The sequence below is a fragment of the Ascidiella aspersa genome, chromosome 2 (assembly GCF_963924565.1).
Source record: "Ascidiella aspersa chromosome 2, kaAscAspe10.2, whole genome shotgun sequence".
In the NCBI taxonomy this organism is placed as follows: domain Eukaryota; kingdom Metazoa; phylum Chordata; class Ascidiacea; order Phlebobranchia; family Ascidiidae; genus Ascidiella; species Ascidiella aspersa.
The window spans coordinates 3684014-3803461 of NC_139448.1; the positions used below are offsets into that span (position 1 = coordinate 3684014).

Below are 119448 nucleotides of genomic sequence, written 5' to 3' on the forward strand. Positions count from 1 at the left end.
CATAAATAAGTTTGAATTTAATTACTGCAGGTCATGTATTCGCATTGCTTCTTAATTTTTCTCAATTTGGATAAATCTCGTGCAAAACCAATCTATATAAAGCTAACCATAGGAAACAAGCGCAGTAGACGACCCAACAAAATTAAACGTGACCCCACTTTGGGTGGCGAACCCGGGGATTGAGAAACACTGACGGAATTCAATCACTCGCATTTCTCCTAATACTGCATATCAGGGACAGACGTCACGGAGGGGGGCTTAAGGGGGCGCATTGGCCCCCTCTGGAATTTAAAAAATGCGATTAATATTTTTGTTTATCAGTTTTACCAAGTTACTAATGGAATAATATTGATTTATACATATATTTCTAATGATATAAAATCGTATGTATTCATATTGCCCTCCTTTTTTTTCGTTGCAAATTCGAAAACCTTAAAATAACCATTTTATTTTACAAATGACTCCAACAGGATTAATGCCCTTTCAAAATTACTTGTGTGCAACACTGTAATCTATATCAGTGATTTGACTTGGAAATTTCTTGTTCTACCAAGTAAAGTTAGCAAAAAGATAACCTACATAATCCTGATTTTCAGGCCCAGGTCGTCCATTTTATATTGGGTTAAGGCGAATATCGGAAGGCGGAGATTTCCAATGGTTGGACGGGACAGCCTTGACGTTCACCAACTGGGAGGCCGGCCAACCAAACGATTTTGGGGGAACAGACGAGAGTTGTGTCATGGCCATCTCCTTCTATCACCTTTTACAATGGCACGATTATCCATGTACGCATCGTGGGGGATACATTTGTCAGAGAAACGTTGGTAAGGACTAGGCCAGAGGTACTTAAATTTTTTTTTGCTTCGTGTGGACCACGGTGGACAAATTTTCGAAAATAACGTCATACATTTACGTCACAATACAAATTCAGAAATATGCTGATGACTTTGACTAAAAGTTTAAGAACCCCTGCTTTAGCATTTCCCCACCCGCTCTACTTGACTAGTTTGTACTTATTTAACGAAGGGCATGTATTTTTATGGACGGCCACATTACAAAAGATGTCGACGTTTTTGTAATGTTCATTTGCAATTGCATATAGTATTTTCTAAAGGCATTATGAAAAATATACATTAAAATTATAACGTTTTTCTTAACGACAACTTTAGTAATGATTAGAATAACGATAAAAATAGCAATTTCGGCTTTGTTTTTAACTAAACAATATTATGACATTAAGCACCTTCAAGGCCAGCAAGTCAACCTGCAACAGCCAAACCAATGGAAACCACACTAGCTGGTATGTGATTGTAAAATAGTTTGTCTAAAAATAATACTCTGTGTTGAAATGAAAGGTTGAAAATGACTTTAATTCTTTTTGGACTTGGGACTTTAGGCTAAATAATTGTATCAAATGACTTGGTTTCACAAAATGGGCTCAATATGACAATTTTATTGGGCTTTTTGATTAAAACCGTCTTATTTTTGCAGACACTGGTGATTTCTGCCAGGTTAACACGGCCATTTTGATCGTGGCATCTTCGCTGCTGTTCGTGTCAATTTGCGCCAACATGGCACTGTTCCGCTTCTATTACTTGTAAGTGATCGCACTTCTATGAATATAAACCAGTGTTTCTAAACCTTTTGAGGCCGGTGGCACCCTTCAGAAATAATAACAGATTGCGACACCCCTACAAGATTTTTCCGTAGGTAAATCACCAGAACGGAACTGGAACAACACACATTAACTCTGTACAACATAGGGAGTTTTAATTGGATTTATTCCACTAATCTTACATAAAAAGTTGTAAGAGTTGAGCAAAAATCAGGTTCTTAAAGTTTCTCAAATATCTTTTGGCACCCTTGAGGATCGGAAATGGCACCCCAGGGTGCCGCGGCAACGCGGTTAAGAGCGACTGGTTTAAAGCGTCAAGACGCTCAATAAAAACGTGTTATGCGCCCAGGTGTTTTTTAGTACAAACTTGTGCTCATCAAAACAGGCTGAAATATGGCAACACGAAAAACTTAAAGTGAACAAATTGTTGTTGAAGACGATTATAAGGTATCAATGCCAATACCCCTATACGAAAATCTAATACCGTATCGAAATAAATTTCATCGGATATTTCCTCTTCAATATTGTGGTTAAATTTGTTTCAGGTCAAAAAGAAAGCCCAGTGTAGCAAGAGAACGTCCTCCAGCAACCCAAACCAACAACAACCGTGCGGCTCGCATTCCTACCAAAGGTATATCTTTGTGAAACCAATATTCTATCAATAGAATTCTATCCACCAGGCAAGAAAAATGGCTACATAGATATACCACTGTTGTGTAAACTAGTTTTTCTCAAATTTGTTTTGTTTTTTTAATAGCATTTCCTATGTAATTTATGGATCTATTTTGATTACAAATCAAACAACAGAATTCTAAAACTGAAGCATTTACCAAAATTATCAGAGGTCTGAGATTAAATTAAAAAAATGGGCCCTATATGGCAAAACTGCTCATTTTTTGTTATTAAAATCGTATTTTCTTACCCTGATAAGGTCAGCAGGTATCTGCTGCCGAAACGTCGGTTTATAAGTGCGTTTAGAAAGTTCATACATAAATTTACAACGGTCCTATTTTGGCAGATTTGAATCGCACATCCGCGACCTATATTTTACCCTTTGCGATCATGGACTGCCCGCCCTGGAATTTCTAAATGCTATTATCATTATTAATGTTTATAAGTTTTATTGTTGTTTATCAGTTTCAATTAGCTACTAATGAATAATATTGAGTTGTATATAAATTTCTGCCGATTCGTATGTAGGCTACATATTAGTATCATAGATAGGCTGCAGATAAATTATGTATTTATATTGGGCGACCCATATTTTGGAACCACTGGCTTAACAGCTTTTTTTCTACAGAGCCAAAGGAAGTCGGCTACGTTCATTTCAACCCAGCTTTTTCGGGCGAAGGTTAGAGAGAAACTGAGCAAGGTTACCTCAAAATGAATCACAACTAACCATCTGGCGTTTACCTCTTATATATAATAAATTGATTAAATAAAACGTTGATTTTTTTCAGATATTTCGACAATGAGCTGCTTATTTTTTAATACGTCACGAAACTTAGATTACAAGAGTACGAATTACAAATTTATTTCGCGGGTAAAGGTCACTGAGTAATTGTTTAAACACTTTGAAATTGTTCCAACCTCTCTGTAAATCATTGAGCTTCCTTTCTTGCGACGCCTTTAAACAATTGTTCGACGCAAAGCCACGAAAATTTTATTTATTAGCACGGAGTCGAACCGAAATTTTATGAAACGGTTTTGGGACAATTTTTTCTCAACTGTAACCGAACCTGAACCGTTGTTGTGAGATTCAAGGAGCCGAAACGCCACTAAATTAAATATTTTGAAAGAACTACTTTTAAAAAATTATGAAAAAATATTGATATTTTAATAATGAGCTCCTTGTTTTTTTATTACTTCAAAAAACTTGGTTTAAATACTAGTTACAACTCGATAATATTCTCTACATTTATTTGCCCACATTTTTAGAATGTAACGCACATCATATTGTATCCCAACGGGAACTTTATAAACCAGTTTTTAAACAACAAAGGTCGAACCGGAACTTTTAAATTGCTTAAAACCGAAACTGAACCGAAAACATCCTTAACCCCGAACCGAACCTAACCGCAAAAGTCAAACAATCCCACTCCCTGGTTATTAGGTTGTTTTTCGTTACAATGATTGCCCAAGACATGTAAGGTGATAATTATAATAAAAGTTTTATAACCGCAAATTCATTTATGTTCCGTACTAGAAACAAATGGCTTCGCGACACAAAATTTGTGAACCTCTGCTGTATATAATTTATGTTGATAAGTATCTGCTATATTTAACACTTAATGCAGCTGTTTCGTTCGTTATACTGAGCACTTAGACCGAAAACAGCAACGCACTTATTTATATCGAATGCCTTTAATTGTATATTAACCTGTTTAATAACTGCTTTTAAAAAATATATCGGTAAGGGCATTGGTGTCCAACCGGGGTGTCATTTCTAATGCTAAAGGGTGCCGAAAGATATTTCAAAAATCTTTTGCAATCTTATTTTTTCTCTATGGTAAGCCCGTTGATACAACTCTTTGTGTACGATTTAAGTAAAATCAAATTATATTTTATTTCCCTACATTGTGTAGAGTTGGAAGTACAATATATTAAAACATTATACAACTTTTAGTAGTGGTGTGCAGCTATCTATTTATCTTTTCTGAGGGGTGCCGCAAGTCATAAATGGTTAAAAACCACTGGGTGAGAGGATTAAAATCAGCAAAATGATGTCTCATGCTTCGCCCCTATTTAAAAACGGAGTCTCTTTTTAAAGTACAACAACTGTGCGTATATTCTCTAGCTCTGTACAATTTTGTATAAACCTTTTGCATTGGAATTGTATGTGTTTTGTAAATACATTTTGTATACCCTTCGTATGTTGCTTTCTAATGGTCTTAATAGGCCAGTTAAGCAATTAAATAGTGTTTTGTACAAAAATCATCGTGTGGTATATGTTCTTTACAAGACAGGACTAAGAGAATCGCTTGGTAAGGCCATGTCAGGCGATAAAAAACACGATTGTAAAGGCATTTGTATAGGCCAAAATTACATTAGAACAACTGTGCAGCCAAACAAGTATTTAACAGACCTAACATGAAAATTATTAAACGTCAGTCAAATAGATGTCTATTATTGCATGATTTCAAACATGTTTTATCACAAGAAACTTGTTCATAAGCATTAGTTACATAAGGTCGAGCAAGAGCGTTATGCAATTGTGGATGTAATATCAGAACCGCAACGACCGACGTCTCTTTTTAACCTGACACCTGCTCGTTAATTCTGCTTCGTTTGAAACACAGCATTTTATGCGAAACATGTCCTACCATGTTGTGACATTGTGTTGTAATCAAATGTATGTTTTTTTTCTGATCATCTATTCAATACAACAAATATCTACCTGAAATTATCAGTGTTGCAACAAGTCATTTTGAAATCACTTAAGTTCCAGTTGTTTTTTTGATAAACTAATACAGCAAGTCTGATTATAAGCAATAAGTCGACTTAAAATCAACATGTAGCAATTTAATCGCTTTACGTGCAAAAATTGAGATAAATCACCCAATTTCATAATTAAATGCTAAATAAAAAAACTTAATTTCAACCAAAATCATTTCACTCAATGACTGAAGTCCAAGTCTAATCATTTGTCCAAAACACTTGCGTCAAGTCAAGACATTTTAACAGAGCAACTTAAGTACACCTAAATCTATACAATATTGACAATAATGTTTTTGCATCCCTTTATTACAACCTTTTACGGCGCTCATTCGCGGGATTATTGGTATTTAGACAAAGCACATGTGGCAGAAAGGCTGAAATAAAAAAGAATTTTTGGTGGCTATTGCGACTCCATTTTTGGTCTTTTTCCCGCAGGCTCGACGTTGGAATTTTCTAGAAATAAAGCGTTGAAAAAGTTTTGGTGTTTGTTCCTTATTGATAATGAAATTTAGTTTTTGATGGTTGTGTTGCAAAAATTGGCCGGCTAAGAAATTAGTTTACTGATTCAGTAGCTTGGCATTTATTTTATAATAATAATGAATTTATGAGAACCTGACTTGCTATAAAAACAATTGACTTGGATCCAAGTTAAAATTAATATTGACTTGGTGTGAATACCAAAGTCCATACAGAAGTAGGTAAAATTTTCGACGTTAGGATATCCCTTCAACATCATGAGATATTCGAACGGTTCACAAAAAGTTACCTACTTTTGTATGGGCTTTGATATTCTTATTGCGTTTAACTAAACCTCTAACTATTATGCTTCAACATTCAGACTTGATTTTGAGTCCTAATGAAAAAACCTTGACATGGACTTGTGTACAATTTATTTCTCTTTGGTAAAAAATGAATCGTTCAAGCAAAAAATCTCGAAATCAATCGAAAAGATTTGGATTTCTTTTGCATAAAAATTTGCAAGTCAGTAATATCGTCTAATAAACGGTTGTTTTACATTTTATCCTATTTGAGGATTGCATGTCGAACTTGCAAATTGATTTTCGTTTTTTTTTCTTAAGCAAACCCCTTTGTTAAAGTGTTCGTTGTTTCAGATTAAAATGAAAAATTTACCGAACATTGCAAGTTTTAATTTTTTGATCAGGTTTAGCAATCGATTATGTGAATGTACGGTAACAGTGTAAATCTTAAAGCCAAAGATCAGATTCCTTCAGGTCATTATGAAAATACCTTAACATAGACTTGTGTATAGCAAAAAAGCCTAGAACAGCGGTTCTCAACCAGTGGGCCATGGCTCACTGGTGGGCCATAAGAACATTTAAGGTGAGCCACGGACCAATTTAAAAAATCTAGATTTTTTGAAGAATTTAGTTTCATTTGTGTCACTATTTCTATTTTTTACAGGAATGATGGGGGAGAGGAATTGAGTAGGAATGTAAATGAAAAATAAAAAAAAGGTTGATAACCACTGGCCTAAAAGATATCTTTTCAACAAGTGCAGTGTCAATCGTGCAAGCAAAGACCAGTGAGATTTAGTGAAGGTACCTTTCTCGTGTTTCTTGGCCTCGATTTTCTTGAGGTTCTTCCGGGGTTGGTAGGGCAGGTCGTGCTTCTCAGCAACGTAACGACGCTGCCATTCAAGCTGAGGAAAGTTATCTGGGAGAAAAATAAAATTGTCACATTTTCTCTTCGCGAAACAACAACAGTTCCAGACCGATCATGACTAAGGATGTCCAATAATATCGGACGAAGCCGGTACTCGTCTTTTACATATATTAAATTTAACTGTGCAAAAATTCCACGTGGCATATATTAATTTAATCGGATAATTTTTAAGCGAAAAAAGTCTAATTTATTTTACTAAATCAATCAATATTTAATCAAAGAGTGTCAACTTACATTCCTGGAGTGCATTTCTTGCTGCTTCGCGTTCGGCTTTTTGGATACTAACAAATAATAACAACATTCATTAATATAGGTTAATATTAGGAAACCACCTAGTTTGAATTAAAACGACACCTTTGAAAAAAAATATGTGAGCAACAAAATGAAAAACTGAAAAACGCCAACCTTATAAAAATACGACCTAAAGACAATAAACATTAAACAACTTTAAGAAAATGTTTGGGCTGCACATTTGCAACAGTATTGACATACATATCCGCAACTTTAACACGACATTATAGCAATGACGCTTTTAAAAGGCAAGATTGGGTTACAAAAAATGTGAAAATAGCAATTTGGACACACATAGAGCAACTGACACCACAGGGTCTATCGTGAAGTAATTCGAGAATTTAGGAAACCATATAAGCAGTATTTAAAAAAAATGCGTTAGTTGTTCGTAAAACTAGCCCGTAGTGAGGTTCGATCTCACGACCTCTAACAAACCAGGACGGTCACTCTATCAAATAACCTAGATAAGCTTTATAATAAATTTTGTTTGCTTTATAATTAATTTGACTATTGGCCCAATACCATATTTTGACCCATAAGCCAAAAATCCCAATGAAATTTAGCCTTTTAAACAATGTAGGGCAACTAAAAAGATAATTACCTTTCACCGGAGCCTTTACCAATCGCCTTGTCGCGGAAAAACACAGATACCAGATACTTTCGGGCGTGGGACGGACCTGGGAGGAAAAAAAATCTTGTGTTCTTGCCACATTTATAATTTTTTCAATAGCCTTTAATACAAATAAAATCGTGAAGATATTTTTTAAACAATCTAATCAACTGCGATGATTAAAAGTGAAACGTTTTGGGCAAATTGTAAAAAATGCCGTGCATGCCGCTATGATTATACTATCTTCTTACGACCCACTTTACAATGGTCGAAAGATATTTTAATTAATACTGTATTCAGGCATATATAACATCAAATTTATGCTGATAGTAAATCTATTAACTTTCCAAAGCGTTTTTTTTACAAAAGAGGACCATTGTTTACACATTATATATTTTTTAAATACTTCTTTCTACAAAAATTTTTTGTACGCATATAGGATTTAAAAAGTGTCATACTAACAAAAAAATAGTCAGATTCACAAAATGTTCAAAGACAAAAAAATTAATACATAAAGAAGCAAGTTACCTGCTTGTTTTGAGATCTCGTAGGTGGGTAACTGGGGCTCTTTACCCTCTTGTCTCAGTGTGAGGCAACATTGCTGCAAGCAAGACTTGGGGTCGTTCCATTCCTGGCTCAGAATGAATTCCTGAGGAAAAAGGAAAAATGCGTTTTCTACTTTAATCAAGATTTTCTTTCGAATAACAGCATCTGCCTGAATCCGAATGTTTCACCATTCTAACGATTCTGGTTGCACATCAATAATGAATATTACACGATGTACAGAACTTGGTTTGGATGTTAAATGTTAAATATATTTCGCTACTAAACGCTTCATCAGTATCTTAATCCCAACGTATTATTCGATTTGCCAAGTTCTTTACTTAGTTTCATCATTTCTACTTGATGGAACAAGTTACGGCGCAGAATTAGAAAAATGAATTTTTACATTTCGAGACGGTTCACATTAGATAAGTTATTTACGTTGTAGTTTGTTACAAGGGGGAATATGCGTCAAATAACTGGCAAATTACCATTTTAGGTTGGGGCATACTGACACATATTTATTTATATTGAATATTCTAAATGGCTTGGTAAAACAAAGGAAAGGTCCACAAATGCTTGACTAGCAATTGAAATGGCAATAAATAACTAAATTATCAAACTAACAGATTTGCCAGTTCCATAATTTTAAAAAATACAGCGATTGTCTCCTAAAATCCAGGTTAAAAACAATTCTTACTGTTACAAATCAGTTGCAAATGCAAAATCAGGAGATAAAGGTAATCAAAAAATGAGTAGAATCGGACAAAAAAGTTGGTCCGCTTTATATTATTTATTTTCATTTTTTTTTAATCTTACCTTTAATCTTGGAAAAAAGCAAACTTGCATGAACCCCTCCACGTATTTCAGCCCTTTGTCGACGTACAATGACGCAACAAAGGCTTCAAGCAAGTCGGCGAGATTCTTCTCTTTCCATTCGGGGACTTTCCCGCCTAAGCGAAGAAAGTGTCCGTATAAGTTATCAAGAGTCAGATTTTGTAGCTAAATTTAAATTTGAGATATATAATTATCGAAAACGAGCGAAATGTTAATTGTTTTATTTCTTTTCCATTTTCTGGATAGCTTTTGCCCTTAATAATTCTCAATCAAACTTCGTATTTACAAAAAACAACTTTTTCCAACATAGTTGGGTATAATTTTACATTTACTTTCATAAACATATTTCTTGAATATAATTTTCATAAATATTTAATTAAGAGTTCATTTCTAGTTACAGGTTAGAGCAAAATGCCGGTTCTAATTTAATTTAATAATTTTAATGTGATTCAGTTTTAGTTTCTCCAAAAAGCTGCTTTGTTTAATTCCGTTTTTTGTTTTCAAAGTTTTTAGAATGTACTGGCGAATCGCACATCGCGAAACGACGTTTGCCAAACATTCTTAGAAAAAAAATCTTGATTTAAATCGACAAAACATTCAACTTGACATGACTAAACTTGAATTCTAGTTCTAAGTGATTTAATTTCAACTTTTGTCAATTTGGTCAATCCAATTAAAATTAACGTTGTAATTCAAATCTATTTTGCAAATAGACATGTAAAGGTTTGCGTTAATTTAATTTCAATTAGACGATCGTAAGCAACTTGCTCTTGCTAAACCAGCCAAAAAAAACTGTGTGGATTTGTAATCAGACTCAGACAATACCCGTTGTAGAAGTTCAACATATCACAATTTTAAGGGGGGTGGCATAATTTCAAGGGTGTGTCTCTAAAATGACTACAGTCGAAATTGACGACGACTAACCTGGACTCTCGCTGTCCAGATTGCAGATGACGTAATGGGGCATCCCCAGTTCAGTAGCCACCATAGACTGAGTTCGTCCGTTCACAACAGTCGCTCTCAGCAGGGTTAGGTGACCTGGAGGATTAAGAAGCGTTGTATTTATATTACAACTATATGACAATAATGGTTTAATATTTTGAGTGCAATAAGTCAAGTTAATCAGCAAAGTTTAGGTTTGGTTCAAGAAAAAATGTACAAATTTAAGGAACTTTTTGAGTTTTGACTGAGAAAGCGGTATGTTTATATTGCAACTGTATGACAATAAAGGTTTATAGGTTTAAATGGATAAGATATGGGACGTCAGAACGGTGTTCTTAATATCTTAAGTGACCTGGAAGGATTGAGGGAGGTTATAGCTTTATTACAACTATATGACAATAGAGGTTCAATATATTAAGTGCACTTTAAACAAGGTTGGAGTATGTTAAATTTAAAGTGACATATGCTAAATTTTCCTTCAATTAAATTCCTAAATATACAAACCTACCTTCGTGATGAGTTGGGTAGAGCCGGAATAGGTAAGTAGAAGCGACCAAGTTGCAAATCGAGTCTCCGAGGAACTCCAGACGTTGGTTGTGGCCCCTGGACAACAACGTAATGTGGCGGGTAAGACTTGGTCATTCGGTCTGTACTCACGCTACTCTCCATTGACTATTTCGCATAGCAAAATACACCAACCGATATGGAGAATAATGACATATTGAAGTAAAAAAACGAACCCATTAACTGTAAGTCATGGGTCTGCTCAAATTTTAATTTAACTTTTATCGACTAGTTATTGCTAGCCGTTTAACATGGCAATAATATAAATGCAAAAAGCAACTCAAAGCCAAAAATACGAGACAAACTACATTCTAAAAAGCACGAGTACTTCACTTGGTCAATGTGGTCAATAAAAGATGGATAGTTCTTCAATTGGTCAAAATAAGTTCAAAAAAGTCGCATCACTCGATTATAATTCAATACAAAAGTCGAGCTCCTCACTTGGTGAGTATGTTCTCGTGCACATTCCTCCAGGTGAAAGCTTTAGCGAGGATGCGGATGTGGTTGAAGGTGACTCCGATCTTATCTTCAAACTCTGTCAGCTTCTGGAGGATCGGGACATCCCGGATGCAACGACGATCACTCACTGGCTCCTCCTCCTAAAGAGGAAGTAGGAGAAAGGCGATAACTGACAATAGAGCGGAAAAGGCAAAAAAAGGTAGTTTTTATGATATGACGATAAAATCTTCGAAACGTATTAATGCTTTTTATTACTAAGAACCATCCTAACAATATGGAAATAGGAGAAAAGTGAGAAGTGACAACAGAGGGGGAAACGCAAAAAAGGTAGTTTTTATAGTAAGCTGTAAATTGTTGAATGACTGCAAGCAATCTATATGGCACAAATTTCTGTTTTTTTGACAAAAATTTAATTTTAATTCTCATTTAATTTCGCTCCTGAGAAAACCAGAGAAAAGTGAGAACTGACAACAGAGACACGGGAAACTTTGCTATCATGGCTTGTATTGTACTTTCATAATTGCAAGGAAAACATCTGTTCTAACCAGGGTTTTTGTAAGGTTTGGTTCGGGTGACCGCTAAATAGTTTTAAGAGATCGCAAGTGTTTCATTTAAATACCAAAAAGTTGCAAGTCCAAAATTTGGGAAACCGCTGGAGAAATTTGGGGGACCGTTTCGGTCCCCAAATCATCTTAAAAAAACACTGGTTCTAACATCATTTTAATAATCTGTTTTTGAAGTTTTCTCCCACCTAAAATGGGAACACTGTTTCTGTCGTTTATATTGCAAAGAAAACGTATGTTTTAATATCATTTAAATTAGCAGTTTTTATTTCCTCCCAACCTGCAAAGGGTGAAGGGGCAAGTGTTTCCAGACCCCCTGCAACTTGGGGGTTTCCCAGAGGAATTTCCCGAAGAGGTCTTGCGCAATTTCGAGTCCCGCTTCCATGTAAATAGCACCTTGAAACAACACACACTTTAGGCAAGAAATTTATTGATAGCACGTCAATAAATTAACTTTAAACGCAACTAATATGCCTACAGTGCAACAAAAAATTAGAAATTACAGTTTACACATGGTTGGTTCTCGACTCGCTCCTCTCTGAGCCTGCATAGCTCAATTGGTAGAGCGACGGTCCCGGCTTGACCGGAGGTCGTGAGTTCGAACCTCACTGCAGGCTAGTTGTTTTTCTAGCCTGCTCTGCTTGCATCATTGATGGACAGATTCGTGAGTTTGCTGCAATGGCTTTCAGTGTACAAATTACAGTTTAGTTTGTTTACTGCTGTTTTTTAAGTGTTTATTCTTATTCCAGAAACTATCAACCAAGCTGATATCCTCGGTCAGGCATATCAACAATCAAAATAAAATTTTATTTTACAGTTGATTAGAGTGCGAAAAACTATAAAGTGACAACAACGAGCCTTCTTACCCATCAACGCTTCGAAGCAGTTTGCCATTGCGTGTCTTAGATCTGCTTTCCTGCACAGATCAGGTCCGTGAGCGTACAACATGTACTCGTCCAACCGCAAACGCTGAAGTAAAACACAACTAATGAAGGTGATGTCAGGATTGTTTTTTTTTATTTGTTTTAAATAGAATATTGGCGGTAAAGCTAAAAAACTTAATTGTAACTAAACATACAAAACGAATATCACGAAAATCTTCCAGTGGACATTAGTAAGACAAGGTTCCATTTTAAGACACACATATATTTTAAATAATGATCATAAAAGCGTTTTTTTAAGAAAAAGATTTTAGAAAAAAAATCCGTACCTTACTTGCCTATAGTGAGGCTTGGTATTTAAACTTAGATTTTGACCAAAATCATAGCCAAGGTAATAAATACCAAAATTACGGCAAGTTTTACTTAAAAAATAACCAAAAAGCCCCTCAAAAAGCAATTTTAAGCCCTTACTTCAGCCAGGTGTTGGTTGCTCATGAAAATAAGATTTTGCCAACCACCAAGGTAAAAAAAAACACAATTACAGCAGATTTTTTCTCCAAAACGCACAAAAAAGCACGAAAAATAAAAAATTTCAAGCCTTACCTCTGCCAGTGTTGCCAGGTGTTGGTTATTCACGAGTACGGTACGAAATGTGGTGAGCGCTCCTTCGGAAAGGTCTGGGAACATCAGGAAAAGGTGTACGCTAGTGTAATACCCCACCACAGCGTCGCCCAGGAACTCCAGGCGCTCGTTGTGCTCGATTGGGGAAAGTACCGGGCGCTGCTGGCCCAAACGAGCCATGATTCGGATCAGAGTGGTGATTCCCCGTTTACGAGTGTACCTGGGGAAAATAAATGTGTAAGTTTCTTGTTTTTGGTCAAAAATAGTTTCGATATAAAATCCATGTTCCCAATGTTTTTTTCGTTTTGTTTATTTTGGTACATTTTTTTATTTGGTGATTTCGAGTGTATACCTTGGAAAATAATAAAAAGTATGTTTTGTTTTGAAGTTTTCTTATTTTGGGTTAAAAATGGGTTTGCTAGAAAATCAATTGTGTTGGCTTAAATTCTACAGTTTTTTTTTATTATTTTAGTTTTGTTTAAAATTTGGTTATTTTTTTTATTATTTTTATTAGGCAGTTTTGTAAGGTATTAAACATGATTATTCGTTATAAACATACAAACCTATCATGTCGACCAATATGTGAAAAAAATTTACTCTAATGAACTAAAATTTTCAACGATATCTCTTCTTCGATGTTTTTAGACTCAAGTTCTTGTTGGACCGTAAACAGCAAGTTCTTAGGCTTACTTGTTTTCTGACGTCAGGTTAATGACGTAAAATTGTGACGTCATGGCTCAATTTTCTGCCTTTGTGCATTTAGATTTGAGGGGTAAATGTACACAACGAAAAAAGGTTAGGAAACACTGGCCTACAGTTCACACCGGTGCCGGATTAACCATTGAGCTACTATTGATTTAGGCCTGGATAAATTCGTGCCTAAAGTTTTTTAAGGTTAAATTTTTGAAGCTTATAGTGACACAGATCCCGTACCAGTACAGTACAGTTTTTGTTTCAAAAGAAATGACTGAGACAAGCCAATACGGTCCTTGTGTGTAAGGAGATAAATAAATCGTTTTAAAATTAGGTCTTTTGGCCTTGGGCTCTTAATCCAGGTCCACACATTCTATTCAATAAGCGCTACTCACTTGTAATGAATGGAGCTGTCCCCGTACTTGGGAAGTCTCAGTCCACAGTTTGAGAGCGCGTTTCTCACGTGATCCGGGTTAAGACCGAAGTTCATCTGGCAACTTGGGTGGTTCATCGCGTGCTGCACTCAAACACACATTGCGACGTCACAGTAGGGTTAGATTCCCTGCGAATACCGCTCTATGGCGAGTCTTTTTGTTGGCTATTTTCAATAGGCATTTTTAGAAAGAATATTTAGAGCTCTGTGTATATAGTTTACTGTTAGAGTGAATTTGGCCGCAAATGGACCAAACGTCGCAAATCAATGAACAAAAACGAAAACTAGTTAATTTTGCAAAAAAACAAAACAGATTCCATCTCGGAATAGTAAATATAAGACATTGACGGGCACATTTTTACTTGAATAAAATATTACCATTATTAACGAAAAATGTTGTTAATTACTGGAAAACTGTGGCATAAAAAAGCTGAACAATCTAAGTACGTTTGGCATACTAGTAAGTTCAACGCTTCAGACTATGTTTCTGATGTCAGTGGTTTAGGTCCAACAATATTTAGGCAATCTTACACTGAGTCACTTTCTTTCTTTATATTTACTGTTTGGCCGCAAATGGACCAAACTTCGCAAATCAATCAAAAAAAAACGAAAACTAGTTAATTTTGCAGAAAAAAAATCATATTTCATCTTGGAATAGTAAATACAAGACATTGGCGGACACAATTTTACTTAATTTAAAAATTACCATTACTAAAGGCGGAGAACTTAAGCATGAAATAAGCAAAACAATCTAAGCACGGTTGGCATATTCGTAGGTGCAACGCTTTCAGACTATCTTTCTGATGTTACTGATTTAGAGCTCCAACAATTACATAATCTTACACTGAGCCACTTTCGCTCTTTGAATTGGTACCCGATGCTTTTCTCCAAACTTTCAAGGCACAAGTGGTATCTGAGGAAAACGTGAAACACGTAAAAAAATAAAACCACGATCGCAATAGGTTAAAGGGGTAATTAACCTCAAAAAAAGGAAAAATTACGATATGTTTCATTTAGCAAAATAGAAAGAAAAACGTGACGAGATAAATTTGCGTTACGGTAACTTTGTTAGCGGTTTATATTTGTAAGAACATTTCACCTAAGTAAAAAAACACTTTTTTGTACTTGAGTGTATATATTTTAGCTTCCGCTGGTTCATATCTAGTCCAGAAACGTAAAAAATAACCGTAATTAAAAAAACGTCTCGGCAAAACTGGGGTTTTACAAACTGGCTCCACGGCCCCTTGGGGCACTTAGACTAGGTTTAGGGGGGCAGAAAAGGTTTAATTGAAATCTTGGTGTATAATTAAAAAAAATGAATTGTTCTCAAAGAAAATTGTTAAAATTTATTTAGGCTTTGTTTCAGTTTAACATTTGTTGAAACGAAAACTTTAGGTTTCTTGAGGCTAATTGTTTTACGACGTCCAATAATGACGTCATCTATCAAAAATTTCATTTCAAAAAGAATCGTTAGGGGGTCTGCGTCAATAACCGTGTTTAGGAACCCCTGCCGTAAAAGTATAATCTTTTTTTTCTCTTCCGAATCCAATCCACCGTCCTACCTTAGATGGTGTGTTAGAACAGGGAGGAGCATTGCGTGTTGGCAGATGTCGGAGAAGATTCCAGTTCTTCTGAATCCCTTGCTGCTAAGTTCAACCGTCACTTCACGTTGCATGTCCTTGTCCCTGGGGATAAAAAAGTCCGTGATTTAGTAAATGACATAAGTTATACGTTTACAGAAGCTACTGGAACGTTCATAATTATGCAAAATGTGTATTGTGCGATCAAGTCCTTCTGGAGTCGTACTGACCAACGATAACGACAACCATTATATAGTACACTATAATCCTGATTAGGCTGACTGATTCGGCAAGCTTTTCCAAAGGCATTCAATGTACTTGGGTTTGAACTGAAACATACATGTACACAATGTGTTTTCTGTGATCAAGCCCTTCTGGAGTCGTACTGGCCAACGGCACACATCATAGTACACAAGATGCCTTTGGAGAGGCTTGACGAAATCAATCATTCCGGTCAGCATTGTAGTGCAAGCAAGGTTAGGCAACAAGTCTTTGGTGAGGTTTAACGTAAATAAACATTTGAAAGCACAACAACTAAAATAAATAATTTTCATAAAACTGGGTAGTTGTTAGTAATTTGGTAAAATGTTAAAATAAATCTAGCTGTTCCCAAAGTTGCCAATTTATTCAAACTTTATAAACTTATGCTCTGTAAAATGTACCTTTTTTAATTTTCTATAGTCATTTGTAAAATATATTAAATGTAAAACGAAAACTCGCAATTTCAACCAAAGTCATCAAAATCAATGGATTAAATCAAAATCAAGTTATTAGTCAAAAAATATAAAAAAAAATTGATTTTAGCAAAACGACTTAAGTCAAGTCAAACCATTTAAAAACAGTAACTTAACTTTAAAAACAGTAACTTAAGTTTGGCGGCAGGTGCATCAGCGGTTGAGGACCACTGCTAAACGTGCAGAAGCACTTTGTGTCCAAAATAGCGGTTATAGGAATAAAACATAAAAAAAAACATCATGACCGACCTCCTGATCTTCTGTAGCGCCCTCTCGCGTTCCCTCAGCTTCTTCTTCTCATCCGATTTAACGTTGGGCGAGTTGGCCATTAGATGGCGCAGTTTCAGGTAGGCCCTCCAAGTTCGTTGGTAGCTGCAAAAATCAAGACAAAAATAGGGTTTAAAACAGCTAAATGTCTTATCTAAATGTTACTCAATCTACCCCATTTGATTTGGTTGGATCGCCGACAGTAGTAGTTCACATCGTTAAGATCAAGACAAAAATGGCTTTAAAGATCTAACTGCATTATCTATGTGATTTAAACCTGTGGGTTGCGATTTATTGATTCAGAGCAAGATTTGTCTGAAATCTGGCAAAATTTTAGGAGAAATAAGAAAAAAGTTTTGTTAACTTATAAAACGTTCAGCGAATAGAATTGGTTCGCCGAAGCTTGGCTGTAATATTACCGCTTAGTATTTGTGTCGCAGCAAAAAAGGTTGGGAAACATCTTTAAGCCAATGCTGGCAATTGGCATCGTCGGTTTTGTTAAAAAAAAACACTTTACAAAGTAAAAGGGCAACAAGAACTGCGACAATTCCATGAAACAACAAAACTGGAACAAAAAATGTTTAGTTTAAAAAAATGTACCCTTTAAATGACATTTTGTTTTTTCTCCCAAGTTTTATTCTAAAACTGAAAATTCAACCAACACTTAAAAAGTAGTAATCTAAAATTCACTTGGCAGCTTTTTACTTCTATTGTATTGTACAGTTGGAAGCGATACACCACTAAATAAACATTAAGGGCATATTGGACATGACGAAAAAATACATTACAAATTACTCGCAAATTATTCAATATTCATATATATAGATTCAGTAAAAAAAGTTCCCGCTTGCTTGGTCTTGGGCTGTTGCTTTTATTGTTCGCTCATAATTTTTTTTCTGTTGGACTGCAAACCAGATAAGTGGAGAGATAAATAGCCCTTGTTGGCCTCAATAAGAAGCAACAGATTGGATCCGACAACAAATAAATCATGTAAAGTGTAAAACTCACGTTGGGTCTCCTGCATAGCTGAGATTGGCTGGCCTTATTCCAAAGTGGACGATCATAGGAAAGCGGTCGTCTACTGGATGGTTGGCGTTGGACTGTGATTCAACTGGGGTCCGGTCGTACCTGGGGAGAAATGAAGGGGGCTTGGAATAATATGAGGGAATATGGGTCAAAACGAGGTACCCATGTCAATATATGGAGAGCTGGGTGAATATAGGTAACCATATCAGTATGTGAAGACTTAAGGTTTTTTGGGTATTATGAAGAAATGGGTCAAAATTAGGGGTATTTCGCTTAAAATGAGGGGTCAAAAAGAAGGTTTGGGTCAAAAAGAAGGACCCGTGTCAGAGAAAAAGACCTGGCCCCAAATTAGGGGATTTAGTTAAATATAAGGCTACTTGGGTAAACGTTTAGGGTTTTTTAATTTTTCGAAGTTCGATCAATAAAAGGGGGTATGGGTCGAAACTAGGGGCGTTGGTTAAATATATGGGTAGTTGGGTCAAGTTTTTTTTATTGGACGGTTTTGGGTCAATATTAGCGAGCCAGGGTAAAAATGTTGCAATTTTGATAGTAATTAGATATTTTTTATTTAAATTATCACAACATTAAGGCTATACTTTACTTTGCAACAAATTAGCGCTATAAAAATAAATCGTAAAATTTTGTTGAAATATACCTTTCAAAACATAAATTTAATTGTTTCAGGTCATGAACTACTTGGTAAGTAATACGAAGACTTTAGGCTTCGTAAATTCCAAAAGTAATCAGTAATGCTTAACATTTTGAGACTAAAAAGGTGTGTACTTGGCACTGCGAGGTAACATTAAAACTGACCTGTCAAGTTGATCAACTCGAAGCGAACTCGGCTTTTTTCCAGGATGAGTCACGATCATTCCTCGAACCTAAAAGACATCTACACCATTGGTCACCTCAACTTAAATTATGACTAAAGAAAAAATATTTAAAATTTAAATTTCAGAAGGTTTTTTGTAAAAAAATACATAATCTTGACTTAACTTCATTTTATTTAGGTTTTTCTAATGACTTGATTGGAAGGCAAAATTACTAGTTTACAGCCTTTTTACAACCAAAAAGCTTAGCTATTAAACTAAACCACGGGGTTAATCTTTATTTCTTATCTCTTTCTTGATTGTTTGTTCATATAAATCCATATTTGTTTTGAACGAATAAATAAAAACAGTAATTAAGTGTTGACCTTATCAGTGAAGTTGAGCCAGTCGAAAAGCTCGGTAATAAGAAAATATTTGGCAAAAAATGCTCAAGTTTTGAATAACATGCTGATGTATCTCGCCCAAATAAGTTTAAATTTTTGCTGACCTTATCAGTAAAGTTGAGCCATTCTTTGTGTGACATTCCCATCAAGTGATCGAGATCCTTTTCGTCAACTAGTGGCTTGTCACTTTCCATCAAGTATTCCAGCACTTTGCACAACGACAGGAACTCCTTGCCGTTATCCGGTAGTGATCTGCGGGGTTAAGATTTTGTTAAAAATCTGGTTTCATGTTATTTCGAGATTTTTTTAAAGTTAGGTCGATTCGCTAAAATAAATAGTTGAGTTAACAAGGAAAAACAAAAAATTGAATTCTGTGGTCAGTGCTTACTATGAGGCAGGGGTTCTTAAACTTTTTTTACCACTTACACCTAATTTTTTTTTTGGCTCATCGTGGACCACGGTAGGCAAGAAATTAAAAAATGACGTCACAATACAAATAGACTTTAGAAATCTGCAGTTTTTGGTCCACGAAATGTGAAAGTAAAACAGAGTCTGAAGTGCAAAAACGTTTTATTTATAATTACACTCTTTTATTTTACGGCCCTCAGGAGGTCCATGGACCTCGGTTCAAGAACCCCTGCAATAAAGTGTTCTTAAACTGTCGTACGTGAGCCATGTTTAGGGGGTCTATGAATGCCTAGTAAAATATTACTGCGTTATTTGAAAAATTGGATAAATTGTTATATTAATTAAAAAACGCTTTGGCGCCTTGTCATATGCACATACTAATTTTAGACAGCATTGTTGTCAGTGAGCTAAATGAGAATCCTTACCTTACTGTAGAATTTCGCCAAGTAAGGTGTTGCATTCTACCTTTTATCTTTTTTTTATTTTATCTTTAAAAAAAAAAACAGTTTATATAAGTTACTGTTGAAAAATTTTAACCTGACGAATCTTGGGTAGAATCGAAATTTGCGGAAGTTTTGTTCGGAGGTCTCATCCGATGCGTATTCCCTCTCGGCCCAATCGTACAACTCGAGAATCTCCCTGGAAAGTTAAAAAACGTGAAAATGTGGTAAACAGAATAATATTTAAAAAAATAAACACAAAAACAATAAAATTGAAATTCGTTTAAAGTTCGATGTCACAAGTTTTTCAAAAATGCAAACGAATCTAAAAATTGGATTGCCGAAAAAAACGGAAAACAAAATTGCCTTTGAAAAGACATTAAAACCATAAAAAAAAAAAAAAAAAAAGATTTTGTTTTTTTGTCAACGACAATAAACAAAAAATAAATAAACAAATCAGAAAAATATGAATAAGTATATTTTTCCCGCAAGAAAACAACAAAAAACATGACTGCATCAAAAACGACTAAATTATAACAAATTTAATCAGAAGCAAAAGAGTTAAGTCGGCAAAATATAAAAACACAAAAATTGTAAAAAAATTGTTACAAATAACGATTGAGGCCGTTTATTTTGTTCGACTAACCTGAAGAGGTAATCGTGGAAGAGATCCATTCCCCTCATGCAGAAGTTTTCTGGGGGTGTTTCGGGAATCAGGTAAATTGTGTAACGGATGTGGAAGCGAATTATGTCACAGAAAGGAACCTGGAAAATACGACAAAATCATACTGGCGACCGTTTAATATCTTTGGAAATATTTATTCGTCCAAAGTCTGCTTACGTGATCGAGTTTCTCGTGTGAGAAGATTGAGAATCCCTCAAAGAAGAAATCGTGGCCTCCGTGTTCAATTGTGGTCGGACTCGAGATCATGAAGTTGGTGGGGGGGCCGACCGCCACTCTGTAGTGGTAAAACTGACCTGCAGGGTTTGAAAAAATACAGAGGTGTATATGGCATTATGGCCACTATAAGTGTTGTGATAACCTAAGTCAATAAATTTAATTAAGTGCCACCTAGTTTTGTCTTCATGGGGTGACAAGGGGGCGGTCGGACTTCCCCGGGGTAAATGTTGTGACGTATTCCCTTGACGCGCGCACTTTCTCTGCATCTGCAAAGTGGACCGTCGTTGGCCTGACCAGGTTCATTGTACCTGGAAAAAAGTAAAAGTTAACCGGGTATTTTTAAAACTAGTATGCCTGGTTTGTTCAGGGTTGCCGCACAAAATTTATGAAAAAACTCAAATAAAGGTTAATTAGCTTTTTATAGACCTAAGATTGTATCATTCGACTTTTTTTCACAATACAGTATATATATAAAAACAAAACAGTATAAATGTCATGGTCACCAAAAAATAACTCGAAAACCTCTATAACTCTTTGAAAAGTGTTTTACGTAGTAGGCTTAAAAATATGAAGAAGCACAGCAGGCACCCATTTCAAAAAGCACGGCACCTTTCTTAAACATTTTTAAGTGCCACGTATCATATGTATATTAAGTGCCATGTGTTATGTGTATTGTTTTTATGGCATTTTTCTTAAAGCCTAAATTTAACAAAAAAATGTTTCATAGATAAGCTGATTTTAAGCGACAATGTGTGCATACATAGAGCTCAAAAACAAAAACATCAAAAGAAGTGATGTTACTTAAAACAAAAACAAAAATATTAAAAAAAAAATCTTGCACAAAATATTAAAAACTACTCATAGTAGTTATAAAGCTTTAACAAACCATAGTTCGTCGTGGAGTCGGTCCGGGTGAGCTTTCAACTTCCTGATGGAGGAGATGAGTTCTCCTGCTTGATCCCCAACCTCCAACTCCCCATCCTCTAAAGAATCCTCATCGTCAAAGATTCCTTGAAGAGCCTTCTTCAATTTGCCCAAACAGAAACTAAAAAAAATAAAAAGGTTGATTTTGAATAAAACTGAAAAAAGAATATTTCATAGAATTTAAGAAGCAAATGCCAAACCTTGTTTTTTAATTTTTGTCAAAGCAAAAACTAAAAAAAGTTATTTTATTTTTAATGGTTTACTTTAAATTTAACTGAACAGACAAACTTTATTAGATGTCAATAAACAAAATAGCCAAACTTCTGATTTCTACATTTTTTTAATTTGTCAAAGCAAGTAAGTTTAAAAAAAAATAGCAAAAAAAATCTACAAAAAAAATGTTTTTTGGTGTTAAATCTGAATAAAACTTTATGAACAAATTTTCATCAATTTAAAAAAACAAAATGCCAATTTCCTAATCTGCTGGTTTGCATTTGTTTCTTATCGGATCAAAGCAAAACTAACAAAAGGATGGAATTCTAAAACAAGCATTTTTCGTGATTTACTCTAATTAAAAAAGAACAAACAATTATCATAGGTGTCAATGAACAAAATGGCGAACATATGTTTAGGAAACATTTTATAAAAACTTTGCACTTTATCGTTTAAAGGATTATTAAGAAACAGATATTCAAAACACTTACTTTGGAACACTTGGTTGCTTTTTGTTAATATATTCCGACAAAGAAATTCCTTCCTTTTTTGCGCTTTCAGATAACTTAATAATGGTTGACCGTGATTTTGCACGCTGATGTCGTGTCACTAAATCAAGCAGAGATATTAAAGAGAACAATTTTCGAGATTCCAAGCGGTTTAAGGTGTTTTAGGAGAGTGGTCTTCAAACTTATTAGTTTCGCTTTCAAGAAGCTTACTAACACAGAAAAACCGGGACTTAATATATCTCAGCAACCTTAAGCGTTAGAAATGGTTGAGAGCCAAGGACAGTAAACCCCCCAAAATGGACAATTATATGTAAAATTATGGCATCCTTTTGTCGATTTAACACACTATTACGTATATTTTGTTAGCATGCCGCAAGTGAAAAAGGTTGTGGAACACTGATTTTCGGGTATGATTTTATCTAACACAATCAGAGGTTAAACTATTCAAACCTATTTTATGTTTACATTATACTTACAAGCAAAGGTATGGTTCCAATTCTCAACTTTTTTCACAGTGATTTGTGTGCTTTGGTTCTGCAAGAAAAACAACACTTTTTATTGTACTAATCGAAAAACAGCAATCAACTAAACAAGTGTAGTATTCATTATTTTTAATATGTTACCACGTTGATTTCTTCATCCACATCTTTTTGTGTTGCTTCTAAGTGTAAAAAATAGTTCAAATGCAACAACTAGTTGTGATTTATAAAGCTATAACTATGCCCTAATAACAACTAGTGGTGTTTAAGGTTAAATCTATTGCAAGTATATACAATACACAGAAAATGTAAATATATACAATACACAGAAAATTTGAATATATACAAAATGTAAAATAAACAGATTCTTTATCTTACATATTTTATAAAAATATACCACAATATTGCTTTTTAATCCAAATTTTAATTAGCATTTGATGTAAACACATGTTGATAATTGTAAACAAATGTACCTGGCAAAACATTTGTGTTTGGCTTCCAAAGCTTTCTATGGCGATTGACAAGATGCTCTTCAAACCTGATAATCAGTTAGAAATGAGGTTATATATTTTTGAAACTCAATTAAGCCTTTATAAGAACTAGCCAATGATGTGATTTATGGCAATATTTGAATATTACAGCAGCAGAGTGTCAACTTAACGATATTGCAAAACCTTTTTATATCTAGATTTGTAGAAAGGTCTGTATGGGAACATTACTAGCTTGAAATTAAAAATCTGTTAGCTAATGGTACATCCTAATATTGCTTAAATTAGGTGTAAAAATATTGTTGCTTTACTTGAGTGTTTTATTTAAATATTTTTACTAAGTTGGAAGTTAAAATAAGTTGTAAATACTTAGGGTTAAGGTATATTTTATCAATAAATTTTGACAAAAAATACAGATTCATTTAAAAATAGTTTTTTTTTAACTGGAAAGAAAATAAGAAAAAAAAACTTTGTAATACGATCTTGTTAACTTATAAATAAAACAGATCTACCTGTCGTAAATTTCCACAAGCTTCTCAGTCCCTTCAACAGTGTATTCAGAGTTCAAGACCCTAAAAATAACAGTCAATAAAATCTGATTAAACAACCTTGTATTTATCGTCGTAAGCATGGCTGGATAAATGGCCTTCAAAAGGCTGGTTTTGACAAATTATTAAAATGGTGATAAGATCAAATATGGTGGAAATATTTTTTCTCAATTAAGATACCCAGGAAATTTATTCTAAAACCTTGTATATAAGAAGTGGCAATTATTTATGACTGGGGACAATGTTTTTGCAGGTGAGGCAATAAAAAAGAACAAATAAATTTATTATACTAATAAGCTGTATGACATCGTTTTAACAAGCTGGCGATAGTACAAAAAAGTGTGAATGTCTTATGAGCAGGGCTACAGGGTCAGCTAAAAATAACCTGAGTCTGACGCTGGCCCCAAAAATAAACACCATAGAGCCTGTAACAGTGGCAGTGCACTTAAGTCACTGTTTTCAAATGACTTGACTTACGCCTTGTGCGCAAAATGACTTCACTTAAGTCTTTTAGACAAATGACTTGATTAAAAAAAGTTATTTCATAAAGTGTTTTTTTTCAAATCAGATTATTTGTCCTAATTATGCACACAAAACAATTTAATTGCTATATGTTGTGTTTATGGTATATTTTACGAGAGTTTTTGCTCATAGTCGGAAGAGTTTATTAGTTAACGTTTTATTGTATGCCAAGGACTTGACTTGAAGTTGACTTGCTCTAATTATGACTTGGCTCAAGCAACCGATGACTTGGACTGGGACTTGACTTGTTATTTATTCAAAAAGACTTGACTTGGACTTAATTTATTTATGAATGACTTGACTGGAATTTAAGTAATTTCAAAATGACTTGTTTACAATACTGGCCTGTACTAGACCTATTTACATAACCAATATACAGTGGATATTTATAGAGGTATTATAACTGATCCACTCACAAAACATGGTTAAAAAACAATTATATATATGTATATATGTAAGGTATACGTACGTGCAAACAGATTACAAAAATTAATGATAAATGCAAGAACCTTTGGTAGAGATAGCAGGCTGGACCTGGCCGGTGGGCCATAATTTGACAATATCTGTCCCAAATAGTGTTCCAAGGGTACAACATTCCAAGGCACATATTATAAATATTTAGGGCAGGGGTGTTCAAATGATTTCTGCCATGATCCAGCACAGTCAAACCTGACAACGTGATGATCCACCAAATGCGAATAGTAAACATATTAGACACGCTTTAATTTTTATGGTGCTTTATTTATGTAAATGTACCCTACAACATATTGATAACTTTGTAAGATTCAAAAGTGATTTTTTACGTATACCGGCATTTCTTTTTAATTTGTTGCAAGCTTTTATTACATTGCCGAAAATAAACAATGTTAAAAAATATATGTCCAATATTTTTGAATACGTTTTCGGTTAACGGCAACGAAGCGCTTATATAGTTCAAAAGACAGCATCTAAACGAAACAAGTTGGACGCAGTAAGATCATTCGCGCTAAGAACGAAAATTTTTCAAACTTACGTTTTTTTTAGTTAAAATAGTCAAAAAGTATTTGAAATAGACTCGTATCTAGTTTGTCAAAGAGGCGGCGGACCGAATGGATTAGATTGGTGGGATTACATTGGCATCCGGCCCGCAGGCCGTGGGTTGCCAACCTCTGTTTTAGACTTCAGGTCTTACAATAGCATCGAATTAGGGCTTTCTGTCACTAACCGATATCCTCAAACGCTCACAAAGATTAGCATTTAGGAGTCTCGTTCTATCCTTGATATTTTACAAAATTCATCAACACTGACAATAGGTATTCACATAAGACACTGTAGACAGTTTATGTTTTCAAGACTACATTAGAAGATCCGCACACAAAAGGTTGAAAAGATCCGGAACCGGATGGCGATCCGCCATTTGAACATGACCGATTTAGGGCAAGGCAGTGCATGCAAAATAAACAAAAAATGATGTTGAATGGCAGCACCTTTTGTATAGGTTTCCATGCTGTGTGCATTGATTGTAGGAAGCAGTCAGCTTTTTCATTTCCTCTTCAATGTTAATTTGCGGCTCAATTTCATCGGGGTCATTGTCGGACAAGTAATCATGTGGACTAAGAAGAGTCGATGACCTGCGCAAATATTTCTTGTAAAAGGGTTTTTTAACAGAAAGTTTAAATATTATCAATCTAAATGAAATGTTGGTAAAACATAAACTAATATAGCATATTTGTTTATTAATTCAGTCAAATATATGTAAGTTAGTAAGATAGTATTAGCCAGTTTATCTGTCAACAGAAAAACCCAATTTCCAAATTTTAAATAAAAATAATGATATAACTGAATATATATATGTTTGCATAATATTTTACATAGCTGTAAAAAGGCTAGTCAGGAATTCAAACTGATCAGTATTCAACAATTTTAGAAAATACTTTAGGATATTAGGCTAACAAATTGAAACGCAATAACGTGATTCTGTTACCTTTTTCGTTTTTTGCTTTCTCTCGATTCATTAGATTCCCTGTCACCTGGTTTATCTATAAAAAATACATAATATTCTCTGGTTAAGTTGATAAAAAAAAACATTTAAAGCAGTGTATGTTAAACATACCAGAATCATTCCGAGATCTGCTTTCCGACCGTCCTCTAAAAAAACAAAATTATTTATTCCCGGTTAAAACTAGAGATGGGTCGATACAACGGTTTACCAATAGAATTATATAGTCGATATTTTGCTTATACCAATATATCGGTATCAGTAAAGTTGTGACAATATTCCGGCAATTTTTACTTTGAAAATATGATGTAGTTTATCAAAAAAAAAAGGTTTCTTTTTTACCAAAAAAAATTCTGTTTAGCATCATGCCAAGTTTGTTATTTAATATTTGTTTTTAACTAATTCAAATTCGTGGTGATCTTTTAGAAAATTAAAAAATCGGTATCAGGCCTATATCAGCTTGTAAAAGTGATATCGGACGATCTTTAGTTGTAACAACTAGGAAAATGCAAATTGCCCACAATCTTTACAGACTAATACCTATATAAATGTTTAAAATAATACAGACAGGATTTGCTCTTAGCTTACACAAAATGACTAGCTTCAAACCAGAGATTAGCATATTTATAGCGTTTTGTGACAGAAAATGTAAGGGTAGGGTATGGGAGTATGGAAAGGGTGTGGCAATAAAATTTTAATATTTGCACCTTGAAAGTTTTTCTTGACAACAATCTACTCCAGGGTTTCTCAACCGTGGCCCTCGGCCCCCCTGGGGGGCCATGGAGCGGTGTTGGGGGGCCACGGGCATAACTCTCTAGCTAAGTCATGGTATTATAAAACTTTTGCCGTTTGTGTCAGGTAAAAGGAACTGATATAATTTATTCTTCTTGTTACAAAAAGTTTGGATTTAATTATTATTAACGCCGTCTGTTGCTGTGGCGAAACAATTACTGTGCTGCTTCAAAGGCAGCCATATGTGCAACATTAGCGTTTTTTCGGGCGGCCACATATTAGCTACTGCTTTAAAACCTTTGCCTTATCATAAAGTGCCCGCCAAAAGCTGTCGGGCGAGAAACTAACGTGGAATGCTAGGTTTAAAGAAATTTCCTTGGTGTTAAAGTGCAAATCAAAAATTCCATCTTAAAACACGCAAAGTTTGCTATGAGGTTACTTTAGGTCAATTTAGGCCAATATTCAGCGAGGTTATGCACAGCGTTATTGTCAGGTAACGCATCAATACTTATTTTTTTGCAGCATATTGCTTACCTGCCTAATTAATATATCACATTTGTAATGAAGTATACCTAAAACACAACATTCATTTCATTACACTCACCATATGGTAACTTTTGGCACCAATATTAACCAGGTGTTTCTATCATGTTTTACGTTCTTGTTTATTTTTTCTTGTAGTTATACACTCTAATTTAAACAACTTCTTTAAGTGGTAGTTATTAAGAAAGTTAATCATGTATAATTTACTTTTTGAATACACTATTATGTTTAGCAATTAGATTAGCAATTATTTGGTGTTTTGTCAATCCCCTTCAAAATAAAAGGTAAATATTTATTTCAAAACCCAAATAATTATTTCAAAACTTATTAGGATTTTATATTCTAGATTCATTACTCTGTTTGCCAAACCGAATATTGTAGAATGCCTTTGGATTCTACTTTGCAGATTATTGGTAGAGAATTATGGATAGCTTATTGCTGTAAAGTAAAAACCTTCCTTCGGCGTGAAAACGTCCTGCGTTAAGGCCGTGTAGGCTAACGTAAATAAAAACAAAATCCATAAATTGTCTCTATATATATGAAATGAAACTCGCTTGGCTCAATTAAAAACAGAGCGAAATAAAAAAAAACCTTGGTGGAAAAAAGGAATGAGCTTGCAATGACTAATAACTATAAGTTCATTTAAACTTTGAAGTAATTTACTACAAAGTAAGTAAGTAAGTGCATTTATTCGTTGGACTTTGTTTTATATGGCTGTATTTGTTACTAACATGGAGAAGTAAAACGAAAGAAAACACATAAATACAATGCCAGGTATTTCTTGAAAGCAGGGGAGCCACAAAGGTTGAGAAAACCACTGATCTACTCTAACAACAACCATAGAATATGTGGTATTGTAAAGTCATTTGAAACATTTGATTGCACATTCTAAATGATGCATAAGGGAAATTTCATCATTAAGACATTAAGAGTACTATTACAACAGCAAACCTACACCATTAAAGAATAATTGCAAAACTAAATAATTCTAGAGTTAGAAAACTGCTTTGAATTTGACTGAACCAAATAAATTTACCAGGTATTTTTCATATGTATATTCTTTTCCAAAAACCTCTTGTTCAGATTAGAATCAAAATAAAAACTATACTTTATTGTAGTTGTTATTCAGTCACCTTGATTTGTCCCTGGTGGATGACAAAGATCTTGAATTGTTTCTAGAACTTTCTCTCCGACGATCGTCCGTCCTGCCCCTCCGGGCATCCGGGGTGCTATCGCGACTTGGGTGCCTCACTTGTGGGGCATTTTTCCTCGGGTACCGGTTAGGGTCCCTTCCATCCGGTGGTCGGGGAACAAAACGGGGCTCTGGGTTCCATGGCCCCGCCCCTGGAGGCACCATTTGTGGATCGCCCGGGGAATAGTATGGGGGAGGTGGGGGTGGCCGCCAGTCATATGGGTGAGGTGGAGGGGATGAGTAGGGGGTTCCTCTTGGATCATAGGGGGCCCTATGTGGCGATGGGGGCCTGTGGTCATGTCTTGGGTGACCATAGTTTAAGTTTGGGGGTCTGTAGTCGCTGTCATAGCGATAGTCGCCAGGGGGTCGCCTTGAATCTTGATGATATGGGGGTAAATCGGGTTGCCTTTGATGTTCCGGTGGAGTCGGGTACCTTGGGGCTCTATGCGGTGGCTGTTGTGGGCGATGTTGGGGTGATGTGGCATACCGGTCGTCCCATTGGGGCCTTAGAGGGTAACTGTATGGAGGGTATTTCCGGTCCATTGATCAGCTGTTATTCAACACGCTAATTCAGCATTGCACAAGTTTTAGATTGAGCTGATTTCAAATATAATACTTGTTTGTTTAACATAAAAAGTTAAAATGCTGAATTTAAACTCCGGCCACAAATTTTGGTGCTGGTCTACATTCCTACCACATTTTGGGGGTTTAAATTGCTAACATTACTCCTTGATTATTTTTTCTTTGCTATTTCAATTTTGACAACTTGTTTTGTTACCAGAGAAAATGTGGTAGGACACCTTAGTTTTTTGAACGCCTTGGGATCACAATTTACCTTTTTTTCTAAGTTTAAATGCACATCATACCAATTCAGGTGTGCGCACAATTGCTTTAGAAAATAATTGGGTGTGCACCTGCCACTAAATGCAGACTGGGTTTGGACAAGTGTTTTCGGACTAGCGGCTTAAAGTTGTCATTAAACATCAACGTACAAATAAACAGTTATATCAGCACATATGACATTTTATCCGCGTAATATTCATGTTATTATGCATTATTACAAATCTGAATTAACAAACCTTTAACAAATAATATAGTCAATCACGTGCGGGAGGTTTCGTTTTTATTTTGTCTTCATACTTAATTTAAAAAAGCACCAGGGGGATTCCCTATATTGAAACTCTTTTTTATTGGAAAAGTCATTGTTGTTTTACATTCGACTTTGCTAAAAAGCGATTGAATAACAATTTACCTGCTTAGACTAAATTACAATGTACCTCAGTGGCAAAACTTACTCGACTGTTTTTGTTCTACATGACTAACCTTCCTATTTCGGTCCTAAACGTTTGACAATTTTTACATTGATCAGAAAATGTAATCTAAAGTTTTGGTTTAAGCAGTCACTTTTTAATTTCTTATATCGCAAAACATTCCTGTGAAGTTTCTTAAAATACATTTACCTTTTTAACATAAGTATAACATGCGCACCGGCCTTGAAAAACCAACAAATGTTCGGGAAAGGAAATTTATTACAACTTTAAATTGAACTTTATGCTTGTTTTGCCGCAAAGAGATGCTCCCATCTAAGAATTACTGAACTTACTGAAACCCGCGGGCGGCATCCGGCCAGCCAAACAATTTAGTTTAACCAAACCGGCGGCTCATTTCAATAAAACTTTTAGGCCTTTACTTTTTTTTCTTAAATTACACTGGTATAACATAATTACCAATTCCTATATTCTTACCAGCTTCTCATAATAAGGATATTTAAGTTCGTTTTTCAACAAAATTTTAATCTTACAACCCTGCTACGGACCGGCGTTTGCGGACCACGGTTTTAGAGAATAAGTAAAACAATATTTTAACGTAGACAAACATACTCAGTTATTATGAAGCTGACTTGGTTGTACATATCTTGCAATTGTTTTTTCTGAGATATTTAAAAATACTTATACAAAGCCTTTGACATTTCAGAACCACAAAGACAACATTAGTAGTTTTAATTTTATAGCGCAAAAAACAGCATTTCATTTATCACAGGTAATTTGCATATTTTCTCTTAAAAAAATGTATTGCTGAGCGGCGTCATTTGATTGAATAAGTTCTGGGTGAGGCACAAGTTTTGTGCACTGTTCTTTCACACTTTCATCAAGCCAGTTATCTGAAGCAGACAGCACCCCAGCTAAATCTGCCACATCTTGAAGGTCTTGCTTTTGCACAGGAAATCCTTTGTTAGAAGACTTGTAACTTTCCGGGCATTCAAATATATGTTCTGGCACACCACTTGGTAATTGCTGATTTTTTGGACAGCGAATGCAATGGTTATTCCATTTCAACATAAATATTTCACATTCCCTTGCCACAATCGGCTTATATATGTAGAACAAGATTTGCCTGTCAATGTTTGATTTGGGGTTATATTTTTTATTGAATAAAAGGAAGTCAAGTTGAGGTTTGAAAAACATCTTTAGTCTATCATGCAATTCTCGCCACCAACGTTGAATTTTGTTGGTTTTGGAAGCGCCATGTATGATACTTTGAAAGGGATCATTTAAATCGCCATTTCTGCTCTGTAAAAATGTATGAATTGTTGCAATTTTTTCTGTCTCTGTTTTTCGGTCTATTCGTAAATAATTTGGCAATTTATTGGAAGATTCTAAGAATTCCAAATACTTTTTAGCAAGCATCAGAGAAAGGGAAGTTGGGTCAGTAACAAATAGAAATAATATCTTTCTGGAAAATGTGTCTACGGCACTATAAATGCCAAATGGAAAATGCAACTTTGGATAACCAAACAGCTTTTCGTGAGCTTCTATGAATACAATATGAAGTGGCCCATCTGGCGTAAACAAACTTTTCTGAGCCTTTCTTCGTTCGGCTGCGTTCTGTAGTAAAAGTCCTTTTGGATCTTTGGTTTTGAGAACGCTGCAAACCAATTGTCTTGGCACACATATTTTATGCTCACTTCGTAGTTTGTCGTTCAACGCCGTGTAACCCTCAAGTTTTTCTGGTCCACTTAACTCAGTGTCTATCGCCTTGCTTATTTGTTCGATAGTGGTATTGTACTTTATGTAAGATATTCCAAAATAGCGTAAGCGCCGATCCAAGGTTGGAATACTCCAGGAATATTCTGGAAAGCTTTCTTGAACGCGCTTGCATATTTCTTTTCGTTTTACATTCTTGCAAACGTACTCCTCAAGCTTTTTTTTTAATTCCTTGTTTTTTTGCCAAATCATTTTTATTGCTAAAGTTTTGAAAACAAAAAAAGCAATTTTTTTATAATATAAAATTTAGTATTTAGAAAAGTTAAATAAAAAGTTAAATACAGGAACAGTTAACAAACTTAACTTTTTATTTTGTTAGTTAAAACCTATGCTTATATACAAACTCATTTTAAATCCTACTCTATCTGTGGGTGGAATTTTAAATTAAGGGCAATTAACTAAAGACAGCAAAAGTTACCTAATTAAATTTAATTTTCACTCTTAATCATATTATCGGAAGTTTGAACCCAGCATTTTTGTGAAACTATGATAAAGCAATATTATATTCGTCTTTTTGAAAAAATTTTGTTTGCATATCAGTTAAAATTTAGTATGGGTTAGTTAACTCCCAGATGAAAGTCACGAGGTTTTTGCTGTTTTTATGTCTATTTTTTTAAGGTTATTATTTAACTATACACCTTTGTAGGCTACATTTTTAGGCGCTGGTCTAGAATTTTACCACATTTATTTTAACTGTAACGAAAAAAGTTGTTTAAGTTGAAATTGCACGAAAGGCATAAATATCTAACCTAGAATAAGTATAATAATAGTACGTGACGTTGACCCATCCAAACCCAAACGCTAACACGCACCCTTTCCCAAATAATGTAAGCAATATGGACAAAAATGTGGTAGAATTCGAAACCAGTGCCAAAGTTTGTCTTTACCTTGGCTTAAGCTAATACTGTTGTAGCACAGCGTGGGAACACACAGCTGATAAACGTTAATGATTTTAGCTGTCGATTATTGAAGTTTGCCGAGCAACGAGATACAACATAGAATACTTACGACTCCAGACAAACATCCACTGTTGTTTCAGAAATACGTTGTTGTTTGAAGAAAGTTAACTGCCATATGTTTAGGCACAAAATATCATTCGAAAATCACTACAAATTGCATTTAAAATCCATATAGTTTACACTTAAGTTCTGTCAACCTGTCCAGATCTAACTTAACAAAGTTGTGGATTGCAGCAAGTAATATCCTTCGAGCGAACCACGAGCGAAATAAGTCATAGCCAACGAACTTTAACTTAGAGATAGCACTGAGTTGTCTTGTATGATTTTACGTGCGATCTAGGACAAAAAAAACTTAACTTTACCACCACTACAGTTATTATAAAGCAGTGGTTCCCAACCTGTGGTACGCGTACCACTAGTGGTACGCGAAGTCATTTTGTGTGGTACGCTGTATGTTTTTAAATAAAATTACAGTTTTACAAAAAAGTTTAGAATTTTTTTCTATTGCAATAAACTATACATTCATCGTTATGATTGCATATAGTTAAATCTTTTATGCTTCCTCAATGATAGGAATTATTATCTTTCCGGAACATCTATGCAAATTTATTTTATGACATAGACCAACAGTGTACAACCTGCGGCCGTCGATAAATAATTGTGCGACCGTTAACACGTATTTTAAAGCATGTGTTGGCGGCCGTGACCGTGCTGGCATGCGTTAATGGTTGATATACTAAATACAGATTATATTGTTTTACGACTTTAGGGAGTGCAGTTAAATCAGTGAGCCAAGCTCTTTCGCTGCATTCTTAGTGAACAGATTTCTTATGTGCGCTAAAATAACTTGATTTCATTGATTGATTGATGCACAAAGAAATCAGTGTATGACAGGGGTAGGCAACCTACGGCCAGCTGACCGGGTCGGCTCGCCAATGTAATTTATCCGGCCCGCGGCCTCTTTGGACAAACTATAGACACGAGTCCATTACAAATATTTTTTGACTATTTTAACTAGGCAAGGGCGTACAAATTTTTGAATGATATTTGTTCGTCCGGTTCGTTTACGTTTTAAGGCTGTTTTTTGAACTAGATCAGCGCTTCTTTACCGGTGAACAGTGGAAGGCTGACAAGTGGGTTGCGGACAAACGGAAACCGTATTCAAAAATATTGGGCAAATATTTCTAATTTGTTTAATTTTTGGCAATGTAATAAAAACTTGCACGAAATTTGAAACAAATGCCATTATAGAAAAAAAAATGCTGAATTAGGAACTTTGAGACAGGTTTAAAATTAGACGGGGTTTTTATGTTATAGGCAAGCCAGACATTCGTCTACCATTGCTGGTCATTAGATTGGCTGAGAGTATTAGAGCAGGTGGATCCTGGCCATGCCCCTAAAAATATCATTTTGACAAATTTCAATGCAAACGCTATTTTTTCGCGCTTTGCGCGAACTTCTACTATCATTCTTTATTGTATTTTAGTCCCTTTGAAGTAAATCCGTTAATATCAAAAGTGTTATTTATATCATGGCATATTGGGCCGCATTACTATTAAAATCCAATTCTTACATAAATGCTTGTGCACAATATGCGATTATTTTATGGGCCTAAGCCCATTTCGATTGAATTAAAACTTTTGCCAAATCTAAACTTAATAAACGCATTTTTTCGCACTTCGCGCGATCAATCTGCTTTAAGGTTCCATATTTTACCACGAGTTCGTTAGACAAAACGTCAAGATTAATTATGCCATGACGTCACGATTTGACAACTTTTTGAGTCATCCCTAAAAACATTTAACTTGCGGCCGTGAGGAAAATAAGACTGTCAATGCGGCCTTCAAGAGCTGAAAGGTTGGACACCCCTGACATAGACAAACAACAAAGAATCACAAAACTTGACTACCGGTATTTTGCAAAGTTAAAAAGGGGAAACTTTTTCAAGATTAGTGAGCCGCATTTGCTTCGAAATTTCCGGGCTAACTAATTAGCTAATCCGCCCCTGTTAATAATCCTATTTATACATTTTGAGTAAAGTTGAGTTTTTCGACATTTTGTTGGTACGCAACAAGATCATAGAACCTCGAAGTGGTACGCGGTGAAAAAAAGGTTGAGAACCACTGTTATAAAGTATCCAATTTACGCCTTGCGGATTTAATTAATTGCATTTAATAATCATTATGTTTATTGTTTGTAAAACTAGCAGAAATTGTCCCTAGAAACAGTCCCAATAAAATTGTTTTAAAGAGGCCCTGGCTAAGGCTGTCTTAAAGAACATCAGATATATACTTTCTCTTACCGGTACTTAAAATATGGGCTTCTGGAAATTCACTAAACTAAAAACACCTTGTTTCAAGAAACATAAACAGTAGTAGCATAATGCGAGAGGATAGGAGCTTAGAAATGGGGTTTTACAGATTTTTTTCCGAATTGTAGATTATTACAAATTGGTGCGCCAAAAAGGTCATTTATTAACACCATTGCATATTCTAGCAGCATCATTAAACGTTGCTCTTTGATTCGACTTAAATTGAGGACAAAAAAATTGATAGCAGTTGCACATAAACGAATGATGGCATCAAATCACAACTTAATATCTTTGGCCACCAGTTGAGCAGTGGTACAGTGCATGCTTGGTCTGTTTTGGGTGAAAGCTTCAATTGCTTTTGGTCTACTTACATCCCAAGCGCCAAGATCTCTGAAAAACAACACAGTAACAAGTTGTAGGTTGTTGTATAAGTGGAACACAACAAAAATTGATCGCTCGAGATAATAAAATACAGTGTAATTACCTCACAAATAGTGTTTTGCTGTTGATTTTGGAGAATTCATTGAATTTTATGAAACGTATGGGAGCCACATATAAAATTTCAGTGTAAAATTCTTAACTTCTTGTTAAGTTGGAATTTTTCTTAGAAGGCACTATTCGGAAGGCATTTCTGACGAATAACCACTTAACATACGTATTGAACCAAAGACTACACCCCAAAATCCCAGCATCTTATCAAAACACACGCAGTGATTTCTAAGAAGGGTCCTTGAAAGTAAGCGACCGATTAGATGTCGACACGTCATAAAAAGACAGCTTTCACCGGCCAATTTAACATCATTTAAAAGAAAAGCAAAAGTATATTTGGCAAGTAAGAAAAGTAATACAAAAAAAGAAAACCCGAACAGCGGTCTTGTGAAATTTGAAGCAGCCTTAAGGCCATAGCTCGAATCAGACAAAACTATTTTAATGAGGAACGTAAAAGGTTTACAAAAAGAAAACCTGAACAGTGGCCTTGTGAACTTCATTCTGCCCTGTTCTAGCGCCATCTTAAGGGCGGGCTCGATGGCCGACTGGCACCTGGCCCGCAGGCACAGACGGAGCCAGCGGAACCGGATCTCGGAGTTGCCGATGGTGGAAAGCTGGTAGTGCTGGTCCAAGGCTTCAATACCTTCAGGCGTCATCGGTTCCTAGTTGGAAGTGTTTTAGGGTCGTGTTTTTGTTCATTTTGAATTCAGTATTGAGCTCGGATTTTAAAGCTTTTCGAATTTAAAACTTCGTGCACGAAAAAGATTCAACCAGAATTGTTGATTAAGGATGTCCAATACTTGACATTTTAGTCCTATACCGAATGACGTCAATACCATGCTCATAAGATCAAAATATTTGAAATTGAAATATTCAAACGCAATTATTAGGCAAACATTTGCTTTTGCGCTGTAGTTTAGTTACCTCGAGGAGGTAACCCCTCGAGGAGGTAAACTACGTTTTACTAAAAATACAAGCAGAAATCGCTTGGTTGGCTTACAAATCATGGTTGAAATGCCTTGATTTGCTAGGCACTGATACCACCCTAGTATTGAACTAATAACGATACTACCACTTGGTCCAAAATTATCGGATGCCAATTGATGAGTGGTAGCATTGTTCGACTTGATAAAGGTATTTTTGCAAAAAATCATCACTGACTTCAATCAGTAAAAAGCTGGACGTCAATTTAAGTTGAGTCTTAAGTTTGATACAGCTTTTAAACTACACAACGAGAGACTTTACGTTACAAAACTGATGTTATTTTTTAGTCGACAGTGACTATCAAATATTAAACAAAGGTATGTATTTTGGCCGCGATAAACAATTTCAACCCAGCGTTTTCTATTTGGTGAGTGAGTTTTATTATCAAAATAAAATACTTAAATATAACGCTAGGCTGTTGGTCGAGTTTTGTTTTTTAGTACATAAAATATTGATAGGCGCGATACACAAATAACCGTCCGAACCTTAACCAGTAGTTGACTGAGAAATTCGATCTTCTGCCACGAAGACATGCCAGACATGTCAACTGCTTGAAACGAACTGTAGTCGTCCTTTGTAGCCTGAAAAGCACAAAGAGTCAAGGAGAGGTAAATAGGGCTGTTGAAAGGAAACTTTGGTTATTTTCGTAAGCTTTTGTTGTTTTTTTGGGGGAGATTTAGGTATTTTTTTGTAAACTTTTGGTATTATTTATGAGATTTTTTTTTTTTTTGTAAACTTTTGGTATTTTTGTAAACTTTTGGTATTTTTGTAAACTTTTGGTATGTTTGTAAGCTTTTCGTATGTTCGAATAGCACTTTTAAGTCATCAGCCACTATCAAAGTATTTGTTGTATTTTGAACAAAATAGAATCAAACGTCACAGTATTTTGTGTTTTTACCTTGCCCCATCTTTCCGCGAGCGCTGTGCATTCCTTGGAGAGGGTCTGATCGTACTGGGGAATAACCGGGGGCATTCCCGGGGCGTGGAACCAGGTCTTCCAGTCGACTTTGTCCAAAACATCGCGCTACCAGCAAAAAAAACGGGTAAAGCACTGGTCAGTGAAGTGCGCAAGGAAATGAAACGGGGTATAGGTTTAACAACCTTTTTTTTCGCGGCGTTCACAAAAACGTAAGACAATAGCATAAATAAGTTGAAATTTTATTTAATATGTGTGTTTTTGTATTGCTTCTACAATTTTGTAAAATTTAGGAAAAAATCTGACTCAGAACCAAGCTCAAAACAAATCTAACGATGTGAAACTATTCGACGATTAAAAAGACGTGTATTTGAGAGAAAAATTTGGCCAGTTTCGGTTGTCCTCCAAGTAGATTAAATAAAACAAGAATAATATGAGAAATTCAATGGTAAAGGCATGACCACAGAAAAACACTGCTTACAGAAGCAACTTTTAAGGAATTCACTTCTTGGTAGTTTTACGAAGAACAGTAACCTTCAGACCACCCGAGAATGTTTTACCATAGGGTTATGGTTACAATGACTAATTAACTATACCGGAAAACCTAAAAGTTAAAAGTGGCCATTTTCCCAACATTCGACCGTTTTCTTGGCTACTTTAAAGGCTAACGGCTTCTTTTTATTACGATTGCGTTCCACTACTAAAAATGCTTTTAATGACTCAGACAATAAAATTCGGCCAATTGCAAAAATGTAAAAAAACAAATATTCGTGTCTACTTTTGCAGTTTTCTTTACTTTTGGGGGGGAGTGGGGGGTCTGGGGCGAAGTAATCTTTTACTAAAAATCGCTTTTTACAGAAATTTCTTGACACTTGAACATTCTCGATTTTTAATTTGTTTTTCACCTTGTCCTTGAAGAACTCGAAGAGGTGTTCTTTCCACTGAGAAGTTGTGACGGTTTTGAACTTGAACTTGTCGATGTAGCTCAACAGGAAAGGCTCGAACGATTCTGGAAATAAATTTGTTTTAAGAGTTTTGCAGAAAAAGTTTTGTGCTATACAGTGGATACAAGGAATATGTAAAATATTTGAGCTGAAACGTTTTTTTATGGAAATCAAGAAAGGGTTTAAAGCCTCCATATATATTTCATGCAGAGACCCGTAATTTTATGAAAAACTGGTAGCGCTTTTTTAAGACCACTAAGCCCGTTTATATGCACGTTCAAGCCGGATTCGAGTCTGTTTCATTAATTCATTCTCTCTCGTTTTGGTGCTGGAATGAATCAAGTTCTCTCATTTCTTAATCGGTCAAAAGGAGTGGTTTTCAATCCGTTCGCCGCTTAATCTGTTCGTTTCGCGGACGGCCGAAATCGTTTAATGTAGAATGAACTGCTTCAACGCAGTAAACATCACGCCACTTTTGGGGCATTATGACGTAACACGAACGGCTAGTCGTAAACAAAACAAGTTTAGCGCATAAGGAAAGAACATTACATACACTCGTTAGATACTAATTTGTGACAGAGGGGCTGGTCTAGAATCCACAAAGGATGCGGGTTTGGGTAGGTTTAAGTAGTAATAGTTGGCTCACCCTCACCCAAATATTGTACATTGCTTTAATAATTGTCTCAACGTTGTGGAAGGATTTTAGGCCAGCGCCAAATACAGTTTTCATTAGTCATGTTTGGTCTCATCACCTTCTTTTGTCCACTCTGCCTTGTATATAGCGTTGACCAGCACAAACAAGTTTAACTTTCCTGCACTTATATACTGTGTGCCAGGTAAACTGAAGCACAATACAGTTAAAAGCGTACTTAATCGGCAAACCTAACTCTAGTAATTCTTGTTTTTTTTCAATTTTAGGTTTATAAAAACGAACAAGCAGCAATAGATTGCTACCGCAAGGAGTAGCCTAAGCCGAAAAATTGGTTGTGCGTTAGAGGTTTACTGGAATATTACGTAATAATGCATATCAGTGCAGTTTGCACACTCAAGCTGGCTTGAATTCCGCGCCATGTAATTATGACACTGGAACGGATTACTTTTCAATCCGGATTGAACCTTAATCTAATCAGACCGCGAAAGGTGCATATAAACAGGCTTACTGTTTTGCGAAATATTGCTCGAAATAAAACGTGTTTACCAAATTTATTGGTTTAACATTTATTTTTAATGCGAATGATGTGAATTGGACTTGACTTGCTATGGCACTCACTTTGGGCTGCACTTGAATATTATTAATAACTTGATCTTGGACTTTTTATAGACACTAAGAACCACTGTACTAATTTTAGTCATTAGATTGAGAGCGCAAGTAACTTAAATCTGTTGCAAAACACGCAAAACACGCAAAACACACCCTACCTGGTCCGCCAAGCAAACTCTCGAGGTAGAAAAGCAGAGTGTGACCTTTCTCGTACGGAACACTAGAGAACGAATCGTCCGGGTCCACACCGTCCAGTTTTATCACTAGGTGCGTGTAAGGGTGCTCTTGACCGAACTGGTCGATCTAAAACAGGTCATTTTTTTATTAAAAATAATGTTTTGCCTTCACAAAAAACGAAAACCTTTTGACTTTGTTTTTTAAAACAAAAAAATGTATATTCATGTGCAACATTGGTTCAAAATAAAATAAACACTAGCTATTAGGGTCGTCCGACAATTTTGGATTGCCAACCTAACTAATTTTTTACATTTTTGTAGTATTTTGTGATCAATCGTAGAGTTTTTCCACATTAAAAAACAAAAAAACGCAAAGAATATTCTCGCAACCTTTTTTAGATTCCATTCTAATCGATGTACAAATGTTCTCATTGGTAAACTTAAGTAAGTGAATCTAATGATCATGAACAAAATACTAATACTAATCAGAACAACGTTGAACGTTGCAGCTACAAAAATTGATCGATAGTAATAACAATAAGGCGATTTGGCAACCAATCGCAAATCGCAAAAAAATATTGTTCAAAATATCGGGATGGGAATAAAATACAAAATATCGGACTCTCTTCTAGAAAAGGTTCATATCATTTTATACGAAACAGCAACTTACAGATGACCGCAAGTCTTTCAGTCCGTCTAAACAAAAAAGAAATCGATTTTAACTTACGGCATCTTTAAGTTTCCAAAGTCCCACTGCAAATTACACGAAATCGATTGAACACAAATTGGAACAAACATTAAAACACACACTCAATGACACAAACACCGTCACATTAAAGTTTCTATAATTGTAAATATTGTAAATTGCAGACATTTCGTTAAAGCAACTTTCAAAAGTTAACAGTAGTTTTCTACAGAAACGGATTAAGGTTTGACTAGTGTGTTTCATCAAAAGTAGACAGAAATAAATTAGATGTCGAATTGTTGTAAATATTGCTAAATTGCACACATTTCTGTATTAAAATAACAAATTAGAAAGAGTTAACTGCACTTTTTACAGATGAAATCGGATTAAGGTTTCACTCTAATATTGTGACATCCAAAATAGAGCTATGTAGCTTACTGGAAGCTTGGAATTGCCTTGTTTTTTCGCCTTGCAATCTTGAAACAATTTTCCTTTCCAGAAAGACAGTGTGTCCCTCGTTTAACCTTCATAAAAAATGGAATAAAATGTTAAATTTCTTGTTACTAATATAGAACTTCTTGTTACTAATATAGAACAACAATAAAAGTATGCAAAATGTAGCGGAGTTCGACTAATATTGTTGCGTTCTACAGTCGTTTCGGTTGTTTGAAAGAGTACAAGAAAAATTTCATTAAAGTATTACCCTAAATAAAGGTAACCCGACTGTATAATTTCTGTTAGCGGGTGTGTGTGGGCGCAAAACCCTATCAAAATAGAAACAAAATAAAAAAAATAACTTTTAAGATAATATCTTTATAACTATACTGTATATAAAGGTAAAAACTATGAAATAAAATAAAGCTCACCAGAAATCTTCCCAGGTATGGTTGGTTACCAAGTTTCCCGTCCAACTATGAGCTATTTCGTGGGCGACAACCTGAAAATTAAAAAAAGCATTGCACAAAAACCATGGGCAGCTTACCACTATACAAAAAAAAATTTGCTTACCACTATACAAAAAAACAATACCTTTCCTATATTTTCTTCCTACAAGTTTTAAATATAATTAAAATAGAGAAACTATGACTGGTATAGCTAAATTTTTACCTAAAAATCCAATCTTGTTACGCATACACAAGTAAAGCTAGTTCAAAATACACAAACAAATGATGAGAAAATCTTTTTGCACAACTGAAAAAACACTCACATTTGCCAGTGATTTGTCCCCGGCCTGTATAAAATAGAAAAAGTTGACAGTAAAAGTAAACAACGTAATATTTTTAGGAGATTTTTTCAGCAATATGGATAAAGCTGTTCTTGGATTTTTTGAAAGTTTCCCAGTACAAGCTAAATTTAGTTTTTATCTTTTCTTTGAGAAAATATATCTTTAACTCTATTGAACTTTAATAGAACCTAAGAATAACTTTATTCATAAAATATAAAAATATGTTTGTTTAACTTTGCCTAAAACCTAAATGAATTATTGTTTATTTCGAGTTAAAATTAAATATGTTAACTAAACATTTATCTTTATTTCATGTTTGATATAATATTTTTTGTTAAACCAATCAGAGAGAGTCAATTTTATTCCAACAATATGTGTATTTTCTTTACATTAATAAAACACTAATCAAGGCACCCACCAGTAGCGTAGGGGTGACAAATGTGAGACAGGGGTTTTCCATTCCCCCGTACGGGAAAGATGGGGGTAACACCAGGAGGTCGTAGCGGCCCCACACATAAGGACCCCCCAGTTTCTCACCCGTTGCCAGCATCTGTTCCGTCTGACAAAAAACAAGGGAAACATTTGCTGAAATTTAACCAAATTCACTTAATCGTAACAACTAGAAATATTTTGAATTTAAACAGAACTAAAAACGAATCTCCAGTTATAAATTTAAAAAGAAATAAAATACTAACATTTTTTCAGCAAAAAAACAAAACAAAAAACAAATAAACGCCCATTTTAACTAACTTTATAATAATACCCTATGGATACTTTGAAATGCTTATAAGCCTAATTCTATTTTAGTTAACATTTAGATTACCTTCCTATGAAAAACTTTAGACAGGAAATAAAAAAGTACATACCCAACATAGTCAAAAAAATTAAGAGTGCTTGCGGTTTTGATTAAAATCTTATGACCATTTTGGAATTACACCTATTTGTATTAAATTTTCCCTTAATATTTTGGTGCTTTTGTGGTTTAAATATAGTAATTTAAGAATTCAGAAAGTTAAAACTACAAAACAAACACTAAGAAAAAATTAGTTTTGCAACAGTCACTTGCCTTATAAAGTTTTCCTATATTACTAATGGTTTGTTGGGTATTAACTAAGTAATCTAAAGATTTGAAAAGTTAAAAAATGCAACAACATGTTTTGCAACAATTTACTTGCCTCGCTAAATTCAAACGCTGCTTTTTCCACAAATTCCTTTTCAGACCAAACTCTGGAACGAGGGCCGATGTCACGACTCTCGAGCAAACCGACCACGATTGCAATTAAGTAGGAGGGCATTGGGACCTAGTAAAAAAAACTAATAATAAAAAAGTAATATATGTAGTTAAACTTGAGAAACAAGCAAATTTTTTTAACTGGCAAACAACTTAGAATTCTTAAAAAATAACTTAAGTATAAGTCAAAAAAGTCTTAAATGACAGTGATTAGTAATGAACTTATATTTTATGAAAGAAAATTTTGGCCTTTATAAAAATCTTTATCGATTTCTTTATCAGAAAATTGTTGAATTAAATACTAAATCGCATAAAGAATTTTAAAATTACCATTTATCTGTTTGAAATGGTGAAAACCATATTATCCACAACAAAATAATTGGAAATCTTTCTTTTTGATTTTGGGAAAAAATCGCTTTTAATATAATCAGAAAATTACCAAAGAAAGAGTTATTTTTGCTTACCTTTTGCTCGAACTTGTAGGTTGTCATATTTTTTCCTGATGCTTTAAAACTCGTGCACGGTTCATTTCCAAGGGAGAGGGCACTCATTAGCACCACTAGTGGCTGTGCAACTGTAACCTAAATTTAAATTGAATGTGTGGTTAAAAATGTTGGGTACTTTTAAATGAAAGAAACACAAATTAGTCAGGATTTCCATACACCTTTATAAAAAAAATCAAGGTATTTTAAACATTTTTTAACATTTATAAATTGAATAACTTTTTTAAATACAATTATATTTTTTAACCTTTCTTAAATATAATTTTGAAAAATAAACAGTTTAAATGCAATGGCTAACACAATAACCAACAGTTTTAAAGGAGTTTTACAATGACACTTTCAATACACATAACTTGAGCTGCACATAAAATATATTCAAAGAAAAAAAATGGTTGTTTTTAATACAATACATTCATAGACATCTAAAAAAGGGTAACAAAGTGTATTTTACATTAAATCGAGTCAAATGATAGTAAAATACTTTAATATTCAAATAAATTCAAAACCTTTAAAATCTTCAAAGACTTTGTGTAATCCTGTTAAATCATACCTGGGCTGAATATGGAGCTTTGGCTGATGGACTGTCTTGGCATGGAAGAATGGATCTCGCATGTATTGCCTGCAGTAAAAATTTAACACTTATATTTTAGCAATGACACTACATCCATTGCCTACTGAGCTAATACTTTAGTGGAGACGTTTGAGGCTTTATTTAACACAGAGATACCCAACCTGAAGTTTGTAAAAACCCGAAACTACTTAAGATTACTGTTGAGTTTTCCTATATTGTTATCTTAAACTTCACAATGCCATTTAACTGAGTTTGACATGTTCTGATAGGAAACCAAATGACGTCATTACTATTCTCACACAAGCAAAATAAATAAAATTGAAATATTCATTCCAATTATAAAGAGGGTTCTTCCGACAAATATTTATTCTGTGCCGACGTTTCGATAACCTATCCAGGTAATCTTCTTCAGGGCATATAAACACCCTTGCAGAAAGGTATATATACAGTTAAAAAAACGACGAAAAAACAAGGTGGCAAAAACCGAGGCGAAAAAGGAAACAAGGCGTGAATAATGTAAAAACGCCACGATAACCGGCTGCAGCCTTCTAATGGCCGCTCCTGCACAAATATTGATAAGAATTTTCATTGCTTAACGTTCATGGTGTTAGCAATAGCATACAAGTTAATATGCCCTGAAGAAGATTACCTGAATAGGTTATCAAAATGTCGGCACAGAATAAATAATTGTCGGAAGAACCCTCTTTATAATTGATATTATGCCTGACAGCAACAGTATATTCATATTCATTCCAGGTTATTAGGCCACCCTTTGCTTATGCATTGGCAGTTTACTTTCCTCAATTGCCAGCCTACTATTATTTAATAATTTGACCTTTAAATTTATTTGTTAATTTCATATCTGATCTGTGAGTCCCGATACCGATACTGCTACTCGGGAACCAGCTCCTATCTAATAATGTTGGAAAATCTGAATTCATGAAACAAAACCATATTATACTGAGATTTAGTAGAAGTACCGACCTGACATTGACTGAACATATATGGCTGTTGTTTTCCGGCTGTTTGTTGAGCGTCCAACCACTGAAGGGCGCTAGCGCTCGACGAGGTTTCATATTCGATTTTTAGCACAAGAGGATCACCACTGAAACAAGTGATTAAAATACTTATAAATAATTGCAGAAACACAATAAGATTATAATTAATTGCAGTAACACAATACCAATTATTTTAGTGTCTTTTACAGGGTTGTCTTCCCCAAGCGTTAATAATAGAAAAGCAGTACTGTTTAAAGCAATTCCCTACTTTTTTTGTAATATAATTCAAAAATAAAACAGTACAAATGCCACAATAACACCAAAAAAAATAGGTAAAAATATGTTTTTTTAATGCAATTTCTGAACACATAACTTAAGCTGAAGATAAAAGACATTCAAAGATTTTGTGGCAACCATGCATGTAATAATATGAGAATTCACAAGAAATAAAATATTCAAATATATATTATTTAAATCTAATGACATAGATTTTTAAATATAAATTTGGTGTTTTATTGAGCCTGAGTTATAGACTGGTGTACAAACTAGACAGTGGATATAAAACCCTCTGTGTGCTTTTTGCTATATCACACCATGCATGATTGCAAACTTTGGCAAGTCTTGGTTAAAGTTTAATCTTAGATAAGAAAAAAATGTTGTTTACAAGAAAGGACCAAAGGTTTTGTTTGAACAAATATCATATGCAACCTACTCTAGGAACTATATTAGGCAAACAAGTTATTGCCAGTATAGCACAGTGACAATTGCCATGTAAATTAAATGTAACTAGGTTTTAAATTTATTTTAAAAAAGAATACAAAACATTCAACTTTTGTAAGCATTCTGTGTAAATGATAGCATAAATGTACAAACAAATTAAAAACAGCCTTTTATTTTTCTCTATTCTATGAATGGTAATTAATTTATTGAATAAACCCCTTTAAAACTTAATGCAACCACATTTACAAACACATATGCTTATTACCTGCTTACAGCTTTTGCAAGATAAATCTTAAGTGGTGAACCAAACGAAGCATGTTTTTCCCCAAGTTCAAACTTTAACTCATTCACGCCTTCAAAGCATCTTTTTATAGAAAGATCCTTTGAGTCCAAAATCTGGTTAAAAACAAAGAAATAAACAAATTGAGAATATCTTAACGCCACAAAGCTTGATAAGATAACTGATTCTGCATGAATTTCTTATTTTAAATTATATACTTAGCTTGATAAAAGTAGGTTAATTGTATTAAGACAGTCAATCCCTTACTTTTATATTTCAAGAATAAAAAAGTAAACATTAAATAAGATCAAATTTTATATATTATCGCATACTGATATAGATGTTTAAAAGTTGGTGTTGATAAAAATATTTTTGGTTGGTTTAATGTATAATTTAAGAAATGGAAGGATTTCCACACTCACAAGAACGTAGTTTACATCAATATGCAATTACAAACATATGTTGACGTAGGCAAAATAGCTAATAGACAATGCCTGGAGTTATTTACCCGGCTAACGAGCAACTTAAATGCATTAGGAAATAAAGCAAAATTAGGAAAATTTAAATTAATAATACCAGCACCCAATCAATATATAATCACTCATGGGTGTATGTGTCAGTGCTGTACACATTTTTGAAATGACTAAGTTGCAGTCAAGTCACCTAAAAATAAATGAAGTATAAGTCTTTCGCCAAAAAATCATCAATTGCACAAGTCCTAGTCAAGTCATTATTGAAGCAAGTCAACTCCAAGTCAAGTCTTTGTCATTAAAACATTAAACTTTTTAAATTGGTAAGCTCGTCACAATATGGGCAATAGGTCAACTAAAATATAACAAAATCACAATATGGGCAATAGGTCAACTAAATTATAACAAAATCACAATATGGGCAATAGGTCAACTAAAATATAACAAAATCACAATATATAGCAATCTAATTGTTTTACTTTCAAAAATTTATATAAATAACTCATAAAATATTAAATGAAAACACTCAATTTTAAGGCACCACCTTTGAAATGAGCCATAAATCATGTTTAAATTCATTCGGAGTGGGTGTTTACTTCTTCTTCAAAAATTCATAACTGCCCAAGTTCAAAAAAATGCCCTTCGTAATTAATGTGCGCCAGTGTTCAAATTGACACAATGACTAACTACAAGTCATTTAGCTCGAAGACTTAAGTCGAGTTATTTTCTTCATATTTGTTTTAACTCCAACAAAGAAATATTGTCGGCAATAAAACAAGTCTTACGATTTCTTTAACGTCCTTTTCAAAAACTTCGAACGTCAATTCTACGGAACCAGCAAGGGTTTTCTTTTCAAAGTCTACCAACCAATTGATGTTAATGTTTTGAACTTTTGCAGATCCCGGGTTAGAATAAGATGTCGGATCGAATCCACCCATTTGTAAGTGTATTTTTTAGTTTTAGTAGACAAACAACCAAACTTATTCAGTTTAATGAAAATAAAAAGTTGCTCTAGCAAACATCAATCTTGAATAGGACGCCAAGTATCAATGGTGAATGTCATGGTCCATCAGGCGTTGGTAAAATTTATTTGCTGCATTTCAGTGAAATTATTACTGAACTGTTTACATAAAAGCAATTTTTAAAATACAATTTTGTTCTTATTTATTTTTTCAACGTAATTAAGGTTTACAAAAGTCTTTAATTCTGTACGGTCATTATGAATTTGACGTTTTATTGCGCAAATTTCTTACCTTATGTTTGTTTCAGGGAAATTCCCATTTGATTTTTGTTTAAAGTACCGAATCAACAAAAATATTTTGCCAGTTTTTTATAAGTATCACAGGATATGACATTTCTAGGAGCCAAACAACAGAAGTAAATCCTATAACACTGAGCCTCTTTTTAATAGTTAAATGCACAAGAACCTGCCTAATTTGTAAATTAACAAACCAACGTGAAAAGGTTAAAAGTATATTGTACAAAACGCGATCGCCTAAAATGTCAGTGCAAAAAATATACAAACTTTACAACAAAAACAACAAAACAACAACAACAAAAAGGCAAAATGAAATTACAGTGTTAAAAGATAAAAAAATCGCACAAAATTAGGACTTTGGCCACCAAGAGCTGAAAGGTAAGTGAACGCAGAAAGGATTGTGGCCGAACTGATACTGCAGGTTTAAGCCGTATCGCAGCATCGTGTCAGCATCGAAGTTGCATTCTTCAGCAGTTGCCTGACGCTGGCATTCGTTCGCCGAATAATATTCCCTGCGAATGCATAACGGTTAAAATCAAAAAAAGGATCCATTTCTTTCCTGGTTAATATAATAATTTCTAAGAAAAATACTTTTTAGATGAAAAACGTTGCGTTAGATCACGAACCATAGCTTAAAAGCTTATGCAAGTTGGGTATTAGATAGGTGCCGATAGCATTCTTGATTGTGTAGGACAAGTAGCGATACTATACAATTTAGAATCGGGTATCGGCGGTCATCCGATGATAATGGACATCCCTAAATACAATTAACCAACAGAATTCTCACCAACTGAAGCAAAGCATTTAGGAATCTGCAAGAATCTATTTCGCTCTTTAAGCAAATCTCCTAAATAAACTCGCTGTACGTACGATTATGGTACAAGAAATTAAATCATATTTTCCTTAATATTTGGAGTCAATTTTGTTGTCCCACATCCGTTTAAAGCGAAATTACAATAAATTGAGAACATTAAAAGGAATTCCTAGTAGAGGTGCCGTTATCTATTTATTATTTCTAAGGGAAGCCGTAATCTATAAAATCTCGGGAACTAGTATAGGTTAAGAGCTTACGTGCATAGCTTGGGGTCGCCGTGCTTGATGTGGAATATACTTGAGAAGGGTCCGCTGCATTCGGACAGCTTAAGGAAGTATCGGGGTCCGCATTGTAAGGGGAGGGCGTCCAGTCGGTAGTCGGGGAACACAAATGCTCCCTCTTCCTCGCAGTAAACCTGGAAAGGGAAGACTTTATAATGACCAGATGCAAAATGAAAATATTTGAAATATTACTCACACCACCAGATGCATTGTGCAACAGGATTTATTTGGGGTTGAGATTTGTATTTGTTTTTTGTTAATTGTTTTAACGCAACACCTTACTGTTGGCCAAAAACTAAATTTCCAGTGAATGTGTGCCGCTAGGAAAAAAATGGTTTATAAAAACAAAAACATTAAACGTAGAAAATCTGTACATAAACTATGGATGCCTCCTTTATACGGCGAACAGAATATTTCTAGAAATAAGAAACGATTTTATGCTCTCATTCTAGGTTTTACTAACAGTCTACATATCATTATGGATAAACCAATTCTGTCAGGCATTTTTTTAAATAATCAGTTCTTGCGATGGGAAACACATCCAGGGCGACACCATCAACAGAGAATTAGATAAAATATTATAAACAAAATAATGTTTATATATGTTTTTATTGTTTACCGTGCTAACTAATATTTATATATTTCTTACCTGTCTTGTTTGAAACTTCACCCTCATTGTTTGCGTCACAATGTCGACGATCTGCTCCCTGGTGAGGTCACGTGACGGTATGCATGACTGCGCAGCGGTTTGAAGGCAAAGCTCAAGGTCATCGTAAAGAGTCCTGCAAGGTCATAAGGTTAAGGAATATTTACCATATTAGTAAAACTGGTTTAAACGTGAGTAAAAGTTCAGGGTAGATGATTTCGCTGTTACCTTAAATACCTAATATTTCTTCATACTTCATTAAATTATGATGCAGTCCACAAAGTTAATTCTAGAGTCGTGATTTCGAATCTCCCTTGTGGCATGTTCATCCAACAACACTGCAGCCCAACAATATTTCTTACAATAACCATAAAAACAGTGATTTTCGAGCAAAATGAGTTGACTGTTACATTTTCTTATGTCATTGTGTCAGATAATAATTTAAGTGGAAATTAATTGTTTTTATCAAATACGTTTTAATTAAATTTTCCTTTTTTGCCCGTAAAACATGATATATGTTACATTTTTTGTGTTTTTTCTTACCTATACGTAACGCAACGTAACGTAGCTATACGTCACTTAACCCAACGTAACGTAGCTATACGTCACTTAACCCAACGTAACGTAGCTATACGTCACTTAACCCAACGTAACGTAGCTATACGTCACTTAACCCAACGTAACGTAGATATACGTAACGCAACGTAAAGCAACGTACCTACACGTAACCCAACGTAACGTAGCGTACCTACACAGAACACAACGTAACGTACCTACACGCAACGTAGCGTACTTATACGTAACGCAACATAAAGCAGCGTACCTACACGTAACGTAGCGCAGCATGCATACACGTCACTTGACGCAACGTAACGAACCTGCACGTATTCGGTCGTTTCTGTAGCTGTGAGAAGAAAGCTCGGAAGCATCTTTGAAGCCTCTGCGTATATTCTATGAAGTCGCACATCGTCACCCTTATGAAGGCGGGTCGTTGTTTCGTGCTGTAGGGACGGGGGCCTGGGGTCACAAAGAGTGACATTTAATAAATGATTTATCCGAGAATTCTCAGAGCTGACGTCACAAAGTGATTTCTTTTAAATGCTCCTGTATCACCGCCAAAACAGATTGTTTTAAAGGGAGACGCATGACGCCTTTGGGCTGAAAAGATGTTCTCAAAACGGACCAATATAGAAGTTAATAAGACTAGCGCGAAGCGAAATTTTTTCCATTTTGTAGTTAAGCTAGGCAAAAACATTTTTTTAGCCTCAATCCGTTAGATCCGCCCCTGAAAGTGTTAGTTTACTGGGTGACGGAAATGTATAAAGCAGTGTAAAGATTAATTCCAGTTAAAATAGGCAATATATATAGAGAAAGCGATGTTAAAAACAAAAAAAAATTGAAACCTTATTTAACTTTAATTTTAGCCTTATTTATTTAATTTTAGGCTTATTTAACCAGCCTACATTTTACCTCGGCTCACAACAACTCCAGTCTGCTGTCTCGGTCTCTTTCTTCTCCCTTTTTTGCCTTTTTTGTTCTTTCTCTTCTTCCCACGTGACTTCCGCCTGCGGTTCGGTCGCGAAACAGGGGATTCCCAGACCTCAAGCGGCCGTCGAAAGGCCGGGGACATTCCGTCGCTAGGTGGCAGCAGATACTCGTCGCCAGGTGACGTCGACTGAATCAAATCGATAAAGAATGTTCGTTTTGTAATTCGATTTAGTTTTATTGCAGAAAAACGTGACATAGTAAGGTTGAATGGAAACTTTTCAACCTTATTGTTCTTACTAGTAACTTGGTAAAGCCTTCGACAGGTTAACCGAATCAGTCGATCAAAATGTAAATATTGAGTGTTTACCTTTAAATAGTATCTAAACTACAAAAATTAAATTTTTAAAACGCTTTTTTTAATTAATTTTGTTAATTGCTTATGTAAAAACGACACAACAAAATTAATTGGATTTGTTTGAATTCCTTGCGTACAAATCTTTCTTCCTAACACCATGCAACTATATTTACCTTGACGAGCGGTGGCGACCTCCTAGCGGGCAACATAATGCCGAGCACTTCCCGCACGATGTCGCTCTTCTTGTTCTCCACTTCAGGGTCAGGAACGTCAACAAACTTGATGCTTTCCGCCTTCGGCCATCCTACGAGTAGCAACACGTTTACAAATGTTGATGAAAGGCCAAAGGTTGAAGATAATTAGACAAGTCAAATAAGTCAATTATTTGCCCAAGTCAAGTCATAGTTAAAGCAATTCAGCATCAAATCAAGTCTTTGAAATGAAAAAACACTTTAAACTATGAAAAATCGTTCGATTAAGAGAAATAACATAAAAAGGCAACATGGTGCAATTGGTGCATACTTATCGAAGCGTACATAAATGGTGATGAACGGCCAAAGATGGAATATAATTAGGCAATAGATATGCGTATTAGAAATGTTGTAGACAGGTAGGTAAACAGGTAGTCGCAGTTGACGAAATAAACGTCATCTGACGTCGTAAAATCAACTGACGTCGTAAAACCACGTAAGAAACCTGCTGCTACTTTAAGCCCAACAAATTCGAAACATAATTTTTTTTAGGTTTCATAATATACACCAAGGTTTATTAGGCCTAGAACGGACCCCCTAAAACTAGTCCATGTACCTCAAAGAGGTCGACTGCCCCTGTTTAAGAAGCCTTGAGATTTCAAAACTTACTGCAAGTGTAGAGCTTGACGTCATCAATTGCTACGTAGGCTTTCTTTGAACCTCCCCGAACCGTTTCAATCACAATCTGGGCAAGGCTAGTCTGGAAAAGAAAATGTTGCTTACTTAATGACAAGTGTTGCCGTTTAAAAAGAGAAACGTTATGTTGTCTGTTTGTGGATAATTTTATGTTTTATTTTCTATTTACATATCATTTTGACATTTATAAATATGCGAAATATTTTTGTTTTGTACAAAGCAGCTGGTTTAGATTATACTGTGTAAGTATAAGTCTTACCCTTAACGAAAAGTTTAAGCAAATGTTAAAAAGGTTTGAAGCGATAAAAGTCCCGTTTTTTGTTGCAAACATTTTGTTTGTGAAAAATAGAAATCAAATCAAAAAATTAAATACTACCATGTAACCGATTATGTGACGTGGGGAAATATTCATTTTGCGAAATTGTTTCGAAAAAACGATTTTCAAATCGTCTGTTAAACTGAGTTTATATATAAATATGATGTTGCTGCCAGGCATAGTATATTTAAAATAGGTTCTTCTGGCATATATTTCTTCAACCAACGTTTCGGCTTACTAAACGGCAAGCCTTCGTCAGGGACTGACACACATAGCTATGCTGACCCTGACGAAGGCTTGCCGTAAAGTAAGCCGAAACGTTGGTTGAAGAAATATATGCCAGAAGAATTTTAAATGAATTTATATATTTTGACTCAAAAGCAAAAACAATCAAAAATTTTCGCACTGCAATACGTCATCTAAAAATAACTTTTTGACAGTTTTTGTGGCACGAGTGTTCTCAAGAGGTCGTGGTGAGATGTCTATGTTTTGCCAACACCCTGGGGGTGCAAGTTTCGCACGGTCTCCCCTCCCCTTGTATAAACCACTCCACAGCGCAAAAGTGCCCGCTTCCGATCCATTATTACATCACAATAAGCTCGATGTTGCCAAACTGTGTTGGGTTTTACTATTCTCACGCGTACCGGTGCATTCACGTAATACAAGACTACAGCAAGCGGCACGAAGTAGTGTGAGAATAGAGCCAGACTTAATCCTGTGGCACTCGGCTGCTTAATTGAGCGTTAAGCGCGTAAATTTAGCTGGCGGAAATATTCGAGGAACGCCACTTTGGTCTAAGTGCCCAACATGAATGCGGCAGCTGATGATTATCGTATTTCAATCATGGCCGCGTTAATTGATTTGTGTGCAAAGCAGGAAGTCAATACGACAGCGGAAATGAAAACCCCACACCTTCTCGGGCTCAACCCTCGACTGTTTGGTCGATTTTCGAGCCGTAAGTTTGCTATTGTGCAATGGTTCAGCAAAAACTGGCAAAGTGGTCAAGTGAAGTACAATTGTTGATGATTATCGTATTTCAATCATGACCGCGTTAATTGTTTTGTGTGCAAAGCAGGAAGTTAAAACGACAGCGGAACCCACACATGCATTCACACACCTCAACTTCCCCGTCTTAAACCTTTGGGTGTTTGGTCGTTTTGCGAGCAGTCAATTTGCTATGGTGCAACAGTTCACCTCAGCAAGAAGCTGAGGCGACAGAGGAAATGTATAATGCCACTCCATTAAATTCCAAAGCTCCCCGGTGTCAACCCCCTTTAGTGTTTTAGTTTAAAACTAGGACATTTTTCAAGCCGCATACCACAAATTTAGCGCTTTCTCTATTTATTGTGGCCACATATAACAGCGTTGGAACCGAATTATCAAAACGCGAAAGAGTTTAACCTCTCTTAATCGATTTGACGCGCTGGAGCAATAGGTGATAACCGATAATTCAATAATGTTATCAGTTTTATTTTTATTTTACGCATGCTTGCATGCATACGAGGAATATAAAAAATTAGAAAAAAAAGCCATACTAAAAATTCGCCCGGGCGCACGATTGTGCCGCGGTACACAGTTTAAGAACCACTGCTATATAATTTATGATATTATCCGGTAAAGTTTCATTAACCCCGCTGTTTCATTATTCGTTTTAAAAGTGGATAATTTTTCAAGCCTCATACCACAAATTCAGCGCTTTCTCACTTTATATTGGCGATATCAACAGCTCTGGAACCGATTTATCAAAACGCGATAGAGGTCAACCTCTCTTAATCGGTTGGACGCGGTCAATTTAGCGGCAGTAAATAGCAGCAGCAAACAAACACGGAGCATGTTGTGGGTTAAAGACACGAACTGCGAAAAGGCAACATGACCTTTGGGTCGCACGCACGTGGAACTTTTGCACGCACGTAAGTTTTTGGGTTCGTTTTTTTTAACTATGTGTGTTTATTAAAAATAAACAGAGGTTTGGAGAACTGGGCAGTTTTAAATAAAGCTATTTGGTTGCACTTAAAACAGCGGCTTTTTGCCTTTTTACATTATAATTTTTAAATATTTTTTTAATATTTTGGATAAATTTAGAAAAATAAATTTTATTGGATAAATTAAACTTTATTAAAGAGACGTAACTTTTATTTTGTTTGTAAGGACTGATAATGATGAAAACCTCACTTTTTATAACAAATATCGTTGCGCTGTATTAAAAAAGATTTAATGGTTTCCATCGAAATGACGGATCACAAAAAAATTCATAACTAACTGCAATGGTGTTTAACCAAATGTACATTTGTAACTATAAGGGTCAGACACCCCAGGTATGGTATGGCACTGATCAACGATATCTTTTGGATATACCTAACATTTAGGTGCAAAAAGAGAGAGTCATAAGAAATATGACTTAAATGTGTGGACATCGCCACATTCTTGGTTTAAAAGTAACACATTTTTTTAAACCGATTCTTGTAGATGATTCACCCAATATTTTTTTTTGTGTAAAGTTAAGTCAAGTCATTTAAAAACAGTGACTTAAGTGCACTTAGTTCCAATCGTTGACTTCATTACAACACCGTGTAGCACATTATGTGTTTTTATGTACCTTTAAATCCTCCAATGGACTGACTGGAATGTCGAAAGTTTGAAAAGTGGTGGTCGACTTGTGACCGTTTTCCTCGCCTGCAGTGAATATGGGCGTTCTCCTATCAGGGGATTCACCGGGGGCCACAAGGTAAACTGGAATATTCAAGGAATGTGTTTGTTTTAATTGAATTCCGTTAGACTATGTTTTACTGTTTTAGGTCAAATTGTAGTTGAACTTGTAGTAAGTAAGCAATAATAAGAATAGGCAAAGCCAAATTATTATTTATTCTCGCTTAAAATCTATGAAAAAAAAAATTATGGTTTAAATATCAAACAACTATATATAAAAAAAATAAAGGCGTTTTTTACACATAATGATCTCTTCAAGAAGAAAAACAAATAAACTAGTTCATCGATTTCATGTGGGGGCAATTTTTGCCAGACCAATTAAATTTAATTGATAACTTGAAACAGGTTATCAAAATTGTCATGTGTCTGGGATTTTGACCGTATATTAATAGGAGAGTTTTGCAGAGCCAACGTTACTTAACGCATTCAAAGTTTATGTTTTTGTTATTAACTCACCTTTAAGTACGGAAAGTCCATCAGGGTAACCCCTGTAACTTCCACCGACCGCATAACGCATGGAGAAGCACAACCTGTTGCCCAGCAGATCAACTGTAGGGCTGCGGAGTTGGGAACGAAAGCCTTCAGGTCGACTTCTTGCTCGAAAGTAGGCTATCTTGCCACCTGTAAAGGTATTATTGTTTTAATTACCGGCTGATTGATTTTCTCGCGTTTTAGCTTGTTTGAAGGTCAAATGTTTTCAATAAGCCTACAGCCAACACAAAATTTGCAATTTTTTTTAAACGTTCGCAAAAACGACGGCCCCGGTTCGATTTATCAGACACCAACCTTGTTGTGGGTCAGTGATGTGGGTGTGCCTGACCCTCGCCCCCCTCCGCCATCCCCCCTTCCTCATCCCGAAACGTTGCGACCTCCAGCGGCAGAACTTCCGCGCTCCGTTGAAGTCGCAGTCTAGTGGTGACGTCATCGAGTGTACGTAGGATGACGTCAGCATGACGCAGAGGAAAATGCCGAGCGTTTTCATGTTTATTTTTTTGCTTTAAAAGTTCTATTGTGGGTTCTGTGAATGAAAGGTAAAAGTTTTATAAAATGTGTAATTTGTTGGATGTACTCCCGTCAATAGGGGCTAACAGGGGTATTTCCCTAAACCCATAAGTTTTTGGGACACTTTTGAATTTTTACGAGCAACATAAAAAAGTTTTTATGAAAACAAAACAAGTTTAAAATGAATAAAGAGTTATTCGACACGTTCAAAAGGCTACCTATACTTCTGTATTGCCTTTGATATTTGATTTACGTCTAACTACAATCACCACCAATCTCCCCTAAACCAGAATAGTTTTGTAGTGATAGAAAACGATGCTGGCGTGCCTAATGCTCTTGGCAAAAGTGAAATCGTCTGAAACCTCCACCACTTTTGAAATCGCAGTTTTTGCAAAATTCTGTCGTTTTAAACGACGAATTGACAGAATAAGTTAGTGTTGGAAGGGTTTAAAATATGTGCCCTGAAAACTCCAGGTTCTCAATTAATTAATGCCAACACTTCGTTGCTCAAACCAATGCAAAAAGTTCCCTATTAAAAACACAAGAGCCAACTGGAGTCAGTAAAATTCACATCAAGATTTTTCTTCAACTTCACACAATGTCAAAACTACTTAGCTCAAAACAAGATCAAAACCGCCTTGAATCAATTAAAACTCACTTAATAGTTCCACGAAATTTGTTAAAAACGGTCCAATTTGTTATCATTTTTACCCACATGCTGTCAATTCTGTTTCTCTTTACAAAGTAAAAACAGCCAATCCTACACAAAGCCCAAACTGCTTTGCTAAAATCAATATTACAACTATCAAAAGGCACTGAATGCCGTGACTAAAAAAAAACAACTCAAACTAACTCCGTGTGGCCGCAAAATCTGTTAAAAACAACAAAGTATCCTTTAATTGAGCCCCCTTCCCTCCAAAAATTGAAATAAACAAACACAAATTTTTACCTACATATTGTCAATTTTGTTTCTTTTTACAAAGCCTAAACAGCCAATCCTACATTAAGCCAAAACTGCTTTGCTAAAATCAATATAAACAACTCCAACTTACTTAGCGTGGCCGCAAAATCTGTTTAAAACGACAAATTAGTCTTTAATTGCGCCCCACACAATACTAAAGCTGCTTAGCTCCACGCAATGTCAAAGCCACCTCGCTGTGGATCTAACAGTCGTTTTAAGGACGAGGCCATCCTGTCGATGTTTGCTTGTCGTCAAAACAAAATCCCCTTTGCGCCAATCGCAGACGATCTTGGCAGATGGTTTGTGGTTTTGGTTTGTGTGTCTCTCTCTCTGACAAACCTCACCGCGGCCCGTCCTAACAAACAACTGTACACGAAAACATTGACAAACCGTAGGGCAACGACCTTAGGTATAGCTGAGTTTTTTTGCTGTTGAGAATTTTCTCGACTTTAGTCGAATGTTGAGTTGTGGTAAACGTTTCTGGTGGGGAGCTTATTTGCCTTGTAGGATAACATTTTTACTGAACCGATAAAATTTTCAGGATACCATTTTGATGTATTTGCCAACATATTTTAAACGTAAGCGCTGATTTAGAATATATATATTTTTTGATGAAAATTGTATATCATCGCTTTATTGTGTATCATTCAATAACACAATACCACCAGGTTCCGCTTGTGTATATTAGCCTACCACATGGTCCTTGTAAAGGTCGAAGTCTTATTTGAAGCTTCGTGTATATCAGAGAATAACTTTTTTACCAGCCGATGGAAAATTTGACGTCATAAAATTACGTCATATATGGGCGTCTAAAACAAGAAACCTTAGGAAACCTAAGGATATCGTTCGATGTAGCGCGCAAATATATAACTGAAACATTAGTTTAAACAGATTAGAAGAAAATAGCGGTATAACCTGGTGAAAACGTCAGATTCAATTTTACGGAACATCGTTTCTGACGGCTTACCTTCACCACTGATGTATATACAAACAAAAAAACGCTCATATTCAAGAAAAATGCTGCAATTTAAAGTCAAATTTGGAAACAGCGGCTATTTTTTATTTTAAATATTAAAAGTCCTTAACAAACAAATTATAATTGAATATTATTTCAAAATGTTAAAAAAACAGTAAACTCTCAACATACCTCGATTACTGATGGTAAAATGCAAACCAATAAACCAACTTTATACGTCGTTACTTCAATGATTTAGCGAATGTCTACATCGAAAACTAACAAGGCGAAAAAATTAGTTCCCTCTCACAAAATTTACTGCAAAATGCTTGAGATAAAAAACACGTAACTTTTTTTCTGGTTTTAAGCGGAACTCGAAAACAAATTACGCCCTCGAAGGAAAATACCTTTATTTATTTTTTTTTTTTTTAAACCACATATTTGAGAAAAACGCTGCGATTTAAAGGCGTTTTTTTCAAACATGGGTATATTTAAAATTTAAGTCGTTTTTTGACAAACAGGAGATAAATAAATATAAATAAAAATTACCACAAAGTAATCAAGCAAAACAGTAAAGTTTCTTCATTACTTCAATTGCTTCACCGTTTAAATGTTTAGCAACAAATGTTTTCTACAGAATATTAATAAGTAGGGCGAATATTTTTTGACCTGAAAAATTAAAATTTTGACAAATTTTAACCTACATATAATTTATTTTGACAAAATTTTGTGCATTTTTAGTTGATTTTGACTTTACAAATTTTTGACAAATTTTGACCTAACGTGTAAATTTTGACAAAATTTTGACTTTTTTTGACAAGTCAAAAAATATTCGTCCTACTAATAAAACGATGAAATGTGTTCCACTTGCAAAATTTACTGCAAAACTCCTGGAAAAAAAACACGTCACTCTTGCCTGTAGTTGTCAGTTGCGGTTTTCAGCGGCACTCGAAAACAAATTACGCCCTCGAGAGAAAATAGATGTTCACGCCACTCCGTGGTTTATCGTGTGGTAGAACCTTGACAACACACGGTAAAAGCTCTTACGTGCGTGGTTAAGTGGGTATTGATGCGGTTGTGCTTATTGCAGATTTTTATCTGTTTTTTAACACTTATAAAATGATTCTTTTGACAAAGATATTTAAATAACGTGCAGACGTTTCGATAACCAATTCAGGTAAAAAATAATTTAGGTAATTTTTTAATACGTCATCTGTACGTTGGCCCGTATAAACAAAATCTTTGTCGGACGAATAGTTTCGTAGTTAAATAAAAAAATAAAACTTATAAAAAAATGGGTAAATTTGGTTGACTTATGTGTTAGATCACTGTTAGATTTTGGAGTACATTACACATGCTTTAGTGGCAATTTTAATAAAAGTATTTCAAGTCCAGAACAAATGTATAATTTTTACTTCATTCTACGCTAAATGATGGCATGATAAAAACCTTAAAAAAAGTTTCCAAATCCGAAAAAATTAAAACATTTAACGTATGTTAAACGAATCACTTTCTCGCTTACTTAAGTAGCATCGTCAGATTCTACAAAGATAAACCTTATCACAAATATGCGCTCTTAACTCCAGGACATTTCAGGCGCCACTTCAAATGCGCGCTACAATTACAATCTCGCCTTTTTCTTTGACTTAAAACAACACCAAAACAACAGAAACATAATCTAATTGAAATATGTTGGCTACCACCACCAGTGACGTGCATTCCATGAATATACAACTTATCACATAACACGCGTTATAAAAGTCCAACTCTTTCCAGACGCCAATTTAAATACAACATCTTCTGTAAAGAAAAAAATACATGAACTAAATCAAAGATATACCACCACTAGCTTTGCATTCCATGAAACACACATTATGAAAAAACGCACACTCTAAACTTTAACACATTCCAGGTGCCAATTCAAATACGACGCTGCAATTGCAATTTTAAAGCTTTCTATTAAACTTAAAAAAAAACTGATCTAATTTAAATATGTACCACCACTAGTTTTGCCTTACATAAACATACACCTTATCAAAAAAAGCACATTCTAAAGTTTAACCCATCCAGATGCCAATTTAGATTCGGCGCTGCAATTACAATGGCTTCTATTTCGCCTTTAAATACCACGAAACATGATCTAATTCAAATATGCATCAATCGGCTTGCAATTACACTTTATCATAAAACGCTCTCCAAATTCCAACACATTCCACGACTCTGCAATCACAATCTTGTGCTTAAAAAATGATCTAATTCAAATATGTAACATCACCAGTTTTGCATTCCATGAAGATGCATTTTATCACAAACTCTAAATTTTCGTTCTTTAACCTAATTAATAGAGACGTCATTTGGTATGGATGAACGCACCCCAATATATCGGGTATATTCTGGATGAAATAATAAGAAACAGTAAACCCTGTGTCAACTTTCGAGCTTCTAATGTAAAAAAGCATGATCTAATTTAAAGATGTACCAACACCAATCTAGCACTCGATGAATACACACATTATCAAAAAACGCGCTCTAAAGTTCAACAAATCCCAGGTGCCAATTCAAATACGACACTGCAATCACAATTTTAAAGCTTTCTACTTCAACATAAAGAACATGACTAATTTAAAATGAACCACCACTAGTTTTGCATTACATAAACAAACGCACACTCTAAACTTTAACCCATCCAGATGCCAATTCAGATTCGATGCTGCAATTGCAATGTCTTCAGGTTCGACTTTCAATAACACAAAACATTATCTAATTGAAACATGCATCATCACCAGTTTTGCATTCCATGAATATACACCTTATCAACAAACGCGCTTCAATCTCCAGCACATTCCAAGCGCCAAATTCCCATACGACGCTGCAATCAACTCCCGAAGCCTCCAACTGCTTGACTGCGGCAAGCAGGCCACTTAAAACCCGCCTCGAATGCTTGGTATTGACATGGAGCGCCTCTAGGTCGCTCTCAAGCCGGTTACAGAGTGGCCAGACTATTTTATCGCGCGGCGTCAGCGGCAGAAGTCTATAACTTGGTTCAAGCCCCCTTCACTCTGTCGCTGTCACATCCTCGAGACCGATTTCGTGCGAATTTGATCGATGGTCGCTCTTGACGTTGGAATGTCCGATAAAAAATATGACAGATTGACGTATCGGTACTCTCCCGATATTTAGATGGTATCGGTAATCAATCGATAATAGGATGGTATCAGTACCGATCCTATACTAATTCAATTAGGCATTTTAGCAATGGTTTGTGTTTTAACCGGACATTTTCCTCCTAAAATAGATTACAACCTTAAAAACATGCGATAAATAATCATAGAATTGTGTATTACAGTAATGTTTTGCTATCTAACTTATCGTTTTCCATCTAAAATAGATTTTAACCTGAAAAGCATCACGTTTGAACTTCTCAATTTCGTCAATTTTGCTCTTTCGACCATATATAATAATGACGTAATTTGGTATTGGTACGTTTTCCTCAACATATTGGGTATCGTTATCGTAATGTGATCTTACTTGAATGGTTTCAGTAAAAAAATATCTAGAAAGCTAATCACAATTACACTGATTTTAGCCATGTTTACTTTTTCACCCTTTGATCAGCTTATAAGGCAGATTCAAAAAAGCCGATTAGATTTTTTCCACCCCTGTTTTCAAACCGTTTCTGCGACGCGAAAAACAAATAGAGAAAAAAGATGGAAAGGCTTTCCATACAGTTGACGAGCGAATATGGTCGATTTGAAAAACAAGTGCCCGTGAAAGCAAATCTATCAACGGCGAAAGTGGTTCAGGGTCGTCTCCACTTATTTCCGTCGCAGAAAAATACACAAGTCGTAAATAGAGCGTTGCTATATTTTTGGCGCCACGCGAAATATTTTTGAGTCGAGGATTAATAGTAAGTATATAGTAAAAGAGAGATGCATTTAAAAAGCAACGAAATTATTGTTAAATGCTCGCAGTATTTTTATAATATCCGAAACCATTGGCAGCAGGTTTCTACTATTTTATCATTTTGTCTGCTACATTGTAAAAAAAAACAAATAAGTAATATTGGCAAAATATAAACAGTAGGGAGTTTAGGATCAGGGGTATCTTATATATACTTGGTATTTTTTACGGGACCGAGTTTTTTTGAAAAAAACGACCCTTCGGTACGATACCCAATGTCGTCATAACTATGGTCAAAAAAGCCAAACAAATAAAGAGACCCTTTAACTGTTATTTTTCCCTGCTATTATATAGGTAAACTTTGGTCTTCCGTTAGGAGGGCCATTTACCTTCGTTTAATGCACCATTTTGTTAAAAAATTCAACGTAAAAATCACGAGCCATGATTAAAATTTGTTAATTGATATTGCACTAAAACCAACTTAGTAACACTAAAGGCCCGTTTACACTACAGCTGCACTGAGCTGCGCTGGGCGTAAAAATCGCCCCAAAACGTAACGTGTTTCAATAGCTGCACTGCGGGCTTGAGTTCAGCAAAGCGTGAAAATCGTGAATTTAAATGCAAATTACGCTTTGCTCTGCTCAGTGCAGCTGTAGTGTAAACGGGCCTTAAGGCACGGTACTGTCGTTGTAACTGGGTATGCATGGCAAATTTCAAAGGGTCATTATTTGTCACATTATTCTCTGTGAAATTATGTTCTGTTGGACATCCCGATTTAAATCTATCTGAATCTCTTACATTATTTAACGCTGTGCATCACTTCTTGCTAACTTCTCGTAGGTTTTAATGTAAAGATTTCCTTGTGTACGATCCTGGTTTAAACCCAATTATTTTGACTTAATGAATTAAGTCGAAGTCAAGTCATTTTCCTCAAACATTTAAATTAAGAATTTTACCTAACCGACTTAAATCAAGTCAAGTAATTTTACCTCACCGACTTAAATCAAGTCATTCAATCTAACCGACTTAAATCAAGTCAAGTCATTTGAAAACAGTGACTTAAGGGCACTTTATTGACTTGAGTCATAACAACACTGCAAATAACCGTCGCATTTTCACCTTTTCTACAATAACAGCCAGTTTCTAGTTTGTCGCAAAACACGTTGGAATTCGCGCGACGGGAGACATTGTTGTCTTCTCGCTTGGGCGATTGTGACGTCACAGCGGCACGCGATAATCAAAACAGGACAGAAGGTCGCGTGCCTGAGAAGTTGACCCTTAACGCGCGCGCCCCAATTACACCCATGGGGTTGTTGGCAGCATGCAGGATTAGCCAATTTGTCTTCACCCCTCGAATGCTAAAAAATGTTGAATTTTTACCTCGTCTAAGCAAACGGACTAAAAATTAATTTCATTGTAGTTTCCTTATTCAGCGAAATTTTGGTTTAAATTTAACTTAAATGGGCAGCTCGACTCGATGACCGAACGGTCCTTTCGCTGTCCTTGTGTTAGTTTTTATTCTTTTTTTCAATGTTTACAAAGATGCACAAAAATAAATTGAATCTTTACGAATCTTAAACTTCTTTATTTAGCAAAAATCTGCCCATAAAACGTACAAAGCGTCAAATTTACAAACGGGGCCAGCCGCAAAACATTAACTATTTTTTTTACCTGTTTAAGTTCGCAAAAATCGTCGGAACTTAACGAATATTTTATATATATCTTAACATTCAGAAAGTTAATTTTCTTTTCGACACATTCGCGAAGTTAAAAATGAGCGAAGGCAGTTGCGAAAGGTTTTTATTTGACAAATTTGTGATGCCTTGTAAATGTAACTGAAGCTAAGTGCCACATATTCTATGAAATTAAAACCAATAAAAATCGCCGGGCTTTGTCAAATTTCCTTTTTTGAACTTTTAAAAATACAGAAGACTTCTTCTTTGAAAAATTTTCGAAACCTTCACTTGGTCTAAAAGTTTACTTGTTCTTAGAAAAAAGTTTCGAAACTTTTACAAAATAAATGAAGCCAATCGTCGCACCCACTCAACTATACATTAAAGCTGGCGCCAAAATAATCGTCTGGTTTCAATAAATCTCGCGCTAATTGCTTCTCGCGTGCGAACGGGGTGACCGCAAAACCGAAAACAGCTGCCCCAGGCCCCAACAGCTCCCGCGCTCAACCCCTACCCCATTGTTACGTGGTCGCGTGTCACAATGGCAGTGCTTGTTTGCGACACAAAGGGATCGGCTCCACGCGTCACCAACTTGGAAGCCAAGGGAGTTCGACAAAATCGCGCCGCGAAGTATATTCAGCAGCGTTGGGATGAACTTATAACGGGGGTCAACTTATAAGCGCGTACATTTAAACTTTAATGTATATTATTGTGTCGCCTCGCACTAGGATTATGCTTAAATAATTGTTTTCCTAAAATATTTCTTACTCGCACTTCCATATTACCGGAATAGCCCTGTATAATATTATATATAAGTGTTTTATATTAATTTAACATTTTGAAATACAGTGGGATGAACTTATAACAAACTACGGGCCAGATCCGGAATGCAGAGTTAACTCTACGCTGATTTTAATTTCTATTCTAATTTTTGCACATAAAACAGTAAGCTTGCTGTATATTGCGTTTTTGGTATTTTTCAAGTAAGGTATATTAACAATTGCTCATAATCGGGCGAGTTGACCAATGGTAACAACTTAACGTTTATTTTGTTATGACGAGGAATATACCAAGCAAACCATAGCAAACCATAACAACCAAAAAATAATAAGGGCAAAAACAAGATATGTCCCGAAATAAATTTCGGCCCATATAATAACCGTTGAAGCTGCTTTGAATATTATTATGCCTGGTAGCAACAGTTTAAATAAATCCATAAGGGTTCATACACACAAATTTATAGGGCATTGAACAAAAAGTTTCAGATTTCCTCGACACAATGCTATGAGATATAGACTGGCTGGTATTTACTTTTTCAAATAAAATAAAGCGTCCTAAACAGTTATAACGCTACGCAATCGAAAAAATACCTTCTCCACGCAAAACACAATGTGCCAGCTCAGCGTGGTCCAAATGGAGGCCCTTGGGCCAAAGTTGGCCCGCGAGTTCAGCTTTTTTGGCCCGCGAACTAATAGTCAGCTTGGGTTCAATCTGGCAATATCACTTCAATTTTTGTTTTTTAAATTTTTAGTGTTGAAATTATTTCATAACTACCGTAACTGAACAAAGGTATACATTCCATAAAGTTAGTATATATGCCATAGACTATGTATAATTTGCCAGCAATAAGCCTAAGAATCTTTATTTAAAAACATTAGCCCGCAAGATAAAAAAACCCTTGTTTTTGGCCCGCGATGAAAATAAGTTGGACCGCCCTGTGCTAGTTGATGCTGACAAACATTGAAACTAAAAAACGTATTTTCTAAGAAAAATGACACTAATTAACAACAGTCCAGTGCACACCACTGCCGTTCGTATGTTTTCTTCAGACAAGGGTTCAGTTTCAAAATATTTTCGGCACGCCTTTAGGGGGTAAAACGATCTGTTTTGGAGCCTGTGTGTGCACGTGCACCCCCAACAGCGTGCTAATTGACTTTACCGCAAAACAGAACACGATAACCTGCAGCAAGGCGTAGTATTTGCGCAAGAGATAACAAATGCACAAACAGGTAGCGGACAAAAATGCGAACTTACATTCGTCTCGGGTATAGTTCAAAAAAAAAAAAACTTTCGTTGAAAATAACGCGAAAACAAGGTACAGTATTTATGACAGTCGTTCTTAATTGAGTCGTGAAGATTTTTTTGGATTTAAATTTACCTCCCTAAAACATTTAAACCTGCTGCTAATTAATGAACAGATACGACAAGATTAGCCCGCGCATATTTTATTGGTGATCCATCAATACCGTCATCAAAAGTTATTAACGGAAAGTTTATCGGGTTCTAATTTTACTTCGATTTAAAAAAATTGTTTCGCAAGCTCATTTATATTTTGGAATTATTTTTTTAGGTTTTTTCATTGATGTTCTTTTTTTTATTTTATTAAATATTCAAGGCAAAGTTCGAAACAAATTGAAGTGCCGCCCGCGATCAACAATCAGACCACTCTTAAGGATCCGTCCCTTTACAAAAAAAAAATAAAAAAAAAAATAAATAAAAACAAATACGTCAAAAGGCAAATTTTGACTTTTAAATGCCAAAACACACCTCACGCGAACTACTTAGGCGTCCTTGGCCACTTAACTTAGCTGTTAAGATCAAGAATACAGACACTAAAATGGTTTTAAGAAGTTTAAAAGCGTCTTTACCATTGCAGCAATCAGTTGTAAAGTACTGACGTGTGCAGCTTAGCTGTTAAGATCAAGTGATATCTACCGTCAGCTGTATTTAGGAATTAAATTGCGCTTACGCGCGTGTTCTTTGTTATCGCAAAGAGCTTTTTGTTGTCCGATGCGACCCGGGATACGACGAAACACGCACCGCCGCGACCCGGATTGCTCAGATTTCGAGTAGGCTGATTGTGTCTGCTGATAACTTGATAAGTTTGGCGCCCACCAGCCATGCAGAATCGATTGACGAGTTAAACATGGTTCGAACCCGGTCTGACCCTGAGTTTTGGCGTCAAGATTGAATCGTCTCACGTAGGTTGCATTAATTTTGCCGGCGCTGTTGTAGAATCCTACCACTATTTGTACAGTAACAAAACAAGTTGTCAAAATTAAAATTGCAATTTCTACGAGGTTTGCTCAAATCCATATTATCAACCTGAAACTTCAAAATCAACGCCTCGAGTTGTGTTCTTACGAATATGTCTTTTTGACCCTGGATTTTGGCGGCAAGGTTTGATTGCATCACTTCTTAGGGCCTACGTTATTTTTGCCTGCTAACATGACTTAACCTTAACAGTCATCAAGGGTCGGAACCAAGGGGACATACGGCCATCTCCCCTCTTCCAAACTAGTTTTAATTGCCAAACTATTTTTTGGCCAAGTTATAATATATATATCTATATAATCGCAAATATACTTACTTTATTAGGATGTATTGGTCGGTTTTAGTAAAATCAATTTAGCCAAAATTCACCACGCAAGGCAAACTATGGCATGTTGTGCCGTTTGACTCTGTATTAAGCAGGGCTGCGGAGCCGGTTAAAAACAACCGGAGACTCTGGTTAAAACAAATTAACTCGATTCCGACTCGCCAAATTGCCGATTTCGTCTTAAGCCAAATAAACCAACTCCGCCAAGTTTCGAGTCCGAATCCGCAGCCCTACTCTAAATGGTAATTTCTGTTAAATTAAACTACAAATTACTTATTTCGAGCAATTTGCCATTCTCTTTATGTGTCTTATGCGTTACATATCCTTCAAATCAACATTTTGCCAATTCAAAACAAATAAACACAATTTTGTTCGAGCTTTACGCGATTAAACCAGTTTTCAGCGGCATATTTGAGCACAAGTTCGCTCGATAACAACAGGTGTTTTTAAGATAATGTTTTATGACGTACATAAGTGACGTCAATCCTGAAAATCTTCGTGCCCCCCAAAAAATCAAAAATCCTAGATACGCCCTGTTACACACCTTTTTGTCTCATTGCTAAATTCATTAGCGTTCTAATCAGCTATAAGCTACACATACTTGCGAACAAAAAATGTTTTAGGATTCCGTGGTAAAAAAGTTTACAAACCCTTGGTATAGTAGACTGCAACACAACTTGACCTTAAAAGCTGAAATGTACCACTATTACTCCCTAACTATTCGTTAAAACTGCCCCCGAAACACCTTATAGCCTTATACAGGTGTGGCCTTTTTATGCCTGTCAGAAAAAGCAGAAGTGCCGTGTTCAAAATGTTTGCGCGCGTCGGAAATCGGAGATTGCCATCGCACAATCTTGTAGGCCTGCGGCTGTTGGCTGAGATTCAAGAATTCGAAATGATGGGAAACATCCCAGATGCCACGTGGCAATGCTGATCAAACTGCGGCTGCAAAAAAAGAGAATAAATTGTTCTTTACCCGACGAACTTAAGCAATATGCCGATAACTCTATTTCAATCTAATTTGTGAATAGCGTGTACTGTACTTGCATCGGCAGTACATATTTTAAAATAGGAGCCCTGACTACTTCTTATTTAGTTTTCAATTTGGCGAAAATCCTATGCTTTGTAGTCCACGTGGCTGTAGCATATCGACTTCAGGATTACATATTTTGACAAGGAATTGTTTTTAATTTACACTCTGCATTTTTGTAAACCCATTAAAATTTTTTTTTTTAAGGTTCTAATTACATGTCGGCAACGATTCCACCCTAGTATCGGAGAAATTCCGATACTACCTCTTGTCCCGTAGATGGATTTTTATGTACAAATCGCAAAGTACAACTATCATACTTAATATTTGCCTTTGTTTTTACGTGTTTTACATTTTTTGTGTGTTTTGGACTTGGTTTCAAAGATGGGTGACACATAGATATATATTTATTAAACTGACTCATTTTAGAATGGTTAATCATTTTCGCAATTCCTTGGATAATGAAGCAATACAGGAGTCCGAACAACGAATTTGATCTATAGGTTTGTAAACTTATGCAATAAAACCAAGCTTTGATATCGTTTAAACAGCGCAACAACGTTAAGATTGAGGTAAATAAGCTCTGCTGTTGTTGAGATAACCTACAATTCAGTTTGATATAAGGTCACGTCAATCACGTCACGCATCACCGGTCGAGCACAGTATGTCACGCTTTAGTGATTCCAGCAACACCAACATTACCTTAAATTTCTGAATTTGTCCAAAAGGACAGTTTCCCCGGTATCTCTCATAGTAGTTTGATAGTACTAGCAGGCACCTAGTAATAAAATGTACATTATTTAGGTCAATATAAAAGTCTGTGTATGCTTAACGTATTTTATTTGAACGACAGGCGTAAACGAATTTACCTTTTAGCGCTATTGGGAAATGAACTGCACAGTTAGTCATTGTGAGGCATTTTCATTAGCAAATATAACAGAGTTAATTAATAGATTGTATTCGTATAGGAACATGTAAACAAATTATACAATTTACTCGTTTTTCGTATAAATTTCTTTTCAAAAATATGTGTTGAACTTTTAAAATAGGCTTGTTTTTAGAACAGCGTATCATTTTTCACCTGCAACTAACAATAAGATGGAACTTACGTTTTTAATTATTCTCGTAATTTGTTTGTCCGCGGTTTCAAGTCAGGGAATTCCCCGATATAACAGTAAATCCGTTATCTTGATTGTTTGCAACAATTAGTAAGTAAAGGTAAAAAAAGACAAGGCATTTAAGCGTGGTTACTGTTTTGTGTAACAACTTATTTACGACTTTTTGAATTCTGGTATTGGACATCAGCCCAAATGATGTTTTACTGTTTCGTTGAAAACATTTTTCTTTCAGCACCTCGTAATCGTCACCACTTCCAATATCCCCGAGGGAATTTCCCTGGATTGCGATCCTTAGAGAGCGCAAGGTAATTAACATTAAAATAGACAGATTCTAAAATATCCAATATAGATAACCGAGTACAAACGGGAAAATCAGTTCAGAAGGGCTAGATCACAGTTCTTAGATTCCCTTCAACATGAAGTTGTTTTTATCCTTTTAGATGAGGTTGTATATGCGAGCAGGATGCAGCAAGCAATGGTGTCATGGTTGTTTTCTCGACTCGCTCCCCTCTGAGCCTGCTCAGTTGGTAGAGTAACGGTCCTGGTTTGACCGAGGTCGTGAGTTCAAACCTTTACACAGGCTAGTTTTCCTAACCTGTCCTTTCTTGCATTAAAATTATGAATTAATCGGAATAAACATTAATTATTGTAAAACATCTAAAAAATTTTCGCAGGGACAGCTATGAGTAAATTCTTACTGATTTCAATATTTAATTAATTAATAACACGATGTCAGCGCATAGCAAAGAGAGGTTGTGTTCACTTTTGCGAGTTTGTTGGCCTTAGTAATCTTCCTGGCTAAATTTTTGGCTTAAAACGTCTGCGGTTCGATAGGCATTTAGGCACCTGAAAACATCAGCTTTAGAAATAGAAGTTCAACCACTTAAAACACGATGTAAAATTAGAAAAAAATATACTCTTGCTCAAATTTTAGAAAAAAAATGTAGCCTATACTCTTGGGCCAAATATATATGCTACTCTTGCTCAATTACACATGCATATTGCATATTACCTGGTTACATTTAGGTGCCCACGAATGTGCAGATGTTACGATCGAATCGGATTCTGTTCGGCCAAAAAGCTGCTTTTTATTCCGAGAAGGTTTCCTCGCGACATTGTGGGACTCTATCTTGAACGGAATCAGATTAAGGTAAGTTGAAAAACGGCTCTTTGGTCATAGAAACAACATCGCCAAAATACAATACAGAGTTTGACCAAACTGCCCTAATAGTATCGCCTTGAGAAGAACAGAAGACTTGTTATGGCAACATATAGCGATTTTTATTATATATAAATATTTTTATTATATTTATTATATTAAAACATTATTTAAAAAACTGGAGGCAACTTAATGTCCTAACGTCAAACTAAATTTTAGCCCAATAACCTGAAAAAAAAAAAACTTTAAACGTTTAAATTTCCACCACTCTGTTTGGTTCATCACCGTAAGAAAGTTATTTAGTATCGGACCAGCTCGCGATTTTCGTCTTAAGTATCGGGTATCGCATTTGACTGTCAAGTATCGTACATCCCCACTAATTACATCACGTTTATTGTTGCAGAGAGTCCCACCCAATATATTCGCCGCCTTTCCGTCTTTGGACGTGATCAGCTTGCGGAAGAATCAGCTCAACAACTCAGCTTTTCGTCCCAGGAGTTTCGCCGGCCTGCATCAACTCAGGAAACTCGATCTGAGTAGAAATCTACTCGGACGGATCCCGACTCGACTGCCCAACTCGCTACGGAGCCTGGACGTTTCTTTTAACAGACTGAAGGGTGAGTTTTACAAGTAGTTCAGCTTCAATGGGATATATATTCAACTGACCGATTGCTGAACATATCGCCTAGCCTCTGTAACAAAAATGACTTAGAATTAAACTCTTTAAACTGTTCTCTTTTTTAACTGTTTTTGGTATTTTTTTATTTTTTTTTGCGAGATGCTGAAAACATATCTCGACAGTATATATATGACAGTCTCGAAAAAAGATTGCATGGTTAAACATCCGACCATTGATTGATCAATTTCTCTCCAATGAAAGTTTTGTAAAGAGAAATCCTAAAAACTATTTCGAAAACTCGCCAACAAATAAATAACTTATATTGAATACTGTATACCAAATTATGAAGAAAAATTTGAAAAGAGAAGGTAAAAATGTTTAGTATTATTTCAGACTTAAGAATACCGAGTCTGATAAACCTTACAAACCTGATGATCAACTTCAACAACTTGACCGACCGTGAGATTAAACCTGGAATATTTCGTAAGCTCACTTCGCTGGAACGACTTGATCTCGTATCTAACCACCTGCGCACCGTTCCACAGGTAATATAATCTATGACAAATGACTTTCAACTTAAGATTTTTCCTGTTTTGTTCTAACTTTTATATTCATCTTTAGGATCAACTGCCTCGAAACGATTTCTGGATTTCAGCTTAGATTTTATGCTTCTATTTATATTGACTAATCCACATTTATCTGTTAAAAAGATATTAATGATGCCAAAAAGCTGCATTTTACATCGCAGTTAACAAAATCTAAAAAAAAATCGAGATAACTTGTATTTACTAACGATTTGCAATGAAGTAATAAAATTTTATTTGAAACAATAAAGAAATTACTTTTGCAACAAGATTTGTTTGGCATAACTGTCTTGATTTGGACTAAAACGTTTTATTCAAATATTGTTCTATTCTCACTTGAATTTATACACATACGATGACATGAGGTATTGCCTAAAGGTCGAAATGTCGATTTTATTGAATTTTATTGCTTTGGTAGTTTAATTTCTTGTTATTTTTATAGGATTTCCCTCCAAGCTTGTTATATTTGAGGATAGAGGACAACCGTGTGACCACAGTTCCAGACGGGATATTCACATCCCTTTCCAAAGTACACCACGTTTATCTGCGAGACAACCAACTTAACGATGAGAGCATTCCATTTAATGCTTGGGAGAACATGGTAAGGGGCACTTTTGTCTGATCTGTTTATGGTGATTTCTTCAATAAGTTATGTATTGAAAGCTTGAAGTGTTAGTTTCGTATTTTTGTGCCAACACAAAAACTAAATACTGTAGATTTCGTTTAACTTATTTTGTAACGCTTTTTAGTAACAGTTTATGTTTTTATCTCTTCAGGAAATGAACGTTCTTTTAAATTACAGTTTTAAGTTGTGATTGTAACTGAATTGTTTTAATATTGTATTTTGCAATCTGCAAATTGACACGTTTAGATAAAAAAATATAACGTTTGACTTGATATACCCTGTATGCAATTTTTTTTGCAATTTTCGTTACACCACTCTCAATATCATATTTGCTAAACATATTCGGGTAACTGTTTCTAAGGAAATATTGTTTAAGTTTTAAATGGTGTTTTCTTTTTGTTAAAGACGAATCTCTTTTTTGTTGATCTTTCTGAGAATCAACTTCGAACAGTTCCAAGGGGATTCCCCAAGAAGCTTGGTTTGCTCTTACTCGAATACAACAGGATAGAGGTAAGAAGTGTTTTAATTGTGGGACTGTACATTGTATTACGTTTTGTTGAAATAAGGTTTTAGTAAAAAACGAAACTTCCTTTTTGAGATGTATTTATACAAATCAAAAAGCAGTTGAAATATTAGGTTTATAGACTGCTGACATCGAGTGTATAACAAGTTTTTTTTTTCTCTTGGTACATATTAATGCAGTGGTCCTCAACCTTTTTAGCCCACGGACTAATTTCCGAAGTGAATAACTACATGATAACAGGTGCATTGTAGTTTGTACAAATAGTAATTTAACGAAAAATTGGATAGTGCATGTACTCGCGGACTCGTCTAGAACCTTTCATCACATGAATCCGTAGACTCGTGGCTGAGAAACACTCAGTGTTGTAAACAAGTCATTTTAAACTGACTTAAGTCCAAGTCAAGTTATTTGTAAAATAACTTAAGTCCCAGTCAAGTCATTTGAAAAATAACAAGTCAAGTCCCAGTCCAAGTTATCGGTTGCCCAAGTCAAGTCCCAGTCAAGTCATTATGAGAGCAAGTCAATTTCAAGTCATGTCATTGACATAAAAGTAAATTATTAAACTATTAAAATTGGTAAACTCGTCCGATTATAAGCAACAATTTGACTAAAAAGTAACACAAACGCAATATTCAGCAATAAAAGTGTTTAATGTGTAAAACTTGAGATAAATGTTAATGAAAAACACTTCATTAAATCCCAAGTTATTTGACAAAATGAAAGTCCAAGTCAAGTCATTTGTCGAAAAGACTCAAGTCAAGTCAAGTCATTTTGGTCAAAGGAGTTAAGTCAAGTCAAGTCATTTGAAAACAGTGACTTAAGTGCACTTAAGTCAGCTCAATGACTTAAGTCATTACAACACTGGAAACACTGCGTTAATACAGCCGTCTCTTTTCGTTGTGCACATTTTATTCGTTGTGCATATGTAGCACGCCACAATATTATAGACACCCTTTTTGCAGTCAATCAATTGGCAAACCTTCTCGAATCTTCCAAACTTGGAGCAGATCAGACTTTCACACAACAACATCGACAGAATCGCACTAGGCTCCTTTGAAGGCTTACGAAAACTAACTGTAAGTCTAAGCTACGTCTGTGTAGGTTTAGATTAAACTATTGGCGCTAAAAAAATATATATTATTAAACTATTTCAGCTAACTTAGACTATACGCCATTCCGTACACATTTTATGTTTTTGATAAGGCATTTTTGGTTGTGCGTCAAGAATCTATGGTTGCTCCAAACCGTAATTTGTATATTTTTTAATACGACTAGAAACAATAAGAACCGCAAAGTTGCAAAAAGTACTGTAATTATAGCACTTTTTAAACACAGAATACTGCACTTACATCATCAGTTTAATTGAACTTCCAAAAGATAAAAAAAAGTTAGCTAATTTGCAAAATTTTATTTAAAAAACACATGTGCATCTTAGGAGTTATGCAGCAACTTTCACACTGACTTTTTTTACTCAGTACCTAGATCTTTCCCACAACGAACTGATGAACGTACCACGAGCCTTGCCAACTAGGCTCCAGTTCTTGCTGCTCAATTCTAACCTCATATTCTCAGTGGAATATGATGCGTTTTGCACCACGTGAGTAAACTTTTAATGTTTATTTTTTACTTTTTAAATCTTAGTATGCTTTACTACTAAGATTTTAGTCAAAGTCCTAGGTGAAAAGCTAAACTTCATGTACACCTTTTCTGTTTGATCCGTGTATAGGTAAATCTTGATTTACGGTAATATTTTTGTTGTTTCTTCTTTTTACTCACATATGTCCCGCGTTCGAACAGTAAATTTTATGTAAAACATGAATTAGGCAACTAATTTATATATTAATGTGTACTACACGTTACTCCAGTGGTTCGCAAACTGTGGGCCGCGGCCCAAATGTCGGTCGCAGAGCCATTTTTAGTGCGCCGCGAGTTACTTTTGAATAGATTAGTGTTAACATGTAGTTGTGGGCCACGCCGTACATTCATTGCATTATATTTTAAAACTTGGTGTGGCAAAGAAATTTTAAATTGCCTCAGCTTGGAAAGGCCCACCTCCAAAATGTGGCCCTGAGAGGCTGTCTAACTATGTTTTTTGCCAACTTTAATTGCATGTCGCAAAATTTTTCGCGCTTTGCGCGTATACTCTTCTTTTATATTATGTTTTACATTATAGCATGGCAGTGTTTTGGGCATTAAGGCGCCTTGTAATGTTTCACCTTTAAATCAAATATCCTGGGTCCGCCACTGCTTTCGTAGTGGGCCCTCAATAGCTAGGAAAAGAGTGCTTTGGGCCGCGACAAAAAAAGTTTGCCGACCACTGAGCTAGCCTATGCAAAGCGGCTTCTCGTTATACAACATTTACTAATTTACCAGACATTGAAAATCGTTGCCAAAAAGCAAAAGGGCAGCCGTCGCACTGATAATATAACTGATGTAATTTGTTACTTTCGTTTTTTAATAAATAAGCACCACTTTACCAGGGGTAAATTTGATATTCATTTTTGTTTAGGTGTAAAACATACAAAAAAGGTTAAGAACCCCTGCTTTATACAAAATTCAGTGTTGTTTTCCAAGTTTTTAAGTTAATGTAATTTTGCTGATGTTTATACAATTTTTGCCGCGAATCCATAACGTGCCAACGGTGTACTGTTTTTATAAAACTCACCTTTTTCTATGCAGATATGACGTGTCAAAGCTACAAATGTTGCGACTGGACAGCAATCCATTGGTTCCGAGTTCGATCCCCGCTTTTGCCTTTTACTGTCTTACGTCAACGCAAGTCATCACAACATGATAATCTTGCCACAAAAACATTTACTTGAAAATGTTTACAGCATAAACGACAGTTAAAGCCTCTAATATGTACTTTTACGAGTATAAAAATCCTGAGCGATTTTTTTCGAATATTTTTTTACCGAAAACTATAACCTTAATTGTACGAACATCGGCCATTTGAAGGTATACCAACTTAAATTTTTAGGGGGCGATTTTTTAAGCCCCATCTCTTTAAGCGGTCTATAAATATAAAATATTCAACTTAGATGATAATTAAAAACCTCGGATATTTTAGCATTTGATGCAAACCAAAGCAGTTCAGTAATATTTTGATAGTGATAAATTAGGTATTTTTTTATATTTTACTTGTCTTTTCTGAATGGCTTATCATTTATTTTTGCAAAAAAAAAAAAGTATATAAATATGTTTTAAAAATTTTCCCGATAGGTTTTAACTATATTATGTAAGTTATTCTATGTAAAACTTTTAACACTTTTACTTCGAGAAATTTAACATTGTAAAGAAATAATAATATTTCAAATAGTGTAGCAACTGGTGATGAAAGTATAACTTACGAATATCCAAACTTGATATAATAGGCATGAGTGCAAATTTTTAATTAAAAGAAGGTCAAAAAATTATGAAATAAGATTATTGCTTGATCTAAACGCAGGTTAGCAATACCAAGACGCCTTATAATAAGATAAGTCGATAACATTAGTAAATTTGAATTGATGAAACTAATTTACCACATTAACGGTAAGCAACATAATGTCTTTTAGTTATTTCAGCAACATGTCAACTACCGATACTGTTTTTTTGTAGAGAAGACTACGGTACTTTAACATAGAAGCTTTCAGAAAAATGCGCGTAATAATCGCCTTTATTATGATGCAAACGACGTAATAATGACTTTTTTCAACGAAACCAGTTGTGTATAGAATTTTCTACTCTGAAAAGCTTAATATAAACACTTTAAGTAGGGTTTAAACTTTTCACGTTTTTTTAAAAAGAATTGCAAACTTCGAAACCGAATTTCGAGGCCCCTGGACGTTGAGGCCCTAGGCTTCAGCCTGCCTAGCCTATTGGTAAATCCGGCCCTTGTTATGCTATAAGTAAAGCATTAATCTATAAGCTCAATAGCACTTACACTTCCAAAAACATTAACCGGTAAAGTTTTAACTGTGGGTGAAAGTGTAACTTACAAATAGGCGAACTTACAATAAGTAGCCTACTTCCTCAAAAATGTAAGCTCGTTGACCATTAGTCTTCCACTTTAATGTTGAAAAACGTGTTTAGTTTTTAATAAAAATGGAATTGCTGGAATAGGGTATGCTGCTATAAGTAAAGCGTTGTTGAAATGAATAGCAGTTACACTTCCGGTGATGTTCACCGTTGCAGTGTAGAGCTATTGACTTGATTGAGGTTTTCTGTGTGCCATTATAAACAAGCCGCGGGCGTGACGAGACAGCCTTCTTTTACCAGCAATTGCAGACAGGACTACAACTAGCAACCAGATGTTTTCCGTGGGTTTTGTGTGGTCAGCAGCAGTTTAAGAAGTAAATTAGCAACCGGTTCGTTAAGTTAAATAAAAAAACGCAAATTGCAGTTGATATTTGCTGGTTTGTGTGAGGAATATAATGCAACATTTTTACCATGATTGCGTTTTGAATTTTTAAGTTTGTACGCCATAAATTTATATCAAAACTGATCTGTGTAATCTGCTTTGATTGTAAGGAAGTTGTACGCTTTATGTTGGTTTCTATGTTACCTAGATTTTACTGGACGCTTTTCATATCAGTCGCTCAATTTGTGTAACTACAACGCAATTTTAAGTGACTAGTCGAATTAATTTCAGTAGCTCGAAAGTTTATTGTTAAACTTTCCGGAAGCATTTCAGTCCAATGAAACGTTCTTAAATTACTTAACTGTAAACTATTCGTATGTAACTTAGGTTCAGACTGGCGTATACTGCGAACTTCACTGCTTTAGCTTACTAATCGGTCTGTTTTACGCTGTTCAAAACTTACGTGAGATTTATGTGTACGTCAAAACTACCCAGCAATGTCTTTGTATGAAGTGAAAGGAACATTTTAAATGCATCTCAGAACTTGCCAAACCTGTTCGGAAAACGCACAAATCAGCAATCTAAGATTTTTAATCAACAAGATTAGAAAACCGTCCGATAGTGCAGTGGTTCCCAACGCTTGGGCGCGACCCAAATTAGGGTCGCCTGATTATTTTTGAGGGTCGCTTGTTTTTCAGGCATATTGTATCTTTTCACAAAACTGGAAATCATAATCACAAAATATGAAAACTAAACAGCGATACCGGCTGGAAGTTAAAGCTGACATGCGTGACTCCATATGCTCAAGCAAAATAACGCTCGATTTCAAAAACTCACTGAGAGCAAGCGAGTACAACTATCTCATTAGTGATTTAATAAACATATTATTTTCGGAAAAAGTAACTGCTTTTGTAGTACAGTTTATTTGCAACGCAATCTTGTATTTGCTTGGGTGGCAAGATTATACAAAATCAATTTTTTTTTCAAAATGGGTCGCCTTAAAAACGTGTTGGGAACTACTGCGATAGTGTAAGATGCTCAGACAAACCCACCACCTTTTTCTAAATGAAAACTATACGTTGCTCTGGTAAATATATAAAACTGTAGTCTTTCCCGAAAGATTTCTACAATTCGGATTACTTTACTGAGGTGCGTTTAAGTTTTGTGAAGTATAGCTCGGATTCAAATCAAGCTTTTAGTATTTTTATTCGCTTACTTTATTATCAAATGATTTGACTTGTCATTATTGTTAAAAAAGACTTGATTTGGATTTTAATGTTTTGTGATAAACTTGACTTGGAGTGAAGTAATTTCAATATGACTATAGACCTAACTTTGCAGTAGAGCTGTATGTGGCCTTCAGTTTCGCTGGCGCAGTTGTAGAAAGTGCACGTTCGTCCATGGAAAGTGCAGACGTGACTTGATTGTGACAAACTTCGGTGTTGTTCTGCACAGTACTTGACTTCCACTTTGGCTTTGTGCTTAAAAGTAAAACTGTGTAACTGCAGTTAAATTGGACCGGTTTATGTATGCGTTTAGGACTTTAGGCACACCCCGAAATAATTAACAAAATAACCACCTCCAGAATCTTTAGCAACATTAATTTTGATTAGTTTGAACATTTTAGTTCCCCCTAATTGTTATGCTTAGTGTTGTACCATTTCGTATAAAGCAATTTTGTTTTTAAAGTTTTTATTCAATTTCATTAGCCGTGCAATTTACGTCAGGAAAAATTCCCGCCCAACAATAAAACCTTTAGGGTGAAGCGTGAAGGTCACCTTTGAGCAGCCATTCTTGCGTAACAGCGTTAGTGCAAATCGTTGTAAAATACATATGCCGAATCAAATAACAGCAGTTATATCCAACTTCAATTATTGACAGCACGAAATAAAGTGTTTCCAGACACTAGTATTAACTTGCGAGTTACATAACAAATTAAATGTTATACACGTTAAAGCTGTATTTACCAAAATGGCAACCAATTTTTTATGCAACAATATGAATACGCCAATTATACCATATTCCACCATGGTTTCACTGTAAACGCTTGTCGTTGATCTTTGACTTAATGGAAGTATCCTATCCATATGATCAAAGTTAAATAAGACTAGAGGTTAACCTAGTCAGGGCAGCGGAGTCAGGACTCCACGGAGTCGGTTAATTTTACTGGAGTCGGACTCGGGACTCGAGTCAGACCACACAAGACTACCCGAGTTTCGAGGTTTTCGAGAAAAATGTAAATTGTCAATATGGAAACTTATGGTGGAATATTTTTAACCATGTATTGTGGGTGGATGAGTTATATGGCAGCCCTATGAGGGATTGCTGAACATCCACCGTATTTAGTTAATCGTAAATTGGCGGAATACAAGCTGTAGATTGGGAATCAGACTAGTGACTTGACGAAATTGTACATTTGGCCGGAGTCGGACTCAAGTTTATTTTTTCACCCGGACCAACTCCTCAGCCCTGTTTAAGAAATGTTTTTCATTCATATGACCTAAGATTAAGTTAAATAATTTTGCTCAAACGACTACTGTTCAACTCAGTAATAAACCTCGGTTAATAATAACTTAACTGCCTGTTAGTCAAGTTAATTGTGTACTATCAATACTCAATAGGCCTAAAAGACTTAAACTGTTGACTGTTTATGCAGAAATCACCACCGTTACCAAAGAAAAACACATCGAAAATATGATCGCCATTTTTGATCACGTTTCCACGTTTACCTGGTCTGTGTTTGCCTGCCTTGGAGCCTTGTTCTGGCACTTCTGGTGGAAAAGGCCCCACTCCAGGTTCCCCCCGGGGCCTAGGGGATTCCCCGTGGTGGGTGTCCTACCCTACATGAAAAGTTTTCCGCACGAAATGTACAAAAAGTGGAGTTTGGAGCGATACGGGGATGTTATGTCGGTTCGGGTGGGAAGCAAAGACGTGGTAGTGCTCAACACATACGAGTCCATTACTGAGGTGTGGATGAATCAATTACATTATTATTTATTTATATTAGGTCTTATGCCTGTTCCATAACTTCCAGTTGGTGATTATTATTTATCCATATCGCGGGATTTAAAAAACACACAAAGGTTAAAAACGCTTGAAGTCTACAAGAACTACATTTAAAATTCAGAATACCCAGCTATAGGGCTTCAACTTATTTTATTTATTTATTTCTTATGTTGTAATCAGAAACAACAGATTTCCTATGGCTACGTTTAAAATTCTTTCATTTTAAATTTTAATAAGGTTTGCACACACTTAATTCAATGATATTAAATAATTTTTAATGAAAATATATAGGTTTTTAATAACTTGAGCTGCACATAAAACAATTGGACTTTTCAACAGGTACATCATTTTAAAGACATTTAAATACTTTTTAAAATTAAAAAAAATTGGAAAATTTAATAATTGGTCGAACAGAAAATACATTAAAACTAAATGCAAATTTTGCCAAATGCCTTTCTGATATTGTAATGTTCGCAAGACAACAAATTAGTCTTATTTAACTTTATTTTTCGCGCTTTACCCAACCAAGAAAGTAGACAAAAACTAAGTTTGCATTTTATACTTCTTTCAATTTTACAGGCTCTCCTGAGACAACCGAACGTTTTTGTGGGAATGGCCGACACGCAAGTGTACCAACAATCAGCACCCGGCCTTGGTATGGTTTTCACGTTCAACGAAGGGTACAAGCGGCAAAGGCACTTCGGTCTGCAGGTTTTGAAAAGGTATTCCAACTCGAAATAAACCCACAGTGCATGGGAAAATAATTGATGCGTAACGAAACGCCTTATGCAAAGTTGTATTTTATGTGCAATTTTATGACTTAGATTTGTTAACAGTCAGGCGATTATTTTTTGACATTTAAAAAAATTGACTTGTCAAAATTTACACGTTATGTTAAACATTTTCAAAACTAATTTAGGCCAAAATCCAATACAAATCACAACATTAACAAAAACTTTCAAAGCTTTTTAAAATTGTTATTGAGTTAAAATTTTATCAAAATGCAGTTTGTAACTACAACCCACAACATTTAGAAGTAATGGCAACATTTATATTTACCAAGTAATAGTATTAGAAAGTGATAAGAAGTACTTGACATAGTGTTAATTTATTGCTTGCTAATAAGAGTTTACTAATATTAGCAACAACTATTCACTTCGTTGCTGGTCAATGTTTCACGTAGCATCTAAAATAGCCTTTTTTTCCATTTCAGATGTAGCCCATAAGTATTTTAGTAAAAATTGTTTTATAAACAATATAATTTTTTTTTTAATTTTGATGCACTGAAGTGTATATAGTTAAAATAAGTTTTTGAGTCAACCGCTATTTTTTTTTACTGTGAGAAATGTAAAATGTCAATTTGCCGAACCTCTTTTTATTTCCGCTTACAGGGGAATGTTTGAGAAAAGCAGGTTGGACAAGATTGTGGACCGAGAGAGCGATAATCTGATTGCAGCGCTCAGGAAAAAACAAGAAGCGCCATTTCGCATAATTGTGAGATTCTTTATCGATTCTGTTGATTAATGCGTTCTTATAGACATATCAAAGCCCAAATAGGAGTATAGGTAGCGTGTTTTAAACATCAGTTGATTAATGCGTTCATACTTTTCTGTTTGCTGGAATTATTCACAAACGTTTAGGAATATTATCTGAGTCTTATTTCTTGAATTTGGTATGTCCACATTTTTTACGCCTTACAATTTTTCTTAATTTCTGGATTTCTTTTTGTAGAAAAGTAGAAAATTTTGAATAAAATGGCCAGTTAAAACAGAACATTTTTTACAGAACGCCGTTCCGGCTTACTTTCACAGACACACGTGTTTCGAAAATAGTTTGAACGGTAGTTAAATCTTCACTTAATTTTCTTTCAGCCTGTGTTGTATCTGGCATCGGGAAACTGTATAGCTTCGGCTCTCTTTGGAAAAGGATTTGGAAGCGACCATGCAGTTTTCAACAGCCTTCTTGATAAGCTTCACGAACTGTAAGATAACGTTGCTCGATCGATATTTTTTTCTGATATCAGACCATTAGTATTTAAAGGCATTTGCTCGCATTTCAGTGGAATTAATTGCGCCCGTGGTTTGTAATGCGCTCAATCCTAAAACAGATGTTGGCTGTTACGAACGAATAATGTTTTTAAGCAACTTTTTACAAACCTGTTAAATTTACACATGTAAAGTGATGGGTATAGGGGTGATGGTATTGTAGACCAGTGTTTATCAACCTTTTTTTGGCGGCGAACCAAAAAAGTGCAAGCATATAAGCAACGCTTTGGCGACTTCACTGACTTTTTCTTCGCTGAATTTTTTTTTATAAGTATAACAACTAACGTTTTTACTAATAACGTAACAGATTCTTCAAACCGAAATTGGCGTCGGCTACTCTTATGCTGATTCTCTTCTGGAACCTTCGATTTCTTCCACATCTTTACAAAGCAAACAAGGAGATCTTAAAGCTGCTGTACGAGATGGAAGGTAATGGAACTTTACTGCTTTTTAAACGTGTTTTGAGAATCCGCGAATAAGTCAAGTCATTGCATGCAACCAGGTAGTGGGATTCAATTTTTTTGTTGTCAGCCGGTTTTATCACAAAAGCCGTATTTTTCAGCCGGCTCTCTTACAAAAAGTCATTTTTTCGGCAAATAAACTGATTTTATATATACGGCAGAACTTCGTCTTACGAAGATAAATGGAAACGACTGGATCCCGTCAGAGTTGACAGCCACACTAAAAGCAGCAGTCGCCTCATGACTTATACTTATGGCGCAACAATCCAATTTTCAGACAAACTATTACAAAAGGAAAATACCTGTATTTACACAATGTATAACTGTTACTTGCGAAGTTGACCATTGCACATTTTGAAAAAAAAACACGGGGCTACTTGGATCTCAAAAATCGGTGTATCAGATAAGATGCAAAAATTTAGTGAGATAACCAGTAATGCTAACCGGTTCGCTAATCTCATAAAATTTCGCGAGACGGTTCTACAGAACCGGTGCGAACCGGCTGAATCCCACCACTGCATACAACCCCGTATATTTTGTCTTGTGCTGATTTTTAGGCCTGTGTGGCAAACTGGTGAACGAGCGCAAGAAAATCTTCGACATCAGACCGATATCCGAGCGCGATGATGAAAACCTGGATTTTGTCGGCGCTTATATCCACGAACATAGATACGGCGAGGGAAGAAACGACCGTTCCTTTTCTGTGAGCATTACGTACAGTATACGCTGTGCCGACACTTATTTGACTACAAAACTCGAACTTAATAAGAACAGCCCAAACTAAAGTAGGTGGCATTTTTACCGTTTCACGTAAATCTTTTTTCAAAAGCAATAAAAAGACGACATCGAACAAAAAGGTTTCCTAACTTGCTTCGGTCGTCCTTATAAGACGTAATTGTGACGTCATCTTTAAAAAAATATCTTGCGTTCCGGTAAGAAAAGTATTCTCCTTTCAGCCCTGGTTTAAGCCGTGGTTAAACAAATAACTTGGGACATTTTTTTTATTGTTTCTGACTTCGTGTACAGCAGTGGTCCTTCACTTTTCCTTGCTGCACCCCTTTTAAATCACCAACTAATTCTCGCACACCCTTCTAGAGTTGCTTAAATAACAATACCACTGTAGGAGCATAATGGTTGTAGTAAGACGTAATAAGAATATCAAATCCCATGCAGTATAGTAGGTGTCATTTCGAACGTTTCGAATAACTCTTTATTCATTTTCAACATCGAGATGATAAAGAGTTATTCGAAGCGGTCAAGATGATACCTACTTTTGTATGGGCTTTGATAATACCACTGTAGTTTTATATTTCTACAATGAAAGGATACCACAGTAACACAGTAATACCCAAATGTGAGTTAGTTTTACATTCAACTGAGCAAAGAAATAAATTGCAGTAATACATTTTATGTGTCTGTTTTAGCATCCCCGCACCCCCTTGTAACGTTTCTTGCACCTGTTGGGTCACCCCTGATAAAGAAACCCTGGCGTAGAGCGAAGGTCCCTGTGTGACCGGAGGTCGTGAGTTCAAACCTCACCGCAGGCTAGTTGTTTTCCTAGCCTAGCCTTGATTGCTTTATAATTCTTAATTAATCGAATGATGCGGTCATAGTGTCATAATAACATCACACGACGACTGATCCAATGTTTATAATCTTTTTTCAGGACAAGCAGCTACACATTTACGTGCGTGATCTGATGGGAGCCGGCACCGAGACCACTTCCTCTCAAATCGCCTGGTCCCTAATCTGCTTGCTTAACTTCCACGAATATTACCAACCGATCGTTGACGAAATCGTTACCTTTGTAGGTACGAAACGTGTGTTGTAAAATGTGATACTTTTACTTTATTTTGTCAGCTTTCAGGCAAATCGCTTAATCGAGAAGAGTGATTTTAAAACTTTTTTGTATCGTTGTTCAAGAGGGGGATTTGCTGGATTCCAATAATCTCAAAGTAAAAACAAATTGATATAGCACTAGAAGTTAGTTATAGCACTGGAAGTATTAAATGCGAACAGTGTCGAAATATGACTTTACACAACATTGTATTAGCTGTTAAGCTATAAAGAAGTAGTTTCCAAACTTTTTTAACATTAGCCCGCTAGTTTAAAGTGTCGCATGCATGCCTCTGTGACTTTGTAAGTCTGTTTTTAACAAAAGCAATCATATTCCTGCTGTGTTGTATTAATTGCTTTCTTCTAATGCACTTCATCTATTTGGCAGAGACCGCCCTGTCTTTCGCCAAATTCAGATCAGACATATCTCGTCTCCTAGCTTTCCTTTTTTTCCACAACCGTCTGTAGAGAATAAACTAAACAAGCTAACAGTACAATAAGTAGTCGACATTCTACCCTATAAGATGCTCTACACTTGCATACCTATTTCTAATACGAATGCCTTTTCTTCAAAAATGCAATAAATTACCCGGAACCCTTTAAACTTCCGGCCACTCTGTTGTGGTGTATAGACTGTGAAGTACTTCACCCTTGATAAGAGTTTATCACAATTGCTTTTCCAGACAAAGGCGAGGAGATAACCCACGACAAGAAGGACGCTCTTCATCTGACATCCGCTTTCCTCCAGGAAGTCCTGAGGTACCGCCCGGGTGCTCCCGTCATGCATCACAAAACCACGTCATCAACCGAACTGATGGGTTACGTCATACCTGAGGGAACACAGGTCAGCTAGAATGTCGAACTTGTCAGGGTTTAAACTAATACTTTTGTCGATCTACTTACCAGCTATTATGTGGTTTGTAATGATTAAGTCAATGACTTGACTTGTCTTTTAGAAAAAATGGCTTGACTTGGAATTAAGTCATTGGATGTTTTTAATAAATAAATTTTATAAAATTTAGTGATTTTTTTTCTTTTTTTTATAGAAATGGCCTCTTTCAACTTCTGGCTATGTCAATGACTTGGACTTGACTTTGCTATGACAAGTCTCTTTGTAAATGACCTGACTAGGATTAAAGTCATTTCAAAATGACTGGTTTACAACACTGCTATTATGTCCTAGTTTAAACCAGGATGCGGAGTCGGTTAAAAATAACCCGAGTCCAACTCCCGAGTCCGACTCCAGCCAAAAGATGAATCCGAGTCCGACAAAAAAGTCCCGAACTCGGTCTCTGACCCTACAGCCTATATAATTAAGGGGGTTATTTAGCAATACTCTCATAGGGGTGTCATACAATTCTTTGGAAAAAATACCATCACATGCTACTCCGCCTTTACAATTTACAGTTTGCGGCCTTTAAGGTTTCAAAAATCGGCACTGCGCATGCGCATGTCAGACTCGGGACTCGGGTAGTTTTACCTCCGAGCCCAGGAATGAAATGTTGCTTTGCGGTTAAAATATTTCATCCCGGTTACAAAATTTACTCAAGACCAGTGATACCCTGTTTATAGCTGTTTATAAATTGTCGAATATACCCTGTTTATAAATTGTCGAATATACAATACTTGACCATCAAGTAAATAAAAAACTTTACACAAAACAAAAATGTAAAGACAAAAGTACGTCGTTTTGGGGCTGCTAATTTCAGTTTTCACTCCCCTTAAAAGTACGATCCAGTAGTAACTCTTGCCATTTTTTACACTTAGATTGAGATAAACATCTACGGAGCTCTTTGGGATCCAAAGTTGTGGCCGAACCCTGAGAAATTCGATCCAGGGCGCCATTTGGACGAAGACGGAAGGTTCATCTTCAGTCAGAAGATAATCGCCTTCAGCGTTGGTCCTCGCTACTGCATGGGAGAGAAGCTGGCAAGAGTCGAACTCTTCACCTTCTTCGTGAAGATGCTGCGCAACTTCCACGTGGAGTGTCCTCCTGGAGTTCTTCCTCCTCTAAAAGCCAGCACCGCCAACATCGTTTTCTCGCCCGAACCATTTGACGTTATTCTCAGAGAGCGAGATTAAGTTGAGACCAGAAATCCCGTCTTTTAAAACTTCTGTTTTTGAGCAACAACCCTTGAACATATGCCGACGATAAAAATAACTTATGCCGGCTAAAGTGAAAAAAAAAGTGCCTCTTTTAAGAAAAAATAGCTACGGAAAAATGCAAAAAAGTTCGTAAAATGACAAGGTTGACATTTGTTAAACCATTTTTGGTCCCATTTTAAGCCAATCTAGAGGGCGTGGCCCCAAAAATTTTTCCGGGGGAGTACCCCCCGATCCCCCAATATTTCGGATCGCTACGCTCGCCTGCGGTCTATGTTGCCCTTACCAAAAAAGTCGCCCCCCTTGCCCTGAAATCGCTCCGGCGTCCCTGTGTACTGCAGCATTGTGTAAACCTGTTTTTGTGGCGACCCAATTTTTTTACTGGACTTTTTGTAAGCGAACAAAACATAGGAGAGTGGAATTAATAAGTTCGAATTTGATTAACGTGAGCCATGTCTTCAAATTGGCACTTTCCTCACATGTTTGTCAAATCTTGTTCAGAATCAATCTCAATCAGTGTAACCAAAGCTAGCTGGACGGTTTTTATTCAATGTCGTATACATGTTTTTTCCTTTTAATACGGTTTTATCAATTATAACGTCAACGTAAAGAAGTACTGAAAAACACAAACTGGTAGCGAAGTTGTGCTAGTTTTTGTACCGGACATCCTACTCACGGAAGGGACCTAACAACTTGTTCCGCAAGCTGGCAAGTATTTTGGTGACTGGAGTTTTTTCGTCAAAGTACTGGACTATAGTACTGGAGTTACTGAGTCCAATGACTTTGGTTGAAATAAATTGTTTTCAAATTTTTCTTCAGGGATTCTTACTTATAATCGAAAGTTGTTTACCTATTTTAATAGTTTAACGATTTATTTCCATATTAATGACAAGTTGACTTGCTCTAATAAATGATAGCTTCCAGGGACTTTAAATGACAACAGTCAAAAATACGAACTCTTTAAACGTACAACTCTGAATGCATCTTTCTTTCTGGCGAAACTATCCTCTTTATGGGCGGTGGAAATTATGATAGGCCCATTATAACAGCAGACTACTCTAGAAAAGCTAGTAATTTAGGTCAGACACGTTTTTATAGATATTTCGCCAATCAAGGCATCGTTAGTATATCTGAATAACAAACGCAACAGTATAAGATTAAGTTAGAAACATTATTCAGATATATTGACGATATCTTTGCTGGCGAAATATATATTTTAACATCTATAAAAAAGTGTCTGCCCCGAGTTACTAGCTTTGCTACAGTATTCTGATGTTACTAATCTGAACTTAAGGTCGAACTTTATCTTACAAAGGTCAAGGTGATTTCTACTATTTCATATTCAGTGCTACGTAGGCCCATTATTGGACAACAAAAACAACACGCGAACCTAGCAAAAAGCTTAACCTTAAGATTGGCCGTTTTTCTTAGTTTTAAGATGCAGTCAAGGAGTAAAACTTTCATTGATATTGACTCAAATTGGCCATGATGACAAAAGCGTAATGCAACAAAGCGACAGAACAACACAGGAAACATTGTCGGGAAGAATCGAGCGAAAAACAAACGGACGAACACATCAAAATACGAGCCTTCCAAAATAAACACGAGACTAACTTGACAATGTTAGGTTAGTTACGATTCCAGCCATTTTTACGGTTTTATTTTGCGTAACACACTAGAAACGTAAGATTTTGGCGAGGAATTGGCAGCAGCTGATAATTTTGGAAGACCGCTTTATAATTAGACCACTTTTTTGATAATAAAGTAAACATTTGTTTGAATACATGTTATACAATCGTTTACAAGTGTTTAGCACGGAATAATTCGTATTCGGAAAATACCAATTTGAACAAAAATACACAGTATTGTTATGAACACTATTTGCTACACTGTTACAAACAACACGTAGCCTTCTTGAAATTAATTTCTGGTGAAAATAAATTTCGATATTTTTGACGCCAGATAAAAAGCGTTTAGGCCGCAATAGGCAACGTAAAGTTTGTTGAAACAAAATCTCCTAAATCGTGTAGTGTGGTTAGACCGCGGGCGTTAAATCAGAATGGCAATCCTTGAAGTTTAAGGGAACGTCTTTTTTCGGTCTAATACGTTTAAAATAACGTTTTTACCGTAAAATCAGGACTATGTCACTAAATCTTCTAATGGAACTTGTGATATATATATTTAAATAAATTACAAAACTTGTTTTTACAGAAGGGCGAATAGCGCTCGCATGCAAGTCAACGTTAGTCTGTGCAAATTTTCAAATTCCAACTAGAACTGCAGTCGGGGTCGTACGAAAAAAAGGGCGAAATAGACACACGGTTGCTACACAAAGCACAGTAAAGAACTAACAATAAACTTTGTGTGGAAAAACTTTGGGTCTCTCAATATATCAAAGAAACGCTCAGGCTATGTTTCTTTTCTACTGCTGTATAACACCCGGGTTTCTTTGAAGGATATAAGTGCAATAAAAAAAAGTGTTTTGTCGTGACAAATAGGGGAGGTCCGATAATATCGGACCGAGGCATCCGATAACAAGTGGCAGTATCGGCATTTGTCCGATACTAGGCTGGTATCGGTGCTGACAGGTTAAACAACTTAATATAGTAGCTATTCATATTAAGGTGAGTCATGGACAAGTTACTCAAATATTTTGTTAATTTACCTAATGATATCATAAGTACTGAAACACTCGGCAGCATTGTACTGTTCGACCAAAATATCGGATGAGAATCAGACTAAATACCAAAACAGGCAATAAAGTGCGACGTTGTGTTTTTATCGACTGCAGCCTTTTATCCTGTCAGCGGCAGCGTCAAAGCTTAGTAAGCTGTGCATAAAACAGCAAGCGGTTTAACTTAGGTCTTAAAAATTTCATCGAAAACAAACAATAGATTGACGTTTATGTAAAATGGAAACCGATTTGTACTTCATGAAGCAGGAAAGTTGATTTCAATAGCCGTTTTAGCCGAACGCGGACCACACTTGGTAATGGTGGCAGTAGGTTAAGGTTACTCATAAAGGTGTGAAGCTTTACCGTTTGAGAAGCACTGTTCTGGCGATAGCGTTACTTAACATTAAACATTCCCCATTAAGTTGCTAAAGTGCTCACACGAACAAATCACGGACAGTGCTGGGGAATCCCCACCTGGACAGAGCAACGGCGCCAGAATAGAAAACAAGTGGCGATCAAGGAAGTCAAGAAATGCAACGAGAGCACAAGAAAAAGGTCAATCAAGAAGTAAAAACAACTGCGAGAGCGTATGCGGCGTACCCGGGGTATTTGGGGAACCCTGGGACTTTTCGGGGGTAACAGCTGAGCAGCGCGCGGGGAGAGGGGGGGTTGGGCAGGGTTGATATCGAATCGAACGTGGTAAATAAAAATATTTCGCATCAAAATAATCATGAAACATATTGTGTGAATAAAACCATTTGATTCCCAGCCTGAATTGAACACCTTTAAATAAATAAATATTTTTTGAAAAAATATTTGACTAGCTTAAATTGAAATGTTTGGCGATTAATCCAGATACAGTTGGTCTTCTAGGCAAAAAATTCAAATGAAAATGTTTAGAGCAGTGGTCTCTAAACATTTTAAAGAGGTCTAACTTTTCTTAAAAAACCGTCAGGTCCAACCAGAAATAGAAATGTCATAATGAAATGTTTTGTTCTCCCACTACAAAAACATCCATGCCCAACGGATTTTTCCCCATAGGGTTAAAACGGTTTACCCCAGTTTAACACTATACCCTCATACGCCAACAAAATTAACTGAAAAAAGATGGGTTACCCCAATTACCCCTGGAGGTGCCCAAATATCACTCTACCACTGCAGTTGTGTATCATCCGACATTGTCCGGACTGTCATAGGTGGATAGTAGCGCTGCATCGACAGGTTCCATGCAGGTTGGGCAGGTGAACGAGCGCATGAGCCAGTCGTCGATGCACTCTAGGTGGTAGTAATGCATACAGGGAAGGTAACGGATTGGTTCGCTGTTCTCAAAGTCGATCATGCAAATGCAGCACCTGAAATGGAGGTGGGGCATTTTTTAAGGGAGGACGTAAAGTATTCTACAGTGTTTGATATATGAAGTTTTGCAAGCAGTAAATCTCGTTTAAATTTAAGATTTTAAATTTTTAGGGTGTGTTGGAGATAAATTAAGCTGATAGCGATGTTTCATTTGAGATTCAGGCCTTTTGGCACCAGGAAAGTGTTTTTTTTCTTTTGCCCATTCCCCCTAAAAACAATCACATCCATAATTGTCTCATCATTTTTTGAAATTCATTATCATTTCACTTTTTGCTTAGTTGTACATAATAATGTTGTCATTTGTTACAGGTTTGGTCAGCAATACTCACTGCTCAAATATATCATGTATACTAGGTGTTGGAATGGAATATCAAGCTTTAGACATTCCAAATCCATTTTGAATGGTAAAATAGAAAAAAAAACAAAAAAACATGGAACAAAAATGTGACTGAAGGATCGTCACTGTCACAACAAGCTTTTTTGTGGAAATTCTTGCTACCTTTTGAAACTTTTACACACACTTTTCAACTGAAGTAGGCATAATAAAAACTAGTTCTTAAACTTTCTATAAACCACTCACTCTCAAGGACAAAACTGTGACAAACCGCTTTGATGGTAAACTTTACTTAAGAAATCATAATTTAATTTCAGGATTGTAACAATAAGCTCTTTCAATCATTTTTTTTTAATTTTACACACATTTTTCGATTGAAGCTTACTCTCGTACAATAACAACTCATTTTTATACTTTCTATAAACCACTCACTCTCTGATCTTTTTGTCGCTGAGGTGACTTTCATCCCAGGTACTCCTTGGAAGATGGTGGATGAGTCCGATCCTCTGAGCAAGCTTCACTTGTTCCTCTTCAGTGAGCTCGTCAGCCGTGCATGACTGCCCGGGACTGAGGTGGTACACTTGCTGGCTCTCTGTACCCCCATCGTTAATCTGAACGATAAAACAAGTACAGATGGTTAATGGGGTTAGGGATGTCTAAGAAAATTTACATCAACTTTATAAAGATGTTTCCATAACTGATGATGATACAGTTAGGTATCACAGATCCGTGCATAGTGAAAGTTGATTTTTTGGACAAAAAATATTGCAATCCGATATCAAATTACGTCATTACTATGCTCAAACTAGCAAAATAGATGATTAAAAAGTTTAAGGGCATTTTTTACAGATTATTAGGATTAAATTTTGTTTAGTGATGCAAAGTTTAGGTAGCCCTCGTTATTAATTAATCTAATGTGTTTGGATAGATTCAACTTTTATGGTAGAATTGTTGTGATAGATCTCAAATTAAAGCTAAAATTCCTGTTTCAACCTGGTATCAGATCGGCACTGATTCCACCATATTATCAGACGAGTACCGATACTCCAAATCGGTACCGATACAACCATTGTATCAGACGTGTACTGATACAACCATTGTATCAGACGTGTATCGCTACGAACATAGGCAAATTACAGCCTCCAATCCGATATTACCATTCATCACTCAACATGATGCTTGACAATCCGATTTTTCGCCCAGTGTCACCTATTAATTAATTATTAATTGTTTTCATAAACATTTCAAGCTAAGCTGGTAAGCTGTTTTGAAACAGAAACAGGGTATCTTTTAATTTTTTTTTTGCTAAGTCATTAATATTTGACCATGGAAGCTATATATTATTCACTGAACAACATATGTGATCTTACAATAACATCCCAAGAACCATTTTGCCACCAAAAGGTTGTAGGTTCGTTTTTGTTTAGTAATTTTATATGTTCAGCTAATAACTATATTCACTGAAAACACAGGAGGTTCACTACAACAAACATTATATGACAGATTTATTTATTTGACAACCATCTACTGATTCTAAAAACATTGGTAATTTTTTTTTTTTGTAATTAATTGATTGAGGAAATTCTAATATTTTCATTTTTTTGTTTAATAGAGTAAACTGGCCTACCTAACTTATAATGAGTAATGTTGGAATAAGTATTAGAATTAAAACCTCTTACGTAGTTATTTGAAACACTAGATCGTTAACTGATTTTTATACCAAATGATGCATCCTGTTCATTAAACGCTTAGCCATGATTTATTGTCCTATTATTCAGTGCTCTTTAAGCTGAGTCACACCTCGATTTTTAAAATTACTCAAGAATTAAGTTTCTTTGTGTAGCCTTAATTGCAGGCTGTTACTAATGTGGTATACAGTTATTATAAATGCAATTAAGTTGTTTTAAGGGTAAATAAAAAACATTGTTTATCAATGTTTTGTGCGATGTGCTTAAAGTACACCGGACATTGCAGTGTGTATGCATGCATTTCTATACAAAGATAGGCTGAGGGCATGCAGTGACCTTGAAATGACACTGATAAGGTCGCAGCCAGACTAAAAGTCCACTTAGTCCTTGGCTTTGCACAGGTTAAGCACAGTATAAGATTACAATTGATTATATTGGGCAAATGCTTTCAAGACAAATATTACAGTAAATCTTCCAATTATCATTTCACTCCAAAAAGAGCAAAACATTTAAAATGGTTCATTTAACTTGCTCTAGATTTTTATGACCACAAAATTGATTTCAAACAAGCATAAGGGCACTTTATACATTTTTGATCAAAATCAATTTTAAAGAATCAGATGATTTGTAGAACTAATATTAAGGCAATACATAATTAGGCAATATTTTGTGTGTGGAATTAACAAAATGCTACCTAAACTTGTATCTAGGCTGTGATATTTATTTAATTTCAAACTACATCCTCTGTCTGTCCAGCCATTAATATCTGCTGTTAATTTGAAATGGTCTATTTTTAACACTGGATAGTTGCGTTTCGACTGAAACCTGATCCTGTTAGTATTTGTGTAATAACATTGGCTAAGAGCTGTGTTTCAATCCCAGTCTCTTTTACTGAATTAAAGTTAGTTGTTAGTGCAATTAAGGCGTTCAACATTGCACCAAATTACCATGCACTCGATTACACACAGGGTCCATAACTCACAATGTTTCTGTCAAAGGGCATATTAGGCAGCGACGAGCTAACCATCGTTTTTGGGCTCCCCGATAGAGGAACAAGTCGAACGTGCGACTTGTGACTTCGATGTTTATGCCTCGACTGGTGATTTGAATGAGGTATATTGCGACTTCCTGACAAAACGACTCCAGATCCATCGGAACGACCAGATTCCCGGATTCCATCGGAACCCTGCTCCGGGTCGGATGCGATTTGGTTTCCCATGTTAAGCGGATCCAAAGATTTTATCCAAAGTTCATCACAGGAAAACAAAATAAAAAAGTGGCAGACTTTTTCGAATCGAGCACACAAAATATGAAAACACTTGAGTTTGATTTGGTTTTAAGCAGCGTGAAGTTAACACCTGGAAGAACAACAACATTTGTAGATGTGTTTCCTTTTTACTATAAAATAAACCTGGGTATCTTGTCTGATAAGTTTACAAGCATACGAAACATTGGTAGCCAGAAAATTGACATCTCACAATAAGAATAAAATACTCAAGATTCTGTCAGTTAGCTTAATTAAAGCGAGTCAATAAATCTGTTGTCTGATAAGTTTATAAGCACACAAAACATTGTAGCTAGTCTACTGAAATTTCACATAAATATATACTCAGTTTCATTTAGTTAGCTAAAATTAAAGAGATTCAATCAATATAATATGTTTGTTTTTATTTCAAAAGAACAGGTACACCACAAAGGTGTAAATTTATAAATTGCTGTAGAACACATATCACTTAAATTCAAATGATTTTTAAGCAATTTCAATATGAAATACAATTGTTTAATTAGTTAAGCACAGGATTTAAAATAATTTTTCCCTTTTAAGTAAATAACAGCTCAATTTAACCTACTTGCTGACAAAGAACTCTGCTACTATGGTTTCCTATTCGCTTACTTAAAAAGAAAGCTAGCAGAAGCTGCTTAAGGAAACGCTTACCGTGCTTGTTAATAATTAATCAACCGAGGACACCTGCACATAAGCTATTGGACAACTTAACAACCCTGAAATGGTAAAACTGATGACTAAAGGGCTTTAGAAAGCAAACATACAAAGTTTTGGCGTTGTGTAATGATACAGACAAAGGAAGCTCGTCACATTTGGGAGGAAATCAAGTTTTGATGCTATTTCTGGGATGTTAGAACGACCGGATATTAATAATAACAAGGAATATGAACGCCCATGCAGAAGTAAGTTCAACATGTCGATAATGAACTAGGAATTATTGAACCTTCACAACATGCTACCCAATGAATTATTTGAAACGTACAAAATGCTACCTATTTCTGTTTAAGCTTTAAATTCATTCTACGTCAAACTACAAACTCCAGGAAGTCATCGACGATAATATTGTAATTAAAAATCACACCTTGAAACAACAACGATGTTGTCCGCCGCTTTTAAACTGAAACCGTTATTACGCCTTGGAGACTTAGCCGCTTTCACTAAACAGCCTAAACCAACGATATTGTGCAAATTTACTTATGCTGCTTAACGATAACAACTAACACCAAACGTACACATTGGGCATCTGGCAGGCTGGTAAACTGCTGTCACAAGCAATAACCACAAGCATTGCTGGCGCGCCGGCCTCTATAATACTGTGAATAACACATCAGCAAGGCACAGTCAGTCAGCTGGCGGCTTTATTATGAGTCTGTTCTTTGTTACTCGCGCTTGTGTCAAAAAAGAGAGAAAAGGCAATCAGTCACGAGCGAGATAAAGCGATTTTGACGTCATAAGTGCGCGGTCATGCGCATCGCGCCTGCTCTCGATTTTTTCGTAAACTGAGCATGAGGTGGGATTTATTTTTGTGTTGCAAGACATCTTTCCAGTCGATGTCAGCATAAGTGAAATCTTGTGGTTGAAAAATCGATGTTGGGCGATTGGGCTTACAAAACAATTCGTCGTAATGTAGCTGCTTTTTTTTTACGCCAGCGCAAATAATACCCGGAAATTATTGGCAAAGTTTGAACGCCTAATTGTTTTCGTCATTTATGAGGTTTTTCCAAGTCCTTTTTTGCTTTGGTTGAAACGTAGGCGAGATGCGATATAATCGCTGATATAGATATTAGATACAAATCTATTCGGTAAACAAATCAATCTAGCCAGTAAACTATTGTAATCGGTAACTTAAATCAAATTAAACGGCAGCAAAAGGAAATAAAAGCGAAATTAGAACAACTCAACGTCGGAATAAAACACAGTTCGAAATAAGACAAAAATAGGATTAATACATATACAGTAGTAGTCGAAATAAGATTTAAACAGCCAGAACATGAGTTAAACAGCTTCTTACCTAACCCTAAATCCCACTCCCACCTTAACCCTTACCCTACCAATAATTCCAACCCTAAACCAAAATGCTAAACCACGAATTGCTCACCCCCAACTCAAAACAAGGGCAGACAGTCCGGTGCCAAAACAGTAGCACCCAAACGGTTAAACCAGAACCGTGACTTGAACTTTTTTCTAAACCGGGGTCAGACCCGAGTTATTTATAATCCATTTATTCTAACCTATTGGTCGCGACACCAAATTGGATGATCTTTCTATTTGTCCGGGTCACCGACCAGTAGTTTTATATGGTTGGATTTACTCATTGGTTCTGGGCAAGATTTTCCTAAAATTTGAAAAAATGGGTCACAATAATTAAATTCCAACTTATTTATGGTATTTGTCCTAATTTTTGTTCTTAAAAATCATCAGTACAAGAATTGGTGCGCCAAAGCTTCGCTGATACGTACGCCTAATATTTTGGTCGCTGCGAAAAAAGGCTGAGAAACACCAAATTTTAACCGACTCCGCATCCCTGGTTTGAGAGGGACACCATCTTATGTTGCAACCCTTAACTAGACAGTAGACCTCTTCAATTGTTTTCTGATCATGCAAAATTCCGCCCTACAGTCACTTTCTAAAAGTGTAACCCCTTGTCCGTAGGTTTACGCGGTCCTACTGACAATACTCCATCTATTGTGTTGTGCAATGGTCAGGAAACAGATTCGTTAACCACCATAAGCAGTGGAGAATAATACGCATCAAACCACGATATTTGCATACAGTTGAAAGGTTGGCACAATGCGTTTAGGTGAAACGATTTCTGAAACACACTGCAAACAGAAGTTTTTATAACGACTTTTTTTACAACAAACTCCCATTTGCAAACTATGAAACCAATGCCAACGTTTCTGGTTAAACGCTTAAACCAGAGGTTCTTGAACATTTTTTACCGCGGACCCCTAAAATTGTTTGGGGGCCTTGCGTGGACCACGGTAGGGGAAAAAAATTCAAAAGTGAAGTCACAATACAAATAAACTTCATAAATTTGCTGATTTCGGTCCAAAAATGTGAAAGTGAAATGGAGTCTCAATACATACAGTGCAAAACCGTTTTATTATTAATTAAACTGTTTCCTTTGAGAAAATGGTAACTTTTAAAATATACACTAATATTTCAATTGGGCCTTCATGGACCCCCTAAAACTACTTCACGGACCCCCAAGGGGTCCATGGACCCCAGTTTAAGAACCCCTGGTTTAAATTATACCTAACCTACAAATGACACAACTTATTTAATATGTTAAAAGTGTTTCATTCTCCTTAAACCAGCACCAACAAACTGAGCTTGGTAGGAAAGCTTTCCCCAAAAACAATTTGAAACACAAGGTGTACATTATAAACGAAAGGGACACGCTGAAATTGAAACAGCACAATCTCCTTTACTTATACGATGGGTTTAAATTAGCAACACTAGCGCACTACCCAATGGAAGAAACATGAAATATTCTGCGATTTCAAAAGCAGCGGAATTTGCATAGCTTCTTAAACGTGCACTATTTGCATTTTAAACACTTTCTCTTATATTTTTCTGTGTAAACCAACTTATCTTACATCCTTGTGGCAGCCATCAGCAATACTTTATAAAAACAAAACCAGGACCAGAAGTTAATTTTACTATTTTTTCCCGTGTTTATTCTGGGGTTTGCTGAACGGGTCGCGTGTACTGTTTAAATTTAACCACTATTACAGGAAATTTAACCACTTTTACAGGCCAGCCAACATACCAGCCATGCTTCACAGCAGTCTGTCATACATAGTTTACTATTACTCGAATGGGTGGGCAACGCACTACATTAAAAATACACAAAACCCTGGAAAAACGCCACCTTGAAATAATGTTACCTCTGTGAAATATTTTTAAAGTCGAAGACCCAAAACCTTAAACCAGTGCTTCTATTTTCGCGGCGACCCACATACTAAGTGTAAGTAAAAAAACGAAGCTTTGGCGAACTTTTTGGAAGGTCAACAACAACAAAAACAAAAAATGGCAAATGTACAAAGTTGGAATTTAATTATTACGAGCCATGTCTCCGTATTACTTCGACAATTTTCTAAAACTTTGGAAACATATATCACTTATAAAAACTGTTGCTACCAGGCGTGGTATTATAAATCAAAAACGGCTCCTCTGGTAATTGTAATTGTTAACCAACGTTTCGGCAACCTATGCAAGCCGCCTTCGTCAGAGTGAGTGACAATCAGTGTCATTGCAAAAAAAAAAAGTGGCAGACTTTTTCGAATCGAACACACAAAATATGAAAACACTTGAGTTTGATTTGGTTTTAAGCAGCGTAAACAGTGTCATTCACCTTGACGAAGGCGACTTGCATTGGTTGCCGAAACGTTGGTTAACAATAACAATTACCAGAGGAGCCGTTTTTGATTTACATCACTTATAAATTATAACCAATCTCAACAAAAATACTGCAGCAAACCAACCAATTCAAACGACGACCAAATATTCGACAAACACTGCTATGATTGGCAACCTGAACAACATTCGAATACAACCATCAACCTTTTCTGATCACTTTTAAATTAACTTCCACGATTATATAACGAGTTTATTTCATATAAGCTTAACTTCCACCCTTATGTACCGAGCTTTTCATCGAAGCTCAACTTCCACGCTTATATAACGAACCTATTTTATATGACGAGCTTATTTCATATAAGCTCAACTTCCACGCTTATATAACGAGCCTGTTTCATAAGAACTATTAGTTAATTAATTATCACATTCTCGTCCGAAACATTGAAACCACATTTATTCGTGCGAGCTGTAATAGTTCAAAAACGTTTTGCATTCAAATAAATTCTCGATAATTTATTTTTGTCCCGTCACGCCCCAAGTTAAGCCGTGACATATACCGTGACTCGACAAAGCGTGATGACGTCATTACGAGAAGCGCGAGAGTTGATTACGTCACTGGATCGCGCAATGGCGTCGCGAGCGATGCACATCGTGAGGTGGAAGTGATTGTTTGCGAGCCACGAGCTGTCAATCAAATTCCGTCATCGCTGCTGCTTCACGCTTGACTGCGCTTCACGACCAAGGGGTTTCTGATCCGGTAAATCCCCTAAAAAGCTATTTTCGGTAGTGTTAAACGTTAAGTTTGGTCGAACAATAAGACCTCAAGTTACAAATTAGTATGTAAAGCCCAAAAACACATAACTTTAGTATGACGAAAAATCGCCTATGTATGACGAAAAATCGCCTAATTACATACAGTGGCCTCACTAAATAGTTCTCACGTTACGACAACTAGCTTCCTGCATCTGCATTGCATCACAACAACAAAACATCGACATCGAAACTGCAAAGTTCCTGCAGGGCAGATTGCAACACAACATGCAATCGAGCAAACTGCTTCGTCGCTAAGCTATACATAGCTAGGTATTGCAGTCGGACTGCTTAGAGCCGTAGAGGGTTTAGCTTTAGCCTAAACCTAAATTTGAGGAAGCTTTTAGGAAGCAAGATGTTTAAAATGTATAATAAAGAAATATTCGTTCAATATGCTACCTATATCTATATGGGCTTTGATTTTCATTCTACGTCTAACTACATTACAACCTCAAACCATATCTTGAGAATTATTAGAAACGTCCACGTGGGCCTGTAGTTGCACCACGCTCGTTTATCAATTATACAAACGATGGATTTATTAGTCAAATTTCAAATAGCCTGAACCGATTTGTTGTGCTACACGTGTGAATAAATCAACATATTTCTTCTCCTATAGGTTATTATTTTGCCTCATTAAAAATGTTTTTTTGCGGGGCGATTCTTTCCCCTAATTAACTTTCAAGAAATGAGCAAACCAGAAAAAGGTCCTGTCTTTATTTTCAACCCATAAATTTAATCCCTTAACGTAGTAGGCTAAAGGGACCCAAACTGCACCAACATTACCAATCGACTCCTTTTAAACTTTCAAGTCTATATCATATTTCCCTCTTTGCCAAAAACAGAAGAATCGTCAAGGCGAGATTTTCGTAAACGGTCGACAAATCGAAAGGCTGAAAACCACTGAGCCTCCGCTAATTAAATCCAGCAATTCCCTTATCTCCGCTGCATTGCTGTATATGACTGGCGATGGTTGCATTCACACACAAGGATGCAGGGGCGTACAATAATCTGAACAGTTCAGGAAGAAACAAGCAATGTTTAACAATGCTCGTTGAACGACCCGCGGCCGTAAACTTCTAGGAAGCGAGTACCGCGCAATTGCCGAGCTTAGTGGAATCATACAATAAGACCTACGGAGCACCAATATCTACTAGACTAACCTATACCATTATAGCATTAAGACCAACGACATGATAGAGCCAGGTTAGCAGTATTATAAAATCGTCTAAACAAGACCTAAACCTGTCGAAGAATAGCGCATTTGTACACTCTTTAATGGTTTTAAATCGGTGCTTTTGCTTTCCAAATTTTTTAGGTTAACTTTGTAGGTTTTTAAAGACTTCAAATTGGATCGCTCGGAGTTTTTTTAATCTAATCCGAAAACATAGCATTATAAATACCGCGGTAGACACAATTACAAATACATTTTTATTGTTTTTTAAGACACTTTCTAAACTTAAGCTGAGCATAAAATCACCCTAAAGACTATTCAAAGACTTCTGGAAAAGCACAGGTTTTTGCAAAGACTTTTCAATATGTAAATCAATGTGACAACCCGTTTTTTTCATGGGACGCATTATGGGATCTCAAGATGTTAGAAAAACAACGTATCAACATGCATATTTTACCATTAACACGAAACTTGATCTAGTATATTTGGTTGATCAGCGGCCAAACGTAAAATCCATGGTAGCATATTTGTAACGAACAATAAAAACTTCCAACGTTTAGAAAATGCTTCATGACCCGCTGTGTAGGACAAAACTGCTTTTAATGGCGCCTATGAAAGGAAATGTATTTTTTTCAATTTCGTTTTTACGAAAAATGGTGAGAAAACAGAGTGTTTGTCAAACACGATAAGAAGTCAACAATTTGACGCCCAGTTCGCTATAACGAAATAAATGTATTAGCTTACAATTACAACGGGCAGACTTTTTAGGTTCGAAAAATCTGGTGCCTTGATAAACGCACATTGAAAGTACAAACATGTTGGACCAAAAAAATTCAAAAGTGCTCTGATCTAATGGTTTGCGTGTCCTTTCGTTCCAAAGTCATTTAATTTTTGAAAAAACATCGCCTAAAAACCAAGAAAATTTGAAGAAACTTTTTTTTATGTTTTTTTTTTTTTATTTTTTTTTATTTTTTTTACATTTTTTTAAAACGTTGCAAAGCGTAGTTTCTATTGCAAAACAAAACAACCAGAGGTTGCAAAGCAATAATATTTGTTCCAAAGCGACAATTTTAGTTTTAAATTGGTAACATACGTTTGTCGGTGATAAATGGCGATGCAATGCACCGGCATTTGTTTGTCCTGAGGAACAGCAACAACAACAACAACAACAACAACAACAACCTTGCAGGCAGCAAGCGTTGTGCAAACAGCATTGGAATCCTACTGTATCCTGTGTGCCATTGCAGGCATGCCGCGATTGATATATTGCCAGCCTTGTATCGCCATGGGTTTTCACCAAAGTTGGACTTGCAACTAATCTGTAAGTTGCTCTACTGCGAATATTTCGGTTTAAAGGAAGGCCGTTTTATCGCCATAAATCAGTTACACTCGAAGTGTTTTTCAAATTAAACATTGGTCTTCGATATTGTGTCGTTTTTCCTTTGGAAGTTGTTTTATTGCAAACTCTCGCCCATGGTTCCGCAACGTAAAATTGTTTCAGAGTTTGCCCTCGCACAGCAATGATAAATCCAATTCTAATATGATTTGATTCTGATCGACCGAAAATCAAAAAATCGAAATCCCGGCGCGCATTTTTTTGTTTTGTTTCGGCTTCACTTGAACGTGTAACGAGGACAATCGTGTGACTCGCAAAATTGGCATAAATTTTTCGCCCCCAATTTTTCGCGTTGTAGCCCAAAGCGGGTTTTGGCAATTTATCAAAATTTATCGATACAATTTTTGACTGGTTGAAACACCGTGCATTTTTCGAGTCGAGGTTTGGGATGGGCTTTAAAGCGTTACGTTTTGAAAGGTATTACGATATGTCGATATTAGTTTAAGAAAATCCCTAACATTGTTCTTTTTTCCTAATTTAAAATTGGACACATAATTTTAAACCTTATTATAAATTTCTCATTGCTGTAGTTTTTTAAAAACAATACCCGGTCAGAACGTGCAATCGATTTATGTCGTAAGACTTCGGAGAGCGCAGAAATGAAAACCTATTCTCACGCCTCTACGCTTTGAGTTGCTTTTCATGGTTTAAGCGCTACGTAAAATACTTCAGTTTTGCCGGGTTGAAATGAAATCATGCAAATTAGTCATTGTTGTTAAAACGGAATCGAATGTGGGCCATAAAACTAAAAAAAAAAACGATTGTTTGCAGAAATATAGTGCCATATGCGATGGTTCTCCGGCTTTTTAGCTTTCAACAATGTAAATATAAAGACAAATTTCGTAGCACACTTTCTAAAAAAATAACAACTTCATAACTCAACAATCGCTCTTGATACATCGCAAGGCAAGAAGTGAATACCACATTATTATCAGTTTTCTAGCGAATAGTGTTTATTAATTTTACAGTCTCGTATGCTTGCTTGCTTACATGCGAATTTGTAATAGAAATAGGTTATTTTCCAAAATAACAAAAAGTTTTGCCGGCAGACCTGAGAATCTCTCGAAGCACACAGTTTGCAAATCACTGCCATATTGCATTACATCACAAGATCTGGTGCTACATAACTGGTTAAGCGTAAGGCGAGGCAGTGATTTGATGGCATACTCAGCCGCGCCCAAAGCTAGCTGCGGTCGGCTCATCTATGCAGATCACAGGCCGCCGATCCTTTCAACAGACTGCTTTTAACCAAGCCTCTTTTGGCTCAACGTTTCGTAACAACGCCTTAACAAATCGTTGCTACAAACTTACAGTGCTATCCGCACTTTGTTACGTAGTCTCGTAACGACAAATTAACGAAGTTTTGCATGAACTCCGATAAGTTAATTGCAATACGTTTTAGCGTTTGATAAAGTTACGTATTCACACTTTGGTGACGTAGAGTTTCGACACATTGATGACGCAAATCATTAAGGCATTGATGACGTTTCAGAAATATACTTTGTTGACGTTTCAAAAAGACACCTTAAGAATATTTTAAAAATACACCTCAAAAATACGTTTTGATGACGTTGCTTAGAGACATCTTGATTGTGTTTCTCACAGAATCTTTCATGACGTCTGAAAAGACTTTTCAATGACGTTTTAAAAACTGGGTGAACTTTTATGAAGAAACCTTGGTGATGCTTCAAATGAAGTCAAATGACACAGTTGGACTTCAGAAGCGGAATGCGACCAAAACAATCATTGACAAACAAGGCAAAAAAGCCTCCTTTAATTTCAATTACAGAACTTTCGACTCAATGAACACACATATAATATAACTGAAGACAAATGGCACGAAAAACACATTCAATTGTTTTACTGGGAAACCGGTGTGCTATATTTATATCACTAATAGTGCTTTTCTATATTGATTAGCCTAAATTGATAATTTAATGCACAATAAATCATGCAATATTTCTCACTTTTGTAAAAATACAGTTTTATTCTTGTTGATAATTAATTTATCCAAATTTGCAATACGAAAATATTAGAACTTTTTTTGCCAAGAGGATTTTTATGACTTTCTCTGACATTGGAAATATGGTGAAAATGCGACCAAGACAAATCAAATAATTTACAACAAGGCAAAATGCCTTGTTCTATTTTAATTACAGTTCGACTTAATGAACACACATAGGCAATACTAACTAGGGGATTAACAGAAGTGACTCAACATAATTTAGATTCTAAATTTTAGACTAACATTTTTTTCACCCTCGGCATCTCTGATGGAAACAGAGAGCGGTCTTCGGGGCCACAAGCATATCTTAATTTAATTATTAACCAGTCAAAAACTTGTCATTTTCATTATGACTTTGGAGACCAGTCTTGTGACTTCATGTGAAGCATATTAAATGGTAAAAAAGTAGAACTACGCCTTACCATAAGACAAAAAAAAAAAAAATATGGTAAAAAATAATAGAACATAAAAGTGGGGAAATGAATTTGTCTTATGACTTATGAGTGAGATTATGTGTCAAAAAATGTATACTTCACAAAAAAAATATTAAATAGCAAGTAACAACCATCAGGTTTGGTTGTGGTTCTAGCCTGGTGTTTGAGCAAAGAGTTATTCAAAAAAAACCACATGTCAGGCAGTTGCAACATACAGCATCCTGATCAGACATGACCCTTTTCTCCTAACCAGTTAACCACAGATTTATAATAAAACATTTTGTTATAAATTGCCACATCTCCATTGACTTGTCAAGTTGTCAGTTAAGTTTCCTGACATGAATGAAGTCAAAACAACCATAAAAAGTCGACTCAGTAACATACATTAGAGAACTATTAAATTACTTACTAACAACTGTTTCATCATTCAAGCATAAACTCTAATGCACAATACCTGCTTGTCTGAAAATGTTTAGGAATTGAATTAGCTTATTAATTTTTTTATGAACAGATTTCAGTTAAAAATATCAACTTTTTTTTGAATAAAGATGTCACTAATAAATAACCATTCTTGCCTGTCTAAATTTTCTCATCATTTCTCTTTAAATTGAGTTACTAATGAGATATTATAATTATTAGTTTATTTGAAATAACAAAAGTTTAATTCTTCACATTGAGGTTACACCAGCTGCCTAAACAGAAAAGCAAAAAAGTAAGTGTAGATATGATCCAGTACTAACATTAAGACTATTCGCTTTACTGTTTAGTCAATGTCACAATAACCTTCTATTAGTTTGATATTGAGTATGCAAATGCTTTAACTTGGACTTTTAAACAATCCTCATACTAGAACTTAACAGCAGATATGAAAACACTTTCTAATTTTTTACTGGTTGAAGTTGCAGTAATACCGGACCGAAGTACGCAAGCCTAACCCAGCATTACTTTAATCAATGTTTTCAAAGTTAATTGTTGGCTGCTGATGCAACACAAGCCAGTCAACACTTCAATAGACGCCAGCTACTTGGAAACATAAGTGCACTTAACCTTTCTAACCAAGTTATTTTGGTTCTCGAAATAGTTTCTATTGGAATAGTTATTCTAATTGTATTGTTTGGGCATATTCACAGTCATCATTTAGTCCTTAGCTCAGTCCTTCTCAACCTTTTTTCGCGGCGACCCAAATATTAAACATAAGTATGACGACTGAGCTTTTACGACCCAATTGTTTTTTTCTTGTAAGCGAATTAAAAACTATAGCTTCTTGTAAGCGAACAAAAAATAGGCATTAGCATGAAGAATTTCAAATTTTAAGACATTATTTGTATTGCTACCCTAATTTTGTTAATTGATAAATGTGACTAGCGGTCGGCGACACTGCCTTAGCTGAGAGGATTGAAAGTTGAAACGTTTCTTGTATTTGACATTTAGTTTAATTTACATCACTACCATTTTTTCCAACGAATGTTTTTGTCTTTTTTTAATTTTAGTTGGGCATTCTATAGCAAAGCCAAGTACGATCAGTTATTAATTAAATTAGTCTGTAACAGATAAAATTGTGAATATTTATGAAAATCTATCAAAAGCTTTGATTATAAGATTTGTTGAAATGTGGTCCGCAACTGTTGTTAACTATGGTCCTAAGGAGGGTAGAACACGGCTGTACACTTTTGTAAGACTGTTTAAGTGTAAATATTTCATTTATGAATCATTCGGTACTTTAATCTAAATATAAATTTTTTAGCACAAGCAGTGTTTTATTTAAGGTTTTTGACGAAATCCAAACATTCTCTCAGGTTTCTTTAACTTGCTTTTAAAATTTAGCGTAGTTTTGTAATTACATCAGAGAACTAGCAGTTAGCAATTAAGGTAAAACCTTTTTTTTTTTTTAGCAGTCAACATAGCCAAATCTATGGCCATTTCAGTATGGCCAATTCAATTTCTTTAAAAAAAAATAATGCAAAACTTTAGTTTCCTTATGGTAGCATAACAGTAAATGCAATCCATTTTGGTTGAAAGATGAGTTTGAAACCAAAAGCAATTCTTTGTGGCTAAGATGCGAGTGACATGAAAGCAAGTAAGCAACAACAGATCTACCTGGTGTATTTGTCTGTATGACGGCGGCAACCTTATTTCGGGAACGTCTGCATTATCGTCATCGTGCAGAAGAGAAATATCGTCCGAGTCGGTTGTTTCTGCTGCAAAACAATTCCCCATCAGTCTGAACAACGCTTCGACAATTTCACGACAACAATTCATCGGAAACTTCTCTGGTCAAGTGCATTTAAACCCAACCAGGACTAAATTTTTTTTTAGGCAGTAAACCTGGATTGTATAGACACAAAGTGTAAGCTAAACTAATGTAGTTTTAAAATAGAGTAAATACTATGAAAATTTTTCAAACTTTAAGCTGAAAAGACACAAACACAAGTTTTCAACGACAAAAAAACAATGTTTTTTAAGTCAGACTTTGCTGATAGCCATATTTGTCTAATTCTAAATATGAAAATTTATATATGTTTTCAGTATATATCAATTTCAGAAGAAATTTTAATGGCTAAATAAACATATTTGTCTCTTCAGAAGTTTTTCGTGCTGGCTAGATTCAGGTGGCAATACAAATTGCCTTTTTAACAGTTCCTTATTAGGCCAGTTAACGTTGACCCTAAGAGCCTTGAAATGTTTTAGGTTTTTATTTCACCTTCCTTTATATATAAAAGCTACAATAGTGACAATAGTTCATGAAATTTTATAAACAGCTTTGTATAAGTGCAAAGGATAGCATATATGAAAGACTTTTAACCATAACAAATGAGATTGAAATACAGAACTAAACTATTTATAAAAGTTTCTCGTGTGTTAATCAAATTAAAACTATATACAGAAAAAACATCATAAATACTAATGATTTGATAAAGAAACATATCAGAAATCCATGTTTGAAAGGTTGTGTGGGGGAATAAATCCATTGCAATGACAGGTCATAGCTGCACATTTTGTAAAATGTGTTGAAATCAAATGCCCATATTTTAGTCATGCTTACATTTTTAATAGTAATTATAAATAGTACACCGAAAGCCATCGCAGACTCAACGAGTCTGTTGATCTATGATGCAAGCAGGGCAGACTAGAAAAACAACTAGCCTGCAGTGAGGTTCGAACTCAAGACCTCCGGTCAAGCCGGGACCGTCGCTCTACCAACTGAGCTATGCAATTATACGTAAGCCGTAGTCGTTGGTCAAAAAGCAGCTTCGAAGGGCTAGATCTCAGATATTAACACACATATGTGTGAATGTTTCATTGAATAATTATAAATATTTACAAGTTCTTTTTAACTAAATGCATTCCAGCTGTGCTGATTTTAAGTTGATAAACATCTCCCAAACAAAATATACAAGGTTCCAATCTGGTATGAAATATAAAAAAAAACGATAAAAACAACAAATAGCTTCAAATATGACAAAGGTGAATTTTTACTAAATACACTGTCGCATTTTTACGCCAAAATAAGCTAATTTGCAGTAGCTAGCGTTTGCGCAGCATAACGTGTGTTACTGTAGTTTAATTCTGTGATAATGAAAGTCGTTCAGTAGGACGTAACTTGCTGTATAATCACGAAAAAGTAATTATTTCTGTACACAATGATACCTATTTATCAAATTAATGCCATTTATTTGTTGTAGTTACCTTCTGTTAACATTTGCTGCTCTTTGTCTTTTTAGTTTGTCTAAAAATTTTGTAAACAAAAACAATCTGAAACTCTCTAGCAATGTTTCGTCAAGTACACACGGTTTTGCTAAACTTTGCGTGACGTGTGTAAATAAACGTTTTCTTATCAGTGCCAAGAAAGAAGTCTTATAAAATCAAAAATGTGATAATAAATAAAATGTAACAACAATAGATTATACTTAAATACCATTTTTTAACTTTCTTTTGAAAGTGTAAAGCATTTCAGGCAAATATAAGTTACACAAAGACCACAGTCGATAATAGACGTTTTATTTCCAGCTTTAAATTATCGATTGATTCCTAAACCTTTTAAATAAGAAAGGTGGTGCTTTTAAACGATAATAAAAGTGTATACAGCATACTTTTCCTTGTTTAATTGATTTATATATATTTTCTTTTATAAAATTATTGTATGGTAGGCTTGTTTTAAAAACACATTTAGGAAGAAATTAACACTTCCGCGCCACATAAATTTTGGTGAAAATTTGCTGCAAAACTCGCTTTGGTATTTAACGAGAAGTGCAATAAACCCGCGTCCAATCTAAGCGTTTTGGGCACAATTTTGCTTACTTTATGTTACTGACCTAAAGGGCTTTCATATGTCCTCTTTTCCAGAGAAAAATAAATGGTCGTCTGGGGAGAGAAAAATATGTTTGCATTCTGGGTAGTCTTTCTGATATTTTTACCAGAATTATATTTTTATGTGAGGCTCCGGTGATACATAATTGAAAAGTAAACCATTTGCACTACATTTTGTATTATTTTCGGACAATTTTTTGTCTTTTGGGGTCATAAACAACATTGTAGACCTAATTAAGTAACATAAGTTTTGTTAGAATTCAAAAGTGTTCACAGGTTTAAGTTGAAAAACATTAAACCCTAAACGTTTCTAGGTAATTACTTGAAACATAAACAATTAAACATAAAAGAATTTACAAAAAAGGATAACATTTTTAGAATGAATAGAAATATTCAAAAGTCTATAATAACTTAAAAATAATGATTTGACTAATGTTGTCTATCTATATAGCGAAATACATCACAAAGGATTGTACAAGTATTTAACAAAGAAGGCTGTGTATGTGGCGATACCGCATGCCTCAGGTGCAAAATTACAGATTAAAAACTTTCTATTCATGTTTTTTTAATTGCAATAATAAAACGCCGACATGTTGTAATGGTTTCAGTTAAACGGTTTTAAAATTGCTTCTAAATGCACATTAGCGACAAAGTTGCCAACGACGTTTATTTAGGTTAAAAGTCAACTAACTGTACGCGAGCTTAGTATAGTTGGACATATGAGTATTGATTAAAAGCTTTCACAGCGCACTTATGACCAACAGGCCTACATTTTTGTTAACTAAATATACCGAAGTCAACAAGTATATATCCAATTTTGTTTTGTACCCCCGCTTAATCCCCCACCCCCCTTTACTCAGGGGTGAAAATTAACCCAGATTAACCAGCGATCTATGTCCTGGGTATTCAATAAAATATGGTTTTAGGCTTAAACGTTTAGGCCTCCCTAGAAAATAAACCAGTAATGCGCTTTGCTGCAAAAAAGCAACAAAAATTTAAGAAAATATAATTTCTTTTAGGCATAGATCTATTGAAACCGCAACTAAATTATCACGCTTAAATTGTTGGCGCCGCCATTTTTACGCTGGGTAAATTTGTTTATAGACGCATTTAATTTATTAAAATTTATAGCGAGCTTATAAAATTTTGTTTAGGTGGCAATTTAAAAAAACTTGGCTTCTTCTGGCACCTGACTAACATTTACGTAATTAAGTATCAATAACCGTATTTGAAAATCATGGGAAATAGCTGGAACTGAAAAGAATTAGGCCGACGGGGCGGATCTAGTTTGCTGACCCCTCGTTTTAAGGAGTATGGTTAAATCAGATTATACTCTGTTATCTTCTCTTGTAAAGTCCGGTAACGACCGTTCATAGAACACCACAGTTTAAAGCTAATGGAACGATTGGTTGGCGGATTAAGTTGAAAAATTCGAGCTGGCTTATATCATTCAGTCGCGCTGTAAGTGAATAACAACAAAACATCAACAACGAAAAGAAAATATTTATCAACCAGACCCCACGCTCCATGGTGCAAAACCCCAAGGGGAGTCCCCTACGCGTAGTAGCTGGGAGATACGAGGAGGTCGGTTAAAGTTGAAAGTTCATCGCTTGTAAACTTCTGCTTGTCCTCGTGCCAGTTATCGTGGTGAGTCCGTTTGAATTCGGACAGGGCGCGCTGGACGGTCCCCTTGACCGGCTGGGGGTCTGCCAGGTGGGACCCCAGGCGCATCAGGACCCCCGGCATCCAATCCGGTACCGTGTAGGGCGAAGAGAGGACGCAGGCGCTCAGGATTAGCACGCCGGCGTGACGCAGCAGGATCTTGCTCTGGAAAAATGAAAGTTGTAATTACACCTAGCGTATTGTTAAGCGCACTCCTCGTGTTACACTTGTTCTTGAGTAGTGCCACTTTTGTTCGAGCGTATGCCTGTGGATATGTTAGACTTCATAACTCTTATCGCTTTGTATTCGCGCTTGAGCTTCTACTGCGTGCGTTTTAATAGCTTACAGCTCCATTTTTACCTGATGAAGCACGGTTGTGCAAAAGCTTGTCGACATTACAATACAATTCGTAGATTCCAGATTTAGAATTACACAATTACGGCTGTCAACAAAGATTGTTACAAGACGAAATTCTGTACCGCCAAAGCAGGGCACAATCAGTGGCACCATTCATGAAAGCCTGGGTCCACTGTTATAAACCATTCTTGAGGGGTCGGACTCGAGTAAGAGTCCAACGTGCGCATGCGCAGTAAACTTCGAAGATGATAAGGCCACAAACTGTTAATTGTAAAAGTGGATTGTCCTTTTTAATCACAAAAATATGAAAAATATAGCCTGTAGAGTCGGAGCCTGACTCAGGACTGGACAGAAGAGGCAAACTTAGCCGAGGTTTCACTCGTCTTTAATTTATCTGCCACAGTCGGACTCGGGTCATTTTCACCATTTCCACAGCCCTGGTACAAACACAAACAACCTAGTTCGCTTTGCCGTCTCCACTCACCTGCAACTTTTCGCTTGCGGCTTGCGAAGTGGCGGCCGACCGCTCGCTCTTCTTCAACTTGGTTTTGCACAAATCGAAAGCTGACGTCATCAGTTCCACGTCACAGGGGATTACCCGGCACTGGATAAGGCCACTGAGTGTGACGCTTGCCATGTGCGACACCTCGAGCTGTTTGTCCTTGAGGAGGGGCAGGATAACCTTGTGGAGAAGCGTGTGTCGGCAAGCGTCGCTCCGTAGAACAGAGAAGAGATTGGAGTAAACGAAGACCTGGAATAGGGATGACGATAATGATAACGCACACAGAAAGCTTTCAATGTTTTTTTTAATAATGCTAAATAATTACACTTAAACTTTCGCTTAATCAATTAAATATCCTTGCGTTTTGATATTTTTCCTTTATTTTTAGGCTACAGCACCATGAAAAATCAAAAATGCAAATTTTGCAAAATTTACTCAGTTATCATCTCTTTAATAGATGAAGACCTTACACATAGTATTTTACTTGTGTTAAACAACTGGTGATAATACTTAATCTGGCAGCTTGTATACATTAAGTGGTTGTATGAGCAAGGATTTAGATGTCACAACAACCTATTGTGCCATTTATTTTTCTTGTTTTCAAACTTATTCGTCCGTTATTATCTTTACGAAACAAAAGCTCTGAAATGTGGCCTTTGAAAAGCGGAACAAAAGTATAAATGAGCCTGTTTTTGCTAAATACAAACATCACTATGTAATAACCAGGCTTGGAACTTTAAATGTCTAAAATATTTAATTTTAGAAAACAGGTTAATCTTACACATTTTGTAAGTATCTCCAACACTAAATCACCAACAAAAATGGTAAACAAAAATCCTTCCAATATCACGTATCAATCATTCCTAACCTGGATGTAGGGGAGAACGGAGTACCGAGCATGCCATGAGGAAGAAGTTGAAATGCTTTCCACCTCCGCCACCAGCTCCATGATGTCAGCATCCGGAACAAGACACTGAGCGAGGCAGGAGAGACAGAGGCGCGTATCCTTGTGCAGTTCTTCGTCAACCGCTTGTACCGCTTGCTTCTCCGTGGCCGGGTACATCTTGCAGATGACCGGGAGTAGACGGAGCAAGGAGGCACGGAAGGGCTGGAGCATGCTCCGCTGAGCACTCACCAACCACTTGAGGGTGCTCTTGAACGAGCGGATTGCTGCACTTCGCTCAGAGTCCATGTCCACCGTCATTGTCATGGAATCGTCGACCGGTTCTCTGAACGGATAAATTAATTTTATCATATTTACAAGGAGTTGTGGATGTTTATTGTTCGGTACCAGACAGAAGTTGTGTGCAACATTACATTTGTTCTTCTTTTTAATGTTTTTTGTTATAAATAACAACTTTTTTTATTAGAATATGGATGTGATGATTTTGTTGAATTTGTACTCTTTCATCACCATCATAAAATTACTTCACATAACTGTTTTTAACACTTTGTGGAGAGGTTAGTAAAGTTATTCTGTTAACCACAGACGCTTACATTTTGTAATATATAATGTAACAAAATGGCTGCTGAAAACATAATTTTTTATCTAGGTGATTAAAGAGTTTAAATGTCTTTCAACTTTTTCAAGTTATGGGAAAGAATTGACTAACTGTCAGAATTTACATGGAAATCAATCATACAAATCAACAGAAGTATTGCATTAAGATATTTTACTGTATTGGGGTATTGAGCACCTCAAGATTCTACTAGATGTGCTCTAAGTGCCCCAAACTTTTTGTCTATGGCCTTGCATAATCTTAAAATTACCATCTAATCATTATAACAATTGGTATAAACTGTAGTTTTGACTGTTTAAATTTAACTAAATTAGAAAAGTGTTTTAAGTTAAAGTGTGATATATTCTATCACATAAAGGTTGAAAATCTTACCTGACATCGTCGCTCTTTTCAGCCACAAGCGATCGTAGAAAGTTCCTGGGAAGAAGGGTCTCGATATCGGAGAGGTTGCTAGGGATCGGCGATCCTGGAGGGAGCATCTTCTTTAAACCGATCTGAATCTGTTCCAACATCTCCGGGGAGATTGATCCGGCGGCCAGCGGAGGAGTTAGACTTGTTAGATCCTGGGTGAAATCCGTCGCAGGGGTTACATCGCCGTCGTCGCAGGATCCTGGTGATCCGGAAGAAGAGCTGCTAAGTGGAGGAGTGTCTTCCGACATCAGGCTCTCAAATTGCGGTAAAAGTCTCTCGATAATTCGGTCGACTTGTGGAGTTCGGAAGAGGCTTTGAGTTTTCACAAGGCTGATGTCGTAGAGAAAGACGCTGGCTAGCAAACTCCCGACACGGTTACGCAGACTCTTGTACGGATGACTCATTAACGGCTCGGCCTGGTCAAGGATGCGCTGAAGGAGCTGTGGGGTCCTCCACTCCTGCTGGTGGATCCCGCCTTGGAGGACGTAGAGTTTGCTCGAGTGAATCAAGGAACTTGCACTCGGCCTTTCCGGCTCTTCAACCAGGAACTTTAAGACCCAGTGGATCCGTCTCGGGTCCCTGTTTTGGACGATGTGGCCGAACGCTTGGTCCCAGTCCTTCATAGTTTCTGCGCTTATGTTGGCCACGGCTGTCCGTAGCACTGGAATTACCCATTCCCACATGCTCTGGACTTTGTCGAAAGTCCAGTGCTTCGATCCCATCACCATTCCCGTCACGATCTCGGCAGCGCAGCGCTGGTGCGTTTCTTGCTTCTCCTCCACCAACCTCTGAATGTGGCCCTTGAACAACGGCACAAAAGTATCGCCAAAGTTACGGAAGAGTCCGCGGAACAAGTCCATTCTCTTGGTGTCGAACTTGTCCTTGCCTTTCACGTTTTCCACACATAAGAAAGTGAGGAACTTCTCAACAAATGCAGCGTCAGAGAAAAGGTCGTAAACAATCTGCTCATGTTCGCTGAGTTCATCCCGAGAGCGATCCAGTTTTGGCTGTTTTTCAAAACTTTCGTATGTTTTAAGCATCTTGGGCCAGCAGTAGTACCCCCAGTGTGTCTTATCCACAAAGACTGTGTTGTTGTACTTTTCCCGGGTGTCCGGCAAGTTGTTCTCGTCAAACTGATGCCACTTGTTATCCAAACGATCTCCGGGAATTATGTTTTCTTGGTCCGGAGAAACACCAGTAATTTCATGCAAAGTCTTCATTGCAAAGACGTGGTTACGCTTCTGCTTTTTCATAAGCGAGGCTACGCAGCCTATCGCAAGCCTCCGAACAGACAGAGTATCGTCGATAAGTAGGGATACAAAAAGTCGTGTGACACGCGCTGGGATTTCAACGTCGTGTCGTAGCATCAAAGATATCATTCCCAGCGCAAGCTGTTTGTTTTTCCAAGTCAGGTCGCCGGTTTCATACAATTCTGTCAATGAATTTACCAGATGGAGATAGCCTTTGTAGTTGTGCTCATTACTTTGCTGCAAATGGTTCAAACCATTTTGATCAGTATCACTATGAGCAGTTATAGCAGGTTGCAATGCAGTTGCAGCACTGACACAATTATCAGTGAATTTAAAGCCAATTCCCACAGTGTTGAAGTTGGTTTGCACTTTGATGGCCAACCTGTCGAATAGTTTGGTGATAGATCGTTTTTCCGAGTGTGGAGCGTTGATCAGAGCCGGCCATACTTCCTTCATTACTTCCCAGTTGTGAAAATAGCCAAGAAATTGTCGTCCTTTTGGCTTGCCTAGCAAAAGATACAGGGCACCTTTGTACTGTTGGTGGTTATTGGATTCCGACTTCTTAATGTTTTTCAGTATCACAGGGAGATAAAGTTTGTAAGCATTGTATGGCATCAAGGTCATTCCATGAAAAAATACGGCCTGGGCACTTCTTCTAACCTTCATATAATGAGAAGTTGACAACCAAATTAGGTCCATCATGATTGCGTGATGCATTGAAGTGTAGTGCCATCTACTGACAGCAAGAACTCGCATTGCATGTTGCAACACAATGCGGTCGATCAAACAGATACGGCTGCGTTGCTTGTTCTTTAGCAAGGGGTTGCTTTTCAAGCTTTTGTACGCTGAGAAGATTTTCCAGTTGTGGTCGAAGATAAGCTTTTGCTGCTCGTGCATCAATGCACATTGACTGTAAATTCTGATGATAGTCGAAACCGATTTTACGTCGTCTTCTCTTGTTGTCATTACGTTACGAAGCGTTTCTCGAATAATTTCAAATACCTGTTTTCTCAATCCAGAGGCATTTTTCTCTTTGATTATGTCATTGTAATATTGAAGGTTTTCCATTACATGAATCGGCCAAGTTTCGTATTGCATCGTAGAATTGCTGGGAATTTCAATGTTGTCACTTTTCTCCATAGGTAGCAGCAGAGAGGCTCCAGAAAGCAGCTCATTGATAACGTGCAAAACTTTAAGCAGGTTTTCTTTGCTTAATTCTTTTTCACCTTTGTTGAAACTCACAAGCGTTTCCAATTCCGGTTGCAAGAAAGTTTCGAGCACCTCAAAACTCGCAACTAACTCTTGCTTCGACGGAACATGCCACTTCATCGACATTTCCCAGGGATTAGTCGTATAGCCCCAGTCGTCTAGCGCGAGGTAAGATGACGGATCTGGCTCCTGACTGTGCGAAACACTTTTTACTTCCTTGTTGTAGTAGTTGCTCCACGACATTATGCAGAACTTCAGCAGCTTGGAGCCTAACGAATAACCCTGGGTGGCGTACATTGAAAGTATCAGCTTTATTACTGGGAAGAGCATATCTTTGTATGTGAGTAAATGCTCCGATCCAGCGTGACAAACCTCGGATAGAATTGTCAAGTCCCATAGCAGTTTGCGGTCAACTTTTTCTTCCGTTACTGCTTCGGGATTCTCCTCAAAGTACCTCGTTATGACATCACAGTAGTGGGGAACAAACATCGCGTAGGACTCTTTTGGATTGGCTTTCGCGCAGGCGACAAACAAATGTGATGCTGCTGCCACGGCAGTATTTCCTTCTAACAAAGAAGTTGTCGCAAAACGGAATATCTTTTCCAGGCATCGCTTGAAGATTGGCAGGGATGACTGTTGCATCATAATAGTCGTGGATGAAGCGAGAAGTTTGTCGGCGATGTTTTCCGACTGCGTGTTCACCTCTTCAGCTTCGAGAACGTGCTCGGCGGTGCGAGACCCGTGTTCTTGATTCAAACTTTCCAGAAACACGAAACACCGGTCGATGAACTGCAAGACAAAATCTTCAAACTGGCTCGTTGCGAAACAAACTTCTCTGTCTTCTTCTGACAAATCCTTGTGGTGTTGTGGTGCATTGCTGCAGTCTACAACAGGAATAAGTGTCATGCAAGTGCTTACAAACTGGAAAGCGTACATAGACTTCGGAAGATCGTTCGCATCAATAGCGGGAAGACACTGGAAGAGCAAGGGGAGAACATGCCTCCGGATCTCGGGGTATCCGTGGAGCGCTGGATGTAAAGAAGAGGACAGAGCGGAGAGGCAGGCGCGGGCTTGGTGGGGCTCTGTTAGTGTCTCCAGTGCGATGTAAGTCTTTTCCAGTAGGGAAGGGATAACTATTTCTGGTTTTAAGTAGGATAATATCTGTAGAATTTGAGATGCTGAAACTGATCCGATTTTGCTGAAAAGGGTTAGAAGTGTGACTGGCTTCAGAATGGTCACAAACTCATGTATTTCTTCGTCTTGGATAAGGTGCGTTTCTGGGATCTTGGGTTCCCAAAAAACTTTCTTATGGCGCTCGCGGTGGAGTCTCTCTGCAAACTTTGTGGCCAGTTGTTGCAAAAAGTTAACGAGATGTGTGACCCATTTTCCATAGTTGGAAGGGTGGAAGTAGGACTCAGTTGCATCAAACAAACATTTCAGTCTATTCAAGACCATTTTTGTAGCAGATCCGCCCATCATTGATACAATCCAAAGAGCACTTGTCTCCATAGGAACTGTTTGAGCAAGAGCAGTTGTGTGTTGAAGCTTTCCGACCGGTAAATTGAACGAGCGAAGTATTCTGGTAAAAAGAATGTCAGCATACGGACCCCAGTCTATTTTGCCGATATTATTGTGAGCCAATCTGGCAAATAAATTGACAAAGTGCTTCTCCCATGATGGTCCATTTCTTACATTTTCCCACAAAGCAAGAAACTCTTTCAACCACAATCTCCAAGAGATGTTTTGTTCTTCCTCTGTAAACACCAAAGTTGGTAGAAACCAGTCTAAATACCTGCATCCCTTTGTCATAACGATGTCATAAGGACATAACAATGGCCTCCATTCATCCAGCATGTCTTGCGTCGATTCTGAGGGAAAAAGCGACCGTACATTTCGAACCAAACTACGTAATTTGCGATCTATATTCTGCGGAATCCATTCCAAACCCATTGGCTCCATTTTTGAAAATGCAAGACGCTCACACAATTTATAAATCGGTTTCCAATCTAGTGTTAGGTCACATCTGCTTAGCAGTTCACGCTTTTTCAATAACTTCACCAAAACGGTAATAAATCTATCTACGAGCACTCCTTCAAGGTCGGGCAAGGTCACCAACTCGTAGTAGAGATTAATAAAAAGTATGTGATCTTGTTTGGAAAACTTGAGTCCATAAAGTCGAATGTATCGTGACAACTGTGACGTCCAATATATAACGGCAGGGCGCATATCACGCATCAGCACAGCTTGCTTCAGGTTTAACTTGATTGTTGTCAGCGCAAGTTGTGATTCATTGTCAATTGTATCGGCATAAGGCAAGTGTTTGTTGTAAAGCACTTCGCTCTGAGGAATAAATCCCAGTCTTTTTATTGCATTGTCTGTGTCAACTTCCATGATTAAAGTTGAACTATTAAGGCTTGTTTCTGAAAAAAAAAAACCCTATGTATTAAATATAGTAATCTGTTTTCCAATGCAGGTCTTGGGTAATTGCTTAAAGAATTGACACACAGTTTTTTTGGATAATATTTACACTTCAATAGTTCATGAAAACTGTTCATTTGTATTTTTAATTTGATTGTTAGTCTTATCGAAGCCATGTTTAATAATTTTATTACCAACTTGGTATTGCTTTGAGATCCAGCAGAAAAAGGTGGAATTTATAAAGAACTTAAAACTGGATAAGATAATATGCGTTTATACAATTTTATCATATAGGTTAGTAATCGATAAAAATTAAGATTTCTCTAATCAAGAAATATTTAATATATTAAGATCCCTAATATACATACTAATGTGTGAGCAGCATTTCTAAATTTACAATTTATAATACTAAATCTGTGCCACTATTAAAAAATTGTGCCAGATAATAGTTTGATAAGAATTTAGAACACAATTAAAACTTGAAAAATACTTTTATTTTAAATATGCTAAAAATGAGCAATAGTGGGCTGATTATAGTAAATTCTAGGTAAGTATACAACTCGAAAATTTTTCTAAAATCAGTCGCCAAATATGTGCAGATATATTATAAACAAACGTTAAAATATTAAAAAGTAGGGTGCTGGTCTACAATCCTACCACAACTCACATTATTTGGGTTAGGGTGGGTCAAGTATTATTATTAAATAATGAATATAATAATACTTGACCAACCCACACCCACACGCTAACTTGCACCCTAACCCAAATATTGTGCATTGATTTAATAATTGTGGTAGGATTCTAGACCAGCGCCAAAAGTAGTTCTTCAAAAACACATTACAAGTTCATTATTCAACTATATAACAACTAAATATATTTTAAATCATTTCTATATTTATACAAAAAAACAAAAAAAAACGTGTGTCAAATAACAATAATTGCCAAATATATTTTACTCTTTAAGCTATATAAATGTCAAGCTATCAAAATGACTTTAAACGCCTAAATCTATGGCTAACTGAAAATTCTAGAGTCGATTCTGCATTATAAAGCTTTGGTTGAACAAGAATTGAAGCGCTAATGTCATCATGATTAAATTCGATCAACGTTATATAACCAGTCACACCAACAGTACATATATTTCGACGCCATGTTTTGTTTTCGCAAATCTGTCATTTTTACCAAATATATGCAATTTGCAAGATGTAAGCCGAATTAAAATATAATTACTAAATGAAAATCGAGCAATTAACTATTTTTTGACAGTAAAAATGAACGTTTCTTTCTTGCTTTGAATCGATACAATATTTCAAAGCAGTAAGATTTAGTGCAGTGGCTCTTAACCAGGGTTCGATGGGACCCTTGGGGTTCGACGCAGCTCCTTCAAGAATTCGGCGAGAACGTCCTCTGAAACATAAATGCTGTCATTTCAAGCTAAATTCGAATCTCTTTTATGCGTCAAGGTGTCATGTAACGTTATAAATTGAAAGTTTGGCCAATTTAACCTATATAAATGCAAGTGTAGCAGCTTGCGCTGCTCCATATTGTTACCGAGTCGAAACCCGGCTATTCAGATGAAGC

At 36.0% G+C, this 119448-nt stretch overlaps 8 protein-coding genes and 2 long non-coding RNA genes across 12 annotated transcripts; 4 read left to right on the plus strand and 6 right to left on the minus strand.

Annotated features, from left to right (window-relative positions):
* Positions 1-756: 756 nt before the first annotated feature.
* LOC146163172 (uncharacterized) lies at positions 757-3044 on the plus strand. Its single transcript, XR_014494592.1, has 5 exons — positions 757-824; positions 1241-1300; positions 1492-1597; positions 2161-2246; positions 2916-3044. It is a non-coding gene; the product is annotated as an uncharacterized LOC146163172 (long non-coding RNA).
* A 2350-nt stretch (positions 3045-5394) lies between these two features.
* On the minus strand, positions 5395-26026 carry LOC146163173 (ribonuclease 3-like). Its single transcript, XM_083382948.1, has 30 exons — positions 25892-26026; positions 23868-23927; positions 23341-23405; positions 23012-23049; positions 22865-22922; positions 22371-22488; positions 21629-21787; positions 20914-21050; positions 20683-20819; positions 20488-20606; positions 19939-20040; positions 19098-19245; positions 18594-18661; positions 17763-17882; positions 16737-16859; positions 15736-15858; positions 15017-15086; positions 14136-14257; positions 13030-13267; positions 12412-12514; positions 11826-11941; positions 10965-11122; positions 10468-10562; positions 9948-10055; positions 9000-9133; positions 8166-8286; positions 7629-7704; positions 6971-7017; positions 6617-6727; positions 5395-5506 (listed from the first exon to the last, which is right to left on the minus strand). The coding sequence occupies exons 1-30, from the start codon at positions 25948-25950 to the stop codon at positions 5454-5456; spliced, it is 3186 nt and encodes a 1061-aa protein (XP_083239074.1). The 5' UTR covers positions 25951-26026; the 3' UTR covers positions 5395-5453.
* A 4871-nt stretch (positions 26027-30897) lies between these two features.
* LOC146163174 (uncharacterized) lies at positions 30898-32106 on the minus strand. Its single transcript, XM_083382956.1, has one exon. The coding sequence runs from the start codon at positions 32104-32106 to the stop codon at positions 30898-30900; it is 1209 nt and encodes a 402-aa protein (XP_083239082.1).
* Positions 32107-35333: 3227 nt separating this feature from the next.
* LOC146163175 (leukotriene A-4 hydrolase-like) lies at positions 35334-47615 on the minus strand. Its single transcript, XM_083383089.1, has 17 exons — positions 47423-47615; positions 46153-46283; positions 45154-45274; positions 44149-44217; positions 43560-43676; positions 43040-43165; positions 42283-42423; positions 41847-41870; positions 41506-41576; positions 41078-41163; positions 40625-40650; positions 39937-40081; positions 38479-38582; positions 37556-37681; positions 37143-37238; positions 36148-36335; positions 35334-35574 (listed from the first exon to the last, which is right to left on the minus strand). Exons 1-17 carry the CDS (start codon positions 47573-47575, stop codon positions 35460-35462), a joined length of 1839 nt encoding a protein of 612 aa, XP_083239215.1. The 5' UTR covers positions 47576-47615; the 3' UTR covers positions 35334-35459.
* A 118-nt stretch (positions 47616-47733) lies between these two features.
* LOC146163176 (uncharacterized) lies at positions 47734-56370 on the minus strand. Its single transcript, XM_083382958.1, has 10 exons — positions 56175-56370; positions 55845-56009; positions 55279-55412; positions 52340-52430; positions 51653-51783; positions 51107-51311; positions 50515-50674; positions 49640-49772; positions 48967-49124; positions 47734-48407 (listed from the first exon to the last, which is right to left on the minus strand). The coding sequence occupies exons 1-10, from the start codon at positions 56368-56370 to the stop codon at positions 48245-48247; spliced, it is 1536 nt and encodes a 511-aa protein (XP_083239084.1). The 3' UTR covers positions 47734-48244.
* Positions 56371-69335: 12965 nt separating this feature from the next.
* On the plus strand, positions 69336-70556 carry LOC146163177 (uncharacterized). The gene is made up of 3 exons (XR_014494494.1): positions 69336-69462; positions 69639-69711; positions 70433-70556. It is a non-coding gene; the product is annotated as an uncharacterized LOC146163177 (long non-coding RNA).
* A 111-nt stretch (positions 70557-70667) lies between these two features.
* LOC146163178 (lumican-like) lies at positions 70668-75710 on the plus strand. Its single transcript, XM_083382959.1, has 8 exons — positions 70668-70680; positions 70973-71182; positions 71578-71729; positions 72211-72369; positions 72799-72903; positions 73879-73992; positions 74392-74513; positions 75596-75710. The coding sequence occupies exons 1-8, from the start codon at positions 70668-70670 to the stop codon at positions 75708-75710; spliced, it is 990 nt and encodes a 329-aa protein (XP_083239085.1).
* Positions 75711-78645: 2935 nt separating this feature from the next.
* Positions 78646-86778, plus strand: LOC146163179 (cytochrome P450 2C3-like). The gene is made up of 9 exons (XM_083382960.1): positions 78646-80225; positions 80844-80986; positions 81656-81758; positions 82136-82245; positions 82617-82738; positions 83328-83473; positions 84437-84581; positions 85290-85450; positions 86374-86778. Exons 1-9 carry the CDS (start codon positions 79953-79955, stop codon positions 86686-86688), a joined length of 1518 nt encoding a protein of 505 aa, XP_083239086.1. The 5' UTR covers positions 78646-79952; the 3' UTR covers positions 86689-86778.
* A 2540-nt stretch (positions 86779-89318) lies between these two features.
* On the minus strand, positions 89319-106536 carry LOC146163180 (RING finger protein 11-like). 3 transcript variants are annotated; one of them, XM_083381924.1, is made up of 3 exons: positions 106328-106536; positions 91506-91684; positions 89319-90735 (listed from the first exon to the last, which is right to left on the minus strand). In XM_083381924.1, exons 1-3 carry the CDS (start codon positions 106487-106489, stop codon positions 90552-90554), a joined length of 525 nt encoding a protein of 174 aa, XP_083238050.1. In that variant the 5' UTR covers positions 106490-106536; the 3' UTR covers positions 89319-90551. The 3 variants fall into 3 exon arrangements, with proteins under 3 accessions (XP_083238050.1, XP_083238049.1, XP_083238047.1); XM_083381923.1 differs by lacking the exon at positions 106328-106536 and adding an exon at positions 93747-94248 and having other exon boundaries at positions 91506-91678; XM_083381921.1 differs by lacking the exon at positions 106328-106536 and adding an exon at positions 93744-94243.
* Positions 106537-108780: 2244 nt separating this feature from the next.
* Positions 108781-117840, minus strand: LOC146163181 (proteasome activator complex subunit 4-like). The gene is made up of 4 exons (XM_083381215.1): positions 112952-117840; positions 111928-112288; positions 111060-111308; positions 108781-110359 (listed from the first exon to the last, which is right to left on the minus strand). The coding sequence occupies exons 1-4, from the start codon at positions 117838-117840 to the stop codon at positions 110093-110095; spliced, it is 5766 nt and encodes a 1921-aa protein (XP_083237341.1). The 3' UTR covers positions 108781-110092.
* Positions 117841-119448: the final 1608 nt, after the last annotated feature.

Coding starts and splice junctions, on each gene's coding strand:
- LOC146163173 (XM_083382948.1), bottom strand. CDS start 25,950: ATGAAAAAGCTGACTGCTTCCTACAATCAATGCACACAGCATGGAAAC. Junction 21,051..21,628: donor CGACTCCACGACGAACTATG/GTTTGTTAAAGC, acceptor ACTTTTTTCCAG/GTACAATGAACCTGGTCAGG. Junction 16,860..17,762: donor AGCTATGCAGGAGACCCAAC/GTGAGTTTTACA, acceptor TGATTTTTGCAG/CTACCAACGAACTTGGAGGG.
- LOC146163174 (XM_083382956.1), bottom strand. CDS start 32,106: ATGATTTGGCAAAAAAACAAGGAATTAAAAAAAAAGCTTGAGGAGTAC.
- LOC146163175 (XM_083383089.1), bottom strand. CDS start 47,575: ATGGGTGGATTCGATCCGACATCTTATTCTAACCCGGGATCTGCAAAA. Junction 38,583..39,936: donor GAGTTTGCTTGGCGGACCAG/GTAGGGTGTGTT, acceptor ATTTATTTCCAG/AATCGTTCGAGCCTTTCCTG. Junction 37,682..38,478: donor TCGAGTTCTTCAAGGACAAG/GTGAAAAACAAA, acceptor TTTTGCTGGTAG/CGCGATGTTTTGGACAAAGT.
- LOC146163176 (XM_083382958.1), bottom strand. CDS start 56,370: ATGAAAACGCTCGGCATTTTCCTCTGCGTCATGCTGACGTCATCCTAC. Junction 50,675..51,106: donor TGGAGTTGTTGTGAGCCGAG/GTAAAATGTAGG, acceptor TCATTTATTAAA/TGTCACTCTTTGTGACCCCA. Junction 49,773..50,514: donor AAACGACCGAATACGTGCAG/GTTCGTTACGTT, acceptor ATGACCTTGCAG/GACTCTTTACGATGACCTTG.
- LOC146163178 (XM_083382959.1), top strand. Junction 71,730..72,210: donor ACCTGCGCACCGTTCCACAG/GTAATATAATCT, acceptor TTATTTTTATAG/GATTTCCCTCCAAGCTTGTT. Junction 72,904..73,878: donor TCGAATACAACAGGATAGAG/GTAAGAAGTGTT, acceptor CCCTTTTTGCAG/TCAATCAATTGGCAAACCTT.
- LOC146163179 (XM_083382960.1), top strand. CDS start 79,953: ATGATCGCCATTTTTGATCACGTTTCCACGTTTACCTGGTCTGTGTTT. Junction 80,226..80,843: donor CATACGAGTCCATTACTGAG/GTGTGGATGAAT, acceptor TCAATTTTACAG/GCTCTCCTGAGACAACCGAA. Junction 81,759..82,135: donor AAGCGCCATTTCGCATAATT/GTGAGATTCTTT, acceptor ATTTTCTTTCAG/CCTGTGTTGTATCTGGCATC.
- LOC146163180 (XM_083381921.1), bottom strand. CDS start 93,980: ATGGGAAACCAAATCGCATCCGACCCGGAGCAGGGTTCCGATGGAATC. Junction 91,685..93,743: donor TGCCCTTTGACAGAAACATT/GTGAGTTATGGA, acceptor TTTATCGTTCAG/ATTAACGATGGGGGTACAGA. Junction 90,736..91,505: donor AGCGACAAAAAGATCAGAGA/GTGAGTGGTTTA, acceptor CCTCCATTTCAG/GTGCTGCATTTGCATGATCG.
- LOC146163181 (XM_083381215.1), bottom strand. CDS start 117,840: ATGGAAGTTGACACAGACAATGCAATAAAAAGACTGGGATTTATTCCT. Junction 111,309..111,927: donor CCGTTCTCCCCTACATCCAG/GTTAGGAATGAT, acceptor TCCCTATTCCAG/GTCTTCGTTTACTCCAATCT. Junction 110,360..111,059: donor CGGCCGCCACTTCGCAAGCC/GCAAGCGAAAAG, acceptor TTCCAGAGCAAG/ATCCTGCTGCGTCACGCCGG.